This window comes from Paramisgurnus dabryanus, chromosome 24 (genome assembly GCF_030506205.2).
Source record: "Paramisgurnus dabryanus chromosome 24, PD_genome_1.1, whole genome shotgun sequence".
Lineage (NCBI taxonomy): Eukaryota > Metazoa > Chordata > Actinopteri > Cypriniformes > Cobitidae > Paramisgurnus > Paramisgurnus dabryanus.
The window spans coordinates 13,227,472-13,371,650 of NC_133360.1; the positions used below are offsets into that span (position 1 = coordinate 13,227,472).

Genomic DNA, 144,179 nt, shown 5'->3' on the forward strand with positions numbered 1-144,179 from the left:
GTGAAAAATAAATAATTTATGAAGTTACAATTTTGTTTGATTCCATGATGTATTTTACTGAACATGAGTATTTACAATGCAAATCCAAATTATTGTAATTTACTGATAGTTACTTACTGTATATCTTGTCACTTTATTAAGATCAGATTCTGCAGGTAAAATTACAATAATAAGGTGACTTGACTTGGACTTGACTTGACCTACTACAGGACTTGACTTGACATAGCCTGTGACTCGACTTGACTTGACTTGCCCAAGAAAAAAAATACTTGGGACTTACTTTAGACTTGAAGGTTCAGACTTGAGACTTACTTGAGACTTGCACATGTGTGACTTGGTCCCATCTCTGTCTATTAATTTATGAACCTGTAGGCCTACTACTGAACAGCGACTTTGGCACAGCTTGGATTGCACAAAAATTGTGACGTTCTAGTTTGTACATCCTGTGGAGTATAAACAATCATAACAGCAGTATTAAACTACAACACTGTTTCCACACACACTGCTGTGACCGAACATCCTGATGGCACGTATGAAAGGTCTTTTAAGTCACAACCTTAAAGGGGACATATCATGAAAATCTGACTTTTCCATGTTTAAATGCTATAATTGTGTCCCCAGTCTTTCTATCAACCTAGAAATTGTAAAAAAATCAACCCAGTTAATTAGTTTTGGTAAACCATTTTCTGCAAGCATGTTAAAAAATAGCTCATTGAAATTTGGCTCCCCTTGTGATGTCAGTAGGGGATAATACCACCCTTTAATCTGCACTAACCAACCACGGCACTGCCATTTAGTGCAGATATCAGCTCATTTGCATTTAAAAGGTCACACCCAAAAATGGCACATTTTTGCTCACACCTACAAAGTGACAATTTTAACATGCTCTAATAAATGAACTATGCGGTATTTTGAGCTAAATCTTCACATATGTACTCTGGGGACACCAAAGATTTATTTTACATCTTTAAAAAGTCTTGTGAAATGTCCCCTTTAACACAAGCTGATCAAGCAGTCATCACTAAAAGGACCTCTATACATATCTTATTTGTCAGGATGTCCGGTCACCAACGTTTGTGCGTGTGTCCAGATTCGAGGTAGCAGTGCCACATTTGCCTTTCTTTTGTTGGTTTTTGTCATCTTCTGATTGGTCAATTTCAAGTGCACCTCTAGATGGTCTCATTCACCCGCACCGACCTTACAAATTCTTACCGACAGCTCCTGAATTTTTAAATTTGAATTTTTAAAAATGATCAGGAGGTCGTGAGGTGCTCGTAACAAGCTCTGCTCGTAACTCATTCTCATACAGTGCATCAATGATTTGCTCCTGAGTAGGGTTGGAAATCGAATTTGGATTCCAATTCTGGAATCGGATCCATACAAAAGAAATCAGATCCTTGTATAAAATTACAATTTCGATTCCACTTAACATTCCTGTCCGTCACATAATTTTCATGTCATCTGCCAAGACAGAGTCACCTGACTTGTAGTCCTCTGCCATAGCGTGCAGGACCTTCCACTTGAATACTAACTGTGCATTCAGACCGCCACCGGCGAGAGCGTCAATTAAAGCTCTTGCTGCCCTGACAACGACGCTAAAGGAAAGTTGTAGTGCACGCTCTGACGCTCGAATGCATTCTCTGAACGCGGAGGTTTCCGCCTTCCGATTGGTTGCCGGTGAACATTTCCGCCTTCCGATTGGTTGCCGCCGAACCGCGTCATATCTCATTACCATAAAGTTGAGCTGATTTCAACTCTCCTCGACGCTCACCCTGTACATGACGCGCCGCGCCGCTGCTCGCCCGAGCTCGCCACCGGCTCTCATTGAAAATGAATGACTTCCGGCCACTTTGACGCTCTCGCCGGTGGTGGTCTGAATGCCCAGTAAAAGTCAGTTCGCATGATAGGCCATGGTGGAAAGCAATCTAAAGTGTGGCTGCATTTTGCAAAATCAAAAAAAGAGAAAACTGTGTAATTATTGTGACAAACTATTATGTTGCAAGATGGGTGTCACCAGCAATATGGCAAAGCATCTGCGGTTGGTTAATCGTATCGAATTAAAAGAATGCACCCTGTGCCGACTCTGCCGAGTGCTCTTTATCAGTCGTTGCCGACAGAAGTGCGTTGTGAGACCCCCTTCTCCTTCGCTTCGAAAGGAAGGCTCTGAAAAAACTGAGAAGTGTGACAGATCGATCACAACATTTATAGTTAAAGGGCTGCATGCATTTTCTGTTGTTGGGATGGTATTATTTAGGTAGGCCAAAATATAATTTTTTGACCTAAAATAATTTGATTGATTTAATGCTAATGGCAAATACACATCTCACCATCATGACCATAAAGCAGCATCAATGCATAAAATCATGTCAGCATGATGAAGAGGTTCAGTTTCACATGACTTAAAGTTCACTGTGTACCTCACTGGCTGACAAAAATGCCTGATCTCAATCTAACAGAGCACTAGTGCTCTATCAACCTAGTAAATGTGAAAAAGATCAACCCAGTAACTTAGTTTTGGTACAGTAAACCATTCTCTGCATGCATCATGAAGTCAGAACCGCCCCTTAATCTGCACTATTCAACCACAGCACTGCCATTTAGTGTAGAGATCAGCTCATTTGCATTTAAAAGGTCACACCCAAAAACGGCACATTTTTGCTCACACCTACAAAGTGTCAATTTTAACATGAAATAATAAATGATCTATATGATATTTTGAGCTATAGAACTTCACATCTTAAAAGAGTCTTGTGAATTGTCCCCTTTTTAAATAAACTGATCTGACATTTCTAGCCTGTTGAGCAAACCAAAGCCCTTTTCACACACACATTCCGGGAAATACACGTAAAATGCATCCTGGATTTTTCCGGAATGGTTAGAGTTTTTGTTTGTTCACACTGCCAAGATTACACGGCATCTGATGGTCCCGGAAAGACACGTGACCTGTTGAAAGTCCCGCCCTCTCTTCTACGCAGCGTCTGAAGTTTGCATATTATATATTATTTCTCTCTCCAGAAACAACTCGCGTGCATTTTTGTTTATGATAAGACTACAAAGGAGCGCGTGAACGCACAGTTCTATGCTAGTGAATGATCTCAGCTTCAGAGTGGATATTTGACATGCGGGTATTTTCGTTTATTATAGCTCAAATGAGCACGTGACGCGATATTCTTTTATGCTGCTGAATGATCTCCGTTTCAACGCAGTGAGTAACGGGCTAACTTACCTGATATCTGCTTCAGTCCAGTTTGCTGACATTTCTCGTAGTCAGTCAATATTATGAAGCTGCAGACTCGGAGCATGCAGCTACAGACCCCCGCCCAGAGAGCCGCATTCTCAGACCCCTCGTTTTTCGAGACGGCGATCAAATTGGATCGGATAAACATTTGAAGAAACGTGAGTATCGTTAATTTTATTAAGCGAATTATACTCATTCGAATTCTTTTTTAAACTACTTTAGCTAATCGATAACCCAACATATAAGTACATTTAATATTTGTAAAGATAGATTGTAAACAAATTCGAGCCGTTAATGTATGTTTTTTTCGCCTTTTCTCCCCGAAAACATTTATAGCTAAATAATATAGCTAGCTAACGTTAGCTTTTATCCTGGGACTTTTTGTAGAAAAGCCATTGTAAAAATTTGATTAAAATTTGTTGACATTAAAGTAGACTAATTAAATACATTAAGGGGCGGTTTCCCGGACTAGGATTACTAGTCCTAGACTAAAATAAATATAAGAGCTGCCCAAACTGAAAACAACTTAATGTGAGGATTTAAACCAGGAAATGAACCCAAATGCAGACGGACTACAAAATAATAATTTATTGACAAACAGGGGGAAAACAAAGACCCACGAGGGGGTAAAACAGGACAGGATCACGCTACACTAAACTAACATAAAACTAAACATGAATCAACATTTAACTACAAACAACAAACTAGACTGAATGTACTTATACTTAGTGATGGTCGTTTTCGAAGCACTGCTTCATGAGGCTTCGAAACATTTACGAATCTTTTGTTTCGAATCAGTGGTTCGGAGCTTGTTTCAAACTGGCCAAAGTCACGTGATTTTAGCAAACGAGGCTTCATTACGTCATAACTGTTTCGAAACGTTTCGAAAATCCGATGGTTCACCACTAGGGGGAGTTGATCACATGACCAGTGTTTAATATGTTTAGGTGAACTCGGGTCAGTTTTATTATGAAAGTTCATAAAACATTTATCCTTCTGACTAATAACACTGCCATATTGTCTACTTTTTGTTTATAAACAGATTTAATGACAAAAATGTGCATAATTAAAAGGGTAGTTAATTTTATTCATTTGTGTGCCCTAAATAAAACTAAAACACATAATACACTTTTAACTATGTCTTAATTAAGTTAAATAATTTTTTTAACATATTTTAATTAAAATGTTGCTATTATTTTGTAAAAAAAACTGTAAAATGTGTGGACAGATCTGCTTTTACACTGTTTTGACCAGCAGGTGTCGCCAGCGTGTGTGGGTTTCGAACTGCTTCGAAAAACTGAATCAATTTTCGAAGCAATTGGTTCAATTGATTCGAAGCTTCGAAAAGCTTCGTTTCTCCCATCACTACTTATACTCACAAATACAAGACTCTGGAACACGACAGGGAATGTAACAAGACGAACGCGCACTGGACAACAAACACAAGGACTCTTAAATAGGGAGAAAGTAAATTACATACACCTGGAAAATAATCACGAGTAAGGGATCGGGGAAAAAGTGACGAGACCTGGGAAATGTGTGGTCAGAAAAAACCAATACAAAAACCACACATTTCCCACATAAAACATGGTACTGCCAGGACCCCGAACACAAAGACTAGATGTAATAAAACAGATGATTTCGGACGGATCCTGACACTTATGTCTTAAAATACATCAGTGGCCATTACTTGGCCTCAAAATGTACACAAGTAATGTTTTTAATAAGGCATGTTTGATCAAACTAGGTATATTTTCTAATTAAACTAAGGCCTAGTCCTGATTTAAACTAATCCCTGTTCGGGAAACCACCCCAAAGTGTGTTAATATCAAAGAATGTCATCATTAATAATTTAATCAGATTTACCATTTGACCTTTTTTTAATTACTGGACCTTTTCTCCTTAAACTTTAATTAATTAACTTAAACTTATATAAATTAATTAATACAGGAAAAATGATTTTACTTTATATAATTTATGTAGACTACTTAAATGAGCTCTTAAAAAAGTAAGTATTAAAATGAATCAATATCAATTTAACTGTGATATTAAGTTGTTGCCAGCCATTAACAACATACAATTGACTAATAATCAAAGCTACTATGCCTTCACTATTTATTAACCAGCCTATGATATTAACATGTCAGCTAGAATGTGTCATTTGGCCTTTTGTTTGGGTTCCTTGTATGGACTCTGTGGAGTGGTCTTAAAATTAGAACTTGAGTTTGACTCTCTCTCTCTCTCTCTCTCTCTCTCTCTCTCTCTCTCTCTCTTTTTTAAAGATGGATATAACAATTTAAACGGGGGACTCACTTCCAGAAATTCCAAAATGTCACAAATGCTGCAGTGATTTTGACTACCATCAAAGTGGTTCCCCCTAAAGCCATGTGTGCCTGTCTACATGGACAGTGAGCAGCAGTAAAATTGCTATTCTTTTTCAATGCCTCAAAGCTCTGCTTTATAAATCTAAAACTTAACTGAACTTCAAGAATGAAGTGGAGTTTATTTGTAGTTTTCTTTTTTCCTGAAGTAGGCCCAACATGTTTGTCAGTTGGATTGTTTCTATTATTGTCATATATGCAATGTTTTTATATTAATTAATTAATGTATTTGTTTATATGGACAGGCCATCATTCATGGCCTATGTGAAATGCAGGCATTATCCTGGCAGGAAGCTGAGCAGGTGTTCCTCAGTGGCCCTTCTTATCACTCTAGGTATGCTTGTAATTTGTATTTGCAAAAAATAGTATTTTTATTACACAACATTTTTGACAATGGCCTTCATGTTTTATTTTAGTGAAGTCGAGGAATTTGACAGAGCAGTTTCCAAAAGACAGAAAAAGAAGGAAAAAAATCACCTGCAGGAAGTAATTATTTTACCTTATGAATTTACATTATTTTACATTTATTCATTTAGCAGACGCTTTTATCCAAAGTGACTTATAAATGAGGAGTTATTTTTAATGCAATTGAAAATGAAAAGTAAAGTCACTAACACAATTCTTTCTTTTTTGTTTGCTTTCTCCTGTTTACAGCAAGATGATGTTTAGGTGATTGTTCAATAAAGTACAGAATTGTTTATTATTGGTGTTTTGTCTATTCTTATTTAAGTTTAGCTTCGGATTCAAAATATCAAAAAACAGGTTTTGTAATCAGTGGCGGCTGGTGACTTCTTTTTCTGAGGGCGCATGATGCGAAGTTCGTCACAACATGTATGTAGCCCGTCATGTGTGTGGTACGTAATTTCAAAATATGTGTTCTGCACTTTGAGAGATCGTATGTGCATCACGTGTCCTGCCAAAATAAGTGTCTGCTGCAGACGCGTCAAAGGGTTTATGATAAAAGAGACGCTCGCGTTTGCCAGATACTCGCATAATCTCATGCGTAATCAGAGTTTAATGTTAAGGGAGTGTCTTTTGGAACATGAGCGTCTCTTTTATCATAAACGGTTTTGATGCGTGTGCAGCAGGCACTTATTTTGACAAAACACGTGATGCACACATGATCTCTCAACACGCAGGACACATATTTTGGAAAAGGGAACCACATACATGATACTCCGAACACTTATTTTGAATTCGCGCCCCTCGGATGAGGAGTCACGAGCCGCCACTGTTTGTAATGTTAGCATGATGTTAATGACCATTACAGGTTGAACTGAACGAAAAAAATAGAATTTTAATTAAAAAACAACAACATTGTAGCAATATAATATTACATAATATTTTTCTAAAGATAGTTCAATCTGTAATTGTATCCCTTCCATCAGTAATTTTCTTTTAATTACACCCACGCTCAAAAAAATAACTACTGGGTAAATTGTTAGTCAGAGAACACAATTCGTTTTTTGGAACATGCATTAAGCCGGGAACGCAAATATTTATTTGGATAACTTTAAATAAAACGAGACCGTAATATTGCATCCTATTGTTTTCAATGCCATTTGGATAAGGGTGTTATACGGTCTTCCAAACAGCAGGGGGCGCTGTCTCAAAAAACGAGGGGTCTGAGAATGCGGGTCTCTGGGCGGGGGTCTGTAGGTGCAGGCTCCGAGTCTGCAGCTTCATACTACTCTAGTAGTGAATGTTGTAAATCCCTCATTTTAAAGAGTTGAACCAACTTCATGTTGCCATGACACGCGCGTCCTCACTACGGCACGTGCGTCATTGTTTATGCGTCTCATATATCATTTCCTGATAACTGCTTCAATCTAGTTTGCAACATTTCTCGTGGTGAATCTTTATATGCATGTTATCTCTTGTTGTAAGGAGCTGAACCATAACTTGTGTTGTGATGATGACGCGCGCGTCCTCACTTCGACACGCCCTTTAGGGCATTCTTGCGTCTTTCTGTTCACACAGAGGGTTACCCGCGTATCTTACTAGGTCCTCTTTCCGGCAACGATCCCAGAAGATTAACGGAACGAGTTTTTGTTCACACAGACGCTTGTCTGGCAATTTTACGGGTATTTTCTGGGACCAGAGGTCTGTGTGAATGGGGTTTATCAGAGAGGTGTTGCTGAAAAGCTTCTTGATAAAAACTTTAAACGTTAAGCTGATTTTTTTGTACAAATCCAGTCCTGGTTACAGACAATTACAAAGTTACAAACAATAATAAACCTATAAACAATTCCTCAATAAAAATAAGTAAAAAAATCAGCACAAAAAAGGCAGAATATTTATATGCTTCTCCACAGACATGCACTTTAAAGGCAAATGACGCAAATGGCAAATCTCATCAGATCTTTACTTATCTTATTTCAGCATCATTTCACTCCACTGCAGTCACATATGAACATAAAAACAAGAACTTCAATCCTAATCAAACACAACAGAATCGCTTACTAAAGATCTGTGTGATTACACATTACTGGCAGATATGTCTGGATCAGATTAGGGTTGGTCAGTGTTCTTCCAGGAAACACATTTTGGATATTGCTGACATACTGTAAGCATGTATGTTTGGTCTTATCACCAAAAGTGTGGTTACTTCATGATAAATCAGCAAACGCTGATGATCAGCACTTTAGATGTTAAATTAAATAAACTGATCTGAAGTCAGTGCATGGTTAAATTTCTAGCTTCATCTTCCTGGTCTGAGTCCCTTGACTCTGTATTTAAATCAGAAGACGACTTCACTGTGCTTCTCACATCGCTGGACTGAACAGTGACTACAATGAGCATCTTTTGGTTTATAACTACACTGCTACTGCTGCACTTCTGCACCCCAGGTAAAGACTTCATATCAGACTACACTAATAACAGCAGACTTTCTCATAACAATTTAAATAGTTTCATAAACCACTCACAATAATAAGTTCTTACAATGGGAGGAAATACAGAAATCTGTTTTTTCCATGCAAACGGTCTCACATTTAATGTGGAAGTGTTAACGTAAATGGAGACATCAGCAAAGTTTTTCTATCTTAGGTGTCGGTGTTGTTAATGTTACAATGTCCATACCACACAGCCGCCCATACATGGTCTACATTCATGACAAATACACCAATTATGCCTGTGGTGGATTTTTGATAAGAGAAGATTTTGTGATGACGGCTGCCAGCTCCAAAAGAAAGTGAGTAAAATGATGTGTTTAAACTACTATACACTTACAGTCTAAAAATGCTGGATTATTTCAGCTCATAGTTGGGTTAAATATGAGCAAACCCAACTGTTGGTTTAAAATAATAAAAAATATTTGACCCAACCTTGAAACAACCATAATTTTTCAAGTATAAATAAAGTGTCCAGTAAAGTATTTTTGTACACTAACAGTGCAATCAATATTGCCAAAATAATTGTGTACTTGTTTTCTGTAAGGTTTAAATAGTGGCAGTCTTTTAACATTTAGTTTTTTTGTTTGCTCTAGTCACCTCATGGTGTATTTGGGTGTTAATGACACAAATTATTTACCTGAGGGTATTGAGGTCGATGTCTTTCCACATAAAGGTTTTGTGAACAAGCCAGGTGATGACATCATGCTACTTAAGGTTTGTCTTTGTCTACAGAATTTATTTTAGCAGCAACTAATTCATTTTAATATGCATTTTTATATGTAATTTATAAAATGTTCAACAATCGTGTGAGGCATCTTTTTGAGCAAGAATGTCACTTGTCTTCTCATTCAGCTGAAAACTCCAGTAACTCTGAGCGAGACTGTGAATATCATTGCCCTGCCAGAAACTAATAGAGAGAAAATCTCAAGTAACTGCACGGCCATGGGTTGGGGCCGGCAGGAATACAATGAGGAGACTCCATCAAGCGTCCTGAGAGAAGTGAACTTGACTCTTTTAGACTCTGAAAATTGTGACACACCTCACACTTTATGCACTAAGGAAGAAGCCGGGCCAGCACAGGTATTTATTTCATAAGATTTCACTTATTCTGTTAAATAGAAACATTTAATGATTATATTGTTATTGTATTTTAATGGTATATTTATGGCTAACTCAACCACAATTTCACTCATAGGGAGACTCTGGCAGTCCACTAATTTGTGGAAATGTCACACAGGGCATTGTGTCTTACTACATAACGAATGAGTCTACAAGCTACCTTACAATGTATACTAAAATCTCTCACTACCTTCCATGGATTCATGAAATGCTGAATGTACACAAACTATGGAAGTCAAAGCTGGATGCATTTAAAATATCTGATATTAAAGTATGTATGATTGGAAAAATTACCAGTCCATAAGCCGGATCAAATCATTACTTTATGTAGCTACAAACTACATTGTTTATTTGTATTAAAAATTATTTCCACAACTTTTATTGTGTAGTGAAAGTTTATTGATTACAATGATTTAATAATTGTGTGTCATGATCATGTCCTTTGTATCTTTTGTCTTGTGTTTTGTACTCTTATTTTGTTTTTAGTTCTTGTTAGAACATGTAATTGTCACGATGTCTGGTTGGTGTTCCCTGGGTGGCCACTAGAGGCCTCTTCCCCACACTGTCATATTCACATAGAACTGCATTTCCCATCATCCTGTCTGTGTCATCATCATTGATCATTGCACTCACCTGTTCCCACTCACCTTGTTAGTGTTTGTGTATTTAAACCCTGTCTGTTCAGATTATGTTATGGAGTCCTTGTTATATGTCACACAGCTTTCTTGTATAGTGGTCTTGTTTGGTTTATGTTCTGGACTGTTTTGTTTGGATTTTGACCCTTTGCCTGGCTGATTATGATTTTGGATTACCTTTAATAAACGGCACTTGGATCTTACCTGTGTGTGTGTGTGTGTGTGTGTGTGTGTGTGTGTGTGTGTGTGTGTGTGTGTGTGTGTGTGTGTTTGTGGGGACATTCCATAGATGTAATGGTTTTTATAATGTACAAACTGTATATTCTATTCCCTAACCCCAACCATCACCGAAAACTTTCTCTTACTTCACATTTTCAAGAAACATCATTCTGTTTGATTTATAAGCTTGTTTCCTCATGGGGACGTCAAAATGTCCCCACAAGGTCACAAAAATACTGGTATTCCTATCTTTGTGGGGACAACTGGTCCCAACAGCGTGATAATTACCAGGTACACACACACACACACACACACACACACACACACACACACACACACTGGCAGAACTTACAAATTCTTTTTACAAAAGCAACGTGCTTTGTCTTCAGGTGTCGGCATGGATCATGAAGTTGATGACGTAAGGTGGCCTTTTCACACTGCTGCCCATACATGATTCATATTCAGGACTAAACTTACAAACATTCAGCATGTAAATGTAGTTTTGACCTAATAGAATTTTATTGATTTAATGCTATCAGCAAATACACACCTCACAATCAAGGCCATGAAGCAGCGTCAATGCATAAAAGCATGTCAGCATGATGAAGAGGTTCAGTTTCACATAACTTTTTTTTACTTTATGATGTCAGAAGGGGATAATACCGCCCCTAAAAAACCTGTTAAAAACAGCACAAAAAAGGCAGAATATTTCTATGGTTCTCCAAAGAGCTGCCCTTTAAAGACAAATGACGCAAATGGCAAATCTCATCAGATTTTGACTTGTCTTATTCAGCATCATTTCACTCCACTGCAGTCACATAAGAACATAAAAACAAGAACTTCAATCCTAATCAAACACAACTGAATCAGTTAATAAAGATCTGTGAGATTAAACATTACTGGCAGATATGTTTGGATCAGATTAATGTTGGTCAGAGGTCTGCAGGTGTTACGGATGTCAGCGCAAACGTCCCCGGTGTTCAAACATCACATTCACCCGACTTCTAACTGGAACTACATTTCCCACTATGCCCCACGCTCCGCTGATTACACTCCACCTGTCGCTCATCATCCTGCCTATATACCTGGGACACACACAAACGCTCTTTGCGAAGTCTTGTTTTGCCCCGTGCAGCACTACTGAGCGTTATTTCCCTGTTTTCCCTGTGTTTGTTTCCCTGGTGATTACTTTTGGACTGCCTTTCGGATTATTGATGTTTAGCTGCCAGCCTCGACCTTGGACTGTTTACTCGTTTACGAATGCTCTCTGCCTGCCCCGATACTGGACTGTATTAACGTTTACGATTGCTTTCCGCCTACCCCGATACTGGACTGTGACAACGATTACGATTACTATCTGCCTGCCCCAAACCGTATCTGTGTTTACATTCCTGTTTTACCTCTACATTGCATTGCCTTTGTCTAAACTGCTGTGTGATACAAATAAAGATTTGGAAAAGGATCCAACCTTGTCTGACGCGTCACAGAAGACTTCGCCACCCACGGATCCAGCAACTCTTTCCCAGATCACCGGAGAGCTCTCGTCGCAAGCCGGCGTCCTCATGGCTCACCAACAACAGCTAGCGAGGCTAACATCACTGACGGAGGAGCTCGTGCGCTCCGTTCAGAGCCTACACGGGCTCGCGGCCGCATCAGCCGCTGCTTCCTCCGCGGCAGCCACTGCACAGCCACCTCCACCAGCTCCACAGCCGCATCCTGTCGCCCCTACTACACCACGACTGGCTTTCCCCGAGAAATTCGACGGTACACCTGAAAGATGCCGTGGATTTCTTATGCAGTGCTCATTATTTATCGCTCAGCAACCCCATGTTTACCCCACCGAGATCGGCAAGATCTCGCTAGTCTGTACGCTGCTCACCGGTAAGGCTTTGGAATGGGCGACAGCATTATGGACGTCGGGAGGTTTTGACCACAGCTCATACGACGAATTCCAACAAACCATGAAGGCGGTGTTCGAGCACCCAGCTGGAGGACGCGATCCGGGTGAGCGTCTGCTGGCGCTGCGTCAAGGTCGCCGCACCGCGGCTGAATTCGCGTTGGAATTTCGCACGTTAGCAGCACAAACGGACTGGCTTGAAACCACCCTCAAAACGATGTTTAGGCAAGGATTAAGTGGTGAGCTTCAATCTGAACTGGCTTGCAGAGACGAAGGGAAGAGTTTTACTGAGTTTGTTGATCTGGCCATTCGCATTGACAATCTCGTCCGGACACGAAGACCCACCCGTTATGTGAGTACCTCCCCTGTTACGTCAGCTGAGGAATGTGAACCCATGCAAGTGGGTCGTGCATGATTAACTGTGGAGGAGAGAGATCGCCGATTCAGAGAGAGATTATGTCTATATTGCGGCGAACCCGGACATGTCATAGCTTCCTGCCCTGTTCGACCTGCTCAGTCCCGTTTGGGCCGGGTGAGTGCTCTTTCCCCCACGGGGACTTTTGATTGCCTCGAAATTCCTGTTACATTGAAATTTCATGGCCACACTGTAACTACTAAAGCTTTACTGGATTCCGGGGCTGCCGGCAACTTCATTGACATTGATCTAGTTAAAACTCACAATATTAAATTAACCCCTTGCTCACCTCTCTCTGTCTCAGCGTTAGATGGACGACCCCTCGGCTCAGGTCGCGTCACGCATATCACAGAAGCAATAACCCTGAACATCTCTACCAATCACTCTGAGAACATCATCTTCTACGCCATGCCGTCACCTCATAATCCCATCATCCTTGGCTTCCCCTGGCTACACGAACATGACCCTTTAATTTCCTGGAGTAACAAGGAAATAGTGCACTGGAGCCCTTCTTGCCAGTTAAAGTGTATTCACAGAAAACCTTGAATATCTGCAATCAGCAAAGCGTCTCAACACCAGACAGGCCAGGTGGGCCCTGTTCTTTACTCGCTTCCGGTTCATAATCCTTACAGTCGTTGACCGCTTTTCTAAAGCCTGCAGATTTGTCCCCATGCCCAAACTCCCGTCAGCCCTAGAAACAGCTGAACAACTGGTACGTCACGTTTTCAGATATTACGGACTCCCTGAGGATATAGTGTCGGACCGTGGACCCCAATTCACATCCAGGGTATGGAAAGCCTTCTTTAAGACACTCAACGTCAACATAAGCCTTACATCCGGATATCATCCACAGTCTAATGGACAGGCAGAACGTGCTAACCAGGAACTCACCAAATTCCTCAGATTATACTGTCATCAAAATCAGAATGAGTGGTGTCGTTTCTTACCTTGGGCCGAGTACGCACAGAATTCCATCACTAAAACTGCAACAGGTCTCTCTCCTTTCCAATGTATACTCGGGTTCCAACCACCTATGCTTCCGTGGGATGACGAGCCATCAGAAGTCCCCGCTGTGGATGAGTGGTTTAACAAGAGTCAAGAAACCTGGAAACAAGCCTACGTTCATCTTTCACGTGCAGTCAGAAGATCCAAGGAACAGGCAGATCAGTGCAGACGACCACAGCCTTCATACAAACCAGGTCAATTCGCATGGCTCTCCACCAAAGACATCCGCCTTCGACTACCATGCAAGAAACTAAGTCCCAGGTATGTAGGTCCATTCAAAATCATAAAACAAATTAATCCTGTGTCTTTTCGTCTCCAACTGCCTGCTAATTATCGTATCTCCCCCACTTTTCATGTTTCCCTCCTCAAACCCGCAGAGAATCCGGGGACGGCTGTAGAATCCGGCTCAACGGGACCCCCCCCACTCATCGTGGATGGTGAGGAGGCCTTCCTGGTACACGAGCTCTTAGACTCCAGACGGCGAGGATCCAACATCCAGTACCTGGTAGACTGGGAGGGGTACGGCCCGGAGGAGAGATTATGGGAGGACGCTAAGGACATCTTGGATCCCAATCTCATAACTCTCTTCCACAGGTCTCACCCGGATAAGCCGGCCCTTCGCCCCCGTGGCCGTCCGAGGAAAAACCTGTCCCGCGTCTGGAGCCGCTCGCAGGGGGGGGTTCTGTTACGCATGTCAGCGCAAACGTCCCCGGTGTTCAAACATCACATTCACCCGACTTCTAACTGGAACTACATTTCCCACTATGCCCCACGCTCCGCTGATTACACACCACCTGTCGCTCATCATCCTGCCTATATACCTGGGACACACACAAACGCTCTTTGCGAAGTCTTGTTTTGCCCCGTGCAGCACTACTGAGCGTTATTTCCCTGTTTTCCCTGTGTTTGTTTCCCTGGTGATTACTTTTGGACTGCCTTTCGGATTATTGATGTTTAGCTGCCAGCCTCGACCTTGGACTGTTTACTCGTTTACGAATGCTCTCTGCCTGCCCCGATACTGGACTGTGTTAACGTTTACGATTGCTTTCCGCCTGCCCCGATACTGGACTGTGACAACGATTACGATTACTATCTGCCTGCCCCAAACCGTATCTGTGTTAACATTCCTGTTTTACCTCTACATTGCATTGCCTTTGTCTAAACTGCTGTGTGATACAAATAAAGATTTGCAAATGGATCCAACCTTGTCTGACGCGTCACAGCAGGAGACAGATTGGACATTGCTGACGTAAGCATGTATGTTTGGTCTTATCACCAAAAGTGTGGTTACCTCGATAAATCAGCAAACGCTGAAGATCAGCACTTTTTAAAGATGTTAAATTAAATAAACTGATCTGAGGTCAGTGCATGGTTAAATTTCTAGCTTCATCTTCCTGGTCTGAGTCCCTTGACTCTGTTTTTAAATCATAAGACGACTTCACTGTGCTTCTCACATCGCTGGACTGAACAGTGACTATAATGAGCATCTTTTGGTTTATAACTACACTGCTACTGCTGCACTCCTGCACCCCAGGTAATGACTTCATATCAGACTACACCAATAACAGCAGACAGTTTCTCAAAACCATTTAAATATTTTCATAAAACTGCTCACATTAATAAGTTCTTACAATGGGAGGAAATACAGTGAATCTTTTTTAACCATACAAGCGGTCTCACATTAAATGAGGCTTATAAGTATTAAAATAAATAAAGACATCAGCAAAGGTTTTCTCTCTTAGGTGTCGGGGTTGCTAACAGTATGGTGTCCATTCCACACAGCCGCCCATACATGGTCTATATTAGTGACACAGAGACACATTCAGAATGTGGTGGATTTTTAATAAAGAGAAGATTTTGTGATGACGGCTGCCCTATGTAATAGTAGGTGAGTTAAATAATATGCTATGTGCATAGTGACCTTTGACATCACAACAAAGTATGTGTGTTGATAATTCACTGTAACTATAAAAGCTTAGTTGCAATACTTAAAATTATGATGTTTCTATTATGTGTACAATAAAATTCACATGTAATAACCATTTATTAACTACTGACAATACAGTCATACACTTACAGTCTAAAAATGCTGGGTTATTTCATAGTCAGCTGCAAATATGGTTTGACCCTAAAAAAATTCTAACAAAAGGTTTCTCGGTGGTTTACAATAGTATCAGATGTACTTAAAAACATACTAAAAGTTTACCAAACTTTGACTCCAAGAAAGGCTCAATTTTCAAAATGGCGGCCGTCAGGTCCTTAAAATTATCATTACTCCATTGTATTCCCCCTAAACCAGGAATACTGGTGCCGGATACATGTTTTGACCATGTAATATTTTAATAAGCATATTTGAATAATAGATGAGTGATTACAAGTACAATTATATATTAAAGAAATTGCTTACAAGCATATTTATGCGAAAAAGAAGTACAAGAAATTGCATATTTCTCCTTTCCCATATTATTTTGCCTAGTGTTGGTGGTTTCTGTAGCTCATAACCATTATTTTGATTCCAATAAAAAATTAATTAATTTGAACTGTGTGGTACTGTAAAATAAGTCAAAGAGGGCTGCCATGTGAAGGCATTTTAAAATGTTGAATGTTTTTTTTTTTGCCTTTTTAAATATTTTTCTTATTTATACGTATCTTTTTTATTTTCTTCAGTTGTTTCCTCTTATTCTGGCTTATTTCGATACTTTTTTGCACTGTGACCTTCACTAGATTTACCATTAGTCGTCACACTCTTTCTCCCATAGAGGTTGATTATAGTGATTCTCACAATTCCCAACTTGACATGGTCCACAAGTAGTACATGTGCCCTGCAACTGCACTGTTGTGTTCGGCAGACAGTTGTGCAATTGCAGTGGATCATCTGCAGGAGGCTTTCTGGAGCAGCAGTCTTTCCATTGCATAGACCCCACAGGTCAGGTCGTGCAAGCTCACTTTACTTTGGCTTGGTTAGCTTTTAAGTTTAGTACCACTTCAGAGTGGGTTTGGTTGTGCTGGCTGGGAGTACATTGCAGTAGTCCAGTCTGGACAGGACAAGAGCCTGGGACTAGAACGTTTGTAGCATGCTCAGACAGAAAAGGTCTATTTTTACTAATGTTGTTGTAGAGGATGAATCAACAAGAGCGGGCGGTGCTAGTAACATGCTCTGTGAAACTAAGCTGACCATCACTGACCAAACCCCAGGTTTCTGGCTGTCCTGAAAGGCGTAATGGTCAAAGAACCAAGTTGAATGAAAATATTGTGATGAATCTTAGGGCCAGATGATATGACAAGCAGTTTTTGCGAAGTTTAGCTGGAGATGATAATCCTTCATCCAGAGTGGCATAGCAGAGGTAGGAAAAGCCATGTTTCTCGAATGATAGAGCCCAGGAATGTCATGTCAATGTCACAGAAAGGAGCAGTGGTCCAAGCACTGAGCCTTGTGGTACCCCGGTATTGAAACGTTGGGGTTCAGAGACGTCACCTCTCCAGGATACTCTAAATGACCTCCCTGAGAGGTAAGACCTGAACAATAGTAGCGCCATGCCAGAGACAACCATAGCCTTGAGGGTTGACAGGAGGATGTGGGGATTGACAATGTTAACAGTGGCAAATAGATCCAGTAAGGTCAGTACAGATTATTTGTCTGCCTTAGAGCTTCCATGACTGAATGCAGCACAGTTTCAGTGTAGTGACCGCTCTTGAAACCAGACTGGTTGCTGTCTAGGAGGTTATTTTGTGTGAAGAAGGAGAAGAGCTGGTCAAAAACCACACGCTCAAGAGTCTTGGCAATGAAGGCAAGAAGAGATACTGGTCTGTAGTTTTCTAACATTGCAGGATTAATTTGGGGTGTCTTCAGCAGTGGTGTTATGCGGGCCTCTTTAAAAGTTGTGGGGAATTTAGCAATGGAAAGAGATGAATTGGTCATGTGGGTGAGAGCAGGGATAACCAATGGAGTTGGGTTACAAACTGTACATGTGTGTGCAGCGAGGGGATATCTCCATTCCAATTTGAGTAGGGATCCATTTCCAGTGGGTGTGCCTTGTGTAATTTTGTGTTATTTTAAGAGCGACCATTGATCATATATGTGCTGTGCTAAAGATTTTATGTATAAATAAAAGTGTATATATTTTCCTATTATTCTGGTGCCTTCGTTCCTTGCTCCCCTCCTGGTAACAAACCTGTGTCCTTTGGGATTGTTCCCCTGACAGTCAGGGGTGGCGTAGTTGCGATTTGGCCCTTCGGGGTCTGGTTATTCACATCTTTGACCTTTGATAGACGTATTCACTGTCCACCCGACCGCTCTACTACCCCTTTGGGTTTAGGCCGGCCGCCGTGGAGTGTTTACAGTGTTTGAAGCGCACCGCCCTGCTACATTTTGGCCTGAAGGAGATGGGTGGGTAAGTGATCTAGCGGGCAAGTAGTCAGGTGGTTATTAACAAAGATTGTGGAAAGAGGGGAGCAAGCATGCATCAGAAGTTTGAGCATGTGCAAGAGGTGGCAGCGCAGAGAACAAACTGCTGAGTGTTAGTTTTCTTCACGAAGAAAGAAGCAAAATCGTCAGTTATTAAGTCAGATGAATTTGGGGGAGATTAAAGGTTCAAGTTATATTTAAAAATATAACTTTTTTAAAGTTATATTTTTTGGCCTTTTATTTAAACAGTGATAGAGGACAGAAAAGTACAGGGAGGAGAGAGGGTAAGGGATCGGCAAATGACAACTAGCCGGGAATCGAACTCTGGTCGCCGAAAGTGCGAAAGCACCACATGTTGGACCTTTCTATTGGTCAAACTTTGGTAAAATTTTAGTATGTTATTAGGGACACCTAATACTACAAAAAACATCTGAGAAACCTTTTGTTAGAATTTTTTTAGGGTTAGGTGTTTTTTTTCATATATGCAGCCGCCTACGGCCCATAGTTGGGTAAAAAATGAACAAACCCAACTGTTAGTTTAAAATAAGAAAAAATCCATATTTGACCAAACCTTGAAACAACCATCATTTTTCAAGTATAATAAAGTGTCCAGTAAATATTTTTTGTATATTAAAGTGCCCATATTATGAAAAACCCACTTTTTCTGGGTTTTGGGGTGTTCATTTGTGTCTCTGATGCTCCCACACGCATACAAACTTGGAAAAAAATCCATCCATGCTGTTTTGAGTGAGATACAGGTTTCTGAATGTCCTCTGCCTTGAGTCTCAGATTGCACAAGTTTAAACTCAGTGCCGTTGTGACGTAACAAACTGCTTCGTCACATTCAGTTTGAATTTACCCGCCCACCACCCCACTCGCAGGTCTCCACCCACCAGGTAGCTAGAGAGCACAGAGCAGTCACACCCTCTATGCTGTTATCATGTCTCACGGAAATAACAGCAATTTGGATATTATCAGAGCCATGGATATGGCTCTGGATATTATGGATTATACTCCCGCCTACTTTTAAAAACAAAGTTTTAACGCGTGGTTATTGGAACGTTTATTGTTGAAACTCCTTCATCACAATTTACTCTGGAATCATTGTGTGTCATGAGTTTCTTCTCCTGTAGTGTAAAGTTACTTATTAGTGAAACTTTTCTGCTTGATTTGTCTGTTGGCAACATAAACCGTTTATAATAATAATAATATATAAAATAATAACACAGTATGGTCTGTACTGCTCACGATATCACTATGCACGCGCACATGATGTTAGTAGTGGGGCGTGATCAAAGGAGCAGCAGCTCATAATGACTGACTCAAAACGGCACAATCTGAACTGCCCTGAACAGTTTGTAGGAACAATCTTTTCCTACAAGCTATTTCGAGCAAACAACTTTTGAAACATGCTTTATGGAACTCATACACCTATTTAACTTGGGGAAAAGCTGTCGTAATATGGGCACTTTAACAGTGCAATTACCATTATTACCAAAATAATTGTGTTAATTTTTTTCTATAGGGTTTAAATAGTGGCAATCTTTTAACATTTAGTTTACTTTGTTTGCCTTAGGCATCTCAGGGTGTATTTGGGTGTTAATGACACAAATGATTTACCTGAGGGTATAGAGGTCAATGCCTTTCCACATGAAAGATTTGCGAACAAGCAAGGTCATGACATCATGCTACTAAAGGTTTGTCTTTGTCTACAAAATTTATTTTAGCAGCAACTAATCAATTTTTATGTGTATTTTTATATGCAATTTATAACATTTTTAACAATCGTGTGAGGCATCTTTTTTTAGCAAGAATTTCACATGTCTTCTCATTTAGCTGAAAACCCCAGCAACTCTGAACGAGACTGTGAATATCATTGCCCTGCCAGAAACTAAAAGAGAGAAAATCTCAAGTAACTGCATGGTCATGGGTTGGGGGGAATACATTGAGAAGACTCCATCAAGAGTCCTGAGAGAAGCAAACGTGACTCTTTTAAACTCTAAAAATTGTGGCCCATCTCACACTTTATGTAATGACGATGGAACAACAGTGCTATTACGGGTATTTATTTATTTCACAACTTTCACGTGATAAATAGAAACATTTAATGATTAAATTGTTATTGTATTTTAATGGTATATTTATGTCTAACTAAACCACAATTTCACTCACAGGGAGATGGTGGCGGTCCACTCATTTGTGGAAATGTCCCACAAGGCATTGTGTCTGACTACATATACAGGAGGTCTAGAAGCTACCTTTCATCATATACTAAAATCTCTAACCACCTTCCATGGATTCATGAAATGCTGAATGTACACAAACTATGGAAGTCAAAGCTGGATGCATTTAACATATCTGATATTAGAGTGTCTATGATTGGAAAATGACCAGTCCGTAAGACGGAGAAAATGATTACTTTCTGCAGCGACAACCTATATTGTTTATTTGTATTACAAATAATCTCTACAGCAGGCCACAACTGTTATCTTGTAGTGAAAGTTTATTGATTAAAATGATTAAATAATTGTGTGTCACGATCATGTCATGTGTCTCTTATGGATTTTGCGTGGCTCACTAGCAAAGTGTGCAATATTTTCCGCCTTAATTTTTCATGATTGTAGTGTCAAGTAAATGTCTACCTTGCTATTTTAAGCTTAACACTTAATGTTCCTTTTTTAATAAATATGACAGTTTCAAAAACTAATTAAGTAGATTCTTATTTAGTATTATCTAGTTCAGCATGGCAGGGTTCTGACAGTACCATGCTTCGCGTTCGAACTGCATGGTCTCAGTATTGGTTATATTGGACCACGTATTTCCCGTATCTTGTCACTTTTACCACTCTTTATGGTTTAATCATTATCACGTGTCCCCCTCATTAGTTTCTCCCTATCCACCTTTTTCTTGAACGCGGAAGTAAGTGATGTGAAGTACTTCCTTTCCTTTCCAATGTGCAAATATAAAAGCACAGAAACCAGTATCTTTACAATGGGAAAGTCAGTCGAGACTCTGTACATGAAATTTTAGATTCCACCTCCAAACTAGCAGCATGTTCAGCATTTCCGACTGAAAAATAAAAAAGTTTTTTATTAAACAGATGATGTGAGAAAAAAAAGTAATCTATTAACAATGTCTCAATAAAAAAATTTATTAAGTAAAAATAAGCACAAAAAGGCAAAGGACAGAAAAACACTTTAATTCAATCAGTTAATAAAGATCTGTGAGATTAAACATTACTGGCAGATATGTCAGTATTATATATTATATATCAGATTAGGGTTGGTTAGTGATCTTCCAGGAGACAGATTGGATATCGCTGACATAAGCATGCATGTTTAGTCTTAACCCCAAAAGTGTGATATACCTCATGATAAATCAGCAAACGCTGATGATCCGCACTTTTCAGTGTTAAATGAAATAAACTGATCTGAATTCAGTGCATGGTTTAATTTCTAGCTTCATCTTCCTGGTCTGAGTCCCTTGACTCTGTATTTAAAGCAGAAGACGACTTCACTGTGCTTCACACATCGCTGGACTGAACAGTGACTACAAGAGCATCTTTTGGTTTATAACTACACTCAGAGCTGATCCTGACCTCCCTGGGGCCCTAAGCAAAATTTTGCTAAGGGGCCCTGCTACCTGACCTGTGAGCCATGGTACCTGACCCGGGCCGTGAGCCATAACCCGCGAGCTCTGCCACACATTCACACTTGACACCCCACTGCTCTCAGGACACAGACATGGGCACTATTTCAATTTAAAGTCGCAATGAAATTGAAATGAAAACTATATATTTTTTTTATATTGTGGTATTATTTACAAATGACTTATCTGTGAGCTTCATTATTTTAAAAAAATTTGTGTGTGCTCATAATCTTTAATCAAAAATGCAAATCTCCTCCCCTCCTCAAAACGATCTCTCTTCACTTCCGGTCATAAGTATGGCAGGTGGGCGGGGTCCGGGAGAAGATAGCAGCGATTAGCAATTAGCAACACGACCCAACTTCAAACGATCCAATCAGATCTCGATGGACAAATTCAAATCCAGCCCTGCCTTATTTCATCTCAAAAGCCGTTTCATTCACATATATGTCGGGGAAAATAAGGCAATCGCTACTTCCATTTCATGGTGACTTTAATGTATTTTAAATACGTATTTAATTACGTTAGTGTATTTTGTAATTTATATATAGTCTTGGTTTTCCCAAGACTTTTCAAAACAGGATCTAGTAGTCTAGAGTTTTTTCTTCAAAATGATGTGAAAATCATATGGCCTACTTATTCACATAAAGCAAGATATTGATTTACATTTTCTAAGACACTTTTGCTTGGGAAAGGCTGTATGCGTGGAGGCGGGAAAGCTCCTGAATAATCAGTGATTGACAGCTGAGAGACAAAAGAGTTGAATAATGAGCCACTTAATGAGCCTTGTGGGGATGTTCAACGGGAATGTAACTTCCTCTGTAGTAAAACCATGATAAGGTTTACTTTTCAATATAATGTAAACACACACACACACACACACACACACACACACACACACACACACACACACACATTATATATATATATATATATATATTGAAATATTTTCTATTAATATCACAAGTATAAGTTACCCTTTAAAAACCATAGTAGCCTAATCATGGTAAAGGTACTGTTTGGCCATCGTAAAGTGAACACAGGGTTTGTGTTTGGTTGGCCAGCGAGAGGTTTACTTTTGTGCAGTAAAAAGCTCAAAAGAACAACTGCCTATCGTTGTCTGGACTCCTATTTGTGTTTTTGTAATCATTATAATAGAAACACAACAAGGGACACGCGTGATAAACTTATCAATGTTTGTTTACAGCCGCCGCCATTACCTCACGTGTTGATCATGAAAGCAGTAAACGTGTGCACATGCGAGTGATCCTGTGTTTAATAAACTTGCTGTGCGGAGATATGCGCTTAGATGCAACTAAATAAGGATTGTATTGTTTGCAATCGCGTATTTTATAAGAATACCAAAAAGCGCGTCGAGTTTCCTGACTTGCGTGTTTGTGTACGTGTGTTCCCGTCGAGTCAACTGTTTGACGGAAGACAAAGAAAACACTCGCGTCTGGAGATACTGACACACATCCGCAAGTAAATAAGGATTTAGATGTCGGACATCGATCCCGTCACACTGACGAAGCACACACACTCGCGTCTGTCTGGAGATTTAGGCGCGAGTAAACAAGTATGTGATGTGTGCAATCGCATCTTTTATGATGATACCACAAAGCTCTTCAAATATGAGGCATTGTGTGTTTGTGTGTGCGTTTGGACGTCAATCGAGTCACACTCGCGTCTGGAGATAACTTTAGTTACAGTCACGAGTAAACAAGTAGATGTCATGTTTCCAGCACTCGGATTAAAACTCAACACAGCAGTGAATGGCTGGCTGCAGAGACGGAATGTCCATTGACTGTGGGGTTGACTAATGAATATGGATGATCTCTGCTCTTCTCTTCAATGGAGCGGGGCGTGGCTCATTATAGATAATGAAGCAACAGAAGAAAGACGGTACATCTCTCTCTTCTAATACAGTTAACAACGAATTACAATATTTGTTTTCGATTTCACTTACATCTTCCAAAAGCAGACATTCCAATGATTATGTAGACATTTATCTTTTGTTTCTATGACAAATATTCGTTAAGTTAGAGTTATTTTTTCTGAAAGGACTTCACTGAGGGAGAGAGAACAAAACGCGCATCATGTTTATTTTCTTAATTTTGCAAAAAGCACAACATGCTGTTTTTATTGGGAGTGGACAGAAAAAAACTAGACAATTTAATGTTTTAAATGATGTATAAATCATATCTGTATGTCAAAAATCAGCAGAGTTATCTAAGTCTCTTTGGGGAGTGATTGAAAAATAAAGAGTTTGCGGTGCCGGCGCCGTAGCCGAACCCAGAGTGTTAAAAGTACCTGCACCATTAAACTCAATGCTACGAGTGAGCGAGCTGTCTGAGGTAAGATGGCCGCCAGGTGATGCCGTTAGAGACTCCGCCGTAAGACATCTAGCCTTTATACATATCTGTGCTTTGAAAACCCTGTTGTGATGTCGAAAGAGTTGCAACTACGGTAGCTGAGAGGCCATTCTTTGTGTTCTTTTATAAATGTTTCTGAAGCCTGATGAAATCGTTATAAATGTGTGTTTAATACTGTAAAATACGCTCGATGTTACAGTCACTGACCTTGCCATCCAGAATGAAAGACAACATTCCAACTACCGCATGGTTTTATACATCTTGCCACTGATTGGGCCGACATTTCTGACACACCCACCAAACAAAAGAAAACGCATCTAAAACCCGTTGCACACCGTTTTCAGGAAACATGTCGTTCAACCCGGAAAACGTAGCAAAACATTGCGCACTGGTGTGAGCTTGAATGTGCCCCTGGTGTTTTTACTAAATGCACAGCGCCCTCTGGTGGTTCAATAAAAAACTACATTTTGGCTCCAATCTTCAGTTATAACTTGAAAAATTGCAGCAATTCGTTGTTCTTTAACCTTTTTGTTTAATTCAGGTCCTAAGTTATGTCCAAATCTTCTAAAAGTCTTTTAAGTCAGTTTTTCCAATGCATGTTAAGGACATTTCCTTGACCTGATTATATTCCACAAAAAATATAAATATTAATTTAGCTTCTTATAATTTTTAAAATGTTACTTTGTAAGATAATGTGTAAAACAATTGTTAATCTGGTAATAATTTGTGTATTTATCAAAACATGGCTCTCTCAGTAAAGTCACTTTTCTAGCTATCCAATCGCAATGGAGGAGAGGCGGGACAACAAACATACATATTAATTTAGCTTCTTGTAATTTTTTTAATGTTACTTTGTAAGATAATGTGCAAAACAATTATTAATCTGGTAATAATTTGTGTATTTATCAAAACGTAGCGCTCGGTATGTCGCTTACCAAGCCGCCCAATCACGATGGAGGAGAGGTGGGACAAACACTACTTCGACCAACCGGAACATCTTTCCTCTACTACCGAACAAAAACATTAAAGTTATTATAGCTTCTCGATTAACATATATAACACCATGGCCAGTTAACATACAAAGTCATTCAAATAAAGTATTCAACACATCTTACCAAAGATTATGCTGAAGCCATTTCTCAGTTTAAGGATTGCAGTACTAAGAATGTGACGGCTCATCCCTTTATCTGTGGCAGCATCACCTGTTAAACATGACAGTAAAGGGTTAGTTCACACAAAAATTATTGATTGGACAATATCAAATATATCAAAGGCTAAAGTGCAGAATAATTTAAAATGTATTAACAGAAGAAGAGAGTTTTGAATGAGAATTGTATCATTATTTTGAAGCACACAAGCATATACATTGCTTTAAAACCTTAACTGTGCGTCCATACCGCTGCCTACAAGAGCGGCAAAATGGTTGGAAGTCTTTCATTCTCAATGATAGCCGGCGGCGAGCAGTGATGCTTCTTGAATGGTGTGAGCATTGAGGAGAGCTGAAATCAGCTCAACTTTATGGTAAGAAGCTATAACGCGGTTTGGCGGCAAGCAACCGGAAGGTTGCATTCGAGCATCAGAGCGCCCTCTAACACTTTGTCTTTATCATTGTTGACAGGGCAGCCAGAGTGTTTTCTTGACGCTCTCGCCAGCGGTGGTGTGAATATACAGTAAGAGATGATTACAGGGATTAAATATGGCAGATAACACTTTGCATTTCTATATTTAGTTGTATGTTATCAGTATACTATAATGACCACAACTAGTGTAAAAATATTAGGGTCTACCTCTGAGAATACAGGAAAATGGCAGAGACCAAGTGACATTTGATCGCTTGGAGTAAGATATCATCTCTTTATCTGCTCCTCCAGTTTCTCCCTAAGATCCAAGATAAGGGTTGTTCCTGCACATCAGCACTTAGTAACAGTTTTCTGAACACATCTGCACCCACTTTTGGATCAGCAATCTTCAATCAATCTAAGGTAAAGCGACAAAATATAATTAAAGATACTGGTTTGAATAAATGTCATAATCTGCTTTTTCTTATTGCTTTTTTACCAGCTTCTCTCCTGTTGGATGGTCCACCTACAGCATCCTCTCTTCACTCTGAAAAAATCTCAATTTCTCCAGAACAACTTGAAAATAAACAAATAAAGTGTAGAGGAACAAACAAATACATGTAGAGGAAAGTCAAACATGCATGTATAAACTGATGTTAAACATACTTATCCACGAAAACACCTTCCACAAACTGAACATAGTTACTGTAATGAGCAAATCCAATAAACTCCGATTGTGTACAATGAAAGCTTTGTTTTAACAAACCATGTTGTTTTTTTCCTCTCTGACATTAATGATGTCTCCATCTTGAGTTTCTTACTGCTAAAGACAAAACTAATTATAAAAGGAAAATGTGCCTAAAGATATTCTTTAACTTTAGAAAATTCTGGATACATTTTCAGTCTCTATGGCAAAATTTGTAGCTGATCAGGGCAGGGGTGCGTTTTCCAAAAGCATCATTAGTCAAGTTGTGTCGTAAGTTCCATCATTTCAGCATAGTTCAAACATTCAAGTGTTTTCTGAAACCATCGTTCCAGCGGACATTTCCAAACTGCTTCGCAAACTTGTGTGGTTGTAAGTACAGCTGTTGACCTGTGTTTAGAAGATTAGTTCCTTGTTATTATGACATGTAGACTGGTATTGATCATATTTTTGAACAAAATAAGCAAGCAACATGCAGTCTATGCTATATCCATCATTCCTAATAAATACAAAGTCCAATTTACGTCTTTTAGTTTGTGAACAGAATTAAAGGGACACTCCACTTTTTTAAAAATATATTCGTTTTCCAGCTCTCCTAGAGTTAAACAATTGATTTTTACTGTTTTGGAATCCATTTACCCGATCTCCAGGTCTGGTGGTTCCACTTTTAGCATAGCTAAGCATAATCCATTGAGTCTGATTAGACCATTAGCATCACGCTAAAAATATAACCAAAGAGCTTAGATATTTTTCCTATTTAAAACTTGACTCTTCTGTAGTTACATCATGTTCTAACACAGATGGAAAATTAAAAGTTGCGATTTTCTAGGCAGATTAGACCCTTTTATTGTTTATACACAATGATGACGTGGCAACGTATCCGCGCACAGTTTGCCAACGGAAGTATGGCAAGAATCAGCAGTGAAGCAACACAGACAAATCAGATAGCAATCCGATCAGAGAAAACACATTAAGTGAAGAGTTTTTTTTTTAAAAACTATAACTTATCAATCAGCAATCCCCATACCTGCAGCTTTATAGCAAAGCCAACCACCAGCTAGTTGCTTCACAGAGCCGGCCCAGCCACTAAACGACACTTGCAGTTGCAAAGGGCCCCGTGGCCAGCAGAGGGCCCCGTAGAGTCACTGCCAGCTAGTGGTTGAAAAAAAATTATACATCAAAAGTAACATAAAATAAATAAAAAGAAATGGATCTACAGCGCTCTTTATCGGGCATCATAATAAGCACAGTTGTTTTTATTTAGTTCTTTATTATGGCGAGTTCCCCGCTAATCTTGACCCTGACTGACCCTATGATGTCACTCATCACCTGATCATTGTCTGTCACACTACGCTTGTTTGAGATGCAGCTTGCCTTGCCTGGAATTTAGACGAGCGCATACGGCTGCAGTAAGGGGATGAGTGGAAAAACTGCAGGCAAGGCGGAGGTGGTGTTTTGCGGCTTTGTTGTGGACTGCAAACATCAGCAATAGAAGAGATCGCGTTCGCGTATTTTATCTCGTATTAAAAAGATGCAACTGAAATACCAACAAATGCATTTACATTAAGATGTTTATAAGGAGAATCAACAAAGGTGAACTGTTCATTACTGGAAGGCTACTTAGTAAATGTTGGGATGTAATCTAAGTCTAAATTCGTTTTTGTGTAAAATATAAACAGCTCACAGTACAACTAATCCAACACCAATACAAAAGTTTAAAGGAATTAATAAAAAATATGAATGTCATAAGTCAAGAACAAGTTGAAAAACGCATCTCGTGCTGATCACCGGTGATCGGATATGCGCAGATTTAGCTCATATCAAACAAGCCTATTTACTATTGTTATGCTATTTACGTAAGGGATAATATATAGTGAGGCGGTTGTTATAGCGAATGTTAGCTACTTTTAATCTTGTTTGTGGTGTTTAAGATATTATGGTTAATGTTGTTTATTTGAAAAATTTAAACATTTACGTGTTCTATTTATTATTTTATATAATATTTTATTTAAATGTTATTCTATTTACTCGGTTTCATTCAAATTATATATAGGCTGTTGTTTGTGCCTCTTAAACTCTGGTGTCAATTTAAGATGTTTCTTTGATGGTCAGTGAAAATCACTTTATCAGTCTTTTTATTCAGCAAGTCCATCAGTGTGTGTTCATTGCACTGCACTGCCATTCAGTTTAGTGGTATCATATTTTTCCTGTTAGATAAAACATGGAACTCAAATCAAGAACTCAAGGGGGCAATTTCCCTGACAGAAATTAAACTAGTCATGGACTAAAATAAAAGTAGGCTAAGAGCTGTCCAAATTGAAAAAAGCTTGCACTGACATATTTTAAAATACACCAGTGCCCTTACTTTTGCCTCAAAATGCACACAAATAATGTTTTTAGTAAGGCATGTTTGTAAAAATTGGTTATGTTTTCTAATTAAACTAAGGCAGAGTCCTGGCTTAAGATAATCCCTGTCCGGGACCACCCCAAGGTCTTTTATTGTCATTCTGTAGGCTACATGCCACATAAGAACGTACTCAGGACCAGCAGCGTAAAAAAGATCATTAACATACAGTATACATAGAATAATTAAAAAACATAATTTGAAAGACAAAATAAAAAAAATAACATAGTAGATATATTATGTACAGTATAGTTATAAGGTAGTCATTTCTTTTCTTTAGGCCTTACTTAAAACGGTCAAATGGGCCCCCGACCAAATTGTGCTTAGGGCCCCCGAAGGTCTAGGGCCGGCTCTGTTGCTTCATTTTATGATGCTCCTCTTTAAGGATACTGACAACCTGAATGAAAAATCAAGAGAAAGAATGAAGATTGTCAGGAAAAATCTTAAACAGAACGGTGAAGAAAGTGCATAATATTGCACAGCTAGGTACCTCTTTGTGACCAGAATTTTTTGGCAATGATATCAGGTCCTGCCTGAAGCCGTCCAAGCTCCACTGCCCCATTTAGAGGTCTGTCAGTTTGCTCTGGGAGCAGAAAGAATTGAATTGAGACCTTCCGTGTAAACAACGTTTACCTTGTTTTTTTAAAAAACAGTCCAGGGAATGATCTGTCAAAAAATACATAAGCATATAATATTTTAACACTTAATATGTACATTAAGATAAAGCAAAAACATAATCAATACAATTATTGTACAAATTATTGTATGCATATAACATTAAAGGGAATTTAGCCAAAAATGAAAATTCTTTCTACATTTAGCAGAGGTGTAAAGTACTTGAGTAAATGTACTTCGTTACTGTACTTAAGTATTTTTTGGGCTACTTTGTACTTGTACTGAGTATCAAAAATATAGGCAACTTTTACTCTCTACTCAATTACATTTTTGATCGGGTATTTGTACTCTTTACTCCACTACATTTGAAATGACACTTAACGTTACTCGCTACATTGTTTATTCGTCAAATAAAAACGAGACGAAAGTGTCAGAGGGTGATGATGGATAGAATCTGTGGTCGCGAGGTTACACGCACACACATTTGGCGCTGCGCAGAGCAATCGTATGAAATCAAAGTACTGCGAGAGCGAATCAAATGCATATGGAGAAGTCTGGTCTCGCGGTACTTTGATGTCAAACGCTGAATGGCTTGCGTTGAGCCACCGTAGCGGGACATCTGCGTGCTGCGTATGTCATAAACTGTAGAGAAATGTTCGCGTCTGGTCTGAGAGAAGAGATAAAGAGCAAACATATGGATGCATATCACATTTGCTTCAATCAAGGGACCCTTTGTTAAACATGTGATGCTACAATCAAAGCAAGAGTGATGCGCGATTGCAGGAGAGTCATCCCGCAACTCAAAGGCAAGCACAAATGTTTGTATACTCTGATGCTACTTTATCGGCTAACATGAGCTGGTAAGTTTCATAACTTGATATAACTTACTGTAATAAACCAGCCAAAATAAACCAGCGATGTCCTGTACTGATTGCCTGAGTAACTTAAGTACATTATAAGATTGATAATAAGTGTACAATTTCACTGTCCTCACATTTAATCAAGTATGCTGTAATGTATTTAATGTAAAGAGGGATGCATGACGGAAGAAATGTAGTGCACTTGTGAGAGAGTCGTGTTACGTACTACATGTGTTTACAATTAATCTTTTAAATGAACAACTTCACGTTTTTAATATGCATTATCATATTTCTGTTAATGTAATTTTAGTTTACTGGAATTTTTTAAATATTAAAATTATATCTTTTTTAGGATAGGCCTATATAAGAATATTTGGTAACACTTTACAATAAGGTTCATTAGGTAACAGTAGTTAATGTATTAACCAACTTCAACAAACCATGAGCAATACATTTGTTACATTATTTATTCATCTTTCTTAATGTTAGTTAATAAAAATGTAAGCTTTAATTGTTTGTTTATGTTAGTTCAGAGTGCATTAACTAATGTTAACAAGATTTTAATAAAGTATTAGTAATTGTTGAAATTAACATTAACAATGATGAATAAATGCTGTATAAGTGCAGTTCATTATTAGTTCATGTTAACTAATGTAGCTAACTAATGTTAACTAATGAACCTTATTGTAAAGTGTTACCATATATTTATATCACAAAGTTAGGCTATATATTTTTCAGCATGGCACACTCAAGTACACAATGACACTAGACTAAAATTAAATGGGTTTAAATTAAATTTAATGTAGATTTCTAGACTAAAATCTCATGGCATTTAGTTGAATAAAATAAGAGTAAAAATAAATCAATTCAGATGACAAAAATATGACTAAAACTAAATTAAATTTTAGTCAAAAGACTATGACTATGTTTAATCTGTGTTTGTTCTGCCAGGTCAAAATTTTGAGGTGTTTGATTTCTTTTCTATATTAGGAAATAAAACCTCATAAATAAACTTTCTTAGTTTTCACTGCCCAGACCTACAATGTCTCTTTGTGTTGAGGACTAGTGCATCTTTGAGCCAACATTCAGTACGAGTAAAAATACTTGAGTACTTTTAAATTGGGTTACTTTAATACTTTTACTCAAGTCGTATTTAAATTGGTGACTTGTAACTTGTAGTGGAGTAATTTTTACAGTAAGGAATTTGTACTTTTACTCAAGTATGGCTTTAAGCTACTCTTTACACCTCTGACATTTAGTCTTTTAGTGTTGGGCGATATGCCCCGTTGTCAGATGTCCAAACCTGTGAGATCACTAATACACAATAGTATTGAGTGGCAAGGCGATAGTTTACTCAATTATTTATTTGTTCATTTTTTACTCAAGGCACTTGATTTTGGACAAAAAAAGAAGCTGATTTACTCTAAGGGCAACACTCTCATGACCGAAACCTTCTTATAACTGATGCCATTAATCTGAGCTCGTCATTAAAGCCCAGGCGCTCTGAAATTTTCATGTATGCCATGTACAACAACCTCTCTAGTGCAAAGGAAATGTCAGAGCCGTTTGGGTGCAATGAACAAACAATGCCAATAAATGGCTGCTTGGATTGCAGTCTCACTTGAAATCAGTGGAGGCTTGGACCCAGAAATGGCATTCCATACATCACAACTTCAACTAACATTTTAATCAATAAATAAAATCCCTGATATTCCATGACTTGGACAAAAATATATACAATTCCCTGACTTTCAATGTCTGGAATAGGCCTTTCAAAATTCCACGATATTCCAAAAATTCCATGACCCGTGGGATCCCTAAAAAAAGTTATTCAAGTTTATATTGACATATGATGAAAGAATTTTCAGGCTTTGTTGAACTATTCCATTAACAATAACAGCTTACCTTGGCATTTCACTGTTGACAGTGGGTACTGGCGTATTTGTCCCTGTATTTATACCAGGAGATCCACTTGATGTTCCAGAGGTTGCCTTGTTCCCTGTATGTATGTATGTATGTAACCAGCAGGTCCACTAGAACCTGTTCCCGTAAGCCTTGGCCGAGAGGAAGTGCTTTAGGGGTTGTGCCATGCTCCCACACAATCCAGTTTTTTAAGGCCACTTGCAAATTGATCAGCCTGCTCCTAAAAAATAATCAGACTAGTAAATACAATAGTACCACATGCATGATTGCACCTACCTACTGATTATGTAAACTTCTCTTACATTACAAAAGAAATATGCAACCTAAATGCAGTTCAAGGTCTAGTTTAAAATGCAGAGATTACTGTACCGTATTGCCCAGAGTATAAGACAACCCTAAATATAAGACCCACCCCTCGTCCTCTTTTCAAAGTGTACCTTTAGGAAAAATGCTTTTTGAACACCAATTCTTGTGATACACACGCCAAAATTTCATGTTAAGAAGTAGATAATAAATGGTTATTTTACAGTCTTTTAGACGCTTGCTGTGTGTTCGACTTTGCATGGGCCGGTCAGCATTCAGCACAGGGCATCTGTGGGAGTGATTTAAAAGCACACGAAGCAGTTAGCTCTCAGGTTGCTTTGGTGTCGTGCGCCAACTGGTCTGTGTGTCGCTGTGTGAGCTCGAGTGCATTTATCTTGGAACAAAATGATAATGCGCTAATGTGACCCAATCAGAGAATCCACCGGCCAAACGGAAAGACTTATCGTCCGAAACCGATAAAAGTGTTCAAATATCTATATTCTCTTACGCTTTCAATGTCACATACACTTACAAATTTTATTCTGCGCATTCAGATCTTTTGGGTATCATTTTACCTTCATATGTTGATGACAGTCATGCATTTGGCAATGTCCTGTATCTGCAACACAAACAGAAAAACACAAAAGAGCAGTACTCTCATACAACATTTTAAGTTTTAACTTCCTTGTGATCTTATTGCTTTAACATAGTTGTTTTTACAACCTTACATAAAAAATATAATTTATCATAGAGTGTTTTTTTTACCCTAATCTAATGTAGTTTGACACCTAAGGGACCAGGTGAGGTGGGGATGAACTACTTGAGGGAACCTATGAGGGAGTCTTCACCACAGGGTTTGGCCCCCGACGCCTATTGCACTTCGGATCTTCCCTGGGCTCCTCACTGGTCTGTGTGCCCTAGTCTTTCCCTGTCAACATGAGAGCTATCAACATCTTCAATTGTGAATAAACTCAACCCTCTTTTAAACTGTAAAAAAATTACTGATATTGCTGGCAAACGACCATTTAGGGTTGTGAGAGTAAACTATTTTTCTTAACAAAAAGTAAGTAATTTTCATATTAAATCACGATTTTAGTTCAAGCCACACCCATGCCTTTTGCGGCATGAATCTTTACTTGAGTCTTTCATCCCTGTAATTTTAAAACAGCAATAAGCGCTCACAGCTTTAATGAGACTCTTAGTAAATTCCCCGACAGATTAGGTGGAGGTTTATTTCTTAAAGTATATTTTTGCTTTTCCTACACACTTTTAAATAATGCACTTGTAATCAATAACTACACATTTGATGTCCCTGTATTCAGATGAAAGGCCATCAAACTATGTGTGAACAAGTGGTCCCTATCAGCGAATACATCCTCACGATTATTGGCTATGCCACTGTATGCTGCAGCTGACTGACAAAACCTTTCAGTGTATTCACTCACAGGGTCATCCTTTCTTTGCACACAAGCAGTGACTTTAGATCTGTATAAAAGTCCAGGTCCTATCTGGATCAATACCGGACAATTTCCGGAAACTGGAAAAAAAAGGAAACCTAGGCAGAAAACCAAAACCAAAAGAAATTATTATACCAATTATTAGTACAATTGCATTTATGGCTTTCACTGTGTACTAACTTTACTAGGGGTGTGTGACGGATCACAAATCTCACAGTTCGGATCACATTACAGTTTTTGAGGCACAGCAAAAAGGCGGGTGGGAAAAATCAAATAAATAAATAATAACAAATAAAGAAATTGCAAACATTTATAAAAAAGAACAAAGTTGTAAATTAATAAGGTCTAACATAAACATTAGGTACAGAAATCAAATTAAATGAATCATAACACTGTCTTTATTGTATAAATTAAATATATTATTATTTTTAGAGCCATTTGTCATGGGTTGTTTGATTAACATTAATGACACAGACTTGAGTAGGTTAAACTTTAAGCACAGACTGGTTTCTGACTGTAAAATATACATACACTTAAGACATAAACAAATGTTTTTATTAGAAAAATAATACTGTGGAGATCATTTTGTTTATATGTGCCCTATCAATAACAGAGAGATTTTATGTTCGCTTGTTTTTTTTTTTTTTAAAGCGTCTCTCCCGTATGTGCACTATTGAGGGCACTTAAATGCGCGCGCACACAGAGACCAAGGGTGAATCCCAAACAGCGCAACAGTCGCTCCACATAAAAACGTTACATTGTTTTTCATTGCTTTATAGACCCTTTTACTGTTTGTACACAATGATGACGTGGCAGCGTATGCGCGCGCATTTAGGCAACGGAAGTATCGTAAGAATCAACAGTGAAGCAACACAAACAGTAAGTTATTTTTAAAAAATTGACTTTATCAACATTTTCAACACAGCTACCAGATCCGTGTACTATAGTGGAGTGGATAAAAGACGTTAGCAGATGGCCAAAAATAAAGTTGCCAGATACATATATACGTATATTAGTATATTATATTAGTGCAACCAAACGCAACAACGGGACATTTTGATGTTGAGAAACCGTTTTAATAAACTTTCTGAGTTGCTACCACGTTAGAACCAATGGGGAATTACACCACTTCCGTTGCCCAAATGCGCGCGCAGGCTATTTGATCACGTGAGCTGTAAAAGGGTCTATTCGCCAAATGTATGTTAATGGATTACAGTATGAGACACATTAGTGTGACTCTCTCTAAAATTTACACATCAAGAGTTCTGATCTTTGAAGGGCATACTGTGATGATCACGTCTGGACCGGACACATTCAACCGCATGTGCCTCTGTGTGTAAAGAAAGCTGCTCATTTTAGCGCCTTTTTGCTGCTAAATACATCCACACCGCAGACATGAATGGTTTCTTAAAATAGTGTTATTGTAAAAATATTCTTGTAAAAAAAGTTATTAATCATTGCTATAATTGTATAATGTAAAATGCAAATGTGCAAGAAAATATGTTCTCTGCTGTCATTATTTCCAAACCTTTTATGCCATTTATGCCTCCAAACATGTTAACAATGTTCACGTTCAGTATAATGAACATAATACTTAAATATTTTAAAATACATGTAGGAATAGTGGGTTAAGCAAATGATTGTATAGAAGTTTTAGGCTTTCAAAAAAGTCAGAAAAAAATAGGGGGCATGTGCCCCAGTAGAGCTTTATAACAACGCCCCTGATCAAGAGTGTCTTATTTAAGAATATTACTAATTATAAAGTTGACACTTATTTTCAGTCAAGTGTACATTTATAATGACACCTCAAATGTATACATATGGAATAAGTTTCTCAAAAGAGGTGTGGAATAATATAAAGTAACTGTAGCATGCACTATATACAATTTTTGTTTAATGTTTCATAATGTTTGTCAAAATACCTCAATAACTATACAGTAAAATGAGTTAGATTTTACAGTTTATAATGTGATGTTCTTGTCTGGTCTGTTCCTCTCTACACCTGCAGCTAGTCAAGAGAGCATCACCCCTCCAAAATAGTCCCCTGCTATTGAAAGTTACTAATGGGATTATTTTCGGGCACAGCGTAATATCATTGCGCCTCCTGCAGCCATGTTACAGCAGCAAAGTCCTTGATTATTACACAATAATGAGAGTAAAGAGTAGCTATGCAGGGAAAGAGTTAAGAAATATATTACTGGTATCTGTTGGTAACATTATTATTTGTCTTTTCTGTCTTTTAGATAAAAAACCAAAACAACGAAAGGGAAAGAGCATCCGTGCTTTTTTCCACAGAACATTCCAGGCTATACAGCATGCTTGCTGTATCCGCCAAAATGAGTATGACCTGGAGTCATCTGATCCAGATAATCCTCAGCCAGGTCCATCCGACCTGCCGTCTAGTACCCATGCAGATTCAACCGATCTGCAGAAAGGTCCATCTGGACTCAAGCATACGGGTTTTCAAGAACCAGCCTATTGCCTGGCTGGTGCAAACAGCTCGACCGTGAGTGAAACCTGCTTGAGCACGGAGGGGAGGGGTGGGTGACGACTGATAACAGCTTGACCGTGAGTGAAACCCAAGCGCTAGCGCACGGATGGGAGGGGCGCAGTTGACATTCATTTTCGGTTGACATTTTCGGCTGGATTTTTTTTTCGGCCCGAAACCGATAACGCCATTTTCGGCCGAAATTTTTGCCGACCAAAATTTCAGTGCACCCCTGTGTATAACAAAAATCAAGTTAAAATGTATTATTTGATTTACTGCTCCTTTAACAGATAACCAATGTCGTCAATCGTCCCCACAACGTAAAGAATAGCCACAATTCTTTTGACTAAGCAAAATGAAGTGTTTTCACGCTAGAAGTCAGAAACGATGTAAAACATTGTGTTTGGTTTATCACATTTGATAAATAGACAGAGAGTACAGTCTAAAAAGCAATACAGTCTAATGTATTTTCGACTACCTCTGAATGTGGTCGAAAGTGGACAAGTTTTACACCTTGTTTACACCTGACTTTGGCGTAGTCCACTTATGATTCAATCAACCAAAACTAGGGATGTAACGATACTTCACAGTACGATACTTCACGATACAAAAAAAAAATTTGCCACGATGTTGCATCGTGCATGATGGGGATATTTATACAATGACGTTATTTTCATTTTATTCGTTGACTGGTCAACACGCGAACTACTCAGCGCCAGCGTCACCTGCGCTTCACCGCAGTCACACAGACATCGCTTGAATCAACTGCAGCTTGAACTGAAGGTCAGAAACATGACTTTGGTAGAAACAGAAATTGATATAGAATGCCCCGTCATCTTTTAAGTCCAACGTCTCGCAGCATTTTGTTTTCATAGCACTCGACAGGAATCTTAATCAATCACACCGACGCGTGCACGCACAAAGACATATCCAGACGCGCGCTTCTGTTCGGTCAGCCGCGCACAGGCGCTTACAAAAGTACAGGTGAAATACTAACGTAAGTTTATAAATAATAATCATAATCTTATTTTAACTCGATCACTATTGCCTCCTGTCGATGGACATAAGAAATGTTTTGCGCAAAGCAGGGAAAGGGAAGCAGAAATGAGAGATGATGAGTTTAAGGGAGTTTTATCTTCACACAGTCAGGTCTTAAACATTAGAGGAAAAATCTGTATTTTCAGATATGAAACTAATATTTAGTTCACTAACTGTAGGACATAGTTGGCAGTAACTATGACAGATATTATTTTAGTATAGCAGTCATAAAATGAATGGTTTCTTAAAATAGTGTTATTGTAAAAATATTCTTGTAAAAAAAGTTATTAATCATTGCTATAATTGTATAATGTAAAATGCAAATGTGCAAGAAAATATGTTCTCTGCTGTCATTATTTCCAAACCTTTTATGCCATTTATGCCTCCAAACATGTTAACAATGTTCACGTTCAGTATAATGAACATAATACTTAAATATTTTAAAATACATGTAGGAATAGTGGGTTAAGCAAATGATTGTATAGAAGTTTTAGGCTTTCAAAAAAGTCAGAAAAAAATAGGGGGCATGTGCCCCAGTAGAGCTTTATAACAACGCCCCTGATCAAGAGTGTCTTATTTAAGAATATTACTAATTATAAAGTTGACACTTATTTTCAGTCAAGTGTACATTTATAATGACACCTCAAATGTATACATATGGAATAAGTTTCTCAAAAGAGGTGTGGAATAATATAAAGTAACTGTAGCATGCACTATATACAATTTTTGTTTAATGTTTCATAATGTTTGTCAAAATACCTCAATAACTATACAGTAAAATGAGTTAGATTTTACAGTTTATAATGTGATGTTCTTGTCTGGTCTGTTCCTCTCTACACCTGCAGCTAGTCAAGAGAGCATCACCCCTCCAAAATAGTCCCCTGCTATTGAAAGTTACTAATGGGATTATTTTCGGGCACAGCGTAATATCATTGCGCCTCCTGCAGCCATGTTACAGCAGCAAAGTCCTTGATTATTACACAATAATGAGAGTAAAGAGTAGCTATGCAGGGAAAGAGTTAAGAAATATATTACTGGTATCTGTTGGTAACATTATTATTTGTCTTTTCTGTCTTTTAGATAAAAAACCAAAACAACGAAAGGGAAAGAGCATCCGTGCTTTTTTCCACAGAACATTCCAGGCTATACAGCATGCTTGCTGTATCCGCCAAAATGAGTATGACCTGGAGTCATCTGATCCAGATAATCCTCAGCCAGGTCCATCCGACCTGCCGTCTAGTACCCATGCAGATTCAACCGATCTGCAGAAAGGTCCATCTGGACTCAAGCATACGGGTTTTCAAGAACCAGCCTATTGCCTGGCTGGTTCATATACCTTAGAGAAAACAGAAATCCAAGAAGAGACTGATCCTAACCAAGGTCCATTCGACCCGGCGGAGCTTCGTGCTCAACCTGATCAGCCTGATTGTAAGCCAGGCCCTTTCGGCCTGCACGGTGCCCGTGGGCAAAATTGTCCCTTCGGACTTGAGCAAGCGAGCCATGAAGAACCAGACTACTGCCTTTCTGGTTCATATACCTTGGAGAAAACAGAAATCCAAGAAGAGACTGATCCTAACCAAGGTCCATTCGACCCGGCGGAGCTTCGTGCTCAACCTGATCAGCCTGATTGTAAGCCAGGCCCTTTCGGCCTGCACGGTGCCCGTGAGCAAAATAGTCCCTTCGGACTTGAGCAAGCGAGCCATGAAGAACCAGACTACTGCCTGTCTGGTTCATATACCTTGGAGAAAACAGAAATCCAAGAAGAGACTGATCCTAACCAAGGTCCATTCGACCCGGCGGAGCTTCGTGCTCAACCTGATCAGACTGATTGTAAGCCAGACCCTTTCGGCCTGCATGGTGCCCGTGAGCAAAATAGTCCCTTCGGACTTAAGCAAGCGAGCCATGAAGAACCAGTCTATTGCCAGGCTGGTTCATTTACACGGTCCATTCAGTGCTCGCCTCTATACACTGCATTGACAGTGGTGTCTATCACGGAGATTTAAAGCTCGACAACATCCTGGTCAACACAGACACGATGGAGCTGAAATTGATAGACTTTGGAGTCTGCGAACTTGTGAAAGATTGTGGGACACAAGGCGCACCATACAGTGGTAACTTGACTTTCTGTATTGTTTTCTTGGAAGCGCAATACTGAAATTTACAATTACATTTACTTTTGAATAATGAAATATTTTCTAACCTTTTGTTTATGTTACAGGGCTGTGTTTTGCTAATGGACAGACTGTGTATGCTTTGGCTATTTCATTGTTCAAAATGTTGCATGGACATGTGTTTAGAAGCAGAACCACTGATAGCACTGCTGTGATATCCAAAGATAAGAGAATGGCACTAACAAAACAATTCATTGTTAAACGCAAGCACAGCTTCTGCACAATCATGGAAAGCTCTAACCTGATGCAATTTTCTAAGTTTTAATTCGAAGAACTTGCAGACTTCAGGAGAGGCCAAGTGGCAGAACGTCCGTGGCTGCAGGTTGCCAAAAATTTGATTCAATATTTTATGGGATAAGTTTATATTTACATTGTTTTCAAATTTACAGTTGAAGTAAACAAACTGTTTGCAAGCTATGGAGTAGAAGCCAGCAGGAGACGTTTAAGTCGTCGTAATCGTTCTGCAAGACCTCGCTGGAGCTTCACAAGAGTGCTCTGCTGCTTAAGTAGCCTGACACAGAGGCTTGCACGAACAAAGTTTGAAAGGGAGGAACTGGAAGCTGCCAGACTCTGAGAGGGAAAAGGTAATTTTGGTTGGTATGTTTTTTATTAACATAGAAAACATTTAGGAATTGCTAAAATGTGAGGTTAAATTTTGCTCTGTCTTTTTTGTCTTTTAAACTGATGCTGAATTTTTTTTTAAACTACATTTTAACAACAAACTCAAAACTTAGTAACTGTGTGGATTTGAGAAATCTGAATTTTGTTTCTTACACTTTGTAGGTAAAACAATATATTTGTTTATAATGAACTTTACAGTCTAAACTTTGAGACTGCTCTTTTAATTTTTAAGGCTGTCTGTGAATCTTCCAAGCTTGCGCCAATGGAGGATCTTAACTGGACTTCATTGTCACTTTATAATGGGCATCATTCTGTGTATTAATCCTTCTGTCTGATTTTGTCATTTGTTACTTCAGAAACTTCAGAAGATGAATAACCAAGTTCCCTTTCAATACGGTTCACTTCGCATTGCGTCAGTTAGCTGACGCTATGGGGGAAACTCCTGTTTACTCCGTGACTGAAGCCTATTGGTTAACGTCTGTACAAAGTACAGACCAATGACGTTTGAACCCGCACGCGGGAGGAACGCGTCCTTATATAAACGCGGTTCAATCGTCAGGAGCTCATTATTTTCTCCTTCAGCGCGAACCTCTCGCTGCTCCGAAGAAAAAGAAGAAGCCTTACCTCGCCGTTGACAAAAGCCCTGCAGCGGAGTCCAGGCCTAGCGTCTTCCCCTGCCGTTTTCCGGCTGAGAACCGAAGATAGCAGAGTCCAGGTCTAGCGTCTTCCCCTGCCGCTTTCCGGCCGAGAACCAAAAATAGCCTTCGCTTGCCGTGGTACGAGCCCTGTGCAGCGGACACACGCCTGACGAGGTCTCCCCTGCGGCCGCCCGGTAAGATCAATATTTTTAATATAAAGCTATACGCTAAAAGAGCAGGCGCTGTTGTAATAGCGTCCAGCACAGCGGCTCGGTGAGCCTCTCTGCTATGAATTTCCTCCGAGCGCGTTACCGGTCTGGCACCTCCCACGCCGGGACCGCGCTTATGCTTTGGTTGTCTTATCCATGTTTCGTGCTCCCCCTGCTGTTCCTCTCTCGCCGGGATGAACACACGGCGAGCCATGAGACTAGATGGATGCATAGACAAGCACACACGGACTAACCCCCCCTGGGTTCTGTCACACTGCAACCGTTCATGCTTACAGAGTCCCTTCGCTCCTCTCACATTCAGTGGCGAGATCTCTGGCACATATATTAATCCCCCGAGTGCATCGGGTGATACCGTCACGACGCATGGCTGTTCTGTCTGTGTTGCTGCTCCCCTCTGCCGTTCCTCTCTTGTTGAGATGAACAAGCGGGGAACCGTAGACCTGGATAGATGCATACGACAAGCAAACACAGGCGGTCTGCCCCTGTCTCTGTCATAGCACAGCCACTCGTGCTCCACGCTCGCGGAGTCCCTCGCTCCTTTCCCCACAGTGGTGAGGTCTCTTAACGGCTTAGCTAGCACGCGGTATTACGGCTCGCTGCCTCTAAATGCAGCTGTCCAGTGTTCAACGATTACAGAGCTTCATGCCCCTCCCCTCCTGGAGCGGCGCGATCTCATTCGTCTGCTCGATAGGGCCGATTCGCCGCTATTGGAGCACCAAGAACACTCATTATAAGAGAGCTTCATGCCCCTCCCCTCCTGGAGCGGCACGATCTCATTCGTCTGCTCGATAAGGCGGACACGCCTCTATTGGAGCGCTAAAACACTTATTATAGAGCTTTACTGGCCTGAGACGATCTCACTTCAGATAGCTCATTCTTCGTCTGCCTGGTAATTTCTCTCTGGTTTAGACGGAATCAGAGGCAGAACGAATTTGTTTATAATATACTGAGGCCCGAATACCTCCCTTTATTCAGTCCCGTCCTATATCAGTGCGCTGAATATTGGTACATTCTTATATATATACCCGGTTTTTCTGCCCTTTTAATAAACGGCAAAACCGCGGGCCTCACGACAGACTTCCTCTCTGCGATGGGTTCAGTCTGACATTAAACCACCTAGACATACTACCCTGCTCCGTGAGCCGTTCGGTCACCGTCACTACTTAGGCTTGTGCACCTGAACGGCTGAGCTCTGGTCTCCGCAGCATAGCTGCATCAACAGAGAACGAAACTGTCTGGGAAAAAGGGGTTATGTCGCGCCTCGGGTGGACTGCCCTGAAATGTTTTCTGTGTGCTGTTTATCCAAACATACTGTGTAATACTGTCGGCTATGCGACCTCACTATAGTGGCGAACGGTATTTAATTCCTCTAAAAAGAGTAATTTCCGTGCTTACTATACTGTGTATTGACACCCACGGTTGAACGGTGTCTCTAAACACTTTATCGCCTTACTGACGAGCAATCAGTAATACGCACACACGGCCCGCTGTCCATAATTCTATCGACGCTAGCCGAAAAAACCCCGGTTTGGCCATATACTGTGTATTGACACCCCACGACTGTACGGTGTCTCTAACACCTTTCTGCCAAATTCGCTCGCAGCCCACCTCAGTTTCTGCGCCACGATGCTGATGGCGCAAACGAGCACGGTCTTACGGCTGTTATTCTCTCTTCCTAGAGGAAGGACAGCCTCAGACTTTTGCATGGCTCCAAGCGTTTGAATCGCGCCCTCTCCGGACGGCCACTCAAAGGCTTACAGCCAAGCGGTTTATGACGTTTTTCGGCCATATAGCTGATTTATATTAGCGGATCCGAAGACGCTCACACCTCCGCTCCAATACTCGGAGATATTAAGGGTAATATCAACCTCAAGTGAGCTTGCTACCCGCCACAATAAGTTTCAAAGCTTAAAGCGCGCGCACAGTCAGACGCGCGCGGCATCTCGTTTAAGACGGGCGCACGTACCCCTCTAACGAGCCTCAGAAAGCTGAATATCGTGGCATTCTGTTCATAAGTCCACTTCAGTTTGACTAAGCAAAGGTCCCGCCCCGAGCTGACGGCCGGGAAGCTTGCTTAAGTTACACACTGCTGCATGAAGTGCTGTCATTACGAGCTAGCCCAGCATCTGCTGTGGGTTGAACACGCTTTACGACGGCAATCAGCCTTCGGCGCGTGGAACGCCGTTTGTCTCATATAAATCACCTTGTACTGTGAATACGGTACATTAAGAGGATGATTTAGCACTGCAGCACTCTCGACCGTGTTATTGTGATAATGCGGTCGGGCAATCTACGGTGGTTTCATTATTTACCGAACCAGACTGAGATCTCGCCCCCTGAACAAGCTGACGAGTCATCTCCTTTATAAACTCATTGCATCGCTTTATAAGCTATGTTCAATCAGAGTGATACGCATCTCATGCTTAAACTACCAATATTATATTATTATATATATAAAAGATGGCATCCGTGGGACACGACCTACATTACGTGCCTTATGACACATTGACACAAGCTGCTAGGACCCCTTTCACGAGACGTCCTTATGCAAAGTCTGATCCATTCTGTCTAGTGACATTTGAAAGTCAATAACCCCCGCGAATCGTGGGTGGAACACTTTCTCCTCACTACAGAGGCACGGCGGCTCTCTCCCCTACCTATATCTATGTGGCCGTGATAACAGCGAACCACGCTTTTACGACCGACCATTCATTTAATTCACAAGCCTGTCATCTCTCAGATGCGGACGGCGGCGGTAACAGCGAACCATGCTTTTACGGCTGGCCATTCACTTTATTCATAAGCCTGTCATTTCTCAGATGCGGACGGTGCCCGAGGCACAGCGCTCTGGAACTGTCCAAGGTCCTGTATGACACATACGTCTGACGTACATCAGACGATCAGCTGTTCATCTGCGTCACAGATCACTCACTAGAGCACCTGTCAATACAGGTTATTTATGGATCGTTGACGTTATCACCTCCCGTGACAATTATGCTCACTTGTCTTAGAGCAGGGGCATTGTCTTAGAGGTTTCTCATTTGACAATTGTGACACGGCCGGCTGGTCCCCGCCGTCCACGTTGTCAGTTTACAGCTTTGACATCCCTGCTTCGCACTACTGAGGGTTGTTGCATTAAAGGTGCGCCCATTAGCTCACCTGTATGCACGATATGGTTTTTAATTATATGCGTCCACCGTGCGCTTAGAGAAGCTCACATGTACACGCTATAACATTTTGGTATACAATAAGATGCGCTTGGGAAAGCTCACCTGTATACACAGCTGTGTTATGCTTTGTGACACATACATTGTTGTTCATCTGTGTACGTTCACGGTGCGTTGGGTGCCCACCGTTACGTTCATCAATCATATCTGTACACATTCACGGCGCGTTCTGTGCACTGATTTATCTATACGCATTCACGGTGCACTGAAGAGTTCACACGTGTGCGCACAATTTATTATCAGAACACATGACGGCGCGCTCGAGAATCTTGCCGGCCTGTGCATTATAACACTCTGATTCATCTATATGCATTCACGATGTATTCAAGTGTTCACCTGTGCCCGTGCAATTTATAGTCAATACACATTTACGGCGCGCTTGGAAAGCTCACCGATCTGTGCACTATAATACTACCTATATGCATCCCGATGCGCTCGAGGGTGCACCTGGGTTCACACTATTGTGGTATCTGTATAATCCCACGCTACGAACCGTTCTGCCGCATATTATAGTCAGATCGGCCGTTCGTGAGCTGCGCAGATCACTCATACGTATGTCTGTTGCTAACAGTGGTTATTTAGATGGATCGTTGAAACCATCGCACTGGCTCACGCCCCTCTATGAGCTATGTCCTATATAGAGCCCACTCTGTGCGAGTTTGGCTTCTTCATGAACTTGGTCTACAGGGGTATCTATATCTATATTTGATATCTGCTACGCGGCCGGCTGGTCTTCGCCGTCTACGTTGTCAGATTGTACAGCTTAGACGTCCCTGCCCTACGAGCGCAGGTTCTCTCGGCTCAATCATGCACGCTCATGTGTTTTATGTGTACACCACGGTGCGCTCAGCGAGCTCACCAACGTGACTCTGAATTTACTTATCTCGCACAGCCGCGGCGCGCTCGGTACCTCGCCGTCTTGTGCTATGTTATGTGCCCCCGGTGCGTTTAAAACCCCACCGTGTGCGCGTCAACAATTTATATGGTGCTTACACATTTGCTTTTAAAGCTGTGAATATGCCGGGTATAGGGCCACACGCAGTGTCTCTCCAGTAAGGCACTTCAGTACGTTGTGTATGCACGGCGTGATGGGATTACGTTCCCCCATAGCGTCAGCTAACTGACGCAATGCGAAGTGAACCGTATTGAAAGGGAACGCTTAGGTTACTCACGTAACCCCGGTTCCCTGAAATAACGGGAACGAAGCATTGCGTCTCTTGCCGTGCTACAAACGTCTACGCAGCGAGTGTTATTCGGCTGCGCGCTTCAGTCGAATAATAATGAGCTCCTGACGATTGAACCGCGTTTATATAAGGACGCGTTCCTCCCGCGCGCGGGTTCAAACGTCATTGGTCTGTACTTTGTACAGACGTTAACCAATAGGCTTCAGTCACGGAGTAAACAGGAGTTTCCCCCATAGCGTCAGCTAACTTACGCAATGCTTCGTTCCCGTTATTTCAGGGAACCGGGGTTACGTGAGTAACCTAAGCGACATCTGTCCTGTTCTCCTCACACAACACCTCAATTTGTCTCCTTTGACCGTATGTTTAATCCTGACCTGTCCCAGCACTTTTGGCGGCATAGCAGACTAATAATTGCATGGCTGTGGTCCAACACATGCGTTTAAATAAACATTTAATATTTCCTCAGGGTCTGAACTGCCATTGCTATTCATTATTTCCTACTGATTTCTACTGAAGTGACTGCTCTGTCTTCTGATTTGGTGGTTTTAGTTGCACAAATCAAATTTAAATTGAACTAAGATCAACAAACACTAAATTAGCTCTAAACTCTACTTAATTTAACCCTTGTTGGTGCAACCCACCTTAAGGGTTCTGTTTCTTTACTAATAAAATCTGTATTTCTTTTTTACAATTTTATCGAAGGCCATGATAGCTAAGATGAGCCTGAGGGGAAATGTGAGAAGATGCTGTTTCATCTCTGCTTTTCAGATCATCGGTGGTAAGTTCGTTGAACGTATATTAAAAATAGCACCAGAACATTTGAGGACAAGTGCGTCTGTCTTTTTTTTACACTTCAGGCTATGCATGTTTAAATGACATGAAAAGTCAAGAAGCTTAAAAATGTTAACTTCTCATCAGTGATGAACTGCTAAAAAAAAGTTAAAGTAACAAAGTATTTTCATTTTTTGGTCCTTTTAATAAGTCATGAATTTATAATTACGATTAAATCCATCACACATATCTTCACGCTTTCTTCAAAACAATCACATCTTGTACATGTAGTGTAGTGTGAGTGCAGACCAGCAAGGGAGTGGGGACGATTGCACTACGCTTCGGCCCAGTTAAGCATAATGTAAGTGCCCCCCAAAATGTTTGTGTGTCACAAAATAAGTCATAGAGCAAATGATATTCAATCACATTTCACACTAAATTCTTTGATCAGGTCAAGATGTCTGCCAACGTGATGCCTTGCCAGTCTTGGTGAGTTGAAGTCTCTCACAGATGGTCTAAAAGGCCTGAAGTCAATCTTAGCTTTCATTGGTAATTAACTGCACAAGAGGCTGTTTGACCGACATGCACCAGTCAGTTTGCTTTGTTTAGCATGTTATTTTGGGGGGTTGAAAAAATAGTCTTTCATCTAAGAGGCTGTTTACACTTGGCATTAACATGCGTTTTCGTCGATCGGATCATAAGTGGACGACGTTAATGCCAGGTGTAAACGTTGTTCAAAACGTTTTGAACGCGTCCACTTTCGACCACTTTCAACCACATCCAGAGGTAGTCGAAACCACTTTCGATCGGATCGCTTTGGAGTTGCGGAACGCATATGTGGTTGAATGTGTTCCAACAGCCACACGCGACCGCCTTCTCTCCGCCCATTTATCTAATCTGAGGTATTAAACACAAGTTTTATGTCTTTTTTGACTTCTGGCGTGAACATACGGTGAACAGTGCTATTTTTAGCCTTTCATTGATAAAACTACTGCGGGTGTTCTCCGTAGTTTCGTTTTGAAAGCGTGAAAGTTGCGCGATCCTATTTCATCAATTACGCTGAAAATTCAGAGAAAGCTCTTACATATAAACGTACAAAACACTGTGCAGCATGTTTACTTGCTCAACAAGCAGCGCTGCCTTCGACTTAATATTAGTTTGCATCCATATAAACTCATTATTACTCCCGCTCGGGTTTGAATGACAGCAGAGAGACTCGCCCACCGTCTCACAGACCATCCCCTCACAGTATTCAGGACAGAAGCGTTCGAAAGTGGACAAAAGAGACGGATTTAAATACCAGGTGTAAACGTAATGTGTCTCTCTCGTCCACTTGTGATCTGATCGATGAAAACACATTAATACCAAGGGTAAACAACCCCTAAGAATTCAGACCCTTTACTCAGTAGTTAGTTGAAGCAGCAGTTACAGCCTCAGGTCTGACAAACAAATCCAGGTGTTGCAAAGCCTGCTGCGTAACCAAACTGATCAGAAGCACCATTTACTTCAATATAATTTTTTCCGACTATGTAAGTAAATGGTGCTTCTGATCAGTTTGGTTACAAACATTATTCAAAATATATTCCTTTGTGTTCGTCAGAACCCTTTAAGATGTAGAAACATCTCCTCAACCATCAAGACAAATGGGAGGTAAACTTGAGCAAAATTTCAGGTGTTGTTGTAAAGGGTCTGAATGCATTTGCAAAAGTTTTTAAAATTCTGTTTTCACTTTGTCATGGTGTAAATATCAACAATTGTTCATGCAACAACATAAAATTGAAAAATGAAGGTGGTCTGAATACTTTCTGAATGCACTGTGACTGCACTGTACATTAGATGTCAGTCAAGATCTGAAGCTCATTGTCACTTTTATAAACACAACAGCTGTCTTCCTTCATCAGACAGCTATGCTATGTTTCTAGTCAGACTATTAAAGAAAGAACACAAATCTTGCCCTAATGTGCAATAAGATTTTTTATACATTGGCTGCAGCATTGACAATGAAATAACTTGTGGTTTGTTTTTCCATCGGGGATGAGGGCAAGTAAAATATGCTCCAATTTCTATTTTTGGGTAAATCATCATAAATCTGCTGCTACTAAAACCTGAGAAAAAGCCCACATGTTGTAGAAATGTTGAACTGGTTCAAGAAAGATAAGCACATTCTTGTATTAGAGTATACACATCCCTGCGTGACTTTGGCTAAGTTGATGAAAGACAATGATGGTCATCTCTCTGAACCACTGGCACGTCATTTAATGCACCAAACAGAAATCAGAGCTAAACACTGCAATGACTGCAGTGTCTTCAATGGTGACTTGAACATTAATAAAGCCCTGGTTAATACAGAGACGATGGAGCTCATGGAGATCTTGTTGAAACTTGTGGCATTCAAAGCAAATAACACAAGAGTCCTAATAGCAAACCATTGTAATTCACAGGGATGGAGTGGATCCCATTTTACTATGATTTGGATGACTGTAGTAATGGAATGTTCATTATGTTGTGTTTACATTACAGAGCAAGGTTTTACGGTTGCACAGGCGGTCGATTGTCTAGGCGTTTTACTGTACAAAATGCTGCATGGATACGATCAGTCTAAACCCTATCACAAAATTAACAAAAAAATAACTGTCTAGCAATATATCCAGAGGTAAGACAACAGCACTAACAAAACATACACTGTTAATTGCACACAAAGCTTCTGTTCAGTATTGGTGACTTCTCACATAATAAGATTTTGTTTCTTAAACTTTCACCATTGCTTTATATAGTGCACATTTCAGAAGCTTGTAGATGACAATAATGTTTTTAAACCTAAATCTGATCCAGTCTGATCGCAATACAACTAACATTAGCTGTTGACCGGAAGAATTATGATTGGTCAGGTCTCCTGTCGATCAAACTTCTGCGATGGGATTTATACGAGTGGGGCTGCTGAGTGAGTGCAGGCAAGAAACTTTAATTATGGATATAGCAACCTCTAGTATTCTACCATTAGAAAACCTGCTACAGTCAATTTGACTAGCGTGCAACGCCTTAGCCAGTCAATAATGATCAGTGATATCTGTTGCGGGCGTTCAGAGTGTTACGACACTAAGCAGGGCTCGCAAAATCGCTAGCCCGACGTCCCGGGGCTATTGTTAATTCCTGTCGGGCTACCGAAATGTATCTCCACCCTGCCCGTCGGGCTATCTTGGGGAGGAAATAATAATTTAATGTTTTTGCTTTGTCTCAGATTTAGTTGGGTAATTATATTGTATGTATTTCGGCCGCGCGTCCTCTTGTCAGTCATTATCCTCACGTAACAAGTGAAACTGTCAGGAAATGAAGTGAAAGCATAAATAAACCCATCCTTTAATGTGCACGTCTGAAATGCGCGCGACCCTCTGCACGCGCTTCTCCCGGCTTCGCTCTTCACGAGCACCTGCTTGCCCTTGTGCTCAGCGCGAACTCTTCATTTTTACCTCATAGACTAACATTGTTTTAGCGTTTCTTTTTTCTTTCTTCAGTTAGTAACTTAAATATGTGAGAAGGAAAATATATTTGAGGGATTTCCGATCGATTTGAAACGTCTACGCTATTATGAGAATATAATGTTAGAAGCTTTTGATAGGTGACTAAACAGCAGTGGTAAGATATTTTACCTAAAGCGAATATAATGTTTATTTGTCATTTCGTTTTTCCTCAGAGTCTAACATTATTCTAGCGAAAATAAACGGCTATGGTAAGATCTATTAACCTAAAGGGAAATAAATGTTTATTCCTTTTTAATAAATATCTGTTTTAAGTATTTTATATTGTGTTAAAGTCACTGATTGTTTATATATTTGATAAAATACTATGTTATCTAAATAAAATATGTGATATGTTGAGGTATTTATTATATTAAATTATATTAAAAATAACCTGTGTTATAATACATTCATATAATATTTCAGTAATATAACAATTCAATTATTCTACGTTAGGGCAACGTTAAAATAACCTAAAAATAACATTAGGTTAATGTTTATTTTCTTTAAGAAAACATTCCTTGCTATTAAACAAAAACCTTGGAAAGCAACATTCTAGAAACCAAAAACTAATGTTAGGGGAACGTTTTGGGAACCAAATTGTTAGCTGGGGATGGGCAGAAATAGTTGGCTTACATGGAAATCCAGTATTTATCAATATTCTACATTAAACAGAGTATTTTTTATTCTGGCTAGTTGTATTCATTTCGGGCTACCAAAAATGAAAGAGTGCCTGCCCGAAGGGCTACCAGGGATTTAAAAATTTTGCGAGCCCTGCTAAGTTACAGTTTACATGTTACACTTTACATTTTAATCTGTTCTTCTAAAAACAGCTTGTCTCCTTCCCTGTGTTTAGCAGTTATAGCAGCATTGTTATACTAAGCTTGCAGGCTTCCCTAGAGAGGGTCTTTGCTTTCAGTATGCTAACCGTATTTGCATGTTTTGTATCGGACTCTATCAGATCCACTGTGGATGTAATTTCGTTGCGTTGGCAACCAGCCTCGTCTCGCATGAGTCTAAAAAGCGCAGGTGTGTGCTTGGCATTGAGCATCACTGTGATCATGGCCAGTTTTACTTCTGCGCAATCGCTTAACTTTTTTCCCCTGCTGTATGTGTTTTGCGCAGTCGGGTACACAATACTATTATATTTATTTATATTATTATATAATATAACGTTTAAAATAATATTGGATGCCACAATGATTTTAGCAGTATTTGCATTATACATTGACAAATTAGGTTTACACGATGACACGATGAATATGTCATTTACTTTTGAATAAAGTACGAATGTTCGTTATTTCTTCAGATGATCTTAAATACGAGGAATATTATGAAACCAAACACCTCAACATCACTGAGGCAATTGTCCTATATCTACAACAAACACACAAAAAAGTTTCACACATACCTTTTTACGTACGTATCCTCGTGAAAATAATGCATTATACTAGTTTACAATTAAAAACTGTAGAATTAAAGAAGATTATGTCGTGATATGTGCACGGGAGATTGTGATTGACTTAATTGAGGGGCGCTGGGTTGCTGGAGAGAGAGATTGTTTATGTGCGTTAGTAAAAGATTTTTTTACATTTGCTATTATTTTGGCATGAAATAACAAATAATGCATGATTGCAAAAAACCCAGCATAAACTGCTTTTTAATGTTCGCGTTTCCCACTAGTGCGTAAGAAGTGATGTAATATAATAACTTATTACGCGGCTCTCTGGAATGCTTGATTCTGATTGGTCAGTTGAGACATTTGCAGGTTCGTTCTTTTCAGATAATAACCGCTCCAAAGTAATAACGCATAGCCGGTACTACTTGTACAATTAAAATCGCTCCACGCCACTAAAGATTACTGTTTGGCGCCATCTTGTGACAAACACTGGACAACCACAATAAAGAATGGAACATTTTGACATTAATTTTAACATGTACGGAAAAAACAAAGGATGTTTGATCGCACCTAAGTTCGATTGCTGTGTCCAAAAGGTCCACACCAAGGAGGAAAACGATCTTGAGTTCGATTTAATTGAACCAAACAAGACAGGTGTGAATACGCCCTAAGCTTTAACTTCCTTATGATCGTATACATTTTTTTATAATCATACATAAAAGAGTCATTGATCATATAGTGTGTGTTTTTACCCTAGTCTAATGTAGTTTGACACCTAAGGGACCAGGTGAGGTGGGGATGAACTACTTGAGGGGAAAACCTATGAGGGAGTCTTCACCACAGGGTTTGGCCCCCGACGCATATTGCACTTCGGATCTTCCCTGGGCTCCTCACTGGTTTTTGTGTCCTAGTCTTTCCCTGTCAACATGAGAGCTATCAACATCTTCGATTGTGAATAAACTCGTCCCCTTTAAAACTGTAGAAAATGACTGACATTACTGGCAAACGACCATTTAGGGCTTTGAGAGTAAACTATTTTTCTAAACAGAAGGCAGAAAGTCATTTTCATCTTAAATCACGATTTTATAGCCACACCTTTACGTAAAAAAAATGTGCAAGCTTTTTTGTGGCATGAATCTTTACATGAGTCTTTTTTATCCTTGTAAATTTCAATACAGCAATAAGCTCTAGCAGCCTTAATGATTAGATCCTTAGCAAGTTGCCTGGCAAATTAGGTGGAGGGGGACTACTTCAGGATTGTAAGCATATATAAAAGATGTAATACTACTCTATAGGTACTCCAGATTAACATCAAAAATGCATAAACAGCTTGTGTTATGGGAGCTTTAATGCCTTGTCTCTTCTGTCCATGCGTCTTTTCCTCGCTGGCATTATACGAGGGTGTAGCGAAGACGTGAGGAATGGAAGCAAGGAAAGGAAACGAGAAGAATCCCCACACTCACCCAAAACCATCGTACTCTCCAAACTGATCAACACCATCACCTGATCCTCATCACAGTGCACTATAAAAGCATCCTCACCTCCATTCACAGTTGTCCGGTCTTGTTAGAACTGCCACCTTCCCTCGTGTGCTGTTCTCACACACAGACTCTTTACCTACTTAACTGTTATCCCTCGTCATCTTCAAATCATGGTCTTCATCATCTGTCTGTAGCGGATTTCACCCAGCATCACAAAAGAACCACCGACTCCAGGCTCTTTGGTGAAATACGTCTGCAGTTTAATAATAAAGTTTAATAAAACATAAGACAAGTGATCACACACACATACAAACATCCTCAAATTAACGATCTGTCAAATTACTCTCTTCAGTCACATCAATTGAACAGCGCTTTCTCAACATGATGCAATATTCCTTGGGGGTTTGTTTGTTTTCAAACGTATATGGTCACCTATTTCATAGTTATCATGAAAAAAGCTAGGAAATTTCAAATTTTAAGTTTTATTCATATGCAAAAACCAACCTGACTCTCTCCAGTCACATGCAGCAGCAGAACGAGAGTTGACGCGGTCACTAAGTGAAGTCACTTAAACTATGCTTATTTTCCACAAAACATTTACCCTGCCATTTAAAAAAAAAATCAAGAATTAATATGAGATGCAAGGATAATAAAAATACATGGAATTACAAAATAATTAATTTCTTCAAATATAATCTCTTTTAAAATGAAAGACGCTAAATTACATCTGCGCAATCGCATAACTGCGCCACCAGCTCAGTCAAGCTAACCCAGATTGCAATAATTGGAGTTAATTTGCGTTATAATTAACCAAATAATTTAAAATACATTTAAGAACAAGCATAACACGTTTTTTATAGAAGATACAAAGACAAATAAAAGATCTCCACTAGGATACGTTAGCTCACAGCTGCGCCACGAGCTTAGTTAAGATGTCAGAGCTCGAGCTACACTAACGTCAACAAGTTTATCATCTTTGTTAGTTATATCGAAATATACTAACAGCTGAATAAACATCACTATGAAGTAATTTCATTAAACTAACCACGAATGTAAGGAAACCTACCTTAGAATCTACCACAGAAACGGAACACTCGTTTGAGGAGAATATCGGTTAAACCAGAACGCCGCGGAGGTTTGTATAATAGCAACCAAAGCGCTTAAGCGCCCTCAAGCGGTCATTTTTTAGAACAACGCTTGGCGCGTTCAGCATTTTTACCTCAAGAGATTGAATAAATGAATGACTTAAAGTACTGTTCACTGCATATTAATTTTCCGTTTCGTTTTTACCTGTGTTTTGAATTAGTTGTGTGAAGAAAATGTCCTTAATTTAACAAACCTTGAGATTTTTTTTCTTAGTCATTGGAAAAGATAAGCCTCTTAATTTTAATATAGTTGTTTTTATAGTTACTGTCAAACTGTTATTCATCATGATTTAGGACGTTTCAATATTATATCACTGTTTATAATAAAAACGGTTACAACGGGAGAAATTTCAAATATTATTAAGTATTAATAAAAACATAATTCTTTACTTTTAACAAAAAATGAAATCCATTATAATGTTTTATTTTTATCTAAAATTCAGGCTGCTATTTTAATGTAGTCAACGACACTATTTTTCATTAATTTTCGGTAGAAATCACACCACAATGCAATACATCGACCACAATTGCAAATTAATAAAATATATTATGCAATATTTTGTCTATATTTTGAGGTTGCATGCTATTTAAAAACATGACTTCACTCCTTATGTAGTCATTTTGGTGAAACAGGCTTCTAGACTTTAAAATGCATTTTAATGTTACTTAGTGACTTTATGTCCTAATGCAATAACAAAAACAATGTCTTTAATGAAAGCCAAATTTAAGGATGATGGTGTAAAGAATAAAAGCTAAAAGTTGTGTTTTAAACTGTTCCTGCTCCTTTAAGACATGGGGTAGTCTGTGTACTTTACACATCTGTACAGATCTCACAGGAAACTGAGGAGTGTGAATTTTGCAATCTTTCATGTGTAAAATTTGTAATTAATTTGATTCTAATACAAAAGACTTTATTCAACACCTTAATTTCCACTTAAAAAGCATGAAACTGTACAATGTGTTTTTAAAGTATGTGATTATAAAATAAACATGTATGGGTCTTATGCAACACGACATGGCAGAATAATGATGGCATACTATCATAGGTGAGCTTGATGGGGGGTCTGTCATAATATCTAAACCGCAACATGTGCTATGATTTTTACAGCAAACTAGATCATTAAAATTAATGAAATATATTTTTGTTGACTACATTAAAATATCATAGCCTGAATTTTAGATAGAAATAAAACATGATAATGGATTTGATTTTTTTAACTGTAACACACGGTTAAATGTAAAGAATGAGGACAATTATTTGTATTTTTTATTAATAATATTACTTTAATCAGTAAAATTACTCACTGTAACCATTTTTATTAGGCTATAAACAGTGATCAAATACTGAAGCGTCCTAAATCATAATGAATTGCAGTTTGATAGTAAATATAAACAACAATTATATTAAAGATAGTAGGCTTAAAAGGAAAGTTCACACAAAAATGAAACTTCTGTCATAATTTACTCACACTCATGTGGTTATAAATTAATAACCAGTTTTTTTATGAACAGATAATAAGATTTTGATAAATGATGGTAAGCACACAGTTGACAGTACCTATTGAATTCCATCGTATTTGTTTTTCCTACTATGGAAGTCAGTCAGCTGTGTGCTTGCCATAATTAGGGGCCAAGCCCACAGGGCGGCAGGCCACTATTGCAATTGATGGTTTTCTTATTATTATTATCATTATTATTATTATTATTATTAGGGGTCAAGCACCGAAGGTGCTGAGACACCTATTGTAATTGTTAGTATTATTATTATTATTATTTTTCCCCAATGGGAGTCTATGGCAGCCCTATGAACCATACATAGGAAAATGATGAAATTTGGCACAGTTGTAGAGGTGGTCATAAATAGTCATGTGACCAAAAATGGGGTCTTTAGCAGTAACTCTATAGCGCCACCAGTAGACCAAAAATTCAATGTTCAAACTGTTATAACTGGTGAACCATTTGATCTATGAAAATTCTACTTAGTACACGTGATTGCTCTCATCCCGCTTATTGAATTTGATACTTTACAGTAAGACTCCACCCATTACAGTAGCGGCCATTTTGAAATGTACAGTATTTCGTTTTTTCGCTACTCCTTCTTCAAACGTGGTTCAATTCTTATGAGATTTGGCACAGATGATCTTTGGAGTGAGCCGCATAGAAATGACCGAACAGAATTTTGATATTTATCTTTGTTCAAAAGTAATAAATGCGCAAACTTAACGAGGTTGACGCAAAAATGGTTCTGAAGCGGTAGCTCAGCCATTCTTTGATCAATTGAAATGAAATTTGGTACACTTCATGTGGACCATGAACTTGGGGTCCATGCCAAATTTGGTGACAGCGCCACCTATGGGTCATGAGATAATAAAATAGGCTATTTTTGCCCATAACTTCTGAACTGTTTGTCAGAAAATTATGATCTTGATGTCTATGGATTGCTTACCTCATGCCGCATCTGTTGATGTGAATTATGCCGGGTTTGACCAAACCGCCTGTCCGCCATTTTGAAATTTCACATAAATTGTTATATTTTTTGAACTATTGGACATATCCGCGCAAAAAATGGTAAGGAGCTTTGACATGATGTCCTGAAGGTACCTGGGAAGTCAGAGTACAGCGCCACCTAGGGGTTATAAACTATAACAGTTCTTATTGAACTGCTTATAACTTCTGAATACTTTGTCTGATATACATTTTCTTTGTGAAATTGGATTCACTGTTTTACGCCGATCGCAACGATACCTCGTTTGTCATTTTCCAACATTAAGTTCATGTGTTATTGTAAGGCATATGGTAAATGATTTTTTCGCTACTCCTTTTACAAATTTTGTGTATTTTATGTCAGGTTCTGCTCGTATAATGTTTGGAGCAATCCGCACAGATGTGACCGAACAGATTTTTGATATTCTGTTCTCTTTCTTAGAAATACCACTCTAAAGTTTACCGTGCCTGTGACGTTGTCTATTTGTCATAGTAATAAATTAATGTGACTGTATATTACATTGTATAGCATCACTATACAGAATGATCTGCTTGTCTTCAATCTCACTTGAGCTCATGTACATTTTATTTCTGTTATTTCTGCTTCAGCTGTGTCTTTCCTACATCTTTGGTGATTGACATATGTTAATCCTTTCAGCTCTCTAATCTCTTGTCTGCTGCCTCATGAACTGTGTCAACTGAGTGGCGCATCTAGTTAATTGTATGCATTGAGATTCTGAGTTCCTGGGTTCGAATCCCACCTGAGTCATGACGTTTTGTTCTTCCTCATCAATTCTTCTCAACCTGTCTGTAGTTCACATGTGTTCTATTTTTCCATGTTTGCTGTTGTTGCTCTGCATTGTGGTGGTTCTTGCTTTGCTTTGTGTGCTTGCTGTGCTTTGTGTGCTTGCTGTGCTTTGTGTGCTTGCTGTGCATTGTGAGCTTGCTGTGCTTTGTGTGCTTGCTGTGCTTTGTGTGCTTTGTGAGCTTGCTGTGCTTTGTGTGCTTGCTATGCTTTGTGTGCTTGCTGTGCTTTGTGTGCCTGCTGTGATTTGTGTAATTGCTGTGCTTTGTGTGCTTGCTGTGCATTGTGAGCTTGCTGTGCTTTGTGTGCTTGCTGTGCTGTGTGTGCATTGCGCCGAAGGTGCTTGACCCCATGTTGCTGCTTGCAGCTATATTTAGGGGTCAAGCACCGAAGGTGCTGAGACACCTATTGCAATTGTTAGTATTATTATTATTATTCTTACTCTTGTCCAATGGGAGTCTATGGCAGCCCTATGAACCGTAAGTAGTAGAATGATGAAATTTGGCACAGTTGTAGTGGTGGTCCTAAAAAGTCATGTGACCAAAAATAGGGTCTTTAGCAGTAACTCTATAGCGCCACCAGCAGATCAAAAATTCAATGTTCGAACTGTTATAACTGGTGATACATTTGAACTATGAAAAAACTACTTAGTACACGTGATTGCCCTTCTCACATTTATTGCTTTTAATAGCTTACAGTAAGACTCCTCCCATTACAGTAGCGGCCATTTTGAAATGTACAGTATTTTGTTTATTCGCTACTCCTCCTTCAAATTTGATTAAAATGTTATGAGATGTGGCACAGGTGATCTTTGGAGTGAGCCGCATAGAAATGACTGAACAGAATTTTGATATTTATCTTTGTTCAAAAGAAAGAAATGCATGAACTTAACAAGGTTGATGCAAAAATGGTTCTGAAGCTGTACCTCAGTCATTCTTTGATCAATTGAAATTAAATTTGGTACACTTAATGTGGACCATGAACTGGGGGTCCATATCAAATTTGGTGACAGCGCCACCTATGGGTCATGAGATATGAAAAAAGGCTATTTTTGCCCATAACTTCTGAACTGTTTGTCAGAAAATTATGATCTTGATGTCTTTGGATTGCTTACCTCATGCCGCATCTTTCGATGTGTATTATGCCGGGTTTGACCAAACCGCCTGTCCGCCATTTTGAAATTTTCTCATAAATTGTTATATTTTTTGAACTATTCGAGATATCCGCGCAAAATTTGGTAAGGAGCTTTGACATGATGTCCTGAAGGTACCTGGGAAGTCAGAGTACAGCGCCACCTAGGGGTAATAAACTATAACAGTTCTTATGGAACTGCTTATAACTTCGGAATACTTTGTCTGATATTAATTTCTTTGTGAAATTGTATTCACTGGTTTATGCCGGTTGCAACGATACCTCATTTGTCATTTTCCAACATTCTGTTCATGTGTTATTGTAAAGCATATGGTATATGATTTTTTCGCTACTCCTTTTACAAATTTTGTTTATTTTTTGCCAGGTTCTGCTCGTATAATGTTTGAAGAAATCTGCACAGAAATGACTGAACAGATTTTTGATATTATGTTCTCTTTCTTAGAAAAACCACTCCAAAGGTGACCGTGCCTGTGACGTTGTCTATTTGTCACAGCAAATTAATGTGACTGTATATTACATTGTATAGCATTACTATACATAATGATCTGCTTGTCTTCAATTTCACTTGAGCTCATGTTCATTGTATTTCTGTTATTTCTGCTTCTGCTGTGTCTTTTCTGCATTTTTGGTGATTGACATATGTCAATCCTTGCAGATATCTAATCTTTTTCTGCTGCCCCATGAACTGTGTCAACTGAGTGGCGCATCCAGTTAATTACCTGCATTGAGATTCTGAGTTCTTGGGTTCGAATCCCACATGAGTCATGTATTAGGTTTTTCTATTAATGTTTTGTTCTTCCTCATCAATTCTTCTCAACCTGTCTGTAGTTCACATATGTTCTATTTTTCCATGTTTACTGTTGTTGCGCTTCATTGTGGTGGTTCTGCTCTGTGATTCCTGAGCCTTGCGTGTTTGATGCACTTTATGGTGCTTGCTGTGCTTTGTGTGCTTGCTGTGCTTTGTGAGCTTCCTGTGCTTTGTGTGCTTGCTGTGCTTTGTGTGCTTGCTGTGCTTGCTGTGCTATGTGAGCTTGCTGTGCTTTGTGTGCTTCCTGTGCATTGTGTGCTTGCTGTGCTTTGTGTGCTTGCTGTGCTTTGTGTGCTTGCTGTGCTTTGTGAGCTTCCTGTGCATTGTGTGCTTGCTGTGCTTTGTGTGCTTGCTGTGCTTTGTGTGCTTGCTGTGCTTTGTGTGCTTGCTGTGCTATGTGAGCTTGCTGTGCTTTGTGTACTGGCTGTGCTTGGTGAGCTTGCTGTGCTTTATGAGCTTGTTGTGCTTTTTGAGCTTGCTGTGCTTTGTGTGTTTGATATGCTTTGTGTGCTTGCTGTGTTTTGTGAGCTTACTGTGCTTTGTGTGCTTGCTATGCTTTGTGAGCTTGCTGTGCTTTGTGAGCTTGCTGTGCTCTGTGAGCTTGCTGTGCTTTGTGAGCTTGCTGTGCTTTGTGAGCTTGCTGTGCTTTGTGTGCTTGCTGTGCTTTGTGTGCTTGCTGTGCTTTGTGTGCCTGCTGTGCTTTGTGTGCTTGGTGAGCTTGCTGTGCTTTGTGTGCTTGCTGTGCTTTGTGAGCTTGCTGTGATTTGTGAGCTTGCTGTGTTTTGTGTGCATGCTTTTGGTGCTAATTTTTGCGCTGAAGGTGCTTGGCCCCGAGTTGCTGCTTGCAGCTATATTTATTATTATTATTATTATTCTGCTTCTTCTTCTTAGCCATAGGCGTCTATGGCAGCCCTATGAACCGTACATAGGAAAATGATGAAATTTGGCACAGTTGTAGTGGTGGTCTTAAAAAGTCATGTGACCAAAAATGGGGTCTTTAGTACTAACTCTATAGCGCCACCAGCAGTGCAAAAATTCAATGTTCAAAGGGTTATAACTTCTGATCCGCTTGATCTATGAAAATTCTACTTAGTACACGTGATTGCTCTCCTCATGCTTGTTGCTTTTAATACCTTACAGTAAAACTCCACCCATTACAGTAGCGGGCATTTTGAAATGTACAGTATTCCATTTTTTCGCTACTCCTCCTTCAAATGTTGTTCAATTCTTATGAGATTTGGCACAGATGATCTTTGGAGTAAGCCGCATAGAAATGACTGAACAGAATTTTGATATTTATATTTGTTCAAAAGTAATAAATGCGCAAACTTAATGAGGTTGACGCAAAAAATGGTTCTGAAGCTGTAGCTCAGTCATTCTTTGATCAATTGAAATGAAATTTGGTACACTTCATGTGGACCATGAACTTGGGGTCCATGCCAAATTTGGTGACAGCGCCACCTATGGGTCATGAGATAATAAAATAGGCTATTTTTGCCCATAACTTCTGAACTGTTTGTCAGAAAATTATGATCTTGATGTCTATGGATTGCTTACCTCATGCCGCATCTTTCGATGTGTATTATGCCGGGTTTGACCGAACCGCCTGTTTGCCATTTTGAAGTTTCACATAATTAGGGGTCAAGCACCGAAGGTGCTGAGACACCTATTGCAATTGTTAGTATTATTATTATTATTCTTACTCTTGTCCAATGGGAGTCTATGGCAGCCCTATGAACCGTAAGTAGTAGAGTGATGAAATTTGGCACAGTTGTAGTGGTGGTCCTAAAAAGTCATGTGACCAAAAATGGGGTCTCTAGCAGTAACTCTATAGCGCCACCAGCAGTGCAAAAATTCAATGTTCAAACTGTTATAATTGGTGAACCATTTGATCTATGAAAATTCTACTTAGTACACGTGATTGCTCTCATCCCACTTATTGAATTTGATACTTTACAGTAAGACTCCACCCATTACAGTAGCGGCCATTTTGAAATGTACAGTATTTCGTTTTTTCGCTACTCCTCCTTCAAATTTGGTTCAATTCTTATGAGATTTGGCACATGTGATCTTTGGAGTGAGCCGCATAGAAATGACTGAACAGAATTTTGATATTTTTCTTTATTTAAAAGTAATTCATGCGTGAACTTAACGAGATTGACGCAAAATTGGTTCTGAAGCTGTATCTCGGTCATTCTTTGATCAATCGAGATGAAATTTGGTACGCTTCATGTCGACCATGAAATGGGGGTCCATGCCAAATTTGGTGACAGCGCCAACTATGGGTCATGAGATAGTAAAAAAGGCTATTTTTGCGCATAACTTCTGAATCGTTTGTCAGAAAATTATGATCTTGGTGTCTACGGATTCCTTACCTCATGCCGCATCTGTCGATGTGTATTATGCCGGGTTTGACCGAACCGCCTGTCCGCCATTTTGAAATTTGTCATAAATTGTTATAACTTTTGAAGTATTGGATATATTGGCGCAAAAATCGGTAGTAAGCTTTGGCATGATGTCCTGATTGTATCTGGGAAGTCAGAATACAGCGCCACCTAGGGGTTATAAACTATAACAGTTCTTATAGAACTGCTCATAACTTCTGAATACTTTGTCGGATATTAATTTTCTTTGTGAAATTGTATTCACTGGTTTATGCCGATTGCAACGATACCTCGTTTGTCATTTTCCATCATTCTGTTCATGTGTTATTGTAAGGCATATGGTAAATGATTTTTTCGCTACTCCTTTTACAAATTTTGTTTATTTTATGCCAGGTTCTGCTCGTATAATGTTTGGAGCAATCCGCACAGAAATGACTGAACAGATTTTTCTTGCACCTAGGAATTTTTTGAGAAAAACCTCTGTAAAGTTGATCGTCCCTGTGATGTTGTCTATTTGTCATAGTTAATTACTTTATATTACATTTTATAGCGTTACTCTACGGAATGTTCTTCTTGTCTTCAATCTCACTTGAGCTTTTTGATTCTCATATACATTGTATTTCTGTGATTTCTGCTCTGCGGTGTCATTTCTACATCTTTGGTGATTGGCATATGTCAATGCTTGCATTTCTGTAATCTCTTTCCTGCTGCCCCTTGAGCTGTGTCTGCTGAGTGGCGCATCCATTAAGTCGTATGCATAGAGATCCTGAGTTCATGGGTTCGAATCCCACCTGAGGCAGGTGTTAATTTCTTCTATTAAAGTTTTGTTCTTTCCCACCTATTCTTCTTGACCTGTCTGTAGTTCACATATGTTCTATTTTTGCCATGTTTTCTGTTGCTGCTCTGCACTGCGGTGGTTCTGCTCTGTCATTGCAACGCTTTGGGTACTTGCTGCGCTTTGTGTTCTTGATGCACCTTGGGTGGTCAGTGAGCATTGGGTGATTGATACCTTCTATGTTGCTTGCTGTGCTTTGGGTGCTCATTGCGCTAAAGGTGCTTGGCCCCGAATCGCTGCTTGCAGCTATATTTTGTTATATTTTTGGAAATATTGGACATATCCGCGCAAAAATTAGTAAGGAGCTTCGACATGATGTCCTGAAGGTACCTGGGAAGTCAGAGTACAGCGCCACCTAGGGGTTATAAACTATAACAGTTCTTATGGAACTGCTTATAACTTCTGAAAACTTTGTCTGATATTATATTTTTGCCATCTTTACTGTTGTTGCTCCGCACTGCAGTGGTTCTGCTCTGCATTTGCTTTGCTTCGGGTTCGGGCTCTGTATTGCGCGCTTTCTGCGCTTTGCGCATTTGCTGCGTCGTGCCGTTTTTGCTGTGCTTTGGGTGCTATTTGCGCTGAAGGTGCTTGACCCCGCAATTGCTGCTTGCAGCTATATTTAGGGGTCAAGCACCGAAGGTGCTGAGACACCTATTGCAATTGTTAGTATTATTATTATTATTCTTACTCTTGTCCAATGGGAGTCTATGGCAGCCCTATGAACCGTAAGTAGTAGAATGATGAAATTTGGCACAGTTGTAGTGGTGGTCCTAAAAAGTCATGTGACCAAAAATAGGGTCTTTAGCAGTAACTCTATAGCGCCACCAGCAGATCAAAAATTCAATGTTCGAACTGTTATAACTGGTGATACATTTGAACTATGAAAAAACTACTTAGTACACGTGATTGCCCTTCTCACATTTATTGCTTTTAATAGCTTACAGTAAGACTCCTCCCATTACAGTAGCGGCCATTTTGAAATGTACAGTATTTTGTTTATTCGCTACTCCTCCTTCAAATTTGATTAAAATGTTATGAGATGTGGCACAGGTGATCTTTGGAGTGAGCCGCATAGAAATGACTGAACAGAATTTTGATATTTATCTTTGTTCAAAAGAAAGAAATGCATGAACTTAACGAGGTTGATGCAAAAATGGTTCTGAAGCTGTACCTCAGTCATTCTTTGATCAATTGAAATTAAATTTGGTACACTTAATGTGGACCATGAACTGGGGGTCCATATCAAATTTGGTGACAGCGCCACCTATGGGTCATGAGATATGAAAAAAGGCTATTTTTGCCCATAACTTCTGAACTGTTTGTCAGAAAATTATGATCTTGATGTCTTTGGATTGCTTACCTCATGCCGCATCTTTCGATGTGTATTATGCCGGGTTTGACCAAACCGCCTGTCCGCCATTTTGAAATTTCACATAAATTGTTATATTTTTTGAACTATTCGAGATATCCGCGCAAAATTTGGTAAGGAGCTTTGACATGATGTCCTGAAGGTACCTGGGAAGTCAGAGTACAGCGCCACCTAGGGGTTATAAACTATAACAGTTCTTATGGAACTGCTTATAACTTCGGAATACTTTGTCTGTTATTAATTTCTTTGTGAAATTGTATTCACTGGTTTATGCCGGTTGCAACGATACCTCATTTGTCATTTTCCAACATTCTGTTCATGTGTTATTGTAAAGCATATGGTATATGATTTTTTCGCTACTCCTTTTACAAATTTTGTTTATTTTTTGCCAGGTTCTGCTCGTATAATGTTTGAAGAAATCCGCACAGAAATGACTGAACAGATTTTTGATATTATGTTCTCTTTCTTAGAAAAACCACTCCAAAGGTGACCGTGCCTGTGACGTTGTCTATTTGTCACAGCAAATTAATGTGACTGTATATTACATTGTATAGCATTACTATACATAATGATCTGCTTGTCTTCAATTTCACTTGAGCTCATGTTCATTGTATTTCTGTTATTTCTGCTTCTGCTGTGTCTTTTCTGCATTTTTGGTGATTGACATATGTCAATCCTTGCAGATATCTAATCTTTTTCTGCTGCCCCATGAACTGTGTCAACTGAGTGGCGCATCCAGTTAATTACCTGCATTGAGATTCTGAGTTCTTGGGTTCGAATCCCACATGAGTCATGTATTAGGTTTTTCTATTAATGTTTTGTTCTTCCTCATCAATTCTTCTCAACCTGTCTGTAGTTCACATATGTTCTATTTTTCCATGTTTACTGTTGTTGCGCTTCATTGTGGTGGTTCTGCTCTGTGATTCCTGAGCCTTGCGTGTTTGATGCACTTTATGGTGCTTGCTGTGCTTTGTGTGCTTGCTGTGCTTTGTGAGCTTCCTGTGCTTTGTGTGCTTGCTGTGCTTTGTGTGCTTGCTGTGCTTGCTGTGCTATGTGAGCTTGCTGTGCTTTGTGTGCTTCCTGTGCATTGTGTGCTTGCTGTGCTTTGTGTGCTTGCTGTGCTTTGTGTGCTTGCTGTGCTTTGTGAGCTTCCTGTGCATTGTGTGCTTGCTGTGCTTTGTGTGCTTGCTGTGCTTTGTGTGCTTGCTGTGCTATGTGAGCTTGCTGTGCTTTGTGTACTGGCTGTGCTTTGTGTGCTGGCTGTGCTTGGTGAGCTTGCTGTGCTTTATGAGCTTGTTGTGCTTTTTGAGCTTGCTGTGCTTTGTGTGTTTGATATGCTTTGTGTGCTTGCTGTGTTTTGTGAGCTTACTGTGCTTTGTGTGCTTGCTATGCTTTGTGAGCTTGCTGTGCTTTGTGAGCTTGCTGTGCTCTGTGAGCTTGCTGTGCTTTGTGAGCTTGCTGTGCTTTGTGAGCTTGCTGTGCTTTGTGTGCTTGCTGTGCTGTCCTGCTGTGCTTTGTGTGCTGGCTGTGCTTTGTGTGCTTGGTGAGTTTGCTGTGCTTTGTGTGCTTGCTGTGCTTTGTGAGCTTGCTGTGATTTGTGAGCTTGCTGTGTTTTGTGTGCATGCTTTTGGTGCTAATTTTTGCGCTGAAGGTGCTTGGCCCCGAGTTGCTGCTTGCAGCTATATTTATTATTATATTTCTTCTTCCCCAATGGGAGTCTATGGCAGCCCTATGAACCGTACATAGGAAAATGAAAAAAATTTGCCACACTTGTAGTGGTGGTCCTAAATAGTTATGTGACCAAATATGGGGTCTCTAGCATTAACTCTATAGCGCCACCAACACTTCAAAAATTCAATATTCAAATGGTTATAACTCTAGAATAATTTGATCAACAAAAATTCTACTTAGTACATCTGATTGCTCTCCTCACGCTCATTACAATGAACACCTTACATTAAGACTCCACCCATTACAGTAGCGGCCATTTTGAAAAGTACAGTATTTTGTTTTTTCGCTACTACTTTTGCAGCGTTCATTGCATTGTTACGCAATTTGGCACAGATAATCTTTGGACCGAGGTGCAGAGAAATGACCGAACAGAATTTTGATTTTTATCTTTGTTCAAAAGTTATAAATGCGTACATTTATCGATGTCGACCCAAAATTCGTTCTGAGTCATTATCTCGGTCATTCTTTGATCAATTGAAATAAAACTTGGTACCCTTCATAAGGACCATGAACTTGGGGTACCATGTCAAATTTGAGGACAGCGCCACCTATGGGTCATGAGATATGAAAAATGGCAATTTTTGCCCATAACTTTTGAAATGTTTGATAAAAAATTATGCTCTTGGTGTCTATGGATTCCTTGGCTCATGACAAATCTGTCGATATATATTATGCCAGAAATTACCAAACTGCCTGTCCACCATTTTGAATTTTGTCATATATTGTGATAACTATTATTCGATATAATGTATCGGCACAAAAATCGGTAGGGAACATCGGTATGATGTCCTGAAGGTACCTGGGAAATCTGAAAACAGCGCCACCTAGGGTTTATAAACTATATAAAACAGCCTATAACTTCTAAAAACTTTGTCCGATATTCATTTTCTTTGTGAATTTTTATTCACTGGTTTGTGTCGATTGCAACGATATCTCATTTGTCAGTTTCCAACATTCTGTTAATATTTTATTACATAGCATATGTGAAGTAGTTTTTTCGCTACTACTTTTGCAAATTAAGTCTATTTTATGCCGGGCTCTGCTCACATAAACTTTAGAGCAATCCGCATAGAAATGACCAAACACATTTTTTATATTCTCTGCCATTCCCGTGAAATACCTCTCCAAAGTTGACTGTCCCTGTGACATTGTCTCTTTGTCATATTAAATTATTATGACCGTATTATAACATGTTGTGCATTCCTATACAACATGTTTTTCTTGACTTAAACTTTAACTGTTCTCACTTAAACTATCTGATTCTCATATAAATTGTAATTTTGTTATTTCTGCTCTGCAATGTCATGTCTGCACCTTCCTTGATTGGGCCATTTGAATGTTTGCAGCTCTGAAAACCTTGGCTAGCTACACTGCCTGTGTAGCACAGTCTACTAAACGCATGCATCAAAACTCAGAGGTTGAGGGTTCGAATCCCACCTGATGCATGTGTTATGTTTTACTAATAAGATTTTGTTTTGAGTTAATTCTCACCTATTATTCTTAACCAGTCTGTTTTCCATGTTCTGCACTGCTTGTCATAATTTGGTTGCCAATCGCCACCACCATTTCAAAAATGCAGTAGCAGCCATTTTGAAAAGTACAGTATTCAGTTTTTTTGCTACTACTTTTGCAGTGTTTCTTGAATTGTTACACAATTTGGCTCAAATTTTCTTTGGACGGAGCCGCAGAGAAATGACCGAACAGAATTTTGATTTTTATCTTTGTTCAAAAGTTATAAATGCGTACATTTAACGATGTCGACCCAAAATTCGTTCTGAGTCATTATCTCGGTCATTCTTTGATCAATTGAAATGAAACTTGGTACCCTTCATAAGGACCATGAACTGGGGTACCATGCCAAATTTGAGGACAGCGCCACCTATGGGTCATGAGATATGAAAAATGGCTATTTTTGCCCATAACTATTGAAATGTTTGATAGAAAATTATGATCTTGGTGTCTATGGATTCCTTGGCTCATGACAAATCTGTCGATATATATTATGCCAGAAATTACCAAACCGCCTGTACACCATTTTGAATTTTGTTTTAAATTGGGATAACTATTATTCTATATAATGTATCGGCACAAAAATCGGTAGGAAGCATTGGTATGATGTCCTGAAGGTACCTGGGAAATCTGAAGACAGCGCCACCTAGGGTTCATAAACTATATAAAACAGCCCATAACTTCTGAAAACTTTGTCTGATATTCATTTTCTTTGTGAATTTTTATTCACTGGTTTATGTCGATTGCAACGATATCTCATTTGTCAGTTTTCAACATTCTGTTCATGTCTTATTTCATAGCATATGTGAAGTAGTTTTTTCGCTACTACTTTTGCAAATTAAGTCTATTTTATGCCAGGCTCTGCTCACATAAACTTTGGAGCAATCCGCACAGAAATGACCAAACACATTTTTGATATTCTCTGCCATTCCCGAGAAATACCTGTCCAAAGTTGACTGTCCCTGTGACATTGTCTCATTAAAATTATTATGACTGTATTATAACATGTTGTGCATTCCTATACAACATGTTTTTCTTGACTTAAACTTTAACTGTTCTCACTTAAACTATCTGATTCTCATATAAATTGTAATTTTGTTATTTCTGCTCTGCAATGTCATGTCTGCACCTTCCTTGATTGGGCCATTTGAATGTTTGCAGCTCTGAAAACCTTGGCTAGCTACACTGCCTGTGTAGCGCAGTCTATTAAACGCATGCATCAAAACTCAGAGGTTGAGGGTTCGAATCCCGTCTGATGCATGTGTTATGTTTTTCTATTAATATTTGTTTTGAGTTTATTCTCACCTATTATTCTCAACCAGTCTGTTTTCCATGTTCTGCACGGCTTGCAGTAATATGGTGGCCAAGCATCATCACCAGTTCAAATATGCAGTAGCGGCCATTTTGAAAAGTACAGTATTCAGTTTTTTTGCTACTACTTTTGCAGTGTTTGTTGAATTGTTACACAATTTGGCTCAGATTATCTTTGGACTGAGCCACATAGAAATGACCAAACATAATTTTGATATTTATCTTTGTTCAAAAGTAATACATTTGTCAACAGGAATAACTTTTAAACCATTTAATCAACTAAACTTCTATGGAGAATATTTGATGGGGTAATCTATGCCTTCCCAGTAGCTCAACCAAATGCGTGATGGGCATGAAATCCAGAGGTTGCGGGTTCAAATCCACCATACGGCGGCAATCAAAATGGTTGACAAATTTGTGTCATGTAGAGTCAAATGTTCGAACAGGTTTGACTACCTACAGGGGTTTTAAAAAATATTCTCTTCTTGAGAAAAATCTCTCCAAACTTGAACATACACATTGTCACTTCAGCAATCTAACTTAAGCAGCTGTCTGTATGTATGTCTCCCCTGTAGCTCAACCAGATGAGTGACAGGCATGACACCTGGAGATCATGGGTTCAAATCCTGGCTAGGGCAGCAATTGAAGTCTCTTACTTTAGAGTCAAAAGCTTCAATTCATTATTTGTATTTTACTTTATTATTTTAACAGGTATTATTTCGTTTGTGCTCTTTTGGTTTAAGTCTCATGTGTAACATGTATGATGCTTTAGTGGTTCAATTGTTTTCTAGGTCAGCATTGGACTAATCGGTCCTTCTTTCCACATGCACATAAATATTATACTTCAAAATTTTTATTTTTTCATTATGTTCATTCTCATCTCTGAGTCCTGTGTGCTGATAGTTCCCATACATATCTGCTACATTGCATTCTTCAATTGCATGTCCTTTCAGCTTCGTTGCGTGTTGCAGGACCATTGTTGCTTGGCCCCGTATCGCTGTCTACAGCTATATTTTATCAATATATCTTCATCATCTAAACTTCAAGAAAAAAATCAGGGATAGTTCATTTTATGAGATTTTAACTTCTAAAAACAACACAATTTAATTCAAAACACAAGTAAAAACAAAACGGAAAATTAATATGCAGTAAACAGTACATTTAACGCCAAGCGTTGTTCTAAAAATGACCGCTAGATGGCGCTTAAGCACTTATGTGCTTTGGTTGCTATTATTCACCTTATTTTCCACGACAACAAGGGCGGCGCCATTGCGCTCATTTTGTCAACGTACTTCCGGCTGCATATGATGAGCAGCTGAGGCAGTGGCTAAAGCCGACGCGTTAAACTTAAAAAGCTCACTCAAGCGCCTTTATGTTTGTTTCTTACCAATTTTAATGGACGGGGAGCCGACTGAGGAACACCCTAATCCCAAGTAATGGTTCGACTACGATGTTCCGGTAACTTTAAACCACGCCGGGTGTTGAAAAGGTGGTCAGTTTCAGGTAAGCTATCTTAGCTTAATGTGCTCTTTCGCCTAACGTTAGATTTGTGATGTCCGTTCTAAGAATAAACTTAAGATCAGTAACGTTAGTTTATAAAATGCAACTATTTTGAATGATTTTCATTGCCCACCTGTATTTTTATATTTAAGATAAGACAGCAATATATTATAGTACATTACATTCTTACAGTAGCTCACGTGATTCATACAAGTTACAGAGATTTCAGATGCTAGGAGGTTTCTCATTCAGATATTGATGATAATGACCTATTAAACGACATATTATTTAACATTGAAGTTAGAGGTTGTGTGTATAATGTTACTGTCTCTTTTTAATGCATCTCTCTCTCACACACTGTTCTGTTTAAGTATGGATGTCATTTATAAATTAATTCTCATGATGCAAGTTTCTTTTAAATACTAACATAAAAATGTTTATGGTTATATTATTTTCACAGATGCATTGATGTTTAGTGATGCAATGGACAACTGAGATGATACAATCAACGTGTTCCTAAACTGTGATGCAGAAACACAATGGGAGGATCAATCCGTCTCTGAACACAACTACACTTTAAAAATCACAACTCAACGTTGAAGCAACCTACATCTGATATGGGAAAACAACCTTGCAGTTTCCCGGACAGGCCTTATGCCGGTCCCAGGCTAAAATGCTTATTTGAGCTACAATAATTTAAAAACACCTTGTACTGACATACCTCAACATATATGAGTGCCATTGTTTTGTCACAAGATGTGGTTTGTTTGTAAAACTAAAATGTCCTAATATAATTAAGGCCTAGTCCTGTAAACCCTGTCTGAGAAACTGCTTCAATGCTTCTGCTTCATGTGTTGAGGTGTCACAAGAGTACATATCTCTGCTGAGAAACAACCATCTTTGTCAGCTTTACACAGGGTTGATATTGCATGCATTACATTCAGTCGCTAAGCACATCACCAGTACATACACATACAGCTTCCAGATAAACACTTGGGATCAGCTCCTGATGACTCTGATAAAGCTGTGTCTTAATTCATTGCAGGGTGGTCTTGCTGAAAAGTTAGTTGTTTCTTAGTCCATAGTTATTTTTATAAACCTTTACAATTTGACCTGATTTTACCTGTTGTAAAGTTACATTAAACCTTCATACAGTTTGTTATCAGATGTCATGCAGTGATATTAAACATTTACAATGTGATCTGTTGTGCATTATTTATATTAAACCTTTATAATGTGATCAGATATTACCTGCCATGCAGTTATATTAAACCTTTACAATGTGATCAGATGTTGTGCAGTTATATTAAACATTTACAATGTGATCAGATGTTACCAGTCATGCATTTATATAAAACCTTTACAATGTGATCAGATATTGTGCAGTTATATTAAATCTTTACAATGTGATCAGATGTTACCTGTCATGCAGTTATATAAACCTTTACAGTGTGATCAGATATTATCTGTAAGGAATTTCTTAAACCATATGTGAGCTTTGTAGATTCCACTTAAAAGGATTTAAGTCTCCTGATTTGAAGGAATAAGTTTTGGCAAGTTTGCAAATGAATTCTATCATGGTACATTACCACATAAAAACGAAATAGATATTGGACTGGCTAAGTTGCACATTTGCTTAAAAAAAGACGAAATCACTGTGTAAATATTGGTAAGCATAATTACTTTAATAATGCTGCTCCATGAACTCCTTCTGACACGACGAGGTAATAAAATATGTCCCATAGGTTACTTGCCGCGGCTGCTTCATATCTTCTAACCACGAGACGATTGATGGGACATTATAAGACTATCCGAGCGTCGTATCAAGTTTTCTCCGTGCTCCTAATTCAAAACATTTACAGCAGTTGCGATATTTGTCATTTAGCTAAAGTTATAGTGAACTACGAACAATCTTTTAACCACCAAACTAGCTCCCGAATGCACTGTGCCATATTAGCAGCGGAAGTCGGTTGACAAAATGCGGAAGAGCGAAGAATTGAAAAGGGGCGTGGCGGAATAAGGTGAATAGACCTTTTGCGAGTCGACGTCACAGTTACGTCACGCGCGCATGTGGTGGCAGAAAAACAGTGGAAATGAATGAGACACGAGTGAAACGAACAATATAACTCACTAGAAAATGTGTTGTTGTGCTGTTGATTGTCAGAATAGGAATGCCAAAATAGATGACCTTCATTTTTATAGTATATCGTCGTCGAAGACACCATTTGAAGATAAACGTAGGTGTTTATGATTGCAATAAAAGCCCTCAAACGGACAGACTGGAGTGATGAAATCATCTGAACATCTTTTAATTATTAGAATAGAAAATAATTAGAGAAGATATCCGGTGTTCTGTCGAAGTCTGATCCCTCTATGTGTTTCTTATAGCGTTTTCATCACGTTACGTTTATAATTTATTTAGAAAGATTAAAGATTTTAATTAGTTCATAATATCAATAATATTACAATTTATTAAAGTTTTCGTTTTTTTTTTTCATTTTCTATTACTTCTTTTTACCATATATCTTAGCCTATGTCTTCTTTCTGTTTGTTCTAAATTATGATGTTTACTAATAAACATATACACACACACACGCACGCACGCACGCACGCACGCACGCACGCACGCACGCACGCACGCAAGCACACACACACACACACACACACACGATGTAAAGTGTTAATAATATATAAACAGGCCTATACAAATTAATTTGTATGTAAACATAATAGTTTTAGATCAAACACGTAGGATAAAAATATAAGGAAGAAATTGAAAACAGGAAATGATTAAATGTTTAATAAATGATATTATACAGAATACATGATAGTATTGCTCTTATAAGTACTTCAGAGATTCATACTGTAAAAATAATTGATTTACCAATAAAGAACAATACATATACATTACATACATGCAAGCATATCAGTGGCCAAGCCATTAAAACTTTTAATTTATTTAAAAAATAAACGTAACTTGGTGAAAACGTTATAAGAAACATTACACTTAAGAGAAATATAGGGGAAACAGACTTCTACAGAACACCGGATCCTTAAAAATCACAGTTTAATGCTAAAACACTTCACACAGCTATTGAGAAGCATTCACTTTCTGCCACCAGTTGGGCTCCGCCCACAAAAAACGTCATCTCTGTTTGCAAACACGCAAAAGGTCTATAGTTGAATACTGAGAGAACCTCAGTGGTTTAACCTTAAGTTTCTCCTGCCTGTCCTTCTGGTTTATCGTTGGTGATTTGGTGTTCAAGTGTTAGTACATGACTAATAAAATATGATTCAATACACTTTGAAAAAGAAGCTCCCGTCTCCTCATCATTAAAGTGTTCTGACCGACACACAGGAGTGTTCACTGTATACATTTCAAGCCAGAGCCTATAAGTCTAAATCCTACCTAACACTATGGTTTTACTACAGTAACTATGGTTTTTGGTTTTAACTGTAGTAAAACCATGGTTAATTTTCGTAAGGGGATCACGCCAGGTGTTGTTCTTAAAATGGCCGCTTGGGGGCGCTTATTAAATTAAACACCAAAGGCTGAACGCGTCAGGCGCTGTTCTAAAAATGCCATCTTGAGGGCGCTTTATACAAACCTCCGATGAAGTACTGATTTTTTTCATCAAAGCGTATTCATATTGTGGTGTTATATATATTAATATTAATTAATTAAATTTTATGTTTTTGTTCAATAGTAGAGGAAAGCCTTTTTGGGCTTAACTTCTATACGTAACATTAGTAATACGTTTGCTTATAATGTTGATTTATAGCCGCAGCAAATTTAGCTGCTTGTGCTATCGTGTATTATGTTATGCTATCTGTCGATTTTCTGTGCTTTTCACTACATCTATTATGTAAAGCTGCTTTGATACAATTACCAAATTGTGAAAAGCGCTATATTAATAAAATTGAATTGAAAGATGTTCCGGTTGGTCGATGTACTGTTTGTCCCGCCTCTCCTTCATTGTGATTGGACAGCTAGAAAAGTGACGTTACTGAGCGCCACGTTTTGATAAATACATATTATTACCACATTAACAATTGTTTTACACATTATCTTACAAGAAACGTTTAAAATCTATAAGAACCTAATTTAATATGTTGTTGTGGAATATATATATATATATATATATAAAAAAACTTATTTTAGCCAATGTGGGCCTGGACCCGCCTATGCTGCTGCAGTGTCACGTGTCAGACAGATAATCCAGCCTCAAGCTCAGGCCATTGGTTAAGTGAATGCTGTCATATAAGGCTTGTGTTAGGGAAATTAATTTATTAGTTGTCTTTGCATATTAAGAGAAGTATTAAAAAAAACAATGACACTTAACAGCTTTAAATAAGATTATTAAAAAAACTATTTTAAACAGTTGAATCAACCTGACAGCGAAATATCTTAGGACCTGAGTAAAACAACAAGGTTGAAAAAAAACACTAAATTGCTGCGATTTAATGTTGGAGCCAAGATGTAGTTTTTTATTGCACCACCGGAGGGCGCTATGGATTAAGTAGAAACACCTGTTAATATAAATTAAGGTAGTTTTGGGTGTTGGATGGTGATAAGTTGGCAGCGCACTGACAAATCCTTAAAGAGCTGAAATACTGAGACAGTCTTCACAGATATCAAAGTTTGATGCTTATCCTGCATCTCCTCCACCTCAGCCTGGATGTTACACTTAGCATGGTACAGCTTCAATGCTACATCAAGCAGGACAGAAAAGCATCATAATACAAGAGAATCAGACGACAAGATGCTGAAATGCCAGATAATTAATCACCATAATACAACAGAAGTAACAGATTATGATACTTATTGATCTGGGCCGGGTTTCCCAAAAGCATCGTAAGGCTAAGTATATCGTAAAAACGATCGTACGAATCATCTTAGAATTACGGGCCATTTCCCAAAAGCTTCGTAACTTAAGTAGCACTTGAAAATCATCGAAGATAATTCTTAAGTGCATCGTCAGGGGCGGATTTAGTGATTTGGCTCAAGGCAAAACCATGTGTCGGGGCCCTATCTATGCACCCTTTACTGTATTTTTCTATCTCTTTCTCATCGCTATCTCTATCTCTTTTTTCTCAAGGTTACATACATTTTAGCCCCCAATGAGGTTGAGAGATAGATAGATAGATAGATAGATAGATAGATAGATAGATAGATAGATAGATAGATAGATAGATAGATAGATAGATAGATAGATAGATAGATAGATAGATAGATAGATAGATAGATAGATAGATATTGTTTGAATAATATGATTGGATTCTATACTAACCGCAGTACTACATGGTAAAAAGATGTGTAAAACATTTCTTTAATTTTCATTTAATGCCACATTGCATCCACAATATATTTAATAAAATACTTTGTATTCAAATGAACATAATATGATGAGAAGAAACATATGGTTTTAAAATAATGCAATCATAGGTGTTAAGAACTCGAGATAAGATAAACAAGGGATGAAATTTGACTTTATACAGTGGATGGTAAAGCGTCATGTATTGCTTCTGCATTACCTTATGTAAACAGTTTTTATATCAATGAACTATACATCTATCAGTTAATGTACACATCTTGTACTTTGACGTTCGCTAGTAAAATACAGGGCAAAGCCAAAGCATGCAACCATTTACATATGAGATTTAAATGAGACTAAAGCGATAACGAATTCGTGTGCAGATTGGGGAATGATTTCCAATCTTTAGTGGCGCTGGGCAGACATTTCGGCGGACTAAAGCTTACCTAAAGGCTACTGTACCTGAGATTACACGCTTATATTATACAAACTGTAGAACCTGTATTATTTGCAGAGCATACTCACCGGCACACAATCAGTGTCCGTGGCTGAGAGAGAGTTGTGTCTGACGGAAAAGAGGTTGCTGAGAGCACCACAGACCGTAGTGGTGTTTGCGTGGAGACTAGCTAAACACTTTGGCATTTTTTCTGCTCCATTGGTGTAGCTACGTTTCACTGTTAGTTTATTTCCTTGCAGCTTCGCTCTTTTAATGTATTATACTCACTCGCTGCTGCCTGCAGCTCTGCTCGCTAAAACTTGTTGACAGTGACTTCGCGCGTATTTGCGCCGGTAATGCATGGAATGATCCACTCTAAACTATAATGGGGGGCGCATTCGTGCAGATGTAATAATAAAGTTCAAACCTTTTATGGGAATATACTGAAAAACACAAAAGATGTTTAAATAGAATTTCTAATTAAACAAAATGTTTGGAGATAAGTTACATTCAATGGTAAATTATTTCACTTGTAATCTATAGTATCTACACTGAAGCCTACTCATTTACCAAAAGACAAAGGATAAAAAATGAACCATTGTTTTGGAGGTAAAAAAAACAATTTGTGAAGTAAAAAGCTGATAAAGTACAGATGCACTTGAGCAACTTTACACTTTTAATGAATTGAAATGAGGATTGTACCAAAATTGGAATTAAAATAATTAAATAAAAATTTGTGTAGAATGAAGTCGTCTTATTTTGTTGTTGTTTTAAAAATGAAATTAACTTAATAATTTTGTTTTGGGACTACATGAATGATTTTTGTTGACATAACTAAGCAGTGCTTTGCATGAGACTGCATTTGGAAAGTAGTTTTTGAATGTTAGTGTTATTTGATGTTTTTCAGATTTGTTAGTGTTTAATGTTCATTTATTTTTGAGATTTAAAAGAGCTTCTGTTAGATTTTTGACTTCTGTGGTTAGTGCTTGCAAAGGGTTTGTGAGTCATCACGTGTGTTAATCACTCAATGAGCGATAGCTAGGCTAATGCCAGTACTGAGATCAGTATCTTCTTACTTGCTTATCATTTTCATTTTATGCAATAATGTGCTAAAAAGAAGTTCACCTATTGTGAACTGTTGCCATTATTTAATTGTGCAGCGCAATATATATTTTTATAGTGTAGGCTTAACTAATTTGACATTTTAGGTAATTTTACATGATTTATACAGAAAGATTTCATAAAAAAGAAGTCTTTGTAAAACTTTAGTTTTAAGTGATATGAAAATCTGAATAATGTGACTGCATAATAGGATGATGCCTAGCTCCAGACAACTACACACAGATGCATACAGTATAAACTAATAAAAAGCTTGATCTAGAGTAATTATTAAGAGCTTTATATGAAAATGCACACATTTTTTGCAGGCTTGTTTTTTGGTCTTATTACTGAAGTGTGGTTATGATGCACACTTCCTTTCAAGTGCTGATGTATAGATAAACATATGATCAGTGTATTGTACATTTTCTTTCTTTTTTTCTTACTGGTCTGAGTCCCTTGGCTCAGTATTTAACACAGAAGACAACTTCACTGTGCTTCACACATCGCGTGACTGAACAGTGACTACAATGAGCATCTTTTGGTTTATAACTACACTGCTACTGCTGCACTCCTGCACCCCAGGTAATGACTTCATATCACACCACACTAATAACAGTAGAGACAGTTTCTCATAAAAGTTTAATAATAAGTTCTTAAAATTGGAGGAAATGCAGTGAATCTGTTTATTTCCCCATGCAAATGGTCTTATTATCACATTTATTTTATATTATTCTCATATATTAACACAAATAGAAACATCACCAGAGGTTTTGTCAATATCTCTTCAGGTGTCGGCATGGATCATGGTATTGTTGGCGGTAATGTGTCCATTCCACACAGCCGCCCATACATGGTCTACATTCGTGACACACAAACACAAGCAGCATGTGGTGGATTTTTGGTAAGAGAAGATTTTGTGATGACGGCTGCCCACTGCAAAAGAAAGTGAGTAAAATTACATAGGTGACCTTTGACAATATTTGTTATGTAAAATAACTTCTTCGGGAAATTACTACAATCAAAAACCCAAAATACCCAAAAATTTTTTTTAGTTTCTCTTATATTTGATATATTCTTGATAGATATTCTTCTATCAAACATATCTAAGAACTTAGAATAAAACTGAAAGTAGATTATTGAGGTGCATGATAAGCAACTTCAACTTTTTACATGGATACAAAAAGATGTTCAGAAATGTATTGTGAGAGTTGCTTAAGAAGTTTATGCAACAGTTAAAAAACTTTATTTTTATTTATCTGAAAAAGCAGTGTGTTTACATGACATTAAAGGCAGGATAGGCAGGAATTGTCTAAAAAACTTTTTCCCAAATTTGTTTAAACTGTCTTTATATACCAATACATAAGTAAAAGTAAGTACTCTGAAAAAGAGAGTTTATAATTCGAGTGTCTCGAATTATATCCGTGTTCCTACCTCAGCCTCTTATTTCTACCTGTCCCAACGTTTTTTGGAATGTGTAGCTCTCATGAAATCCAAAATGAGCCAATATTTGGCATGACATTTCAAAATGTCTCACTTTCTACATTTGATATGTTATCTATATTCTATTGTGAATAAAATTTAAGTTTATGAGATTTGTAATTATTCCATTCCTTTTTTTACTCACAATTTCTACAGTGTCCCAACTTTTTCTGATTTGGGGTTGTACTCTTATACTCTTACATTTTCAACATTTTCCAGATTCTGCACTTATGACCACAACTGTATATGGATGGTGCAACCAAATCACTGTTAAAGAGTAACTAAACCCTTAACTAACTTTTTTTAGTTAATGATCTGTAAGAATGATGCTTTATTAGTGCTGTTCATTGATTTGAGTAAGTTTTTTGACATTTGTATATAAAGTGTTCCAATACTATAATATATGGTATAAAAACATCTGAGTGCTGCCCTCTTCAGGTTGAACGGTGGCTACTGCAGTTGAATTTTCCTATTGGATGTTGGGTCCAAAAAAGAACTCGTAACGTAAGCAGGTTCAAGCTCACCACGCCCTTGTTACGATCTCACCACACACTTGGTACAGCTTAGTTCGTCCCCTCTATCTCCGTTGGGATCTTCCCAATTTTCTTGCATTTTTCAAATATTGCCAGTGGGCGGAGTCAGGCTCTGAACAGGGGTTTAGTTACGCTTTAAACAAATTGTGTAAATCTTTTCTAGGGTTGAAATAGTGGCATTTTTTAACACTTTATTTTCTTTGCTCTAGTCACCTCAGGGTGTATTTGGGTGTTAATGACACAGACCATTTACCTGAGGGCATAGAGGTCGATGTCTTTCCACATAAAGGTTTTGTGAACAAGCCAGGTGATGACATCATGCTATTAAAGGTTTGTCTTTGTCTACAGAATTTATTTTAGCAGCAACTAATCATTTTTAATATGCATTTGAATGTATACTTTATTAACAATTATATGAGGAATCTACTTAAGCAAGAACATTGCATGTCTTCCCATTTAGCTTAAAAGAAACGCAACTTTGAACAAGACTGTGAATATCATTGACATGCCAAAAGCTATGCAAGAGGAAATCTCAAGTAACTGCATGGCCATGGGTTGGGGATGGCAGGAATACAATGAGAACTCTCCATCAAGTGTCCTGAAAGAAGTGAACTTGACTCTTTTAGACTCTGAAAATTGTGCCACACCTCACACTATATGTACTAAGGAAGAAGTCGGGCCAGCACGGGTATTTATTTCATAAGCTTTCAACCTTCATCTACTCTTTAAATAGAAACAGTTAATTATTATATTGTTATTGTATTTTAATGGTATATTTATTTCTAATTAAACCACAATTTCCATTACAGGGAGACTCTGGTGGTCCACTTATTTGTGAAAATGTCCCACAGGGCATCGTGTCTTACTACATAACTGATGAGTCTACAATCTACCTTACAATGTATACTAAAATCTCTCACTACCTTCCATGGATTCATAAAATCATGAATGAAATTCTTTAATGCACCATGAACCATGGAAGGCAAAGCTGGAAAAACTTAACATGTTTGATTTAAGAAGAAAGCTCTTAATCTGCAATTGAATTCAAATAAAGGCTCAATTAAAATAAACCCATATCTCTTCATAAGTCTGTAAAAATTATTTCTGCAGCAACAAGGGCTTATTATAGTTGTGCGTCCGTCCTAAAGGTACATTCACATTATAAGCGACTTTGTCGCTGTGTGTCGCTCGTCTCTTTCAAAAGAGGCGTTTCTATATCTGTTTGTCATAAACAAATGAGTAACGTCCACTCCAGTAACTGACGAGAGGCGGATGATGTGAACTCCATTGCTTCATTATAATTGGAAGTCGCTCCCAAAAGTCGCTCATAATTTGCATAAAGTTAAAAATTTCTCAACTACAGTCGCCAACGGTTATTGTTGCACGTGTCGCCGGAAGTCGCCAAGCTTTCATTGAAATCAATGAGATTGCGTCGCTCTGCTACTGCTAGTCACTGCTAGCCTGAATGCAGCTTAAGGCATAGCCGCGATGGCGTATGCTACTCGTTTTTTACTTTTTTTACCTGACGGGAGGAGTTCTAGTGGATTAATCACAGCGCTTTTGGCCTGTGTAGAACTGATGCGCTGTTAAAATTTCGCACGTCAGGCTACGCAGAGCTATGCACAAGCTACTGATAACCTACAGCGTAGCTACGGCATAGACCTTACGCACCACTATAACTTGGGCTTTAGTTCTATTACAAACCTTCATGTTACAGCAGGTCACACTGTAAAAAATACTTTGCTGCCTTAACATTTTTTGTTAAATCAACTCAGATTTACAAGTCATGTCAACAGAGATGAGCTGTCACAACTTATAAAATATAGTTGAGAATAGTCAACTTAATTTTATAAGTTATAACAACTCACCTGTAGTTATAACAACTCATCTCTAGTCAAGATAAATAATAGTAAGTTGAAATGACTTGTAAATCCGAGTTGATTCATCCAAAAATTTTAAGGCAGCTAAGTATTTTTTACAGTGCACCACTGCCCCCTTGTGGTGAAATACCACTGTTTAAAATAACTGAAACAGCACAAACTATCAATATCTTTGATACCCTTTGCTGAAGTTTGATTGACAGGTGACCTAACCAATCATAAAGTCATTATCATGCACCACCAACCCTATTCGCCATTTTTTTCTGACAATCAAACCACATGAAAAGGCTTTTCATGCTGCACTTTACCCAGAGTTATCTTCATTTTAAACACTGCTTTTAACTTTGGGTTAAGAAGCGTTTCACACAGAAGTCAGGCTATCTCCGAAATTAACCTAGGTTATGAAACCCTTCTCTGAAGCAAGGTTACCCCTGCTTTTGCGGGGTTAACCAAGCATTGCAGTGCCCAACGCATGCAGTGTGAAATGAAGCGGGATTTAATGTTGTGACTCGATGCTTTCTGTGTACTGAAAACCCCTAAATTACAGTAAAACAACATCTAAGGAGGCTTTACGCTGGATTTACACTGCTACTTGTTCGGTGACATATGCAGAAACGTGAGACAAAGTCCTTTTGTGCAAGTTTGGAACTTCGGAGCTCGGGATTGTAAGACACGAGACATCTGTCTAGGATACATAACAATACATGCAGCTAACTCCCAATTAAACCAACAGAACCTGCGTTGCAAGGCAGAAAAGTCCAAACTATAGAATTGAACAAATGTGGACCATTAGGACCAACAGGCCACCGCACAAATTTCTGCATTAGAAGCCTCTGTAGACCATGCCTAAGTGAAAGCCATACCTCACGTCAAGTGGGCCTTAACCACCAACGGCACTGCACGTCTAAGGAAGTGTATGCCAATGTAATGGCCTCAACGATCTATTTGGATAGCCTCTGCTCAGAGATTGACCGATCTACAAATCTCACTAACAGCTAATATGACTTTCTAAAAGAGGCATAACGATTTGTATAAACTCAAAGAGCTCTGACAGGGCTTGTTGACTGTTTGCCACTACCAAGGGGAGAGTGAGCAGCGAAACCACTTGTACCCTAAACAGTGTTGTGAGGACTTTAGGAACGTATCCCACCCTTGGCCTAAGGACCGCCTTGCTGTCATTAGGACAAAGTTCCAGACATGAAGGGTCTACAATAAAGCCATGCAAAGTGCCAACCCGTTTAACCAATGCCAACACCAGAAGCAGAGCGGTTTTGAACAAGAGGGATAGCAAGTCCATCTACTCGAGCGCAGAGCTCTCATGACCATGATGGGACTGTGCACTGTCAGAGAGGTTTTAGCCTCCTCATGCCTCTGAGAAATTTAATAACAAAGTTGTGTTTCCCCAAGGATTGGCTGGCAATAGGAGCATAATTTTCTGCTATGGTCGTCACGTAAACTTTGAGCTTGGAGGAAGTGTGGTAGCCATGGGCGTAGATTTAGGGTGGGACGCTAGGGACATGTCCCTAGCAATATTCAGGGAAGACTGAATTGTCCCTAGCAATAATTTCGACCAAACAATTAATCTTTATTTATATATAACCACTAATGTCCTTCTTATTCTTGTGTTTTCTATTTTTAACTTATTATATATTTTTTCAGGAATCATTTAAATGAGATTAGAAACCTTTTGCAATCCCGTTCTGTAAAAATGACGCTCAATGTGGTACACAAACGGTTAACAGCTTTCGTTCTCTGCAATGCCCGCCTCCGTAACTCACATCGCTAATATGATTGGCTTTGCATTTCTTTAGTCCCGCCTCTCTAATCACATTGCTAATATGATTGGATTAGCATTTCTTGAGTCCCGCCTCTCTAAATCACATCACTTTATGGGCTTGTCTTTACTCGCTACGTGAGGAAGAAAGTATTATTATACCCACTGTAACTGTTTCATGCACAAAATACAGAACAAGTTGTGTCACATAATGATTCAAGGACAGTGTTTTCACCAATACACGACAATCCCATGTTAACCTGAGGAGTTGCAAACTTTTGTCAACCTTTTATAAATGGGGTAGCAAGGTTATTTAGGGGGTCCCTAATCCATGAAAGAAAATAACCCCAACATGGTAAAAACATGAATTCATGTCATGATTGCTGAATACTTTACTGCACTTTGGTCATTACTTGCACAGATGTAGACATAATGAAAGGTTGCATTTTAAACTTAAAATTATTTGTTTTCACACCCATTAACTGTCTGTTAATGAAAAGAAGATTTAATGTGAACTACAGAAACGTTAATAAACGTTGTTCAGGAAACAGCATGATATACGTACCAACTTCAACACTGGGATTTTTTTGGCAAAATTAAATTAAGAATTAAATATTAATTGCATATTCTTCATTGTTATAAAGTAAATATGGTTATATCTTACAATGTGATTTTCTTTTTTTTTTTGACAAAGACTTAAACAGTTACTGTTTATTAGGCTCTAGGACATAACCAATTGTTTATTATAAATTTGGGATGGCCGGGGGTGGCGAGTCAGATGTTACTGAGTAAAGTGCATACTGAGTTGTCTGTTGTTTGTGTCAAGTAAACGGTGATAAACAGTTTTTGCAATTCAACCATTTTATTTATGTCCCCACCAATGCCAGAATCAAACCTACGCCCTTGGTGGTAGCCATTCAGTAATTCCTGCAGGAAGGAAAAAGTCACAGCTCAGGGTGTCAAAGCTCTTAGCAGTGCACCAGTCACTGAAGATCAACCACTTTTGTCTGTATAGGCGCTTTGTAAAAGGGGCCCTAGCATCTGTTATTTTTCATAAAACCTTCTCGATATACGCTAAGGCTGTCATCGAGGGGCCATACATGCAGGCTCCACAGTTCCAGCTGAGGATGCCAAACCATTCCTCTCCCCCAAACTAGGTGGTCTTTCCTTAGCAGCATCCGCCACATTGCTGACTTTAGCATCTGGGTCAGATCAGCAATCAGCAGCACTGCACATCTGTCTTCTCTGACCCTCCTGAGAACCTGTGCAAGAGGGGCTACAGGGGGAAATGCATACAGAAGGCGTGCCACCGTCATGCTGTCTAACCGAACCAGGACTTGATGGTGCTGGATCTTCGGCCAGAAGTGCCGAACCAACCATTTTGAGATGGTTGATATGTAGCCGAGACAGGTGAGCGTTCCACATACCAAAGGCTGACTCACTGTTGCAGTGTACACCCCATCCCATCATCGACGCATCCATGGTCACCACTTTCCTCCTGCATACAAAACCGAGCTCTGTGCCCAAAAGGAACAGATGAGTGGACCCCCTTACAGACAGCGCTTTCGAACCACCCAAAGTCACTTTTTGTGACTTTTTGGGTGTGGGCAGTCCTGACTTTGTTTACAGCGCCCTCGGGTACTAAAACACACTGGATCTTCGAGGGTGTTTGCAGGTAAACTGGACACGTTTGATGGCATGAGCTCTTCGTCAGACCGCCGTTCCGGATTGTGGCTCCGCTGCTTTTTTTTAGCATAAGCTCCGCCCTTTCTGGCATGCTCGACGCTATTAGCCTGTAAATTTCACAGACCAGAGTTAACCAATAGGCTTCAATAGCAGAGTAAATAGGAGTTTACGCCGTAGTGTTAGCTACTGATGCAATGCAAAGTGAAACGTATTGAAAGGGATCTCAAAACCAGCAGTTTATAAACATACAGTGTTCTCATTTGAATCGGTTCAGCTCTTACTCAGATATTGCATGAGCATGCTTAAACTTTGTACAGAATGTATACACACATAAACAGTGTTTGGGGTGTTTATTTTGGTCAACTGTGTATGCATATTCCAACCAGACTGATATTGGATCATAGTGGTGGGCTACATGAACCAAAAAATACCAAATGTTTTTTTAGGGCCTAGACTAGCCCTCCAACACAGATGCACGCATGCACGCACACAAAGTTAGATCTTATAGATTTCCCTTTTACAGAGATCCCTCTTATCACCAAGTTGTGGTTATGTTACGATAAATCAGCAAAAAATTATATTCAGCAGTTTTTAGAGATGTTAAATTAGACAAACTGATCTGAATCCAGTACATGGTTAAATTTCTGATTTCATCTTGTTGGCACGAGTCCCTTGACTCTGTATTTAAATCAGAAGACGACTTCACTGTGCTTCACACATCGCTGGACTGAACAGTGACTACAATGAGCATCTCTTGGTTTATAACTACACTGCTACTGCTGCACTCCTGCACCCCAGGTAATGACTTCATATCAGACTACACTAATAACAGTAGACTGATTTTCATAAACATTTAAATAGTTTAAAAAGTTCCTACAATAGGAGGAAATACAGTGAATGTGTTTTTCACTATGCAAGCGGACTTATTGTGACATGTTGCTTGTATTAACATAAATAAAAACATCACCAGGTTTTGTCATTCTCTCTTTAGGTGTTGGGATGGATCATGGTATTGTTGGCGGTAAGGAGTACATTCCACACAGCCGCCCATACATGGTCTACATTCGTGACAAACAAACACATAAAGCATGTGGTGGATTTTTGATAAGAGAAGATTTTGTGTTGACAGCTGCCCACTGCAAAAGAGAGTGAGTACAATTTTTAATCGAATGGGTAAAAATGACAGCTATTTTCGTCAGTTATGGCACGTGGATCTGGCTACTTTAAATCGGGTACAGAAAGACATAAGGTAGGGCATGAAATTACATTTAATTAAATTAATTATTTTAATTATTTTAATTATTCAGAGAGGGTGAGAGAGAGAGATTGTGTTTGTCGAAAGTTTTTTTTTTAAGTATATTTAACAATATACTATAGTTAAAATCCTTTATTGCCTGGAATATACACTTGTACACTTATTGAGTTGCTGATGAACCTATTGTGTAAATCTTTTATTTTGGGTTTTAATAGTGGCATTTGTTTTACATTTTTGTTTGCTTTAGTCATCTGATGGTGTATTTGGGTGTCAATGACACGAATCATTTACCTGAGGGTATAAAGGTCGATGCCATTCCACATCCAAAATTTGATTCCAAGAAAATGAATGATGACATCATGCTACTAAAGGTTTGACGTTGTCTACAAGTTTTATTTTCGCAGCAAGTAGCATTTAGCATTAGTGTGTGCAATTCATAACCTTTTTTAATAAAACACACGAGGCATCTAATCAAGCAGCTTTACATGTCTTCCCATTTAGCTTAAAAAACCAGGAACTCTGAACAAGACTGTGAATATCATTGCCCTGCCAAAAAATAAAATCTCAAGTAACTGCATGGTCATGGGTTGGGGCTTACAAGAATACAATGGGAAGTTTCCATCAAGAGTCCTGAAAGAAGTGAACTTGACTCTTTTACGCTCTAAATATTGTGCCATACGTCACAATTTATGCACTCAGGATGAAGTCGGGCCAGCACTGGTATTTATTTAATAAGTTTTCACCTTTTACTTGTTCTGTTAAATGGAAACATATAATGTTTTTAATGTTATTGTATTTTAATGGTATAATTTATGGCTAACTCAACCATAATTTCATTCATAGGGAGACTCTGGCGGTCCACTTATTTGTGGAAATGTCCCACAGGGCATTGTGTCTTACTACATAATGAATGAGTTTACAAACTACCTTACAATGTATGCTAACATTTCTTACTACCTTCCATGGATTCATAAAATTATGAATCCAACTCTTTAATGCATCACAAACCATTGAAGGCAAAGCTGGACAAATTCAACATGTTTGATTTATGAAAGCTCTTCGTCTGCAATTTAATGTACCAGATCAAAATAAAGGCAAATCTTTATCACTTCACGAGTCTGTTAAAATTATTTCTGCAACTACAACCTACAGTACAGTACATGATCTAGCTGTAATACATATGTTCACAGCAGGCCACCTTCTGGTGAAAGTTTATACCACTGATTAAAATAACTAGAGATAAACAAGGTAAATAATTCAGGATCTGTTCAGTAAAACCAGTTATTTTACAATACTGAGCAAGCACTTTTAGCTATAAAAATAAATTGACCTAATAAATTTCGATTGATTTAATGCTACCAGCAAATACAGACCTCACCATCACTGCCATGAAGCAAAGCTGTTTACATCACAAAGTTTAGATTCCACCTCTAAACTAGCAGCATGTTCGGCATTATAGACTGAAAAAAAGGTTTTTATTATAAAGAAGATCTGAGAAAAAAGTCAAGCATTAACAATTTCTCAATAAAAATGCAGAATTAAAAAACTGCACAAAAAAGGCAGAATATTTGTATGGTTTTCCACAGAGACGCCCTTTAAAGACAAATAACACAAGTGGCACATCTCATCAGATCTTGACTTATCCTATTTTAATATCATTTTACTCCACTGCAGTCACATAAGGACAGAAAAAACACTTCGATTCAATCAGTTAATAAAGATCTATGAGATTAAACACACGTGCTTCACACATCGCTTGACTGAACAGTGACTACAATGAGCATCTTTTGGTTTATAACTACACTGCTACTGCTGCACTCCTGCACCCCAGGTAATGACTTCATATCAGACTACACTAATAACAGCAGACAGTTTCTCATAACCCTTAGAATAGGAGGAAATAAGGTGAATCTGTTTTTAACCATGCAGACCGGCTTATTATCACATTAAATGTTGCATATAAGTCTTAACATAAATGGTGACAACAGCAAAGGTCAGAACAATCTCTCTTAGGTGTCGGTGTTAAAATGTTAAAATTAAGTGATGCCTATGCGACTTACGACGGTTTTGTGGGCCAGGGTCACATATGTTGCGTTGTATGCTTATGCTGTGTTTTCTTTTACATATGTAATGAATTTCATTGTAATCATTGACTTAACGCTCTGATGTTTTCTACAGTATGTGCTTTGGCACTATTTGGTTGAGCTGGTGTTGCAAGGACTGTTACATGTGCAGTTGACATTGTTAAGGGTTTTATGCTGAGTATTTTCGTGTTGTTGACTGGCCTTCGCTATGCTCATTTTTGATTTTAGTACAGTGAACTCATTGTCATGTTCAAGAAACCAATTTGAAATGATTCGTGCTTTTTGACAAGGTGCATTATACTGCTGGAAATAGCCATCAGAGGATGGGTACACGGTGGTCATAAAGGGATTGACATGGTCAGAAACAATGCTCAGGTAGGCCGTGACATTTAAATGATGCCCAATTGGCACTAAGGGGCCTAAAGTGTGCCAAGAAAACATCCCCCACACAATTACACGACCACCACCAGCCTGCACAGTGGTGACAAGGCATGATGGATCCATGTTCTCATTTTGGTAAGCTTGTGCAAATTGTAGCCTCTTTTTCCTATTTGTAGTGGAGATGAGCGGTACACAGTGGGGTCTTCTGCTGTTGTAAAGTAAAGCTGTCAGTCATGACGTCACACCACCGTTTCTATAGCATTAAATAAAGAACTAAAAACAAACTTATTTATAAACAAACACTTGAATTTACATCAGCGTGATAAAAACTACAGTAAACGACAGACACCAGCTTCGGAAAAAAGATAATTGAAGTGTAATTAAATTGTTTAGTTGGTCTCAAGTCCCATTGAATAACATGGGGGAGGCGGGGTTTATGACCTATACTGGGACCAGTCAATGGGGGGCGATCGAGATGTTTTGCTTTCACTTTTCAGGGTTTGTGCGGCACGCTTGGTCTAAACACTAAGATTGCCCATTGATGCCAGGATGTGTTCAGTAAAACCTTACGCTATTGGTCCATAAGTTTGATAATCACAAACTGCAAGCCCAATTAGAAAAAAAAGGTAAAATTAGGTTTCAACAAATACAATTTAAAATTAATAGATTTAATTCTATCAGCAAATATACACCTCAACATCACAAACATGAAACAAAAGCAAAGAAGACCATGTTGGCGAAGAGGTTCAGTTTCATATGACTTAAAGTTCACTTTGTACCTCAGTGACCACAAAAAACACCAGATCTCAATCTAACAAAGCACTTCACTCTGTGAAGAAATGTCAGATTTATAACATGAACGTCCAACTGTCGATATGGATCAGAACGTCTTGGCAATGTTTTCAGCACTTTGTTAAATTCATGCCTTGAGAAAATCAATCTGATGTGTGCATTAAGTATTGTGAGAAAATCTGAATAAAGTCATTGCTGAATTTATCTGTGCATGACACTGATGTCTGCTACTGACATATACTTTACAAACCTATGGCTGAAACTTAAAGATGTTTTTCCCATGCATGTATTTTTATCTTATCACCAAACTGTGGTTACATGATGATGATTCTGCAAAACTTTATGATCAACACTTCCTTCTAAATGCCGATATATTAGATAAACTAATATGAATTACGTGCATGGTAAAATGTGTGGTTATATCTTCCTTGTATGAGTCCCCTGACCCAGTATTTAAATCAGAAGACGACTTCACTGTGCTTCACACATCGCTGGACTGAACAGTGACTTCAATGAGCATCTTTTGGTTTATAACTACACTGCTACTGCTGCACTCCTGCACCCCAGGTAAAGACTTCATATCAGACTACACTAATAACAGTAGATAATAAGTTTTTATAATAGGAGAAAATACACTGAATCTGTTTTTCCAATGCAAACCGTCTTATTATCACATGTTGTTTGTATTAACACAAATAAAAACATCACCAGAGGTTTTGTCAATCTCTCTTTAGGTGCCAGCATGGATCATGGGATCGTTGGCGGTAAGGTGTCCATTCCACACAGCCGCCCATACATGGTCTACATTCGTGACTCACAAACACATTCAGCATGTGGTGGATTTTTGTTAAGAGAAGATTTCGTGATGACGGCAGCCCACTGTAATAAAAAGTGAGTAAAATAATATAATATCAGTCGTATCAAAAGGTGACATCATTATAATCTTAATACTTTACTATATTTAACTATAAAAGCTTAGTTCAACATTCAAAAGTATGATTTTTCTATTATGTATACTATAATGTAAGTAAATTGAGGTATTGATAACAGAATCATCACCATCAATGCATTTACACATGTAATAACCATGTAATAACTATGATTAAGCTACAGTATCATACACTCATACAGTAATAAAGTGGCTGATGAATGTATATTTGTACATATGCATAATGCAACAACAGTATTGTCAAACTAATTGTGTAGTAATTGTGTAACTTATCTTTTCTGTAGGGTTGAAATAGTGACATTCTTTTAACATTTAGTTTATTTTGTTTGCTTTAGACATCTCATGGTGTATTTGGGTGTTGATGACACAAATCATTTACCTGAGGGTATAGAGGTTGTTGCCTTTCCACATAAAGGTTTTGTGAACAAAAAGCAAGGTGATGACATCATGCTACTAAAGGTTTGTCTTTGTCTACTAAATTTATTTTAGCAGCACATGTTTCAGTTTGTCATAATGCTCCCTTACAAATGTGTCATTTTTTAAAAACATTTTATTAAGAAGATTGAAGATACTAGATCATCGATTGAACTACCAGATTATGATCCATCGGCTTCATCTGCATAGAGACAGAGCGCAGCGCGTCATAACCTGAAAACCACGCCCACCGGGGGGGAAAACAATCCAACCTTCTCCATTGACTTTGTATTGCGAGAGGCTGCCTCCTTGTCATTTCTGGCTTATAACAAAAAACAGAATAATGCCTAAAAGCTGCTGTGTGACAATATGTACAGCTAACAAGCCAAAGAACCCAGAAATAAGTTTTTATAAGATGTCGACCTCAAAAAACGAGCGTTTAAAGACACAAAAGTGGAAAACAGGCAACTTTTCATAGTACTCCTATTAGTAGAACTTTTCTCCTTAAAGGTTGGGTTTTACTGCTCGACAGCTTATAAAAACTTATTTCTGGGCTCTTTGGCTTGTTAGCTGTATTGTCTCACAGCAGCTTTTAGGCATTATTTGTTTTTTGTTATAAGCCAGAAATGACAAGGAGGCAGCCTCTCGCAATACAAAGTCAATGGAGACGGTTGGATTGTTTTCCCTCCCGGTGGGCGTGTTTTTCAAATTTGCATAACTGCGCTCTGTCTCTATTGCTTGGCCATTTTTAATCAGTTTGAGACTGTTTCTCGGAGATTGTTAAAAAAAAATTTAAACTCTGTATTTATTAATTTTTGTTATAAAATCCCCAAAGAACAATTCAGAATATACAGAATGGTTACAGAATTTCCCACCCCACCCGACAAAAATAAGTAGATAAGCAAAAAAAAAAAAAAAAAAAAAAAAAACTACTGTGTATAATACATACATAGATTGTTAAACATTTGATGTTCCAGCCTGATCTCATGAGAATTCGTACATATTTTACGAGTTGGCTAATTCGTATGAATTCATACGAAGTTAATCCAAAAATGTACGATTCTCATGAAAAAAACAACAACAACAACGAAACCAAACCTTTATCGTTGAACCTAACCCCAACATCACAGGGGTCGAGGCAAATTGTACAAAAACTTACGAATGTGGTCGTATGAATTAATACAAATTAGCCAACTCGTTAAATATGTACAAATTCGCATGAGATAGCGTTGGATGTTTATAGCCTGCCCTTGAGATATTATTCCTACTCAAATTTTAAACAGGCTTTTCATGTTATCGGCCCGAGCATTTTGGCTATAATAAATTGTTGCTTAGTATCAGACTCTGTGCCTGCTTATTTTCAACATGCAATAGTGCAGCCTGTTATCTAACCTGGATCCTTCAGTTTGTTCCAATTTTAGACCGATTTTCGAAATTGCCTTCTTTTCAAGTTTTTATCAAATTAAAGACCTTTTCAGAGAAAAACTTAGTAGTTGATGTTTTCCAGTCAGGTTTTAGAGTAAAACACAGTTCTGAATCGGCACATTTAAAAGTTTATAATGATCTTTTGTTAACGGTTGACTTTGGTGCTTCTGCAATTCTAGTTTTATTATATCTTAGTGCGGCATTTGATACTGTTGACCACACGATCTTGATCTCTCATCTTGAGCAGTATGTAGTCATTCAAGAAGTGACTCTACAGTGGTTTAACCCTCTGGGGTCCAACCATTTTAGGACACTGGCAGAGGTTGTGACATGCTCTTACATTTCATCTTTTTTCAGTTGTTTTAAAACATAATAATGGCAAGTGTCTCATACCACTGTGTTCTTCACAAACTTGGCTAAAATATTATATGAGCTTACATGTATGCACATGTTTGTATTTTTGAGAGAAAAATGTTTATGCGTGTTTTTTGAAAAAGCAACATTTTTAAGTCGCTGATATAAGTCCACAAAACCCATACTAAACATGTTTTAACAAGACTTCTCAAAACAGAATCTAGTAGTCTAGTTTTTTCTTTAAAATTATGTGAAAATCATTTTGCTTACTCATTCACATAAAACAATATATTGATTTAGAAATTGTAAGACACTTTTTGTTTAGAGGGGCCGTATACGAGAAGGATTGATTGACAGCTAGCAAACAAAGGCTTGCATAATGAGCTGCATAATGAGCTGCATAATGAGGCAGTAATGTGAGAGGGAACTACAGTAAAGAATGTGAGGACAAATGTATACTTGTTTGTTTGAGGTTTATTAACAATATAATCAAAATAGAAATAAAGGTCAGTAGGACATTTTCTGTTTATTTGGAAACAAACCCTATTCAAAAACTTAACTTGTATAATCTAAGAAACTTAAACACAACAGAGCTGCTCATGTGGCTCATGTGTGGATATAACTTTATGTCCAAAAAGTGTGAATATGTTTTTCCACTTTATAGTTTTGTACTGATGAGAGGGATGCAGACCTGTAAGAAAGTTATAAACAGCTGTTAGCATAAATTGTCCACAGAAATACCCTTACATACATAACTGATGGGTAATTATCACTGATAGCATAGCACTACATTCAGATAAACTATCATGTACATAAACTAAATTAGTATCTCAGATAAACATCTGCAGTGATTAGTTCTATAAAAAGCTGTTTTCAGATGACTGTTTTCAGATGCCAATCCCCTTATCGTCTAGCTTCTGTTTATAACGCATTTCTGTAAGCGCGTATGAACTTTACACATCGCATATGGTGTCCATGTGCGCGATCTCGCGTCTCCGTGTAAACAACGCTGCGCTCATAAAAATAGTGTCGTGTGTAAAGCGCAATGTGTGGAATTGCATTGCATGTAAACAAAATGGAATCATATTACAGCAGATCCCGCAGTGCAGCATTAATCAAAGTTGCCATGAAGGATACGAAAGTGAATAACTGTATCTAACACTGTACAACATGTAACAGATATCCGCCATTACAGGAGGTCACCCGTACTCGTTTGTAAATAAGCATGTAAACATGGAATCATATTACAGCACACACTTAAAAGATACAGCAGTGCAGCCTTACTGAAAGTTGCCATTAAGGATATAATAACTCTGTTTAACACTCTACAGCATGTAACAGTGAAATCCGCCATTATGTGAGATCACGCGTCCTCGTTTGTAAACAATGCGAAAGTTTTTCAATCCGAAGCCATAAGCATATATTACATGATAGCAAATATAAATGGTACAAATGAACTGTTACTTACTTTAAATATCCTCCTCCTGTGTCCTCCATTGTTCTTCTTAGGTAACGTTAAAGATAAATGCTTCTCTTCCTCAATGTCCAGACATAAGATCTTCCTCACGTGTGTGTATAAAGTTTATAATCTAAACATGCGGTAAAGTCTTTAAATCTGAATAAACTTTACTTCTTCGGTTTGTTATGTGTAAGCTGCTCCTCATTACCATGTCAACAGCGTGTACCACCTGTGGGCGTGACCGCATTAAAGATAATGAAGTCAGTCAAAAAAAAAGGAATATCTTTACATCAATGCAGATTATAGAAACAGGCAATATTTGTTTTCAATTATAATTAGCTTGTTTAAAAGTAGACATTTCAGGCTTTCTTTGGATATGTATATCATGTTTGTGTGACGAGTATTCGCGGAGTTTCAACTGATTTTTGTAACGTGTTTTGAGAGACAGCTGGCAGAGACAGAAATGTCTGAATGCACACCCTGTTTATTTTCTTTATTTGACAAAAACACAAAGATCTCTTGTTATTGTGAATGTACACTAATTAAAGAGGACATTTCACAGTTTCAAATGATGTCAAACACGTAAGTGTATGATTATTAATGATGCGAGTATTTTAAGTTGATTCTGCAGATAAGTCTTATCTGTCAAATAGGAGCTTTGCTCTAAAAGTTGGGGAATCTTTATCGTCCTTTATAAGCGTCTCTCACCTGGGTCCCATTCTTGCTCTATTGCATTTTTCTTTATGAATGCCAGGTCTATCTTTAGGAAAGATAATGTGGATGTCTTTAAAAAAAAAAAAATTCATTAAATGACAGATTATTATTTTGGGGCTGAATGATAGTGTTAATCTTGGCTCTTTGGCCTCATATAACAAATTCATGGTGAAAGATCTGGTTGTTTTATTTGAGAAAGTTTTTAAATTTGATAAGCAAATCAATGCTGTTTTTAAATTCAGATTTTTCTACCTGAGAATTTTAGATATTGTCTTCATTTTTTCAAGGCTTGAGTACACTATAAAAAAATTGGTACTAAATAGCACTAAAAGCTCGTAATTATAGAGGAACCATTTTAAGTGCTATATTGCACTGAAGGACCATATACGGGGTGATATAACACCACTATAGCACCACATATGGTTCAACATGGTTTTTAAATCATTAAATGGGCTGGCACCTTCATACTGGCTTGCAGACCTTTTTAAATGGCACATGCCTAATATATCTCTTCCTCTGATTGGCTGCTTCTAATTGTTCTTAGGTCCAAATTAAAACGTTTGCCAAGCGATTGATATCCTCAGGGTAACATTATGTTGACCCTGGGAAGACATTTCAATCAACCAATCAGATTTCAGAAATAAGTTTACAGTTTGTTTTCAGTTTAAGCTTACAACCAGGATTAGCTGTTTCTAGACCATTGTTTTTCACTTATCATGTCCCTCTGATTTTAGGGTTTGGTTATGGTTGGGGTTTGGGATGGGTTTAGGTTTTATTTAGAAAAATGTTGTCCTTGGTTCAACACAATATGTCTCTCACTTGGCAAAATCAGTTCGAGCTTGCATTGAGACTATGAAATCTCTTACCTTCGCATATGAGAGCAGCTTTAACAATATTTAGTTGTAAACAGGGTTTAAAACGTATATATTACGAAAGGCTTTCAACTCTATTGTGTAATAATGGATGTTAATGAATTGTGCTTTATGTGTGATAATTGTTTTTACTTTTATTCTATGTACAGCACACCTTGGGCAACAGTATTTGTAATAGCCTGATCTCTCCAGAAATCATACAGATTTTACAAGTTGGCTAATTCATATCGATTCATACGAAGTTAATCGTGCAAAATCGTACGATTCCCATGAAGAAAAAAAAAACGAACCCCTAACCCCGCACCTAACTCCAACGTCACAGGGGTCAAGGCAAATCGTATCAAAACTTGCAAATGTGGTCATATGAATTGATACGAATTAGACAATTCGTCCCCTTGGAATTATAAGGTTCTATCTGCGTTCTGAGCAGTTTTGAGATATTGAGCTTCAAAGTTTTTGCATTACATATAGGAAAACTTACATGGGGAAGAAGTTTCTTTCAAACATGAAAATAACAGGGACCCTAAATGCATTCTAAATATACAATATCAAAATCCTCTCAAATTTCTAAATGTGAATTTTTGGAAGGGGTCAAATGCAGATAGAACCTTCTAATTCTAAAACAACACTTTTCACTAAGAATTATAAGGTTCTATCTGCCAAAACATTATTTAAACATTAAATATAAAATTAATGTTGTAACAATTTTTTAACATGTGTTAGAAAGTAACATTTTAATCCTTTCTATGACATTTTATATTTTTATTTTAGCACTTTTATCTCTAAAAGTCTGATTTTACATTGCTCCTTTACACCATTGCTTCTTCCCTCTTCTGCCTCAGTTTCTCTGCCATCCTCCTGTATATGTCGGGTTCATTAAAAAATAGACAATTTTGTTTTAGCATGTTATACCATTCCCTACTGAAAAATCCAGCTAAGACCAGCATGAGCTGGTCTCAAAACTTGGTTTTAGCAGGTCTCCCAGCTTGGTTTTAGCAGGTATTGCTGGTGTAGTAAGCTAGTCTAGCTGTGTTTTTGTCACTTTTTAAGCTGGTTTAGCTGGACTTAGCTACTGCCACCTTAAACCAGCTAAAACCAGCTACCAGCTTATGCTGGTCTTTGCTGGATTTTTCAGTAGGATTGAGCAGCTACAGGCTACAATCATTCTGAAATCATTTTAATACTGAGGTAACTGCTTTAACAATCTTTCACATGTTTACATTTTGACATAACTATCATAACTTACTGTAAACACACTTTTTTTGGGTAGGATAGGTTAGTTCGTTTTTTCTGTATTTTTTATCTTAGTACTTGCCTCTTAATATTAGGAACTAAGAAGCTAGCACTTCTGGCTAGTGTGGTGTCTAACTATGAAAACAATCTCCTCAGCAAGACCTCAAAAAAAAGACTGCCCCTACTGAAAAATCCAGCAAAGACCAGCATAAGCTGGTAGCTGGTTTTAGCTGGTTTGAGGTGGCAGTAGCTGGTGTAAGCTGGTCCAACCAGCCTGGCAAAGCTGGTCAAGCTGGTGGGTCAGCTGGTCTTCCAGACCAACTTAAAAAGTGACCAAAACACAGCTAGACCAGCTTAAAAAGTGACCAAAACACAACTAGACCAGCTTAAAAAGTGACCAAAACACAGCTAGACCAGCTTAAAAAGTGACCAAAATACAGCTAGACCAGCTTAAAAAGTGGCCAAAACACAGCTAGACCAGCTTCAAAAATGACCAAAACACAGCTAGACCAGCTTAAAAAGTGACCAAAACACAGCTAGATCAGCTTAAAAAGTGGCCAAAACACAGCTAGACCAGCTTAAAAAGTGGCCAAAACACAGCTAGACCATCTTAAAAAGTGACCAAAACACAGCTAGACCAGCTTAAAAAGTGGCCAAAACACAGCTAGACCAGCTTCAAAAATGACCAAAACACAGCTAGACCAGCTTAAAAAGTGACCAAAACACAGCTAGATCAGCTTAAAAAGTGGCCAAAACACAGCTAGACCAGCTTAAAAAGTGGCCAAAACACAGCTAGACCATCTTAAAAAGTGACCAAAACACAGCTAGACCAGCTTAAAAAGTGACCAAAACACAGCTAGACCAGCTTAAAAAATGATCAAAACACAGCTAGACCAGCCTAAAAAGTGACCAAAACACAGCTAGACCAGCTTGCTACAAGTATATATCGCTGCAGCCCGGAGACTGCAGGTGGGAGGACCTTATGCCGCAAGTGGGAGGAGTTTATGCCGCAAGTAGGAGGGATTTCAGAAATGTGCAAGTAGGAGGAGTTTACGCTTCAAATTGGACGGTGGTGAATCCTCTGGAAGTTTGTACAGCCCACTTGCGGCTAAAGCTCCACCCACTTGCTGCTAACCCACCCATTTGCAGCTGGCTCCGACCTCCGTTTATACCCCTTTCGCTTGCTATACCAGCAATACCAGCAAAAACCAAGCTGAGAGACCAGCTAAAACCATATCACCAGCTTAAGCTGGATTTTACAGTAGGGTGAACTTGCCTAAAATTCGGGCTGTCGATCTTAAGGTTTCTTAAAAACTTTGCGTTGCGTGCCATAATCCTCACAGATATTGTGTGTCTGTGATTTTTCCTGTCGTCAAGGACAAAGCCGGCAACACCACATACAGGGACAGTTTCACAGACAGGGATTAGACTAGTCCTAGAATAAAATAAATGTAAGAGCTGTCAAAACTGAAAACAACTTGCACTGACATATCTTAAAATACATCAGTGCCCTTTGTTTAGCCTCAAAATGCACACAAGTAATAGTTTTAGTAAGGCATGTTTGTTAAATATTTTCTAATGAAACTAAGTTCTAGTTCTGGCTTAGGCTAATCCCTGTCTGAGAAACCACCCCATAAAGTTGATCCTGATTGGTCCCCTTCTGTGCATTCGAAGTGCCGATTAGCTCACGCAGGTAGAACCTTATAGAGCCAAGTTAGAGTTCGATTTTGTAGATAGAACCTTTTTGTTTTTTTAATAAAACGTCCCAAAATGTACAAAACTTAAAATAAAACATCACATAATGTAAATAAGTTGTCACAGAGTAAAAATATGTGAATAACTCAATTTTGACAAATATGTTAGATAGAACCTTATAATTCCTAGGGGACGAATTCATAAAATATGTACGATTTCTCGTGACATAGTGTTGGTTGTATTTATGTGTGCTTTATAAATGTTAAAACCAAACCAAACTAATCAATTTTGATATGCATTAGTATGTGCAATTTATAACCTTTTTTAAAAAAAAAATAAAAAAAACCCACATATGGAGCATCTACTCAAGCATCTTTACATGTCTTCCCATTTAGCTTAAAAAACAGCACCTCTGAACAAGACTGTGAATATCATTGCCCTGCCAAATACTTACAAAGAGGAAATCTCAAGTAACTGCATGGCAATGGGTTGGGGCCGGACGAAATACAATGAGACGACTCCATCAAGCGTCCTGAGAGAAGTGAACTTGACTCTTTTAGACTCTAAAAATTGTAGCACACCTCACACTTTATGCACGAAGGAAGATGCCGGGCCAGCAGGGGTATTTATTTCAACTAATTCTGTTAAATAGAAAAATCTAATGATTATATTGTTATTGTATTTTAATTTATGGCTAACTAAACCACAATTTTCCTTACAGGGAGACTCTGGCAGTCCACTTATTTGTGGAAATGAAGCAGTGAGCATTGTGTCTTACTATATGAATACAAGCTACCTTACAATGTATACTAAAATCTCTCACTACCTTCCATGGATTCATGAAACCATAAATGTATCTCTTTAATGCAGCACAAACCATGGAAGGCAAAGCTGGATAAACTCAACATGTTTGTTTTTAAGGCATTTCTGATTTATGAAAGCTCTTCATCTGCAATTTAATGTACTAGATTAAAATAAAGACAAGCCCTTAGCATTGCATAAGTCTGTTAAAATGATTTCCACAGTTACAATCTTCATGATCTACAGTAGTTGAATTGCAAATGTTCACAGCAGGCCACAACTGTCACCTTGTGGTAAAAGTTTATACCACTGATTAAAATAAATGGAAAATAAACAGCTTAAACTATCAATATCCAACCAATGACAAACTAATTTAATAACTGATACTGCAGTAAAGTACTGATATGTTATAAAACAATTACATTAACTCCAGAGTTTATGCAAGAGATTTTGATGCTCTTTCAGCAACACAACCCAACTTCAATCTAGAGGACCTGTTGAATTTTTAGTGAAGTATTCTTGAATTCTTTTGAAAGTTTCCAATGATTTGCTTCTGGGTTTTTGCATCAACCACATTAACCAATCTCATAAATAAATGAATTCATAAAGCATGCATAGCTGAAAGAAAAAGTAATTAGCAATCCTCATGCAGTAAGACAATGATTTTAAATTGAGTTTATCTCAATATTCACAAGATGCACATTTTCCCACACAGAAGAGACTTTTTTTGCATCTACACATCTAAATAAACTGATATGGTTGGATTTTCTCAATAAAACCTGATCAATAATTCAATAATAGCGAGAAAGTGATTTGCCATAAAAGTAAATTAGCTTGACCTAAAATAATTTGATTGATTTAATGCTATTAGCAAAAACACAGCATCACAACAATAAAACAGCATCAATGCATAAAAAGCATATCAGCACAGTGAAGAGGGTCAGTTTCACAAGACTAAAAGTTCACTGTACACCTCAAGGGTTGACAAAAGCACCTGATCTCAATCTAACACAGCCCTGTTAGGATAGATAAGCAATAGCTGATCATACACTTCCTCTTAAATGCTGTTAGAAATTAAATAAACTGATCTGAATTCAGTGTATGCTGACATTTCTACCTTTATCTTCATGTTATGATGCCTTAGATTTGCCTGTTGGACAAACCAACGAAGACAGGCAGCGCTAAAAAGCTTCATGATAAAGAGGTAAAACATTTATTGGCTGATGCCAATTGTAAGGGGATTTCCTTTACTTTCACCAAAACTCAACAAGCAGTTTTTAAACACACCGCCGCGTTAATATTATAAGGTCCTATACGTTCTGAGTAGTTTTGAGATATTGAGCTACAAAGTTTTTGCATTCAATATAGCAAAACTGATATCTTGTTTTTAGTCAGAGACCCTAATGCAGGGGTGGGGAACCCTGGTCCTGGAGGGCCACTGTCCTGCAGAGTTTTGTTCCAACCTTAATTAAACACACCTGAAAAATCAAATTCAAGTCTTCAGTGGAAATTAAATTCAGGTGTGTTTGATTAGGGTTTGAACTAAACTCTGCAGGACAGTGGCCCTCCAGGACCCAGGGTTCCCCACTCCTGCCCTAATGTGACCCTGGACCACAAAACCAGCACAGGTATATCTATAGCAAACAGCAAAATATATTCCAGATTTCCAAATAGTTGTATGTCAGTCAAATATTGTCCCATCCTGACAAACTATACATCAATTGAAAGTTTATTTATTTAGCTTTCAGATAATGTATACATATTAATATAAATACAAATTTATTTTAAATTTACAATATCAAAATCCTCTCACATTTGTATATTTTTCCTTTTTGGGGGGGATACTGGGGCTATATATACACAGGGGATAACAAGCAAACAAAACACACCTGGGGGACAATCAACAAAAGATCTACAAAGAACTACAAACATGGACAACAGACAGGAAAATACAAACCAAAAGTCCACAGAGAACAAAAGACCAGGGGTGCGTTTCCTAAAAGCATCATTAGCCAACTACTGTCTGTCATAAGTTTCGTTACTGACAAAGTTCAACAATTTGGTGTTTCCCCGAAACCATAGTTCAAACAAACATTCAAGCTGCATCACTGCAAACTTGTGTGGTTTGAATGACAGCTCTTAACTTCTGGTTAGAAGCATGGTTCCTTCTTATTATAATATGTAGACTTACGTTGATAATGCTTTTGAACAAAATAAGCAAAAAACTTGTAATGTATTCTATATCCATCATTTTAAATATTTTACAGAATTAAAGCACTGTATTTGAACACTGCGCATGTGCGTAGATCTACGAGCTTTAAGACCCTGGGGAATCCCTTGGAGAAGTGATGTAAGAGGGAACTTGCGCATTAATTCAATATTTTGAAATAAAACAACAGATAACTAAATCACGATAACAAAATCACTCTTTCGATCCAATTTACGCTATTTACAGCAATAATCTGACATTAAATCGATTTGCACAGATTAATTAGTACTCCACCTTCCACGTGGCATCATCAACTATGTTGTTAAACCAACATGGTTCAAACGACGAATGAATGACAAAGTTGAATGAATGAAACTTTAAATATCTCTAAATGAATACAACGTTTATGCACAGCAGATAGAAAAAGTTGCCAACACTGCTAATCCTTATATAGCATGTCAATACATTTAAAGGGTCATGAAGATCCACAACACCTTTTTTGGGATGTATTATTGTTTTGAGATGTATTATTTTTGCACCTTTTTGGATCATTCTGTTCTTTCGGTTTGAAAAGTTCAGTTGAAGCAACGTCATAATATAACTTAAAAATTAAGTTAAACAATTTCAACTTGTTTTTATAAGTTAAGTCAACTTATCACAGGTCCAAATTTACAATAGTAGGTTGAATTTACTTGCAAAACCAAGTTGTTTTTAACTTTATGCTGCAGTTTTTTTTACAGAATGCACGTCACTGATTTTTGAGCATTATTCATAAGAAAGGACCAGTCTTATCCAATCATTGCGCCATTATTTGCACTAGCTGTCGCAGTATTTATGCATGTAAAGTATCATTTGCGTCATCACTCGTTGTTAAGAGTTGTGGCTCGTGTACTCTACCCTCCCACCTTACCTCCAGTTAACAATGCCCCTTTTCTGAAAGTTTTTCAAGTAGTAGGTTTGAAAAAGCACTGCTGAAACAGGGAGGTTTCACACTTTTTGCATCTATGCATTTCTCTGATTTGTTCAATAAAACTTTCAGCTATTGTTAAAAAATTTATGATAATCAGCCACTGCAAGACCAGTTAGCCATTAAAGTAAAATTAGCTTGGACCTAAAAGTATTTGAATGATTTAATGTTCACAGCACGTACATATAGCTCACCATCCCAACCGTGAAACAGAGTCAGTGCATAAAAGCACGTCAGCACGAAGAAAGGGTTCAGTGTAACATGGCTAAAAGTTCACTGTTTACTTCAGTGATTGCGAAATTCTCCAGATCTTGTAAGGCCGGATGTTAAACTGTTGATATGCATTCGATGCCTTTGATCTCTTCAGCTCAAATTCTCTTAGCCTACATCTACCCCCAAGCCTTCAGGCTCAGATCATTGGGTATCTTTAGAGTATATATGATCTTATGTATATATGTTTTTCTGAGATTGCAATTTTATATTCATGTGTGGTATCATTTTAAAGGTCATTGTGCGATGGGTAAAAAGGTCTCATTTCTGTTATTGTAAGATAAAGTGTACCAAATATAAGAACTTTTGCGAGAGGTGTGTGTTCCTCAAGGAGATTTAGTTTACAGATGCCTAACAATCCCATTTGGTGCCTTTGGTCACGAGAACCTGACCCACCAAATCCTAATTTGGGGTTCTTAGTCTCGTCTGTGTATATAATGTGGCCTGGCAAAATACTCGGGGAAGCATTCTTTAGCAAGAAGAATGCTAGGGCTTAAAGTGTAACTAAACCCCTGGTCAGAGCCTGACTCCACCCACTGCAATATTTGAAAAATGCAAGAAAAGTGGGCAGACCCAAACGGAGGTAGAGGGGACGAACTTGCTCGTACCAAGTGTGTGGTGAGATCGTAACAAGGGCGTGGTGAGCTTGAACCTGCTTACGTCACGAGTCATTTTTTGGACCCAACATCCAATAGGAAAATTCAACTGCAGTTCCCACCGTTCAACCTGAAGAGGGCAGCACTCAGACGTTTTTACACCATATATTGTAGTATTGAAACACTTTATATCCAAATGTCAAAAAACTTACTAAAATCAATCAACAGCACTAATAAAGCATCATTCTTACAGATCATTAACTAAAAAAAGTTGGTTTAGGGTTTAGTTACTCTTTAAGCATCTCGGGCCAGGGCCGGGTGAGGGCCTAGATTTCAGGCCCGTGCAGGGCTATACTCGCACATTTTACAGTTTTGTCCACGTTTTCTTGAGCATCAGGCCCATGACAAAAGGGCCTTAGAGAATGCCATACATCTAGTCAAGTGTGCCCTAAATTAATATAGTTGAAGGCATATTGTGCACCCCATAGGCTGGAGAGCCTAGCCTCTACAATCCAGTTGCTGATTGTCTTCTTAGAGGCCGAACGTCCTCTACTCAGAGAACCAAAACAGACCAAAAGATGGTCGGATCTTCTCCAAATAAAATATTTCCTTGCATATTCTTCTAATACCCTAACAAGCATAGAATATGTAGCCTCTGTTGATCTGCTGACTCATGTAGAGGAGGATGAAAAGCCAGAAGAACCAATGTCCTATCCACATTGCTAGGAACTTTGGAAATATAGCCTGGTCTCAAGTATAAAATAGTCTTAATTTTTCATGGAGCAAACTCCAGACATGAAGGCGAAGCTAATAATGCTTGCAGATTGCCAATTCTCCTTAGAGAAGTAATGGCTAATAAGAAGACTTATTTTAACCCTGGAGAACCCAGGAGAATCCAAAAACCCATTTATTCTATTGAACAAATTTATTTGATCGAAGTTTAACCACAGCGTATACTCTGATGGTGTATGGAGATAGACCAGAATTTTTTTTTCTTGTAAATACTCAAGAACTAAAGCCACTGGGCAGTTAACTGGATCTGTTTTTTTTAATACAGATCAAGTATTTTAATATAGACCAAGTGAATAGTCTCCACTTTTTATTAAAGTTTTCTGTGGAAGGAGCTCCAAAATTAAGTATGGTCTCGGTTGAGAGACCCTGATTTAGAAACTGATCCCCTTTAGAGGCCATACCCACATTTTTCAAAGCTCTGAGCGGAGGTGATATAGTGTGCTCCCTGCCTGAGTTAGGAGGTCCCTCCTGAGGGGAATCTTCCATGGCTGACCTGCCAGTAAAGCTAGAAGGTCCGAGAACCACACTCTGAGACTCTGAGACTGATCCCTTCCTGGCAAACTCTCCCTAGATCTCCCAGTAGCAGATTGATGAGGGGAAAGCATACAGATGTCGCCTCGACCATATCTGTCCAGTCCATAGTGTCTAGACCCAACGGGGTTGGATGTGTAAAGGAACCACAGTGTGTAATGGGTCGTCTCGCAAGACGCAAATCGGTCAACCTCCGCTCTACCAAACTCATTCCAGATAAATGGGAGATTCTCCAGGCCTCATTCCCCGAATGTATTGTCTATCATCACTAAGACATAATGACCTTTGAGGACTGGGAGAAAGTGTTTGAGAGCTTTACTGCTAACATCTCCAGACAATCTCTTTATATGCCAATGGAGATGGCGATTTTCCCATAGTCCCCTGGCTGCGCTGCCTTCATCACCATTCCTCAGCCTGTGAGGGAAGCATCTGTTGTCACTATTGTCCTGTGACACTGGGCCCCTAGCATCAGACCCTGATTTACAAACCAGGGTTTTTTCCATATCGATAGGAAACAAAGGTATCTGCGCAATTGTCCTGATCGTAGAAACTTCTCACAATGTTTACATGCCTTCCCCTCAAAGAAAGCATGTGCTTGCTTCACTCACAAACAGACAACACATAGCTTGGGAGTATCCTTGTTTGTGAAAAATCGAGGACAGGGAGTAACACACGCCTTATATCCTTTCTACTTGCTGCTACTAGCCTTCGTTTTAAAGGTAGGGTAACAGATTTGATCCTAAAACATTTTTAGTTATGCTGGTTAAAAGTCTCCTCACATTCTGATAGCAATCACTGTGTTAAGTTGTTTAAATGTATTTGTAAAAATTTATGTCATCTGTGAAAGGCGTAGGACCAAAAAATGTTCAACAAATCATAGATTTCGGTCCGAACGGACGTTTCCTTTTATGTCCCTCATACGTAAGCGTAATTTGAATTCCCACCGTGCAGCGAGTCCACGCAGATACCATACGTCATCGGCGCGTTCACGTGCGCTCTGTCTGTAAACAGCGAGAACAGCAAACTTTTCTGCTAAATTGACAACCTACACAGGAGCAACAAAACTAAAGGCATCTTTTATAACAACAACAGCAAAAACTGCCTGGATCAGCAAGAGCAAAAACCCAAATTAACATCTGTAACTTTACTGCTTTACCACGAGATGCAAACAGCTACAGGAGGCAAAGGGTCTGAAAGGGTCGTTGCACTGTTTATTTTGGTAAGGTAGGTACGCGATATGTTTGTATTGAGATGGATTCAGATATTCTACTTTGATGAAACGTTGTGTTGCTTATGAAATTTGTGTTCGTTTTCCGGATTAGCATAACGATATAGTTACTACGTCTACACAATCGAACGTGTGCTTAAACTAATTCTGATGTAAACCAGTTGTTTATGTTGGTTATTTTGGAAGTGTTATTCACTTTGTACTGCGAAGTTTTCTCACTGGTGAATGAGACATGAGACGTGACCGTCTGATCTGTGCATGTTCATGTGTTTGGAAAGAGGCGTGACTTTGGATGGCGATTTGACTTGAGGGTGGGATCGGCAGTGGCGGTTCTAGACAAATTTCACTAGGGGGGCCAAGGAGGGGCCAGTGTTTTACCAGAGGGGCACATAAAAAAATGGCAAGAAATTATATTTAAAGATTTTAGGGCTGGTTAAACGAATTAGTTTAAGACAGGACTAGGCCTTAGTTTAATTAGGAAATATAACTAGTTTTAACAAACATGCCTTACTAAATACATAACTTGTGTGCATTTTGAAGCAAAACAAAGGGCACTGATGTATTTTAAGATATGTCAGTACAAGTTGTTTTCAGTTTGGACAGCTCTTACATTTATTTTAGTCTAGGACTAGTCTAATCCCTTTCCGGGAAACTGCCCCGTAAATTTTATTTTACTTTACAATCAGATAAATATTTATTTAATACAAGAGTGAGTGCAGGTGCAAAAGGGGAGCTTGGCTCTTTTCTAAAGCCCCCCAACCGAAAATCATGCGAGCCTACTCAACAATGTTTATAAAATGCAAACTTTTATAAAGACAAACGTTTGTTTTAGTTTACATTTAAACACACATTGCTAGACAGTTAGGGAACACAATCTAATCAGTATTTAAAATAATATTTATTTTAAAATATAAACATTTGTATATGTAACATTTAATTATATTCCTCCAATTTATGCACGTATATGTAGGAGCATAATTACAGCGCTTTTTACAATGTGTAAACTTTAAAAGGTTAGCGAGATGTTGGTTTTGCCGGTTGTTGATGAGTAACAGCTGTGAATGATCACAACGTGCTTAAGCAGCTACGTCACAGGAGAGCAAGTGAACAGTGTCCCAATGTCAAGTCAGCTAGAGACCTTACCAGTGCCCAAACCTGCATACACATTCTCAACATCAGGAGATTGGGAACGAATTGAGACACTAGCCGGGCAGCACTCGCAGCAAACGCAGGCGGCTACAGTGACTGGGTGCGCCGCTCTAATTTGCCCGTGTAGAACGTTGCGTCGCATTAGTTCCGCTTTTGGCGCTCGCGTGTAAAATCAAAATAAATGCATACTTTTTTATTTGGTCAGCACGGGGTGGCCACAGGGGTGGCCAGGGACATGTCTACAGAGGCACGGGCCACCCTTGGCCTCCGTGTAGAACCGCCACTGGGGATCGGGATTTCATTGCTAGGCGGCTACCGTTAGCATTTTTCAAAATGTGTTACCCTACCTTTAATGTTACCAACTGAACACAAACCAACTTGAACAATCTGAGACAGTGTGGTTAGACAGAAGGGCAAGACACATTCTTGCAAAACCGATGAAGAAAAACAGACCGGAGGTTAACTTTGGGCCATGGTGCATAACCATGCCACGCATGTCCCAAACGACAAAAATTTTGTCTGATGTGTGCATTAAGTGATTTCAAAAAGTCACTGCCAAATTTATCTGTGCATGACAGTATGATGCCTACAACAAACCCACAAAGGTAAAAAAGATGTTTTTCCAAAGCATGCATTTTGATGTTATCACCTGAATGTGGTTACATTATGATAAATCAGCAAAAGTTGACGAGCAACATTTCCTTTGCTGATATATTAGATAACCTGATCTGAATTCAGTGCATGGGAAAATTTCTAGTTTTATCTTGCTGGTATGAGTCCCTGTGTTTAAAGCAGAAGACGACTTCACACATCGCTGGACTGAACAGTGACTACAATGAGCATCTCTTGGTTCATAACTACACTGCTATTGCTGCACTCCTGCACCCCAGGTAATGACTTCATATCAGACTACACTAATAACAGCAGACAGTTTCTCATAATTGTTTAAATAGTTTGATAATAAGTAATAGGAGGAAATACAGTGAATCTGTTTTCCCCCATGCAAACTGTTCTATTATCACAATTAATGTGGCTTGCAGTAACAGAAACATCAGCAAAGGTTTTGTCATTCTCTCTTTAGGTGTCGGCATGGATCATGGTATCGTTGGCGGTAAGGTGTCCATTCCACACAGCCGCCCATACATGGTCTACATTCGTGACACACAAACACATGCAGCATGTGGTGGATTTCTGGTAAGGAAAGATTTTGTGATGACGGCTGCCCACTGCAAAAAAGAGTGAGTAAAATAATATACTATCAGTGACATCAAAACAAACTTTGTGAGTCTATACATCAATATAAGCATAAAACTTTAGTTGTACATTTTTTCTATTATGTGTACAATTTTATTTAAATGTGATCTTGATAACATAAACGTTATAATCAACACATTTTCAGGTGTAATTAACATGCTAATGTATGCTAATTAAATAGTGAATGATATTTGAACATACGCATGATGCAAGCAAAATATTGTTTAACTAGTTGTGTAAATCTTTTCTGTAGGGTTGAAATAGTAGCAATCTTTTAACATTTAATTTATTTTGTTTGCTTTAGTCATCTCATGGTGTATTTGGGTGTTAATGACACAAATCATTTACCTAAGGGGATAGAGGTCGACGCCTTTCCACATGAAGGTTTTGCAAACATGGCAGGTGATGACATCATGCTACTAAAGGTTTGTCTTGGTTTTCTAAATGTATTTTAGCAGCAACTAATCATTCTGATAATGCATTTGTAGGTGCAATTTATTACCTTTTTAAAAAACATATGAAGAGCTCAAATGCAAAACCCTCTCAGTGCGCCTGACATGTTGCCATGTAAATGAACATTTTTATCAGAGTTTAATCAAGTTTCTGATGAACATATGTGTCGAGAGCATTCAGATAGCAGCTTTTGCAACTCAAGCATCTTTACATGTCTTCCCATTTAGCTTAAAACCCCAGCAACTTTAAACAAGATGGTGAATATCATTGCCCTGCCAGATACTAATAAAGAGGAAATCTCAACTAACTGCATGGCCATGGGTTGGGGCTCGCAGAAATACAATAAGGAGTCTCTATCAAGAGTCTTGAAAGAAGTGAACTTGACTCTTTTAGACTCTGAAAATTGTGCCAGACCCCACACTTTATGCACTAAGGCAGAAGCCGGGCCAGCACAGGTATTAATTTTATAAGCTTTCACTTATGTTAACTGTCAGATTTAAATGGTATATTTATGGCTTACTAAAGCACAATTTCTCTTATAGGGAGACTCTGGCGGTCCACTTATTTGTGGAAATGAAGCAGTGGGCATTGTGTCTTCCTACATAACGAATGATTTTACAATCTACCTTACAATGTATACTAAAATCTCTCACTACCTTCCATGGATTCATAAAACCATGAATGGATTTCTTTAAAGCATCACAAACCATGGAAGGCAAACTTGGAAAATATCAAAATGTTTGATATTAAAGCATGTTTGATTTATGAAAGCTCTTCGTCTGCAATTTAATGTACTAGATTGAAATAAAGGCAAATCTTTATCACTTTATGAGTCTGTTAAAATTATTTCCCCAACTTCAACCTACATGTTTAGTGGTATTACAAGTCCTCTTCACACTATACAGGTCATCTCTTTTACTTTGAGGTAAAAGCTTATACCACTTATTAAAATAACTGGAGAAATATAGCATAAACTTTTAATAAAAACATGTTTAAAGTATTGATTCCAAAGATTAATAAACTATTTATTAGCTCCAGAGTTTATACAAGACTCTTTAAGCAACACAACCCAACTTCAACATACAGGTGCTGAATCTTTAGTGAAGTATTCATGAGAGTTTTCATTTCCGTTAAAAGGTCTGAAATAAGATTTTACACAATTGTTTTCATTAGCTTTTTGCACAAACCACATTACCAAACATTAGACTGAAACTATCTCTTAAATCTATACTACGCAGCTGAAAGAGAAAGCAGCCAACACTTTCCAATCCTCATGCAGCGGGACAATGAATTTAAACAACCTGAGTTTACCTCAATGTTCTCAAAATGCAAGTTTTCCCACACAGAGGAGACACTTTTTTCATCTTCACATCTAAACTGGCTGATGTGCTGGGATACTTTCAGTAAAACCTTCAGCTATTGGTCAATACTTTTATGAGACTGAAAAATGCAAGCACAATTAGCCATAAAAGTAAAATGAACAAATTTAGATTGATTTAATGCTACCAGCAGATACACATCCCACCATCACAACCATAACACAGCATCAATGCATAAAAGCATGTCAGCATGATCAAGAGGATCAGATTCACATGACTAAAAATTCACTGTTAATCTCATTGGCTGAAAAAAGCACTAGGATAGATCAGCAATAGTTGATAATCAACACTTCCTCTTAAATGCCTTTTAGATATTAAATCAACTGATCTGAATTCAGTTTATGCTGACTACTCTAGCTTTATATTCATGTTTGATGCCTATTGGACCAACTAATGAGGAAAGGTAGGTGGAAGCCATTTGAAGGGGAATTTCCAAACGATATACAGTATAGTGTTTTCATATGAATTGGTTCTGTTCTTGCTCAGATAATGCTTGTGGATGCTTTCTCCTTGCATCAATTAAGACCAGATAGACTAAATATTACACCATATTTAGCAAACATTTTACAAATTCCTCTTTAGATGTTGACATGGATCATGGTACAGTATTGATGGCATTAGAGTATCTATTACACCCATATATGGTTTACAGTCAGGACTTAAAAAACTTTCAGCATGTAGTGGTTTCTTTAGTAAGAGAAGATTTGTGGTGACAGCTGCTCACTTTCCACTGCACACAACAAACGACGGCCAATAAACCGGAAGCCATTCATTACCTATATAGAGTTGCAAAGGGGCTGCGTGAGGTCTGCGGATAGTAATTTTCAGATCCGTTTTGACAGTTGGATCCGTTAAATTTTTTTAACTTGTGTGACTACACCGCTGACTGTAATGGCCGTTTCACACGGTACGCGGTAAGCGGCAAAATCGCCGCGCGGCTTCAGCTTTTCTCTTGTATTGGAAGAGTTTTGTGCAGTATTTAGTCCAAATATGTTTATCTTCAACGGCGCCTGTCATGAAGTACCATGTCCGGAGAAGGAATAGGATTTTGGGTGCACGAGCAAGGCATGTGGACCAACTCCGCTTCACCTCTGTAACCGCCCCCGTTTTGCCGCTTTCCGCACGTCTCCTATTGAAAAAGAACTAAACACTCGCGGTTGCCGCGTACCGTGTGAAACGGCCTTAAGTGATGTATCAATCACTTGTGCTTGAGACTCCGCCCACCTGAGCAGCTCATTTGGATTTAAAGGGATACACACAAAAACCCATATGGTAAAAAAACCCAAGTGCCTATATGGTATGTTGAGCTAAAACTTCACATATGTACTCTGGGAACACCAAAGATTTATTTGACATATTAAAAAAGTCTTGTGAAATGTCTCCTTTAACTAGGCACTGATGTCACGACTCGCACACACAACAGGTTAGATCCATAAGCAGTTTAATAAGGGTGATCCAAAATCATAATCCATCCAAGCAAAGGTCAATATCCATAAACACAATCCAGAACATATATATAAATAAACACAGGCACAGAAGGCGATGTGACTTAAAACAAGGAATCCACAACATAGACTGAACAGACAGGGCTTAAATACACAAACACTAACAAGGTGAGTGGGAACAGCGGAGTACAATGATCAATGATAACAGAAGGGATTATGGGAGATGCAGTTCATGGCACAAGTGACAGTGAGGGGAAGAGACATCTGGTGGCTACTCGGGGAACAACACTAAAACACCATGACAAACACAGAACACAGTTTAACACTGTGACAACGGATGTCTAAGACCTTTATCATTTGTCATGAAAATATACGGTAAAAACCTGATCGCGCATTTTGTATTTTGTCACGGTTTCGATTTGGTCGCAGTCTGGAGCCCTTGGTAAAAAAAATGGCATGAACTATCAAACAAACAACATGTTTTAATACAGTGGTTCTCAACGCTAGTCCTCGGGCCCCCCCTCCCAGAATGTTTTAGATGTCTCCTGATATGAAACACCTGATTCCACTCATTAGACTCCTTCCAAAATGTTTGAAACTTTCTTAATTAACACACTAACAAGCTGATGAACTGAATCAGGTGTTTTATATATGGAGACATCTAAAATGTTCTGGGAGGGGGGGCCCGAGGACTGGAGTTGAGAACCACTGTTTTAATAAATGATCATGCTGTAAAGTATTGACTCCAAAGCTTAAACTATTTATTACTATAAGACTCTTTTAGCAAGAAAACCCAACTTCAATCTAGAGGTCATGTTGAATTTTTAGTGAAGTATTCTTGGATTTTTTTTAAGTGTTTTAATTTCCATGAAAGGTCTGAAGTAAGATTTCACACGTTTCACAGCACTTTTTTGCATCAACTACAATAACCAAACATTAGAAAGAAACTTCAACTATCTCGTAAAATCTATAGCATGCAGCTGAAAGAGGAAGTAGCCAACACTGCCAATCCTCATGCAGCAGGACAATGAATTAAAACAACCTTGAGTTTACCTCAATGTTCTCAACGTGCAAGGTTTCACACACAAATGAGACACTTTTTGCATCTATGCATATAAACAGGCTGATGTGCTCAGATTTGTTCAGAAAAACCTTCAGCTACTGGTCAATAATTTTATAATACTGAGAAATTAGCCATAAACGTAAAGTAGCTTTGACCTAAAATAATTGGATGGATTTATTCCTATCAGCAAATACACAGCATGATAACCATGAAACAGCATCAATGCATAAAAGCATGTCAGCACGGTGAAGATCAATTTCACAACACTAAAAGTTTACTGTGTACCTCAGGGTTTGACAAAAACACCTGATCTCAATCTAAAACAGCCCTGTTAGGATAGATCAGCGATAGCTGATGAGCAACACTTCCTCTTAAATGTTGTTAGATATTAAATCAACTGATCTCAATTCAATGCATTCTGACTACTCTAGGTTTATATTCATGTTAGTATGATGTCTACTGGGCAAACTAATAAGGTGACGCTGAAAAGCTTCATGATTAAAAGCTTTGTAGGCGGAAGCCATTTGAAGTGGAATTTCCAAACAATATACAGCACAGTTTTCTCATATGAATTGGTTCTGCTCTTGCTCAGATTATGCTTGTGCATGCTTTGTCCTTGCATCAATTAAGACCAGATAGGCTAAATATTACACCAAATTTAGCGCAAATTCCTCTTTAGATGTTGGCATGGATCATGGTATTGATGGCATTAGAGTATTTATTACACACAGCCGCCCATATATGGTGTACAGTCAGGACTTAAAAAACATTCAGCATGTAGTGGTTTCTTCTTAGTAAGAGAAGATTTGTGGTGACAGCTACCCACTGCAAATGAGAGTGAGTAAAATGTTATGCTATAAATGGCCTACGGTTGTTTTCACAGATTTAACCCTGACAGATCAGGAGCCTGACAAGAAGCAGAGGGGTGTTGTATCACCCTGTGTTATAACAACTGTCTGGCTGTACATTATTCAGCTTATTACACGGCTAAGTTAACCCATATCACTCCATAAAGCCGCCTTTCCACTGCACACAACAATCGACGGCCAATAAACTGGAAGTCATTAATTCCCTATGGTGAGCAACAAAGGGGCTGCGTGAGGTGTCGACCGTCTGTAGAAATGTAATTTCGGATCTGTTTTCCATTAAACATTTTGAACTTGTGCGACTACACCACTGTCTGTAAGTGATGTATCAATCAAATCTATTTTTTAATCATTTTTGTTAATCTTTTTCAGTAACACTTGAATCCTGAATCTTACCATATCTGTGCTACTCACCTGACCAATGGACGGTGAGCTTGAACTGCCAGAAGCTGGCGGAAGGCTTGATATCTAGTGCCAGTGCTGTGATTGGCTGAAACGCTCAGGGGAGGGGAGTACTTCTAAACAGTGATTTAGTGCAGGGTATACGCAGGTATCCTGCGTATTTCCACTTCTCTTGTAGCTAATCCAATTGCATGATGTAAATAAACGCAAATATGCCCTTAAACACTCAGTTTCCTTTGAAATATGATTCGCCTAAACGCCATTGGGCTAGGTTGCCGTCAATCTGACAATGTCCAACGTAATTGGATTAGAGAACTGTCAATCTCTACCTAGTTCACTGTCTGCATCATTAATAGGAAAGATGAATTTACAACCTCGCAATGCTACATCCTGTTTTTAGCTAGCAGTTCAAGCTTACCATAGTAATCAACATCAGTGTTGTTAGCCAGCAGCTCAGCTAACGATTGACAAGTGCCCTCGTCCGCTACATCTGCCTCCCACACCCCAAGTCAGAGAGGATGCCGACAGATGCAGTCTGTCCCGCTACGGATTCCAACGAAGACATCAACCAAAGTGAGCACTTTTAAATAACAGGAACTTGTAAATTATGTTAATAACTTATCGCAGTGCTCGAAATTACAATTTGCTCGGCATTTAGATATTTGGATAAGTGTTGCACTACCCAACTACAGTACTTGACATTATGTTCCTTGACTAAAATATATAAGCATCCATTTAGAAACCCTGCATTGGGTTAAGAGTGTCATATGTCGTAAAATGTATTTAAATAAAGATCAAATACTTTTTTTTGTTATTTTTATGTAAATATTGAGGCTTGTATCCAAAGCAACTTACAATGCATTACAAAGTTTAAATTATATTAAAGTTTGTTAATAGTTATAGATTATTAGTTTTTTTTAACCATGAACTAATCTCTTAAAACACCATGCTTCCCTCATCTTTTATGTTTTAGAATATAGTATTCATATATCTTTTATTAATGTATTAGGCCTACCTGTAATATTTGCAAAATGTCCCCCTAAATATTTAATGTTGGCATACTCTGGCCTACACTATCTGTTGCAAATCAGCTGTTCCAAAAGATAGTTTACAAGAGAACTACTACACTAGACTGTGTGCAAGGTGAGAGAATAGTTGTCTAATTTTAATGTGTGAACAGACTAAAAAAGTGTACTCACAATGTCACAGTTTCTCAGGAAACAGCCCTTTAAACACCCTTTATTATAAACAGCATAATAGTCTTGCAAATACATCACCAAAAAATGGGCTAGTATTTTCACATTGTTACTTTTAGAGTAAGGATCATTATAAAATTGAAGCCTCAAAGAGGTGCAGATTTTACGGAAAATAGGCCTACTGGCTTACAGACTATAGGAATAGACCACTGATTCATCAACGAGACATTTGGTCTTTTTCGCGGTTCTGAGTTATGTGTTGACTTTACCCGGGCTGCGTAAACCCATCGGTAGATTCCACCCATCGGTAGAACTGACCTTTGCCTGGCCTTTGGCATTTGGATCTGCCTCTGTATGTTTGGTCTTATCATCAATTGTGGTTAACGCTAATGATCAGCACTTTTTAGAGATGTTAAATTAGATAAACTGATCTGAATTCAGTGCATGGTTTAATTTCTAGCTTCATCTTCCTGTTCTGAGTCCCTTGACTCTGTATTTAAATCAGAAGACGACTTCACTGTGCTTCACACATCGCTGGACTGAACAGTGACTACAATGAGCATCTTTTGGTTTATAACTACACTGCTACTGCTGCACTCCTGCACCCCAGGTAATGACTTCATATCAGACTACACTAATAACAGCAGACAGTTTCTCATAACCCTTTAAATAGTTTCATAATAAGAACTTAGAATAGGAGAAAATAAAGTGAATCTGTCTTTACCAATGCAAATGGTCTTATTATCACATTTAACATTACTAAAAACATCACCAGGGGTTTTCTTAATCTCTTTTTAGGTGTCGGCATGGATCATGATATCGTTAATGGTAAGGTGTCCATTCCACACAGCCGCCCATACATGGTCTACATTCGTGACCCACAAACACATTCAGCATGTGGTGGATTTCTGGTTAGGGAAGATTTTGTGATGACGGCTGCCCACTGCAAAAAAGAGTGAGTAAAATAATATACTATCAGTGACATCAAAACACAAACTTTGTCTATACATCAATATAACTAACTATAAAACCTTACTTGTAAAATGAAAAGCTGATTTTTTATAATTGAAATGTAATCTTGATAACATAAACTTTATAATCAAAGCATTTTCAGGTGTAATTAACATTTACTGACTGTGATTAAACTATAAACACTTGTATGCTAATAAAATGGTGAATGATATTTGTACATATGCACGATGCAACCAAAGTATTGTCAAATTATTGTGTAAACGATACTGTAGGGTTGAAATAGTGGAAATGTTTTAATATTTCGTTAATTTTGTTTGCTTTAGACATACCATGGTGTATTTGGGTGTTAATGACACAAATAATTTACCTGATGGGATAGAGGTCGATGTCTTTCCACATAAAGGTTTTGTGAACCAGCCAGGTGATGACATCATGCTACTAAAGGTTTGTCTTTATCTTCCAAATTTATTTTAGCAGTAACTGTATAATTTTGATTTTGCATTTGTATGTGCAATTTATTACTTTTTAAAAAACATATGAAGAGCTCAAATGCAAAACCCTCTCCGTGCGTCTGACACGTTTTCTTGTAAATTAGCATTTTTATCAGACTCTTAAAGGACAACAAGCCAGCATTTCTGAATGGCCTGAGGATTAAGCAGATTTGAAGATAAAGTATTTGATGAATATGTGTCGGGAACATTTAGATAATATCATTATTTCATTTTTTATGGAGGTGGCATTTAGCGGATTTTGCAACTCAAGCATCTTTACATGTCTTCCTATTCAGCTTAAAACCCCAGCAACTTTAAACAAGACTGTGAATATCATTGCTCTGCCAGAAACTAATAAAGAGAAAATCTCAACTAACTGCATGGCCATGGGTTGGGGATGGCAGGAATATAATAAGGAATCTCTATCAAGAGTTCTAAGAGAAGTGAACTTGACTCTATTAGACTCTGAAAATTGTGCCAGACCCCACACTTTATGCACTAAGGCAGAAGCCGGGCCAGCACGGGTATTAATTTTATAAGCTTTCACTTATGTTAACTGTCAGATTTTAATGGTATATTTATGGCTTATTAAAGCACATTTTCTCTTATAGGGAGACTCTGGCGGTCCACTTATTTGTGGAAATGAAGCAGTGGGCATTGTGTCTTCCTACATAACGAATGATTTTACAAGCTACCTTACAATGTATACTAAAATCTCTCACTACCTTCCATGGATTCATGAAATCATGAATGGATTTCTTTAAAGCATCACAAACCATGGAGGGCAAACTTGGATCACCTCAACATGTTTGATATTAAAGGAGTCTGATTTATGAGAGCTCTTCCTCTGCAATTGAATTGAAATAAAGGCAAATCTTTATCACTTCATAAGTCTGTTAAAATAATTTCCGCTGCTACAACCTACATGGTTTAGTTATACTACAAATCTTCACGCTACTGCAGCTCACCTCTTTTAACTTGTGGGAAACGTTTTTACCACTGATATAACAGAAAAAATGACATGAACTATCAAAAAAACAACATGTTTTAATAAATGATCATGCTGTAAAGTATTGACTCCAAAGCTTAAACTATTTATTAGCTATAAGACTCTTTTAGGAACAAAACCCAACTTCAATAGAGGTCGTGTTGAATCTTTAGTGAAGTATTCTTGGATTTTTTTAAAGAATTTTAATTTCCATGAAAGGTCTGAAGTAAGAAATCACACAATGTTTCACGGCACTTTTTTGCATCAACCACATTAACCAAACATTAGAAAGAAACTTCAACTATCTCTTAAATCTAGCATGCAGCTGAAAGAGGAAGTAGCCAACACTGCCAATCCTCATGCAGCAGGACAATGCATATAAACAACCTGAGTTTACCTCAATGTTCTCAACGTGCAAGTTTTCACACACAAATGAGACACTTTTTGCATCTACGCATCTAAACAGGTATTAATTGATGTATAAATTGATGTAGCTTAGCTTGTTACATTTACCGGGGGGTAGCTTCAGTGTAGTGAAGCTTCATTTAATGTGAAGTAACTGGTAGCTTAGCTCACTATATTTTCCAAGTAGCTTGCCCAACACACAGCCGCCCATATATGGTTTACAGTCAGGACTTAAAAAACTTTCATCATGTAGTTGTTTCTTAGTAAGAGAAGATTTATGATGACAGCTGCACACTGCAAATGAGAGTGAGTAAACTTGTATGCTATAAATAGCACAGCGTGATATAAAAACGATTGATACTGGTAAGTAATACATTATTAATTTAATATGTAGCCTATACATACGTTATTATTTTAATCTTGTCTCCAAATGTTCTCTCAAAAAAAAATGGCAGTCTGTGTCATATGCATGTTTATTGTTTCATTCATTTGCATTCATTTATTTATTCCACTATGGTAAATATTAGAATGAAGCCTCTTTTCGCTGGAATGAGCTTCTCTCCCATGTTACGTTTAAACTGAAACTTCATTACGACGCCACTAGGGGGCAAACTCTGACAATCGTTTCCGAATGTTGTGTGCAGTGGAAAGATGGCTTTAGTCTGTTTATTTCTGTAGAAAAAACCTTTATGGTCTATTGTAATACAAATGTTAACAGCAGGCTACCACCGTCACCTTGTGGTGAAAGTTTATACCACTGATTAAAATAACTAGAGAATAAACAAGGTTGTGTTTAAAATAGCAGTGTGCTAAAAGTGAATAAAGTGCAAATATTTTATAAAAAGATTTTATTTCCTTAAAATCGATTGAAAACATTATACATTCAATACCATATTAAAACATTAACAAAATTTTATAAGTCTGCCTTGTTCTTTTAAAGCAAGTACACTGAAAAAAATGATTCATTCAATTTAACCAATTTTTTAAGGTAAGTGGTTGCAATCAATTTATTTAAGCTACATTTAAACAAAAGTTTTTTAATTTATTTTACTTTACTAATCGTTTTTGTTTAAATGTAGCTTAAATTGATTGCAACCACTTACCTTAAAAACATTAAGTAAATTGAATAAATAATTTTTTTCAGTGTAAGGAAAATTTATTAATGTTTAGTCAACAAGTGTCAACATTTTTCTCATTAGACATTTATAGCTAAAGAAGTTTCTTAAGATTTATCTTGAATTTAAACTATTGATTTAATATTTAGTTGCATAACCATTATTTTCTGTGTCAAACTGAGTTATTCCACTTTTGGCACCTAGAAACAGCTATTTCACCCCAGGATCCACAGTTCCTGTCAAATTTTAGGTTTTGCTTCTGCATTTTTAATGTCCCTCCAAATGTTTTAATGGGGTTGAGATCAGGGGACTAAGCTGGCCACTCCATTACCTCAATTCTTTTTGTCTGGAACCAATATTTTAACCCACTAGCTTGTGTGTTTGTTGTTGTCATGTCGAAACAAACACCCACTTAGGGGCATTTCCTCTTCGGCAAATTAAGGGCAACATAATCTCTTCAAGTACTCTGATGTATTCAAAGTCATCAATATTCCCTTGTATGATAAATACAGTCCCCATCATAGACCGTTAAAAAATATGGACGTAGTGTCCGTGACGTCACCCATTGGCTTTTGAAGATCGTTTTTTAAGCTTAAAGTAGGCGTTGCCTGCCATCGCCATCTTGGCCACGCGTCACCGCGAATCACTCACGGAAATCCGAAAATGGGTAAAGAGGCGGGACACGAGTGAAGCTGAGGTGAAACCACGCCCGCCTAGCGCGAGTCTAGTGACAGCAGTGGCTGTTCAACCGTCACTTAAGCGGCCACGCCCTTAATTATGCAGAAGTTTAAGGCTTAATATAATTTAAACGGATGAGTTACAAAAAAATTCACCCCCCTCACAGTTGTCATGAAGGGCAAAAATAGCTATAGACCAAAAGCACTTTTTGTACCAGGCTGTAAACATATTAGATTCTACTGTGAAGTTGGGCATTTTTAACATGGGAGTCTATGGGAATTGACTCCCTTTTGAAACCAGCCTCAAGCGGCCAGTCGATGAATTGCACTTTAAGTCACTTCCGTATTGGCTTCATTAGAGCGATCGGAAGGTTGCCCCTCGGTCCCCATACATCCCCATACCAGGATTTTTGCACTACCATGCATGCACCAACTGTCTTTACACTACTGTGCTTTAAATTTAGTACACGGTGATCACCTGACATTTTGACGATAACCACTAGACCCGAAAAACGTAAATTTTACTCTCATCAGGCAACAAAATAGCCATTTTTAGCCATTTCTAAATAATCGACATAAAAGGATTGACTCGTCATGCAAAAACCCAATTGTGAATTTGGTATTTTTGTCAATGTTGCCCGCACATGTCCAAGTACTTGAAAAAAAGCACAGTCCTAGCCCGGTCGGCATAACCCCGGATTTCCACCGACTGCGGAGCGGCTGCAGATCAGCTCCGCTGCGTTACGGCTCCGCACTTCGCCGTCCGTCAATACCCACCGGTTCCGTATTTGTTGCAGAGCGGCTGCGTGCTGAAGTGACGAGGACCCATGAGGTCTCGCAAATTCACGTGATGATCGCGCGATACCTAGTTCTGTCTCTGCCCGTTGAATTATAACGTTTTTACAAACCAGCCTAGATCACAACACGAGATCTCGCGTAGACAGAGCAGTACATCAAATCCATCCAAAATTCAAAAAATAAGAAGGCTGCTAAAACATTTATTTATGCTCTATCTTTAATGTATTTATTTGAAACTGCCCCTGGCTCTGTTCTTGTCTATTATTTGTTGTTTTTGTATTAATGACTTTATTTGTGTGTGTTTGTAATGTTTGTATTGCAAATATTTAATAAAAAAAACACGAGTTCTCGTGTATTCAGGTATGATCACGCGATAAAGTCATGGCTCCGCCCTGCGGAGCTGTCCGGCATCCGTCAAAAATAGAAGCTCTGCGTATTTGTACCGGAGGGCTGCGGATGGCCGGAGCTGTGACGGATTCGGAGCGCAGTCAGTGGAAATACACACATTGACTTGAATGGAAACCGATTGACTCCGCCGCCGTTCCGCAGCGGATCCGCAGCCGTTCCGCAGTCGGTGGAAATCCGGGGTAAGCCAACGTGAAAAAAATTGGATGCCAGAGCCTTTAGGGACCCAATAAGGAACTCGTTCCATCCCAGGACAGAGTACATACAGACTTAGCCAGCATATAGGTCTTATCGCCGCACTACACAGGGCAGCAGATAAACACAATGCAACAAATGACCAAACGGCCAGGCCTAGCACAACGCAAGAAATAGCAAGCATACTTGTGTTCTGTATCTGCTGGTGTAACATAAGATGCACATCAGGATAGCTAGTGTGAAAGAAACGAGGATGAAGCGAATACACCTTGACATGTGACTGTGAATTCCAATTAACCACATTACTGCCGACACAGACCACAACCTGAGAGCGGAGGTGACATGTCACCCTCCCTCAGCACTGACTGTAGCTGACTGCTATTTTATTTGCTTTAGTCATCTCGTGGTGTATTTGGGTGTTAATGACACAAACCATTTACCTGATGGTATAGTCGATGCCTTTCCACACCTAAATTTTTCAAAACCAAACTCTTTTAGACTTTTACGCTCTAAAAATTCTTCATCTGCAATTTAATTGAAATAAAGGCAAATCCTTATCACTTCAGAAGTCTGTTAAAATCATTTCCGCTGCTACAACCTACATGCTTTAGTGATATTACAAATCTTCACGCTACCGCAGCTCACCTCTTTTAAAGGACAAGTTCGGTATTTTAGACTTAAAGCCCTGTTTTCAGATTGTTTATGGTCAAATAGAATGGTTTTGACTGAAATTTCGACATTTTCGGCTGCCCTGAGAATTTTCGCGTGTTTGTGTTTCAGCTCAGACCTCTACAATGGGTTTATAGGTGCACTGGAACAATCCTTCCTAAAATGCATTAAACTTTCGTTTACAAAGACGTGAAACTCACCGAGTGGTCAGGGGTGTTCACTGGTATGCTCACACAAAAATCGCTCCAAAAGACACATTCCAACAGGTTTTATCGTAGTTTTTACCAACTCCATTGACTGTATTAGACGTCCTGTGAGGTACGGTATTACTCCGCGCCGGGAACTTTGTTTCTATTCTTGCAATTGGCAAAGGCGGATTAGCGCCACCACCTGGGCTGGAGTGTTTATTATTCAAGCTCTAAGCGGAAGAATGTACGGGTGTGAGGCGTTTGGGGAAATAGGTCCACAAGTTAACAACGAATGCTAAAACAGCTGTTGGAAAGCATCTTTTGCAGCGATTTTTGTGTGAGCATATCAGTGAACACCCCTGACCACTCGGTGAGTTTCACGTCTTTGTAAACGAAAGTTTAATGCATTTTAGGAAGGATTGTTCCAGTGCACCTATAAACCCATTGTAGAGGTCTGAGCTGAAACACAAACACGCGAAAATTCTCAGGGCAGCCGAAAATGTCGAAATTTCAGTCAAAACCATTCTATTTGACCATAAACAATCTGAAAACAGGGCTTTAAGTCTAAAATACCGAACTTGTCCTTTAACTTGTGGTAAAAGCGAGGGGCAACCTTCCAATCGCTCTAATGAAGCCAATAGGAAGTGACTTAAACTGCAATTCATCGACTGGCCGCTTGAGGCTGGCTCCAAAAGGGAGTCAATTCCCATAGACTCCCATGTTAAAAATGCCCAACTTCACAGTAGAAAATAATATGTTTACAGCCTGGTACAAAAAGTGCTTTTGGTCTATATAGCTAATTTTGCCCTTCATGAAAACTGTGAGGGGGGTAAAAATTTTTGTAACTCATCCATTTAAATTATATTAAGCCTTAAAATTCTGCATAATTAAGGGCAGGGACGGATTGGCAATCTGTGCGTTCTGGAAAAGTCCAGAACGGCCGTTCAACGGAGGGCCGTCGCCCGGCCGATGGCAAAAAAAGTCTAATAACGCAATAGGAACAGCCAACAGCAGAGGCACTAATATGATCACTTATATGCTGCTACGTGTAAAAAACAAGGAAGAAGAGTCGGCCTACTAGCCGTGATTGGTCCACGGATTCCTGGAATTCGCGAGCGTCTATGTTTGTGAGCCTGAGCATCCACAGCCTGGTCATGATGAGGGACAGACCGAGTTAACTTCACATCAGCAAGAGCTAAGTGCCAGTAGTAGCAGGACATGTGACATTATAATATAATATACACGATATAAAAATAAATAAAAAACTCGCGTGAAAATAAACGTAATGCGCAACTAGTGTTAGAGAAAGACATGATGTGAGTGTGTGCGCACGCACGCGTGTGTGAGAGAGAGAGAGAGGCGTGGGCGCGATTGAACAGTGGAAACATAAAAACAATACATACTCTGTCATTTTGTTCATATGGGACTTAATTCAAACGGCAAAGTGTTTGCTTATATTTGTATACAGTCGCAATAAAACAAAACATTTTGCTTTTGTTAAACTGTAAACTTGTCAAACTGTAACCTACAACTGTCATCTAACCAAAATCACACACATCGAAGCAAAAAATATTTATCCAACCCCGTTTAAAAACAGTCTGTGGGTGGACATTCATCGTATTGCATTGGTTTTCATTTCTTTCATTGACTTTATTGTATATGAGAGATTATAGTGAGCTCACATTTTCTGCTACAATGAAGACTAAGGTATTGAATTAAACGGGTAAATATCAGGCATGCATTGCAACCACTCTAAACGTGCTAATAAGAAAGGGGGCTAAATAATTGACCAAATATTAGTTTAACAAAAAAATCCTAGCTTGCACTTTCTGTCTGTCTTCCATCAGAGTGCAGTTTTTCCTTGTCTTTCATATTTGTGTTTAGATATTGTGGAATTGGCAAAGACCTGGTGGTTGTTTGTGAAAGCTGTACAGACAAAATTAATAGGGCCTAGCTATTTTCATTATTTCACAGCCTTATTATACATCAAAGTTTAATATGACATGCACAAAATATTAAATATCCTTGTCTAATAGTCTGACAGTATTGTGGCATAGTATCAGGACATCCTTGTGTCTGTTGCGCACGGCTAGGGGCGAATGGCCGGATGATGGGCCTATTTGGGAAAAAGTCCAGGGCTGTTTTTTAGCCCCAGTCTGTCCCTGATTAAGGGCGTGGCCGCTTAAGTGACGGTTGAACAGCCACTGCTGTCACTAGACTCGCGCTAGGCGGGCGTGGTTTCACCCCAGCTTCACTCGTGTCCCGCCTCTTTTCCCATTTTCGGTTTTCCGCGAGTGATTCGCGCTGACGCGCGGCCAAGATGGCGACGGGAGGCAACGCCTACTTTAAGCTTCAAAAACGATCTTCAAAAGCCAATGGGTGACGTCAGGGACACTACGTCCATATTTTTTTACTGTCTATGGGTAAAAGTATTTACCACTGATATAACAGGAAAAATGGCATCAAACAAACAACATGTTTTAATAAATGATCATACCGTAAAGTATTGACTCCAAAGCTTAAACTATTTATTAGCTATAAGGCTCTTTTAGCAACAAAACCCAACTTCAATCTAGAGGTCCTGTTGAATCTTTAGTAAAGTATTCTTGGATTATTATTTTTTTATTATTTCCATGAAAGGTCTGAAGTAAGATTTCACACAATCTTTCACAGCTCTTTTTGCATCAACCACATTAACCAAACATTAGAAAGATACTTCAACTATCTCTTAAATCTATAGCATGCAGCTGAAAGAGGAAGTAGCCAACACTGCCAATCCTCATGCACCAGGGGCACGTTCAATCTCACACCGGTGCGCAACGTTTTGCTACGGTTTCCGGGTTGAACGACATGTTTCCTGGAAACGGTGTGCAACGGAATGCAACAGGTTTAAGAAGCGTTTTCTCTTGTTTGGTGGGTGTGTCAGAAATGTCCGCCCAACCAGCGGCAAGATGTATAAAACCACGCGTTAGTAAAGAGACAGCTCGCTCAATGGGTTCAAGTTGGATGTTGTCTTTCATTCTGGACGGCAAGGTCAGTGACTGTAACATCGAGGGTATTTTACAGTATTAAACACACATTTATAACGATTGGACCGACATTTCTGACACACCCACCAAACAAGAGAAAACGCTTCTAAAACCTGTTGCATTCCGTTGCACACCGTTTCCAGGAAACATGTCGTTCAACCCGGAAATCGTAGCAAAACGTTGCGCACCGGTGTGAGATTGAACGTGCCCCTGGACAATGAATTTAAACAACCTGAGTTGACCTCAATGTTCTCAACGTGCAAGTTTTCCCAAACGGAGGAGACATTTTTTGCATCTACGCATCTAAACAGGCTGATGTGCTTGGATTTGTTCAGTAAAGGTGAATCTTCATGATTAAAAGCTTAGCACCCTTAGCAACCACACTTATTATTTTAATTTTTTTGCATTTATTTGAGCTTTCATGCATATTACACATTGGAACACATTTTTGTTCATGGTCCGGGACTATTTTTATTAGTGGAAGGAATGCTTTTTATTGATTCCTCGTACCTTATTGCTTACATAAACCCTGACCGATTGATCAGGAGCCTGACAAGAAGCAGAACGGTGTTGTATCACCCTGTTAAATAGCAACTGTCTGGCTGTAAATCATTCAGCTTATACGCCTTAAGATGAACCCTTATCACTCCATAAGCCCGTTGATTTCTGTAGCAAAAACTTACACAATCTAGCTGTATTACAAATGTTCACAGCAGGCCATCACTGTCACCTTGTGGTGAAGATTTATACCATTAAATAACTGGAGAATAAACAATAAGGTAAATAGGCTGTGCCAGGATTTGTTCAGTAAAATCAGTAAGTTATTTTATGATACTTACCAAGCACATTTAGCCATAAAATACATTTAGATTTGACCTAATAGAATCTGATTGATTTAAAGGCGGGGGGGACGATCTTACAGTTTGAAATCACCTAAACAAACACGCCCTTACCCCAATAGAATCTGGACCGTCTTTTGATAGACACGCCCCACACATACGCAACCAAGGCAAAGATGTTGGTAAGCAGACACGCAGCTTACTGCTGATTGGCTACAAGGGTGTTTTCCAAAGTGTTTCTCAAAAATGTTATGCTACCAGCAAATACACACCTCACCATTACTGCCATGAAACTGAGCTGTCTGCATCACAAAAGTTTAACTTCTACCTTTAAACTAGCAGCATGTAAAACATTTCAGCCTTAAAAATAAAAAGGTATCCCAGTTTATTATGCACAAGAGTTGGGAAAACACTCATGCATTAATGTTGAGAAATAAAGCAGAATATTTTTATGGTTCTCTAAACTCTTAAAGGCACATGACACAAGTGGCACATCTTATCAGATCTTGACTTATCTTATTTCAGTATCATTTTACTCCACTGCAGTTACATAAGGACAGAAAAAACACCTAAATTCGATCAGTTAATAAAGATCTGTGAGATTAAACATTACTGGCAGATATGTTTGGATCAGATTAGGATTGGTCAGTGATCTTCCAGGAGACAGATTGGATATCGCTGACATAAGCATGCATGTTTGATCTTATCACCAAAAGTGTGGTTACTTCATGATAAATCAACAGACGCTGATGATCAGCACTTTTCAATGTTAAATTAAATAAACTGATCTGAAGTCAGTGCATGGTTAAATTTCTAGCTTCATCTTGCTGGTCTGATTCCCTTGACTCTGTATTTAAAGCAGAAGACGACTTCACTGTGCTTCACACATCGCTGGACTGAACAGTGACTACAATGAGCATCTCTTGGTTTATAACTACACTGCTACTGCTGCACTCCTGCACCCCAGGTAAAGACTTCATATCAGACTACACTAATAACAGCAGACAGTTTCGCATAACCATTTAAATAGTTTGATAATAAGTACTTGGTGTTTTCACCATGCAAATGGACTTATTATCATTTTGAATATTACTAACATGCATTGACACAACTAAAAACATCACCAGAGGTTTTGTCAATCTCTCTTCAGGTGTCAGTGTGGTTCATGGTATCGTTAACGGTCAGGTGTCCATTCCACACAGCCGCCCATACATGGTCTACATTCGTGACCCGCAAACACCTTCAGAAGCATGTGGTGGTTTTTTGGTAAGAGAAGATTTTGTGATGACGGCTGCCCACTGCAAAAAAGAGTGAGTAAAATGATATGCTATAAGTGACCTTTGATGTTAAAAATACAAAATCTGCATGTCTGTAAAATATTTATGATACATTTTGTAACTTCATTTCTAAATGTAAACCTTCCACGAGGAAACCACAATTCCTAATGGCCAGACGTGCAGTTCAAACAAGACCAATCAGCAAGTTGCTTTAATAGCAATAGTAAATACAGTCTCATACGTTATTTATCTTGCATATTTATATATATATTTTTTTTTTATTAATCTGCACCTACCAAAATGGCTCACAAGGCCTGGAGGACAAGATTAGAGTTGTGTGTTATCTGTTTTAGCGAGTTGTTTTTTGAATGTCGTGACTGACCAATCAGAATAAAGCATTCCAGATTGCCGAATTCAATGCAACGAACTGTAAACGATTTTGTGGACAATATAATTAAAAATGTGGTATTGATAACAGAATTGTTGTAACCAATGCATTTACACATCTAACAACCATTTAATGATTAATATTAAACAATCGTATAGTACACTCATAAAGTATCCAGTGAATGTGTGTTGTATACATAAACAGCACCACCAAAGTATTGTTAAAAAATTATGTAAATCTTTTCTTTGGGGCTAAAATATTATAACATTTGGTTTATTTTTGTTTGCTTTAGTAATCTCATGGTGTATTTGGGTGTTAATGACATAAACCGTTTACCTGCTGGTATAGAGGTCAATGCCTTTCCACATCCAGATTTTGCGGACAAACCAGGTGATGACATTATGCTACTAAAGGTTTGTCTTATTTTAGCAACAACTGATCAATTTTAATATGCATTTGTATGTTTGTATGTATGTGTAATAAATAACATTTCTTTAATAAAAAAGACATTTGACGCATCATTTTATGCAGCTTTACATGTCTTCCTATTTAGCTTAAAACCCCAGTAACTCTGAGCGAGACTGTGAACATCATTGCCCTGCCAGAAGCTAATAGAGCAAAAATCTCAAGTAACTGCATGGCCATGGGTTGGGGCTGGCAGGAATACGGGCACGCGTCTCTATCAAGAGTCCTGAGAGAAGTGAACCAAACTCTTTTACACTCTAAACATTGTGCCACATCTCACACTTTATGCACTGAGGGAACAGCCGGACCATCACAGGTATTCATTTCATATGCTTTCACTTATGCTTCTGTATGCAAGATTTGAATGATTATATTGTATTTTGATGGTATGATTATGGCTAATTGAAGCACAATTTCACAACCAGGGGGACGATGGGGGTCCACTTATTTGTGGAAATATCGCACAGGGCATCATGTCTTACTTCATACAGGTGGAGTCTACAACCTACCTTACAGTGTATACTAAAATCTCTCACTACCTTCCATGGATTCATAAAATCATGAATGTATTTCTTTAAAGCATCACAAACCATGGAAGGCAAACTTGGATCACCTCAACATGTTTGATATTAAAGGAGTCTGATTTATGAGAGCTCTTCATCTGCAATTGAATTGAAATAAAGGCAAATCTTTATCACTTCAGAAGTCTGTTAAAATAATTTCCGCTGCTTGTGGTGATTTATACCACTGAATTAAATAACTAAACAGCAAAGAAAATAGACTGATGTGCCAGGATTTGTTAAACAAAACCATGGGTTATTTTACAATGCTGAGCAATCACAGTTAGACATAAATTTAGTTTTGATCTAATAGAATTTTATTGATTTAATGCAACAGAAAGTTTAGCACAAAAGTCCAACCTCAAAACTAGCAGCGTGTTCAGCATTTAACCTGAAAAATAAAAATGTTTTTTAATATACAGAAGATGCGAGAAAAAAAATGCAATGCATTAACAATATTCATCAATTAAAGAAATCAACACAAAACTGACAATGTTGAGAAAATGGCAGAACACTTTTATGCTTCTCCAGAGAGATGCACAATTTCACTCTACTGCAGTCACATAAGGACCGAAAAATACTTAAATTCAATCAGTTAATAAAGATCTGCGAGATATGTTTGGATCAGATTAGGGTTGGTCAGTGGTCTTCCAGGAGACAGATTGGACATTGCTGACATGAATGTTTGGTGTTACCACCAACGTGTGGTTACTTCATGATAAATCAGCAAAAGCTGATGATCGGCACTTTTCAGAGATGTTTAATTAAATAAACTGATCTGAATCTGAAATGAATGAATCAGATATGAAATGTCTAGCTTCATCTTCCTGGTATGAGTCCCTTGACTCAGTTAGTTATGGAGAAACGAATCTTTTCAAAGCTTCGAATCAATTGAACCAATTGCTTCGCAAATTGATTCAGTTTGTCGAAGTGTTCGAAACACCATACACGCTGGCGACACCTGCTGGTCAAAATAGTAAAAGCAGCAAGAGCTGTCCAAACATTGCACACTGTTTACAAAATAATAGCAAGATTCTTTTAAAAATACGTTTTTAAGAAATATTAATTATTTAATAAAATAAAGACATAATTTAAAGTGTATTCTGTATTTTTTTTATATGCATAAATTGCAAGAAAATTTACTTTATTTGTCAAAGAAGCCCACAAATTGTGATTAACTCAGAGCACTAATAAGGCAAGAATGGGTCCCCATCAGGACTTTTCCCATAGACTACACTACTATATAGACAAACGTTTATTTGTGACGTGAGAACTGGTTAATCGGTTAAGATGCAAGTTAGTACATTGGAGATGCTAAATTGCTCAAAATCCTTCCCTCAGTATGTGTATAGTTTTTGGACTGTGAAAGGAAACTTTAAACTGTACTACCCAGAGTAAACCCATGCTGACACAGGGAGATATGTTATCTTTACAAAAAAAAAACCCTCCAGGGCTTGAACCAGGGATCCTGCTGTGAGACAACAGTGCTTAGTTTGGGGTGGCCACTGTGCCCCAGAAAGGGGCACCCCAATACCTTTGTCTATACAGTGTATTAATAAATATTAAGTCAATATTGAGTTTTTACATCTATTAAATAACAGTAACAGCCTTTAAATGGGACATATCACTCAAGTGCTATAATTTGGGTCCACAGTGCTTCTATCAACCTAAAAAAAAATCAACCCAGTAACTTACTTTTGGTAAACCATTCTCTGCAAGCATGTGAAAATAGGTAATTGAAATTTGGATCCCCTGTGATGTCAGAAGGGGATAATACCACCCCTTAATCTGCATGACAGCACTGCCATTTAATGCAAAAAGCATCTTATTTTTGCATTCAAAAACGGCACATTTTCGCTAAGACCTATACAAAGTGGCAATTTTAACATGTTATAATAAATTATCTATATCAGGGGTGCCCAACCCTGTTCCTGGAGGGCTACCGTCCTGCAGATTTTAGCTCCAACCCCAATCAAACACAGCTGAAGCAGCTAATCAAGGTGTTCAGGGTTGCTTGATAATTACAGACAGGTGTGTTGCCCTGCGTTCCAGTTCGTTTTTTATGACCTTTCCTCGCTAACATCCCTCAGTCTCGCTCACTCGGATGTACATCATTGCTCACGTTGTATGAGTGCCCACTACTGCTGGAACACTTGAAGTGGGTTCAGATGGATCACCCTAAGCCCTTGATCAAAAGTGGAGACCGCCCCCTCCATGTGCAAAGTGCGAGTTGCTGAAGTGACGTCACAATCGTGATGCATTGTGGGATATGGAGCTGCCTGAAGTGTACATATGAAGTAGGCCCTGTCCCAATATACGCACTTCTGCCCTTGTGCCCCTCATATGCGCGCTCTCGCTAACGGGTGCAAGACCGTAGGGAGTCCCGATTCTCTAATGGTGCTCTCCAGGGGTGATCATAAGTGCACTTAATGCACCCTTTTCGCAAGTGCACATCAGACCGCACTTGTAGACTCGCTCCCTCTGTCAAAATCGAGGGAGCGAGGGTCTGTCCATACAAACTTCCCTCGTCCACTTGACAAAGTGGAACGCACTTCAAAATGGCGACAGGGATTCCCCCCGAGGGGAAGTGTTTAGGGAAGTTCGCGAGTGCGAGTGGAGGGAATGCACCCTTGGAGCTGGGTTGGAACTGAAGTTTGCAGGATGGTAGCCCTCCAGGAGCAGGGTTGGGCACCCTTGATCTATATGGTATTTTGAACTAAAACTTCACATACGCACTCTATTGACAACTCAAGACTTATTTGACATCTTAAAAAGTCTTGTGAAATGTCCCCTTTAAAGCTTATATGCTTATCGTTGTTTTCTAGTATACCATAGAAATATGTGGAAAAATATTCTACATTGTAAAAAAAAAATACGCTGAATTTACTAAAAAATATAGGTCATAATTTTTGGGTCCCTCTTTTTAGGCAAGTTTCACATGGAATTTTAAGCAATTATAGCTGAAAAAATTCATCGGTAGAGCTCAAATTTATTGGTTGGTGAAACACAATATTTTAAGGTATTTTTACCACTGTATTTTAAGTTATTTCTACCATTAAAGTATTGTTTATACAATTGCACAATTAATACATTAACTATAAGAAAAGACACAAGACAGTAAAAATGAAAGGATTTTTTATTTTTAGAACTTTTTTAAATACAACATTATTGTTTTAAACATTTTTAATTAAGTTAAACTGTAAAAAATAAATCCAGTGCATAATTTTTGCATCTCTTTTTTAAGGAAGTTTTACGTGAAATTTTAAGTAATTGCATGAATGTCACGTCAATGCTTTTGGTCATAACTGTAATTTAAAATATATAGGTTTCCCCCACTCTCTATTACTACACTTTACATTGAAATATAACAAAATCTTTTTCATTATTATTTTTGTACCGTGTGATTTCATAGCCAATTTATGTTTTAAATAGTTTTACCATAAAAGAAACCTGTTTTAAATGCCTTATACTTAAATGCGTTCATTTTCCCTAAGAAACCCTCTAGGAAAATTAGTTACCTGAGAGTTTTTGAAGAATTACAACATGCAAATGGCACCGATGTGTTGGAATGGCTCTTTAAATATGTATTTGTATGTGACTTTTTGTTATCTTTTATATATTTATATAATTATAAAAAAACATTACATGTCTTTCCATTCAGCTTAAAACTACAGCAACTCTGAACGAGACTGTGAATATCATTGGCCTGCCAGAAACTAATAGAGAGGAAATAACAAGTAACTGCATGGTCATGGGTTGGGGCCGGCAGGAACCCAATGAGACGACAACAAGCGTCCTGAGAGAGCTAAATGTGACTCTTTAAGACTCTGAAAAGTGTGCTACTTTCTAAACTGAGGAAATGGCAGGAGTGCAACCACATTACATTTTAAATGGTGAAATATTTCTGGCTTCAGACGGAGCACGCTGAGATTACGTTTTATGCACTCAGGAAGCCAGGCCACATTGGGTATTTATTTTCTAAGCTTTTAGCTTTCACTTTTTCTGTTAAAATAAGACCTTAGTTTAATTAGGAAATATAATTAGTCTGAACGAACATGCCTTACCTAAAATGCACACAAGTAATGTTTTGAGGCAAAACAAAGGGCATTGATGTTTTTTAAGTTGTTTTCAGTTTGGACAGCTCTTACATTTATTTTAGTCTAGGACTAGTCTAATCCTTGTCCAGGAAACAAATTATATTGTTAATGTATTTTAATGGTACATTCATGGCTAACTCAACCACAATTTCACTCACAGGCAGACATTGGCAGTCCACTTATTTGTGGAAAAATTGCACAGGGTATCGTGCCTCAACACAAGTCTACAAATTACCTTACAGAGTATACAAAAGTTTCTCACTACCTTCCATGGATTCATGAAATGATGGGTGTACACAAACTATGGAAAGCAAAGCTGGATGCATTTAAAATATCTGATTTTAGAGTGTGTATGATTGGAAAAATTACCAGTCCATAAGCCTGATCAAATTATTACTTTCTGCAGCTACTTTTGAGTTTTTATTGCCATTAAAGTTCATCAACCTTAAATCACTCTTCTATGATACATTAAGTAAACCATGCATACAGCTGAAACTAAGTGCTGTTTGTAATCTTACCAAGGTCTGGTTATGCAACAAATCAAAAGCTGATCATGGGAACTTGCTTTCAGGTGCTGGTATATTAAATAAATTAATCTAAATTTAGCACATGATAATTGTTTTATATAAAATAGTTGTAGCTTTGTGGTATGAGTCTACATCCATTTTGATCTATATCCATGACTTAAAAACAAAATCAACATGTGTTTAGTTAGAGTTTTCAAAAGGTTTGAGCAGCGTTAACAAAATTAATTAAATCATTAAAGGGATACTTCACCGATTTAGCATTCAGCTTTGTATCTGTAGAAACCTGGCAGTATTACTGAATGACCATGTTTCCCTCCATCATTTCCCCCTGAGAGGAGAGATATCTGCATTTTGGTTCTGCAAAAAAGTCCTCCGATGATGCAAAAATCGTCATATTACATCATCGGAGGACTTTTTTGCAGAACCAAAATGCAGATATCTCTCCTCTCAGGAGGAAATGAGGGAGGGAAACATGGTCATTCAGTAATACTGCCGGGTTTCTACAGATACAAAGCTGAATGCTAAATCGGTGAAGTATCCCTTTAAGTCACGTAATAATTTGATGTATACATTTAGTGTATTAGTAAATTCTTTTTTTTTAATGCTTTATTTCTACCTTGCATACATGTATTTTGCTTAAATAAAATGTATTGTTCAGTCGAAAAGTTGTTGGTATACACAGACAATTAAAAAGAACCCAATTAAGCTTTGTAATGGCAATACTACAACATCGTGAAACCATGGTATTTTTAATTAAGGTTATCATACCACCAAAATCTCATATGCCCATTTCTAGTTACATATAAAATGTTTAAGCAAAGCACTGTCAAAATAATTTTTAGCTTTTCTTTAGGACTTAAAGGAAAACATCACCGTTTTTCATGTTTTTACATCAAATGAGATGAATAAATACACACCCATCTTTTTTCAATGCATGCACTTCTTTGTATCAGTGCCTCGTGAATGTGTTAGCATTTAGCCTAGCCCCATTCATTCCTATGGCTCCAAATTGAAATAAGACTGTTACATGAGTAGTTACATAAGTAAGTATGGTGGCACAAAATAAAACTTTTGTTTGGAACCATAGGAATGAATGGGGCTAGACTAAATGCTGACACATTCACAAAGGGCTGTACAGAGATTTAAAATGGATGCATAAAAAAATGGATGTATTAATTAATCTCAGTTGAAGAACATAGTAAAATATTGAATAACTGGTGTTTTCCTTTACAACCCTATCACCCCTTATACACATTCTTACACTACAGCTATCCGCCACTGCCACCTTGTGGTAAAACAGCAGCATACATTTTCAAAAATGACAATCAGTTTTAATAAATTATACTAGAAAAGTATTAACAACAAAGGTTAAAACAAGCCATTACTTTATTAGCGCCAAAGTTCATACAAGACATTTGAAATGAAGCCCTCTTACAACCCTTCCAGCAAAATAACCAAACTTCAACCTAGAGGTCCTGCCGAATCCTTTAGGGAAGCGTTTTGCGTTCATTTAGGAGTTTTCATTTCCATGATAGATCTAAAATAAAAATCACATGGGGATTTGAATCATCTTTTGTGTTCGTAGAGAATAAGCTTAGCTTTGACTTAACAGAATTTGAATGCTCAACAACAAATACACACCTCTCAATCACAGCCAAGAAACAGAGTTGCTTGCATCACAAAGGTTTAGCTTCCATCACCAATCTAGGCAGCATGATCAGCCTTTCAGTCTGAAATAGAAAAATAGTGTTGTAATGCACAGAAGATGAGAGAATAAAAATCATGCATTTATACAGTGTCCAACTACTAAATGTATCTTGAAGTTTTATTGTGAAATATCAGCACAAAACTGATTGAGGAAGAGGCAGAACATCATAATGGGCTTCCATAGGCGCAATTAAAAGGCAAATGAAGGAAGGGCCACGTCTCTTCAGGTTTCCAAATATCACTTCAACAGGAACAAATTACTAATCTGACAAAAGTAGTTTTTAAAAAGGTGCAAATGGAATCAGTGACCCTAACAACTAAATCTTTCAAAGGCCGCATGAGGAATGTCGCCAACACGATCTAACCACTATAGTTATCATGCAGCTTTTGGGTGGCTTGTGCAAAAGGTCGCTAAGGAGTCTGGGAAATATGGACAATGAGAACTGTTGTAGGATGCGTACAGGAGAGCAAAAGGTTTTACCTCACATTACAGGCCTATATCCACAATTGACCTAGCCAAGAGAGCAGCTTTCATCTCAGGATTCTTGAGTCGGAAGGCACAACACTTCATTCTCCAAGGACATTGTTGATTTCCAAAATTGCGAGCAGAGAACTCTTGGATTTAATGAAGCATTACACAGAGCCATTGTTTGCCATTACAGCAATTTTTTTATCATTTTATAATACTAAATAAACTTTTAACTTTAAGTTTAGTTTGCTTAATTTAACATTCCCAAAATTTTATCTTGACTTCTAACCAATTCCCAAGCTATTGCATTATAATTCAACAATCTTGTTTTTTTTTTTGATATTTGAGGCACAAGAAATCAGAGCATTTTCCATCCATTTTTTAATGGGCTTCATGAAGCCAGATTAATACAAAAAGAAATATTGAAGTGTTGATACAGAACAGAGTACATTGCTTCCCCAGAAGGAACAAAATCTTGACATTTTAAGAGGATACGTTCAGTCCACAGTACAGCATACTTAAAATAAATTTTGACGGCCCAAAGAGTAAAGTATCCAGGGGTAGAGAAAACAAAGCCCCAACACAAAGGCTTAAATACCCATTGGTGTGGTTTACTCTTTGGACAATGAATATTTACAAATCTTTAGCATTTTCAAGGAGGATTGCTTCAACACAACATGCCTGCCTTGCTTCACTAAAGGAATGCATCACAAAATGGAGGTGGCATGAGCCATAAGGAACACATCACAGCTTAAAGCTTCTATCAAGGATCGGATCAGAACATTTTAGGTGGCGAAACGGCCCCTTTAAATTTTTTTTATATTTTCTTGTAAATGCACGCTAACACTTCAGTGAGCTTTAATTAGGAATTGGTCCGAAAGATCCTTTTAAAAAAATATTGGTCTTAGAAGCTATCAGGCTGTGTTGAACAGGTCAATTTTCACGCATGGTTCAGAGTTTCTTAAACACATACTAAAATGAAAAACAAAAGACAGTTTCAAATCCCTCAACAGATTTAAACTCAAGGACTGCTCAAGGATTTTAGGTAGTGCCTTGATGAGATTGAACATCCTGCGGATAGTTAACACGGTAAAAAGGAGTCTTTTTATTAGAACAATTGAACCAGAAAACAAAAAGTAAAAAAATAAAAATGGTCTTCGAAGAGCACATCTTTTTAAATACAGCCAGCGAAGGGATGATCTTGCAATCAGGATTTTTTTACTCGTGTCAAGCTGAGGACAAGAAGTAGGCAAGATTGTAAAGGCACTGGAGCATTTTCAACATCTTTTCCATACAGTGAACTGACACCATCAAGACAATCCATTTTCATGATTCTTTCAAACAAGGTCTTATCGACTATACTTCATCATGGAGTCAAACAGGAGTCGCATAGAGAAGTTTAACGATTTGGACTTTGACCAGCAATTTCAAGATAAAGGCAACCATGACGACTGGATCTCAAACGTTCGAAAATGGCAGTCTTGTAATTTATGGCAACTCAGTGGACTGGTATAGGTTTAAGTTATTCTCAAAGCAAAAAAATAAAAAAGGAATGACCAATCTGAACAATACATACCGTAGCTGTCATAGCTGTCTCTGTAGGAACCACCGGAACGGTCGTAACCTCCCTGGTTCCTAAATCGGAGTAGGATTAAGAACTAACTTTAGTGTTATAGCAGCAAAGGCACCAATAAATTCTCATTTAAAACGTTCCAAAATCAAAGAAAAGACTCACCTGTTGTCTCTGTATCCACCGCCGCCAGAGTAGCCTCCGCTTCTGTTGGATGAGTATCCGCCACCGCCATATGAGCGCTCACCTCCGCTGTAGCTCCTGTCACCACCACCATAGCCTCTGTCACCACCGCCATAGCTGCGATCTCCGCCATAGCTCCTGTCACCACCAAAACTTCTGTCTCCACCGTATCCTCCGCCACCTAACAAAGAGAAAACAATTGAATTAGATCAAGACTGTGGGCCATAACTAATATCATGCTAATTAGATCTCTTAAGAAAAGAATAAAAATTGTGAAGTCCACGCACTCTCACCTCTTCCTCGGCCGCCCCTGAAGAATCCCCTGCCACCTCCAGAACCACCTCTGAATCCACCAGATCTTCCACCAGACTTGCCAGCTTCATCCACACGGATCATACGGCCATCGACAGACTGAAAAATACAAAAAGGTGCATTGTGAGAAACACGCTTACACCTCTACGGTACTGGAGTTTGACTGAGGGAAAAGAAACCTCACCTTTCCATTCATTGCAGCCATGGCATCCTTTGCATCTTCTGGATTTTCAAATGTGACAAAGCCAAAGCCCCTTGACCGGTCTGTCTCACGGTCTCTGATTACATCAACTAAACACGAAATAAAAAAAATTGTATCATTATGCATTGAAGTAAAATTTAATTAAATGAAAATTATAAAGTGGGTACAAACCTTTGGCAATTGTTCCATATTTTGAGAACGCCTCCTCCAAAGACTGCTCTGTGGTATCATAGCTCAGACCACCAATGAAAAGCTTTCCTTCGTCAGACATGTTGAAAAATCTGTAAAAAGAAAAAAAAAAATATTACAACCTTACAATAACAAATAAAATATAAAAAATAAACACCACTGCTGCAAAACCACGCTTTTAACAAAAAATTTAAACAATGGATATCGACCGCGCATTTCACGCACACCATTAGTTGAATGTGCGCCACGAGCAAGCGCCATTTTCTGCCCGTCTTCACCTCCTCCTCGCAACGTGCAGCAGCCATTTTACCACGAGGACACAACCATTACGGTTACATCTTCCGGAACACTTTTTTGATAATAAATCGGTTTTAATGCGTAAATTTAGTTTGTTAACAATAACAAACCACCAGTTATAACTAACAAGCATTTGTTGGTAAATGTAGGTCAGTGGAACTAGGCCACGCATTGTTAAGCGTTCGCCCAACACGAACAAAGAGAACGAGCATACATGTCGGATAGCAAAAATGCAAGTTATCTGCGTTTGTAGATTTAAAATAGTAATGTTTGTGGAAGTAAAATAGCATTTAAAACGCTAAATATTTTAACTAAATAGGTTAAACAAAGACACCATAAAGATTTCGATACAAAATGCTTGCCTTTAAAACACAATTAATGCGCAAACGTTTAAAAAAAAGGAATATAGCAATTAAATGCATAACTACAATACAGTAGTAAGTTAAAAAGCACAAAACATTCAAACGGTGTAAAATTATATTTCTTACCTCAGTGTTTGCTCGGAGACAAAGGACGGCTACTGGACACAACGCGGACTGCGGCAGAATGAGACCGTGCATAGAAAATGGCGCCAGTTTATAGGAATCAGGTGATGCAAATCACAAGGGGCGGGATCACATTGCCCGCCTAGATTTATGTGAATAAGAAAGGCGGGTTGAAGTGTGACATCAAAGTACCGCGAGAGCCTATTGAAAATACAGCTCTCGCGGTACTTTAAGGTCAGAGGCTGATCGGTCTGTGAAATCGAACGAGCATAAATGTATTGTTTTATTAAATGATTACTGGCACTTTTAACGATATTGTGAGCTGAATTAACTCTATCGAATCAAACAGTATCACAAACAATATTGTATATCATAAATAATATATTGCAATTCATAAACTAATGTGGTTTTCGTGGTCGTTTGAGAATTGTTTTTAAAATATTGATATCAATGAATGTATCATTGTATTTACGTTTAACCAGCAATTCACAATCTTAAAGGTTTGATACAAATGTGAAGCATTTAAATGATCTTTTTCAAAATAGCTATTTTTATTTTCTCTACAGATATCAGTGTTTTCAATTGTTCCCTGGTTAGGCCTGGATGCAATATGCCTGAACAAAGGCTCCCAAAGACACAACGCATGGGGGGGTTGGGAAGGATGTAACACTTGCAAATGCATGTTGGCTGCATTTTACTGAGAAACACTATCTAGTATAACCCATTTTAATTGAAATAAATACATTTTAGTTTGGTAAATAAAGCCAATAAATAAAAAATACACTAAAATATTTTAGTTCTGTCTGCAAACATAAACATTAAGAGGTGGTTTCACAGACATGGCTTATCCTAGTAGCAAACTAAAATGCATGTTTGATCTGCCTTAATTTAAAAACATCTTGTACTAACATATTTTAACATATATAAATGCATTGTTTTGTCTCAAGATGCACACCAGTATTGTTTTTTGTTTGTAAAAACTACTTAAATATCCTAATATAACCAAGGCCTAGTCATGGATTAATCTAATCCCTATATCCCCTAAACCATCCCTGTAATAGTGTTGCAAGCGTTTTTATATATAGACTAGAAATTACGATTTAGATAAAAAAATGATTTTAAAAATAGATTTAAAGAGGTTATTTAAACTTTTAAGTCTCACAAGGATCCTTATTTAAAGAAAAAGTATTTGCAACATTTGCAAGACACATCTGGTTATCCTGAATCACCGATAGCCTGCTAATAATCAACATGAATGGGAGACATGAAAAAAAAAGATCAACACAACCTACAAAGGCAAAAAAAAAAACTATAGTTTGTGTGTTATTGTAACAACTTAACCTGCTTGGTTTTTAAAAGTTAAATGTAGTTAAGTTCTGCTCTCTGCCATAAAAGACAAAAAAGTAAGGATCCCTGGCAACTTATCCTTTACTAGTACTGATCATATTTTTTTATATATAATCTACTCTTAAATAAATAATTAAAATTAATTGAATCTTTTTCTTGAATAGCATAGATTCCCAAGATACAATTTTATCTTGATACTTTTATCCTGATACTTAATCAGGATACCAATCTTGGTATCACTTGGTAATTGCAACAGAAAATTACCATAGCTCTGCAACATTATCACATCAATGGGGTCAACCGTTTCTATATGCATCTCTTTAGCATTCAGAACAATGTGACAGACCAAGGACCCCTGCAAGGCAGCAATGACCCCACCCAAAAACAGCTGGTTGCCATTTAGCAGTGTGAATGTGGACATTTGCAACCAATGCCTCATATAGAAAAGTCAAACACATGGGCTAGCTTGCTTATGCATGATCAAAATGCATCCTTTTGTTTTGCATTGCCCTGGTCCTTGCAAGAGGACACATCAGAAAACGCAGCATAAATCCTAGGGACCAAATATACAGGTCAACAATTGAAGTGGAACAATACCCGTTCTTGTTTTAGGACAACTCTGATGATTTTTTTTTATCCACTTCATATGTTGATACCTATTCATAACAAATATAATGCAACTAAAATGATCAATACATGCATTTTTGTATATATTTATTTAAATATGTTCATGTCATATTTTGAATTATTATGTGGTAGGTTTGCTGTACCCACATCAATGCACAAAACCTTATCTGATCTTGCAAGATGCTATTAATAGCATCCCTCATGTCGTGCAGTGACCTGGATAAAGATGCTCCTAGGTGAAAGCATGCTAAAACAAGGGTGAAACCAGTCGGGTTATAAATATCGTAGCCTCGGGACCTTGAGAGCGGTCCTCTGCTTTTACCACCCACACATGCTCTTCCTGTAACTCACCACAACTTTCCATTTCTTGAACATACACTCCAACATCAAACAGCCTGATCAATATATGACATGACATGTTTGCATATTTAACAAAAACAACAACATAATGTTTTAAAAACTCATTTTAACCACATCACTAAATCCATGGTGATGCTACTATGTTTTAAAAGTCAGAAATGCTGTTTTTTGCAATTGCATTTAGCAATTTGGTCAGTGGATGGCAGTATTTGCACTTGCATAGGTTATTTTAAACTAAACTGTTGGGTTTGCTCAAATTTTACCAAACCATGTCCATATTTAAACCTAGTGTATAGAGATTAATAAACCAATATCTAATACGCAATATTTACTTGCAATCTTACTACATACACAATTCCAATCAAATGTTTGGAAACACTTTGTTTGATGTTTACCATAATACTTAAAACATTAATGTTTATGTCTAAATGCTTAAGTTTGGAGACTGACCTAAAATATTTTTGAGTATGTTTAATTTATTCGTTTTATTTACCAAACTAAAATGTGTTTATTTAAATTAGGATCTTCCTGTAACTCAACACAACTTTCCATTTCTTAAACACTCTGGAAAATGTCTATATTTAACCCAAGCATGAGCTGAAACAACCCTGCATAGGTTAATTTGAATTAAACTGTTGGGTTTGTCCATATTTGACCTAACCATGTCCATATTTTAACCCATTGTATAGAGATGAATAAACCAATATCAAATATTCAATATTTATTTGCAATCTTACTACATACACAATTTCAATCAAATGTTTGGAAACACTTGATTTGTTGTATTCCATAATATTTAAAACACATAGGTCTTAATGTTAATGTTTATGTTTAAATGCTTAAGTTTGGAGACTGACCTAAAACATTTTTGACTATGTTTTATTTATTAGTTTTATTTAATAAACTGAAATGTATTTATTTCAATTAGGATTTTCCTGTAACTCACCACAACTTTCCATTTTTTTAACATCCATCACACAGCCTGATCAATATATGATATTACATGTTTGCATATTCAACAAAAACAATAATATGATGTTTTAAAAACTCATTTTTTTTTTAATTATAAAACAACATCACTAATGCAATTGTGATGCTATTGTGTTGCAAGTCAGAAAAGCTGTTTTCACCAATGCAATTAGCCATTTGGTCAGTGGATGGCAGTATTTGCACGCATCTCAGATTATGTTTGCCATTGCAATCGTTTAACCTGCTAGCCTGGTCAGCATGTTGACTGTGTCTCCTGTATGTAATGTCAACATAAAGTTTTTAACATATACTGTGATGATACACTCAATGCCGGGTAAAATCTATACAAATGCAAATGTTGGGTTTAAATGAACCTTTGCTGGATTGTTTCAGTCTATGGTTGGGAAAAAAATATGGACAAACTCAACTCTTGGTTTAAATGAATCTGGAAAATGTCTATATTTAACCCAAGCTCGAGCTGAAACAACTCAGCATAGGTAAATATAAACTAAACTGTTGGGTTTGTTCATATTTACCCAACCTTGTCCATATTTCAACCCAGTATAGAGATAAATAAACCAATATCTAATATTCAATATTTATTTGCATTCTTACTACATACACAATTCCAATCAAATGTTTGGAAAAACTTGATTTGATGTTTACCATAATATTTAAAACATATCTGTCTTAATGTTTATGTCTAAATGCTTAAGTTTGGAGACTGACCTAAAATATTTTTGAGTATGTTTTATTTATTCGTTTTATTTACCAAACTAAAATGTATTTATTTCAATTAAGCTGAGTTGGACTAGATGCCTCTACATGCATTTGCAAGTGTTAATGAGTAGTATGCAGTTTTACATGAAATGTATCCCAGCATGCACCTCAAGAGAGCATTCAAAGCTGCAATCCAGCTCACTTAAATTGCTTATATCACTTAAAAAGGACTGTAGTGATTTGATCCTGGCCTTTGTGTAAGATCATATTTTACGTCTTGTGTCTTTAAGAGGTAAGGCGTGAGCGTTTGTTTTGTTTACAAGCTCACTGTGGGGGTGGATGAACCGTGGTTACTGCCTTTGTTGGTTGCACAGCAAGAGAGTATGCTGCGCCAGCATATGCACACGACGACGTATCTTCTTCATTCACATTGAGAACCTGTTACATAACACTCCCAGAATCAGATTTCTGAGCATCATATCCATAGCACTGGCAGCAAACATACTGGGAATCATTAAACTGGAGATCAATGCAGCTATTGTCCTTTGTTTTGAAAAAATAAAGCAAAGATTATAACATTTACAACAGGTTCACAGCACAGACTTATCGTGATGGGAAAAGATGAGTCATATAGATGTGTCAGGTGTGATTATGCTTCGAACGGGACACTTTGATTCTGTCAACTTGCAGAGAGAGGACATCATTCTCACATTATTATTATTATCACCATTGGGTGCATATGACTCATGACAATGTGTTTGAAGATATATATGTCTATATATATATATTAAGTCACACCTGTGACTCATTCGCTGTTCAGACTGCATGTTCTAGAAAAGCTTTAAAGGACATCTCATCCTATAAATAATCACACTTACTGTAGAATTTTTAGATCTCTATAGTCTAATATCAGACACCATTGTTAAAGACTAAATGCAATACATTTGTATTTTTATTTTGCATGGTTGTTTACTTATGAAATATACATAATACATGGTGTTATTGCGAAATAAATGTGCATTAGCCATACCAAAAGCGAAAACAATGTTTTCAGGTTTGCAATTTGGCAGTTTTTTCATAGAGCTATCAAACAAGCATGTGTATTAAATTTTTCATATTAGAAACACTTACTACAATAAACTGATCTCTGCACTAAATGGCAGTGCCGTGGTTGGATAGTGCAGATTAAGGGGTTGTATTATCCCCTTGTGACATCACAAGAGAAGCCATATTTCAATGACCTATTTTTTCACATGCTTGCAGAGAATGGTTTACCAAAACTAAGTTACTGTGTTGATTTTTTCAACATTTTCCAGGTTGATGGAAGTACTGGGGACCCAATTATAGCACTTAAACATGAAAAAAGTCAGATTTTCATGATATGTCCCCTTTAAAGGTGCAATGTAGGACTTTTAGCGGCATCTAGTGCTGAGAATGTGAATTGCAACCATCGAAACGCATAGAGAAGCTACGGTAGCTGCCACAGGACAAACACGTCATCGTCTGAGACAACATATAGTGAAAAAACACGCTCTGTAGAGCAGTTTGTCCATTTAATGTCAGAAACATTATGGCGCAAAATTGTGACTTCCATTTAAGGGGACTCGCGCTGTATGTCGAAAAAAAAATGGCTTGTTCAAAGGTAATAAAAACAATACAGTTCATTATGGAAGGTATTTTATACACCACTAATAATATAGTTATGTATATTATATTGCATTTCTGTCAACAGATCCTTCCAAAAGTCCCACATTGCACCTTTAATGCAGTAGTTAACATGAACTAACAACGAACATTACTTCTACAGCATATATTCATTTTAGTTCATGTTCATTTCAGCATTTACTAATACATTTTTAAAATAAAAAAAATTGTAACATAAGTTCATGCACAATGAACCATCATAAACATTGTATTGGCATTTACATTATTGGCATTATGTTAGCTATGCATTAACAATTGTTAATGAACACAACCACTACATTTTACGGCAAAAAGACTGATGGTAGATTATTGCTTTAAATAAATGACCTGGTTTTACACAACGGCATAATGATGTAACCACGTCTCGGTAATAAGCCTTCTGTTGAAAGCAGTTAACAATCATATTCAATTTTTCCTTGATATGCCATAATAGCCCATTGCCCATTTGTCCTTTGATTACTCTCTCCAGGTCGAACATAGCAGTTGTGCATCAGTCAAGCTCGAAATATCCAGTCATCCACAGAGAGGACACGCTGTTCTGAGTGGGCACAGACTGTTGAGTCCCTCCCCAGCTGAACGTCCTGTCTGTGTCTCGCCTGATCCCGCTACGAGAGACCCTCTCAAGCACCATACACGTTACCCCTGTAGAAGAGTACATGCTGGCCTGTTGTCATAG

At 38.2% G+C, this 144,179-nt stretch overlaps 6 protein-coding genes, 3 long non-coding RNA genes and 1 pseudogene across 13 annotated transcripts; 9 read left to right on the forward strand and 1 right to left on the reverse strand.

The window, feature by feature from the left end:
• The first annotated feature begins 3,346 nt into the window (after positions 1-3,346).
• Positions 3,347-6,704, forward strand: LOC135721755 (uncharacterized). The gene is made up of 5 exons (XR_010521555.2): positions 3,347-3,396; positions 5,521-5,646; positions 5,865-5,953; positions 6,036-6,105; positions 6,274-6,704. It is a non-coding gene; the product is annotated as an uncharacterized lncRNA (long non-coding RNA).
• An 8,861-nt stretch (positions 6,705-15,565) lies between these two features.
• On the forward strand, positions 15,566-20,740 carry LOC135721158 (mast cell protease 8-like; annotated as a pseudogene).
• A 48,841-nt stretch (positions 20,741-69,581) lies between these two features.
• Positions 69,582-71,046, forward strand: LOC135728134 (uncharacterized). Its single transcript, XR_010525414.1, has 2 exons — positions 69,582-69,848; positions 70,306-71,046. It is a non-coding gene; the product is annotated as an uncharacterized lncRNA (long non-coding RNA).
• Positions 71,047-77,163: 6,117 nt separating this feature from the next.
• Positions 77,164-80,411, forward strand: LOC135721760 (mast cell protease 2-like). The gene is made up of 5 exons (XM_065244213.1): positions 77,164-77,279; positions 77,486-77,642; positions 78,919-79,039; positions 79,170-79,397; positions 79,519-80,411. Exons 1-5 carry the CDS (start codon positions 77,225-77,227, stop codon positions 79,669-79,671), a joined length of 714 nt encoding a protein of 237 aa, XP_065100285.1. The 5' UTR covers positions 77,164-77,224; the 3' UTR covers positions 79,672-80,411.
• Positions 80,412-84,792: 4,381 nt separating this feature from the next.
• Positions 84,793-86,393, forward strand: LOC135721166 (chymase-like). The gene is made up of 5 exons (XM_065243354.2): positions 84,793-84,847; positions 85,041-85,197; positions 85,552-85,675; positions 85,806-86,024; positions 86,148-86,393. The coding sequence occupies exons 1-5, from the start codon at positions 84,793-84,795 to the stop codon at positions 86,298-86,300; spliced, it is 708 nt and encodes a 235-aa protein (XP_065099426.1). The 3' UTR covers positions 86,301-86,393.
• Positions 86,394-89,299: 2,906 nt separating this feature from the next.
• On the forward strand, positions 89,300-98,654 carry LOC135721763 (uncharacterized). The gene is made up of 4 exons (XR_010521559.1): positions 89,300-89,452; positions 89,846-89,969; positions 98,072-98,298; positions 98,398-98,654. It is a non-coding gene; the product is annotated as an uncharacterized lncRNA (long non-coding RNA).
• Positions 98,655-107,164: 8,510 nt separating this feature from the next.
• Positions 107,165-108,732, forward strand: LOC135721793 (granzyme E-like). The gene is made up of 4 exons (XM_065244251.2): positions 107,165-107,457; positions 107,778-107,898; positions 108,154-108,381; positions 108,469-108,732. Exons 1-4 carry the CDS (start codon positions 107,309-107,311, stop codon positions 108,619-108,621), a joined length of 651 nt encoding a protein of 216 aa, XP_065100323.1. The 5' UTR covers positions 107,165-107,308; the 3' UTR covers positions 108,622-108,732.
• A 6,281-nt stretch (positions 108,733-115,013) lies between these two features.
• LOC135721781 (granzyme G-like) lies at positions 115,014-116,583 on the forward strand. The gene is made up of 4 exons (XM_065244246.2): positions 115,014-115,232; positions 115,573-115,693; positions 116,037-116,264; positions 116,352-116,583. The coding sequence occupies exons 1-4, from the start codon at positions 115,084-115,086 to the stop codon at positions 116,502-116,504; spliced, it is 651 nt and encodes a 216-aa protein (XP_065100318.1). The 5' UTR covers positions 115,014-115,083; the 3' UTR covers positions 116,505-116,583.
• Positions 116,584-125,897: 9,314 nt separating this feature from the next.
• LOC135721767 (granzyme G-like) lies at positions 125,898-127,771 on the forward strand. The gene is made up of 5 exons (XM_065244235.2): positions 125,898-126,015; positions 126,199-126,358; positions 127,006-127,126; positions 127,267-127,494; positions 127,604-127,771. The coding sequence occupies exons 1-5, from the start codon at positions 125,961-125,963 to the stop codon at positions 127,754-127,756; spliced, it is 717 nt and encodes a 238-aa protein (XP_065100307.1). The 5' UTR covers positions 125,898-125,960; the 3' UTR covers positions 127,757-127,771.
• Positions 127,772-133,730: 5,959 nt separating this feature from the next.
• cirbpb (cold inducible RNA binding protein b) lies at positions 133,731-137,909 on the reverse strand. Of its 5 annotated transcripts, XR_010525415.1 has the most exons (8): positions 137,780-137,909; positions 136,977-137,086; positions 136,788-136,894; positions 136,579-136,702; positions 136,274-136,472; positions 136,115-136,173; positions 134,004-134,092; positions 133,731-133,899 (listed from the first exon to the last, which is right to left on the reverse strand). XR_010525415.1 is itself a non-coding variant. In XM_065246264.1 (7 exons), exons 2-7 carry the CDS (start codon positions 137,074-137,076, stop codon positions 135,766-135,768), a joined length of 588 nt encoding a protein of 195 aa, XP_065102336.1. In that variant the 5' UTR covers positions 137,077-137,086; positions 137,780-137,909; the 3' UTR covers positions 134,903-135,765. The 5 variants fall into 5 exon arrangements, 2 of the variants coding, with proteins under 2 accessions (XP_065102336.1, XP_065102330.1); XR_010525417.1 differs by lacking the exon at positions 133,731-133,899 and having other exon boundaries at positions 136,115-136,196; XR_010525416.1 differs by lacking the exons at positions 133,731-133,899; positions 134,004-134,092 and adding an exon at positions 134,903-135,770 and having other exon boundaries at positions 136,115-136,196.
• Positions 137,910-144,179: the final 6,270 nt, after the last annotated feature.

Excerpts from the sequence above, each read along its gene's own strand:
- LOC135721767 (XM_065244235.2), top strand. The coding sequence starts at position 125,961 with ATGAGCATCTCTTGGTTTATAACTACACTGCTACTGCTGCACTCCTGC. Across the intron at positions 126,016-126,198 it reads GCTGCACTCCTGCACCCCAG|GTGTCAGTGTGGTTCATGGT; the intron begins GTAAAGACTTCA and ends ATCTCTCTTCAG. Across the intron at positions 126,359-127,005 it reads GCTGCCCACTGCAAAAAAGA|TAATCTCATGGTGTATTTGG; the intron begins GTGAGTAAAATG and ends TGTTTGCTTTAG.
- LOC135721781 (XM_065244246.2), top strand. The coding sequence starts at position 115,084 with ATGGATCATGATATCGTTAATGGTAAGGTGTCCATTCCACACAGCCGC. Across the intron at positions 115,233-115,572 it reads GCTGCCCACTGCAAAAAAGA|ACATACCATGGTGTATTTGG; the intron begins GTGAGTAAAATA and ends TGTTTGCTTTAG. Across the intron at positions 115,694-116,036 it reads ATGACATCATGCTACTAAAG|CTTAAAACCCCAGCAACTTT; the intron begins GTTTGTCTTTAT and ends CTTCCTATTCAG.
- cirbpb (XM_065246258.1), bottom strand. The coding sequence starts at position 137,076 with ATGTCTGACGAAGGAAAGCTTTTCATTGGTGGTCTGAGCTATGATACC. Across the intron at positions 136,473-136,578 it reads CGGCCGAGGAAGAGGTGAGA|GTGGCGGAGGATACGGTGGA; the intron begins GTGCGTGGACTT and ends TCTCTTTGTTAG. Across the intron at positions 136,174-136,273 it reads GGTGGATACAGAGACAACAG|GAACCAGGGAGGTTACGACC; the intron begins GTGAGTCTTTTC and ends ACTCCGATTTAG.
- LOC135721760 (XM_065244213.1), top strand. The coding sequence starts at position 77,225 with ATGAGCATCTTTTGGTTTATAACTACACTGCTACTGCTGCACTCCTGC. Across the intron at positions 77,280-77,485 it reads GCTGCACTCCTGCACCCCAG|GTGTCGGCATGGATCATGGT; the intron begins GTAATGACTTCA and ends ATATCTCTTCAG. Across the intron at positions 79,040-79,169 it reads ATGACATCATGCTATTAAAG|CTTAAAAGAAACGCAACTTT; the intron begins GTTTGTCTTTGT and ends CTTCCCATTTAG.
- LOC135721793 (XM_065244251.2), top strand. The coding sequence starts at position 107,309 with ATGGATCATGGTATCGTTGGCGGTAAGGTGTCCATTCCACACAGCCGC. Across the intron at positions 107,458-107,777 it reads GCTGCCCACTGCAAAAAAGA|TCATCTCATGGTGTATTTGG; the intron begins GTGAGTAAAATA and ends TGTTTGCTTTAG. Across the intron at positions 107,899-108,153 it reads ATGACATCATGCTACTAAAG|CTTAAAACCCCAGCAACTTT; the intron begins GTTTGTCTTGGT and ends CTTCCCATTTAG.
- LOC135721166 (XM_065243354.2), top strand. The coding sequence starts at position 84,793 with ATGAGCATCTCTTGGTTTATAACTACACTGCTACTGCTGCACTCCTGC. Across the intron at positions 84,848-85,040 it reads GCTGCACTCCTGCACCCCAG|GTGTTGGGATGGATCATGGT; the intron begins GTAATGACTTCA and ends TTCTCTCTTTAG. Across the intron at positions 86,025-86,147 it reads ATGAAGTCGGGCCAGCACTG|GGAGACTCTGGCGGTCCACT; the intron begins GTATTTATTTAA and ends TTTCATTCATAG.